This window comes from Vitis riparia, chromosome 14 (genome assembly GCF_004353265.1).
Source record: "Vitis riparia cultivar Riparia Gloire de Montpellier isolate 1030 chromosome 14, EGFV_Vit.rip_1.0, whole genome shotgun sequence".
Classification (NCBI taxonomy): Eukaryota; Viridiplantae; Streptophyta; class Magnoliopsida; order Vitales; family Vitaceae; genus Vitis; species Vitis riparia.
The window spans coordinates 12,058,264-12,202,442 of record NC_048444.1 but is presented as its reverse complement, the minus strand read 5'-3'; the positions used below and the strand labels follow the sequence as shown (position 1 = coordinate 12,202,442).

At 37.0% G+C, this 144,179-nt stretch overlaps 4 protein-coding genes across 4 annotated transcripts; 2 read left to right on the top strand and 2 right to left on the bottom strand.

Annotated features, from left to right (window-relative positions):
• Window positions 1-30,745: 30,745 nt before the first annotated feature.
• Window positions 30,746-31,202, top strand: LOC117930465. The gene is made up of 2 exons (XM_034851123.1): window positions 30,746-30,775; window positions 30,861-31,202. Exons 1-2 carry the CDS (start codon window positions 30,746-30,748, stop codon window positions 31,200-31,202), a joined length of 372 nt encoding a protein of 123 aa, XP_034707014.1.
• A 4,216-nt stretch (window positions 31,203-35,418) lies between these two features.
• Window positions 35,419-139,370, top strand: LOC117931356 (protease Do-like 7). Its single transcript, XM_034852321.1, is given in 25 exon segments — window positions 35,419-35,888; window positions 35,891-35,989; window positions 36,068-36,138; window positions 36,535-36,669; window positions 47,968-48,026; window positions 57,361-57,397; window positions 67,882-68,007; window positions 84,483-84,572; window positions 88,998-89,063; window positions 89,162-89,218; window positions 89,318-89,383; window positions 96,902-97,009; window positions 100,198-100,278; window positions 110,706-110,755; window positions 120,523-120,688; window positions 131,707-132,225; window positions 133,777-133,959; window positions 134,058-134,163; window positions 134,527-134,697; window positions 134,780-134,859; window positions 134,937-135,164; window positions 136,251-136,466; window positions 136,615-136,772; window positions 138,204-138,315; window positions 138,849-139,370. Coding segments are annotated over 25 exon segments (3,345 nt in total). The 5' UTR covers window positions 35,419-35,704; the 3' UTR covers window positions 139,026-139,370.
• On the bottom strand, window positions 104,484-105,951 carry LOC117931357. Its single transcript, XM_034852322.1, has 3 exons — window positions 105,053-105,951; window positions 104,839-104,957; window positions 104,484-104,729 (listed from the first exon to the last, which is right to left on the bottom strand). Exons 1-2 carry the CDS (start codon window positions 105,792-105,794, stop codon window positions 104,854-104,856), a joined length of 846 nt encoding a protein of 281 aa, XP_034708213.1. The 5' UTR covers window positions 105,795-105,951; the 3' UTR covers window positions 104,484-104,729; window positions 104,839-104,853.
• A 3,481-nt stretch (window positions 139,371-142,851) lies between the features above and the next one.
• On the bottom strand, window positions 142,852-143,307 carry LOC117930464 (putative bifunctional UDP-N-acetylglucosamine transferase and deubiquitinase ALG13). The gene has a single exon (XM_034851122.1). The coding sequence runs from the start codon at window positions 143,305-143,307 to the stop codon at window positions 142,852-142,854; it is 456 nt and encodes a 151-aa protein (XP_034707013.1).
• Between the last annotated feature and the right edge of the window lie 872 nt (window positions 143,308-144,179).

Here is a 144,179-nt window from a genome sequence, read left to right as displayed (position 1 = left end):
ATTTCATGAATTCTATGGTTTGACTATTGTAAAGAATAAAAAAAATTAAAAAAACAAAAAATAAATAAAAAATAAAAGAAAAAAATGTTGTGATGCCAATCTTTGTAGGTAACCCATATGATGATTTTGGTTTTCCCATTATATGTATCCATTTCTACCCATACATCAAGTTATGATTGAGTTGAGGGTTTCATTTCTATCTATGACTTATTTTTAAGGTTCATATACTTTATTACACTTCTCAATCAGAGTTTTAACTTCATTAACCTTAATCGTCTTGATTTTTGCTTGTGTATTGAGTTATCATCCATCAACATTGTTTATTTTACCTTCGACCATTATATTATTCCTCTGATTTTTATGAGCCTATTATAGAGTCTCACTCTTGTCATTTTCATTTAGCTAACTTATTCATCTAGATTGTTGCATACTTGTGTAGTCTTTGTTCTTATCTTGATTCCATTGATTCATTATTCTCTTCATTAATATTGATATTTTTATTCATTCAGTCACTTGTATCATAAAGTATTTGTGAAGTCCATGACCTTGGAGCTTCTCTATCTATCACATTATGTATGCCAAAGGCATAGATATTTTACCATTGGGATTATTGAGTCTGGTTTTCTTTCATTCCTTTCACCAATTACCTTAGCCTACATTATATTTTGAGTCTTAATACCACCTTGAGGCCATGACATCATTCATTGTTCTTAACAGCTCACACATGGGTAGCTTGAGGTTGGTTGAAGATTACTTGGATTATGATAGATCAAAAGTTATGAGATAACCTTACATTGAGGTATTTCTCATCAATGTTTCATTTTTGAGATGATAGTTTATACTAGGGCATAGCCACTTTATTCCTTCTCATAGAGTATGATGGATCAGGAGTTACAAGATGAAGCTACACTAAGGCATAACCCTCTCATGGATGTTTGATTTTCAAGATGACAATTTATACTAGGGCATAGTAGTTTGAGAGAACATTTTATACCAGGGCATAGCCACTCTAGAGAGCTTATATTAACGCATATACACTCAACTTGATTTCTTACACTAGGGCATAACCTTTTTTTTTGGAGGTGATCAAATATATTCTTGCATTATAGTATAATGAGTGATATGAGGATTATTGGATATCTCATATTATTATTCTTTTATACTGGTGCATTGCCATCTCATTCCTTCTCACGGAGCATGATGAATCACATATCACAATAGGGTAAAGCCACTTTCTTAGAGGATTAGATAATCCTTTTAGATTGGAGTATAAAGATGGTTGAGAGATAATGATTTGATATGATTATATTGGGGCATAGCCATCGTAGGAAGTGCTATTCATATTAGGGCATAGCCACTTTGTTAGATATTTGACATTGAGATATGACCACTTGATTATGATTGGGAATTTTGATGGATTATAAAAATGATGATGCTTTAGGTTCATTCTTCTTAGTATATTTGGTTTAATCTTGGATATTCACCTGTATTTGTTACATACCTAAATATTCCACCTTTGATATCTTCACACCTATATTTACCTTGTCAAAGTTTAATTGTTCTACCTTTATCCTCTTTCAAGCCTACCCATTTCATCATACATAACCTTATACCACTCTCTTGATTAGGGGAAGATGTAAATTAGTCCTGGAATTTTCCTAGTCATGCTTTCTTATGCCTTTTGGACATTGAGTACAACATTGTCCATGATGGCATGACCTAGTAGATTGTTGATGGACTTGTGATGTTGTTTTTTATTTTGATAGTCGACATGCCATGTCTTGATTTACTTGCATTTAGACTCAAAGTCTTGGTTAGTTTTGTTTCTATCCATTATATAGTTTCCTCTTACCAACATAGTCCTAGGACACAATTTTGTTTAGCCTTTTTTACTCAGCTTAGACATATTTATCTCATTATCGATGAATTTATCCTAGACTGCAGTAGTTGTTATATAGCAATTCGTATCTTATGTCTTTTCCTTTTTTTTAGTCTCATGCCAATTATCTTTTAGTCTTTGAAATCGCATTTTTAGTATCATCTAGGTCATCTTTTGGCCTTAAATTGCACCTTTAGTATCTTTAGGTTCTCCTTTTCACTATCTATTTTGCCCATCAATCATCTTGAGATTTATTATTTCATAATCTTCTCAATCATCTTTTGGCTTAGAGCCACACTTTAATGTTTAGTGTTATCCTAGTCACATTTTCAGTCATCACAACTATGTCTTACTATCACAAATCAAGCTCTTTATATTTTCTATTAGTTTTGTGCCCCGATCATCTAATCTTTTTATGTTTTTATTAGTATCCGTAAAATCAAAATACCGATATATCTATGATTACCGATATTTTCATCCTTGGTCCTATTAGTGCTACACCCCAAGTATTCAACCTTTTTATGTTTCTATTAGTATTGTGTTTCAACTATCTGACCTTTTTATGTCTCATGTTACTATTAAGCCCTAACTGTCCAACTTTCTTTATGTTTCTATTAGTGACACACTTAGACCATCTAACCTTTTTATGTTCTTATTAGTGTCATTCCAACTATCCGACCTCCACTATGTTTCTATTAGTGTCACGCCTAAATTGTCCAACCTTTTAATGTTCCTATTAGCATCGCACCTTGACTGTCCAACTTTCTTTATGTTTCTATTAGTATTGCACCCAAATTGCCCGACCCTTTTATCTTCCAGATAGTATCGTGCCCTAACTATCCAACCTCCTTTATGTTTTTGTTAATGTCACACCCTGATTCTCCAATGGTTTTATGTTTCTTTTAATGTTACACCTTGATTGTCCTATCTTTTTAATGTCTCCTATTAGTATCGTGCCTCAATTGTTGATCTTTTTCTACTTTCTTTTATCATTGCACCCATATTGTTTGACCTTTTTATATTCTTATTAGTGTCACGTCCTAACTATCTAGCCTTTTATTTTTTATTTTTAGTGTTGCATCCTAATTGTCTAGCTTTTTTATGTGCCTTGTTAGTGTCGTGCCTAAATTGTTTGGTCTTTTTATATTTTTGTTACTATCACACTTCAACTATCTGACCTTTTTATGCCTCTTGTTAGTGTCGTGCCTTAACTATCTAGTCTTCTTTTGCTTTCTTTTAGCACCGTGCCCTGAAATTTCAACCTTTTCATGTTTTTCCTTTCATTCATAGCATTGAGTTATTCCTTTTTGTCCCATTTTATTTGTTAGAGCTTTCTAGTCAAACCTTAACCTTTTTTATCCATTGTTTGACACTAAGTCACTTCCATAATAATTTGTTTCCTTTTATCCCTCTCTTTCCGATGTTCCCATTTGCCTTTCTTGATATCATAGCCCTTAGTGCTTCATGTAGACATTGTACCTTGTTATCCATCATATGAAATTGAGTCACTCCCTCCGTCATCTATTTCTTCTCTTGTTTCCTTTATAGTGTGCCCATTCAACCATCTTAATAGCATGAACCCTAGTGTTTCACGTAAACATTGTCATAGTCCTCTTTGACAAAGCCTACTAGAGTTTCACATAGATATTTCACATTTCTCCTCAGCCACCCTTGAATACCTTTCATGATTTCTAAAATGATAAATTTAGTGGTCTTTCTTGTTCCCCAGAGCTCATTTCGTTTCACTTGTATATACACTCACCTCATTTGTGGACTCTATTGAAGAGGGGTATGTATTTATAGACCCTAAATTTTGTCTTAAACCCATTATCACATATAATTATTATTAAGCCTTATTTTGTTTCCTTTCTTTTCTTTTCCTTTTTTTCTTCTCTCTTCCCTCTTATTTATCTCCTTAGTAACACCCAGTTTCCATTCTTCCCTTCCTACTTATCTTCATAACAACATCCACTTTCCATCCCTTCTTCCATTCATTTTTTTTCTTCCAATTTTTCGCCTCCACTTCACTACCACTATCTTCACCACGCCACTTATGTTGATGCCATCTCTCCACCAGCTTTGTTACATAGTTAACATCTCTCTTTTCTTTGTTCATTGTCAATCTCTATATAGCCGCCAATAAGGATTGATCACCTCCCGTTCTTGCCCACTCCCACACTGCCCAACTTGTCCCCGAAAGCTCCACCTTCCTCTCGCATCCATGGCCATGGTTTCCTAGAGTTTCAAAATGGGTAAGTCTTCCCCTTGATCTCTATAGTTGTGGTTTATGGATTTTGGGCCCTTTAGGCTTTGATTTTTAATCATTATTTTGGGCCCACATACTATCTCAATTTAGGCTTATTGATTTTGATTATGAGCTTTATTTGTGGGCTCTAGAATGTTAGCTTGAATTTGATTTGTTGGGTTTGGTGTATCTCATACGGACTTGATGCCCTAGGTTTTTTAATATGCTTATGATGTAAGGTATGGCTTTGGGTTTGACTAAAATTTTAATGTGGGCTTGGATTTATATTAATTCGGGCTTGAGATTTTAATTTTACTTTCGCTCTTTTAGGCTTAGCTTTTTTATTGCCTTGGGTTGTTGTTTTACATGAGCTTCATTATTGAGTGAGATATGTTTTTTGAAATAGAATATGAAAGCTTAATGAAACTCCATGTGGATAGTAGAGACGTTGACAAGAGAGGGTGAGAACAAGATTCAGGGAGGAAGGCTGGATGACTCTAAGGAGTGGGTTCTCTCTCTCTACCTTTTTTTTTTTTTTTTTTTAGTTTTATGTTCCATTGGGTGAGGTAAGAGTGGTCTGAGGGGTATTTGAGCTTTGGGTTATGCTACGGTACCGAAAAGCACTTTTCGGTACCATACCCACTTTTTTGGGCCAATAGGGTAGACACACATGGCATGCTAAATTAAAAAAAAATAAACAAAACCACTTCTTCAGGTCACCCAACCGGTTGCCATGGGAAATAATCTCATGCAACACACATTATTACATTTATCACATTAACCAATTATAAATTTGTTTAATGTAATCATTTTGTTTAGGAAATTTTTTTTATGAAACAAAAAAATAAAGAAAATTTTGAAAAAAATAAATTACAGTTTATTTATTTTTGTACAATAAAGTGATTAAACCCCGCATAAAAATTAAATTTAAAATAAATCAAAAAAAATTATAAAGAATTTGGTGATATAATTTATAAATTAAGGAAAAGCAAATTTAATTTACTTTAACATCAAATAATTTGTTGACAAAATTTGACAAATATTTGAAGTGTGAAAAGCAATATAATTGGTTTATGAAGTTAAAAAAATGGGAAAACTAGAACTAAATTTTATAAAATATATATTAAATTAAAATTAAATTAGTTGTGTACTAATTATTAATTGAGAATATATGATTAAATTATTTCTTAGCTTTTCAAAAAAATTGGTTGAAATATTGAAAATATGAAAAAGGTATAATTACTAACAATATGGAAATCCAAACCCCTCACAGATTTTTTTGGTAAATTTCCATTTTGAATTTTTCGATCCATTTCACACCCTCAAAATGTACTGACTTTTTGAGTATTTTTGGATTTCGATTTTTCCGGAAATCATTTGACCACTTCCTAAGTGTAATGAACTTATTTAAACAATGTCAAAGCCATATTAAGTCCCAAAAAAGTTTAAAAACTTCAAACAAGTGGAGAATTGGGAGGGTACAAAGCATGTGAAAATTCATCACATTCTTCGTACCCTTGTAAATTTTTTAGTATTTTTGGATTTGGATTTTTCCGGATATCATTTGATCACCTCCCAAGTGTAACAAACCAATTTAAACAACATCCAAGCCATATGATGTCCCAAAAAATTTTAATAAGTCCAAAGAAGTAGAGAATTGGGAGGGTACGAAGAATGTGAGGAATCCTCACATTCTTCATACCCTTGTAAATTTTTTAGTATTTTTGGATTTGGATTTTTCCGGAAATCATTTCACCACCTCCTAAGTGTAATGAACCTATTTAAACAATATCCAAGCCATATGAAGTCCCAAAAAATTTTAAAAACTTCAAACAAGTGAAGAATTGGGAGGGTATGAAGAATGTGAGAATTCCTCACATTCTTCGAACCCTCCTCAAATTTTTAGTATTTTTGAATTTGGATTTTTCCGGATATCATTTGACTACCTTATAAGTGTAACTAACCTATTTAAACAACATCCAAACCATATGATGTCCCAACAAATTTTAAAAACTCCAAAGAAGTGGAGAATTGGGAGGGTACGAAGAATGTGAGGATTCCTCACATTCTTCGTACTCTTCTGAATTTTTTAGTATTTTTGGATTTGGATATTTCTGGAAATCATTTCACCACCTCCTAAGTGTAACGAATCTATTTAAACAATATCCAAGCCATATGATGTCCCAAAAAATTTTAAAAAGTCCAAAGAAGTGGAGAATTGGGAGGGTATGAACAATGTGAGGATCTCTCACATTCTTCGTACCCTTGTGAATTTTTTAGTATTTTTGCATTTGGATTTTTCCGGAAATCATTTGACCACCTTCTAAGTGTAACGAACCTATTTAAACAACATCCAAACCATATGATGTCCCAAAAAAATTTCAAAACTTCATACAAGTGGAGAATTGGGAGGGTACGAAGAATGTGAGGATTCTTCACATTCTTCATACCCTTGTGAATTTTTTAGTATTTTTGGATTTGAATTTTTCCGAAAATCATTTCACCACCTCCTAAGTGTAACGAACCTATTTAAACAAAATCCAAGCCATATGATGTCCCAAAAAATTTTAAAAAGTCCAAAGAAGTGGAGAATTGGGAGGGTACAAAGAATGTGAGGATTCCTCACATTCTTCGTACACTTGTGAATTTTTTAGTATTTTTGGATTTGGATTTTTCCGGATATCATTTGACCACCTCCCAAGTGTAACAAACCTAATTAAACAAAATCCAAGCCATATGATGTCCCAAAAAATTTTAAAAACTCCAAAGAAGTGGAGAATTGGGAGGATACGAAGAATGTGAGGATTCCTCAAATTTTGAATTTTTCAATCCATTTCACACCCTCAAAATGTACTGACTTTTTGAGTATTTTTGGATATCGATTTTTCCGGAAATCATTTGACCACTTCCTAAGTGTAATGAACTTATATAAACAATATCCAAGCCATATTAAGTCCCAAAAAAGTTTAAAAACTTCAAACAAGTGGAGAATTGGGAGGGTACGAAGCATGTGAAAATTCATCACATTCTTCGTACCCTTGTGAATTTTTTAGTATTTTTGGATTTGGATTTTTCCGGATATCATTTTACCACCTCCCAAGTGTAACAAACCTAATTAAACAAAATCCAAGCCATATGATGTCCCAAAAAATTTTTAAAACTCCAAAGAAGTGGAGAATTGGGAGGGTACGAAGAATGTGAGGATTCCTCACATTCTTCGTACCCTTGTGAATTTTTTAGTATTTTTGGATTTGGATTTTTTCGGAAATCATTTCACCAGCTCCTAAGTGTAATGAACCTATTTAAACAATATCCAAGCCATACGATGTCCCAAAAAATTTTAAAAGTTCAAAGAAGTGCAGAATTGGGAGGGTACAAAGAATGTGAGGATTCCTCACATTCTTCGTACCCTTATGAATTTTTTAGTATTTTTAGATTTTGATTTTTCCGGAAATCATTTCACCACCTCCTAAGTGTAATGAACCTATTTAAACAATATCCAAGTCATATGAAGTCCCAAAAAATTTTAAAAACTTCATACAAGTGGAGAATTGGGAGGGTACGAAGAATGTGAGAATTCCTCACATTCTTCGTACCCTTCTGAAATTTTTAGTATTTTTGGATTTGAATTTTTCTGGATATCATTTGACCACCTCCTAAGTGTAACGAACCTATTTAAACAACATCCAAGCCATATGATGTCCCAAAAAATTTTAAAAAGTCCAAAGAAGTGGAGAATTGGGAGGGTACGAAGAATGTGATGATTCCTCACATTCTTCGTACCCTTGTGATTTTTTGAGTTTTTTTGAATTTGTATTTTTCCGGATATCATTTGACCACCTCCCAAGTGTAAAAAACCTATTTAAACAACATCCAAGTCATATGATGTCCCAAAAAATTTTAAAAACTCCAAAGAACTGGATAATTGGGAGGGTACAAACAATGTGGGCATTCATCACATTCTTCGTACCCTTGTGAATTTTTTAGTATTTTTGGATTTGGATTTTTCCAAAAATCATTTCACCACCTCCTAAGTGTAACGAACCTATTTACACAACATCCAAGCCATATGAGGTCCCAAAAAATTTTAAAAAGTCCAAAGAAGTGGAGAATTGGGAGGGTACGAAGAATGTGAGAATTCTTCACATTCTTCGTACCCCTGTGAATTTTTTAGTATTTTTGGATTTGGATTTTTCCAGAAATCATTTCACCATATCCTAAGTGTAATGAACCTATTTAAACAATATCCAAGTAATATGATGTCCCAAAAAAATTTTAAAAGTCCAAAGAAGTGGAGAATTGGGAAGGTACGAAGAATGTGAGAATTCCTCACATTCTTCGTACCCTTGTGAATTTTTGAGTATTTTTGGATTTGGATTTTTCCGGAAATCATTTGACCACCTTCCGAGTGTAACGAACCTATTTAAACAACATCCAAACCATATGATGTCCCAAAAAATTTTGAAAAGTCCAAAGAAGTGGAGAATTGGGAGGGTACGAAGAATGTGAGCATTCCTCACATTCTTCGTACCCTTGTGAATTTTTTAGTATTTTTTTTTTGGATTTTTCCAGAAATCATTTGACCACCTTCCAAGTGTAACGAACCTATTTAAACAATATCCAAACCATATGATGTCCCAACAAATTTTAAAAAGTCCAAAGAAGTGGAGAATTGGGAGGGTACGAACAATGTGAGCATTCCTCGCATTCTTCATACCCTTATGAATTTTTGAGTATTTTTGGATTTGGATTTTTTCGGATATCATTTGACCACCTTCTAAGTGTAATGAACCTATTTAAATAGCATACAAACCATTTAATGTCCCTAAAAAATTTTAAAACTCCAAAAAAGTGGAGATTTGGGAGGATACGAAGAATGTAAGGATTCCTCACATTCTTCGTACTCTTGTGAATTTTTTAGTATTTTTGGATTTGGATTTTTTCGGAAATCATTTCACCACCTCCTAAGTGTAATGAACCTATTTAAACAATATCCAAGCAATATGATGTACCAAAAAAATTTAAAAAGTCCAAAGAAGTGGAGAATTGGGAGGGTACGAAGAATGTGAGGATTCCTCACATTCTTCGTACACTTGTGAATTTTTGAGTATTTTTGGATTTGGATTTTTTCGGATATCATTTGACCACCTCCCAAGTGTAAAAAACCTAATTAAACAAAGTCCAAGCCATATGATGTCCCGAAAAATTTAAAAAACTCCAAAGAAGTGGAGAATTGGGAGGGTACGAAGAATGTGAGGATTCTTCACATTCTTCGTACCCCTGTGAATTTTTTAGTATTTTTGGATTTGGATTTTTCCGGAAATAATTTCACCACCTCCTAAGTGTAATGAACCTATTTAAACAATATCCAAGCCACATGATGTCCAAAAAAATTTTAAAAAGTCCAAAGAAGTGGAGAATTGGGAGGGTACAAAGAATGTGAGGATTCCTCACATTCTTCGTACCCTTGTGAATTTTTGAGTATTTTTGGGTTTTGATTTTTCCGGAAATCATTTGACCACCTTCCAAGTGTAAAGAACCTATTTAAACAACATCCAAACCATATGATGTCCCAAAAAAATTTTAAAAGTCTAAAGAAGTGGAGAATTGGGAGGGTATGAAGAATGTGAATTCCTCACATTCTTCGTACCTTTGTGAATTTTTTAGTATTTTTGGATTTGGATTTTTCCTGAAATCATTTGACCACCTTCTAAGTGTAACGAACCTATTTAAACAACATCCAAACCATATGATGTCCCAACAAATTTTAAAAACTCCACAGAAGTGGAGAATTGGGAGGGTACGAACAATGTGAGCATTCCTCACATTCTTCGTACCCTTGTGAATTTTTGAGTATTTTTGGATTTGGATTTTTTCGGATATAATTTGACCACCTTCTAAGTGTAACGAACCTATTTAAACAACATCCAAACCATTTGATGTCCCTAAAAATTTTTAAAACTCCAAAGAAGTGGAGAATTGGGAGGGTACGAAGAATGTGAGGATTCCTCACATTCTTCGTACTCTTGTGAATTTTTTAGTATTTTTGGATTTGAATTTTTCCGAAAATCATTTCACCACCTTCTAAGTGTTATGAACCTATTTAAACAATATCCAAGCCATATGATATCCCAAAAATTTTTAAAAAGTCCAAAGAAGTGGAAAATTGGGAGGGTACGAAGAATGTGAGGATTCCTCATATTCTTCGTACCCTTGTGAATTTTTTAGTATTTTTGGATTTGAATTTTTCCGGAAATCATTTGACCACCTTCCAAGTGTAACGAACCTATTTAAACAACATCCAAACCATATGATGTCCCAAAAAATTTAAAAAACTCCAAAGAAGTGGAGAATTAGGAGGGTACGAAGAATGTGAGGATTCCTCACATTCTTCGTACCCTTGTGAATTTTTTAGTATTTTTAGATTTGGATTTTTCCGGAAATCATTTCACCACCTCCTAAGTATAACGAACCTACTTAAACAACATCCAAGCCATATGATGTCCCAAAAAAAATTGAATTTGTCGAGAACAATCTATGTATGAATCCAACATTTTACCACCATACTTCATTAACTAATAAGCGGTCGACCGGTACAATGCTACCGGTTTCCTATAGTCTCAGCCGGTAGCCACTGCCAATTCTTATGTTGAAGCACCGAAAAGGGCAGTGTGTAGCGGTCGTAAAAAAAATTTCAACCACTTCATATGGTGGTCGACCGGTACGCAAATATCTTTCACATGTCATTTATGTTATTGATCTGGTCTTTCATACACTCAAATTGTATTACCCAATAATGACATAGATTGGCCAATTATTCGTAGGGAATGAAGCTACGAGTTTTGAATATAAGAGGAAACAAAATTAAAGAAAAAAAATACATTTTTCTTACCACCAATGCGTTGGCTTTTCATATGTCCTAGCATAACCTTATTCATCATTCATGAGATGATATCACCCCACCTCATAATGTATAAGACACTATTACTTTCACCCATGCACATTACTTAGCCTAGCGGATATAGGGCAATGGGAAAAAATAATGACACATAGGGGTGACGACGAGACCAAAGATTAAGCGGGTTTTTCGAACTTTATAGGGCAATATATTTTATCATTACAAATAAAAAATCATAAAAAAAAATATTACAAAGCACCTTTCAAATATATTATGACTACAAACATGTATGATGAAGTATCGATTGGTCTGAACCATTGTGTCTCAAGCAATTTAATACTCATCTTGTACGATCTCATCTTCTCATAAGAATTAGCATAGCTATAATATGCAATATGAATGTTTTCATTAAAATATTTTTGTGTACATATTCTCTTGCATCGATTTAACATACCTTATTAGAATGAATCAATCATCTTCTAGGTAAACACCATGTAGTTGCTTTGAAATTATTTATTATGGTCTATTTTGTATAGATATTATCTATATTAAATCCAAAATAGATAACATTTAAATTGTATCATGGTGATCAAGCAATTTGACCAAAAGTGAGGCAAAAAATATTGAATGGTGATGTCGGTGACTTTAAGATGTGATGAGCATTGGAAGTAACTAATGAATTATATAACGTTATGCTACCACCATATGCATCAGTTTTTGTACCTTTGTTGGTTTTTGTTAGTTTCTTTCAATCCCACAAAGTCGTTCCAAAATTGACTTGTTTAAAAAATGTTAAACTTATGTTGAATCCTCATTTAAGGGGTTATTGAGATTTGATTCTTTTTCTTCAATAGGTCATCAAGTATTTTTTGGATAATCGGAATTAGGAGGTGCAATTTAGGCAAGTTGTCCTGACTTAAGCCAACCTTAATTTCGATAAGGTTCGACAATTATTTTTAATCTTTGGGTACAATTTTTTATTTCCAAACTTAATTCAGGTGAAATAAAAATAAAAATTCGAACAACCCAAACCTAATCCAAATCCAATTTAATATTTTTATAATATTTATAGTTTAAATTATTTTATTTAATAAATTTATTTTATTTAATTTTGTAGATGTTACAATAATAATATCAAATTATATTTTTTTTTGTCCTTTTTTACAAAGATACATAAATTTTTTTTGCCATTTTAATTATCATCCCAAACTATTTTTAAATTTAGTATAAATATGCAAAAAAAAATGTATTTTACAAAAAATATAAGTACATGTTGAATCATATAGACCCAATTTGCTCAAGTCTAATACAAAGAACCCAAACTCGATCCAACCCTGGAAATTTCAACATCATTATTTTCTAAGATTAATTTTATTCACCTCACTTAAATTTAATCTAAATATAATTAATTACTATTAATTTAATATTTTATCAAATATTTCCTCTTCCTTTTATCATTTATTAATTTCATTCCGCTCTCATTTTATTCAAAGTAAGTGAAATTTCTCATCTTGTCATGTTAGGTTGCTAAATAGAGTAAATATCATGGAATGCCATGAAAGGGACATGATATTCCATATTTACCAAGAATTATATAAATGAATTTTTAAATAATTATTTTGCACCCAATCAATGGAGGACGCGTGGTTCATTTGATATGTCCAAGTGTGTTTTAAACTTACGAGAAATGAAATCGAAATTCTATGGAGCTTGACTACTTATTCATCATAATGTACAAGGATGTCGTAATTACTAAATAGATAAATGTTCGTGCATTACAAGATCAAAATTTGAAGACTTGAAGTTGGATTAAGAGGTTTTAAATACTTATAATCATTGTGATGATTTATTTAGTTTGTATGGATAACCTATGAGGATTGAAACCCAAATTGTATAGACCTTGACTTCTTATTCATCACAATGTACGAGGATGTCATGATTACTCAATAGATGATTGTTCGAGCATTACAAGATCACAATTTGAAGACTTGAAGTTGGATTAAGAGGTTTCTAATGCTTATAATATTTAGTTTGTGTAAATGTATTTTAAATATGGATGAGTAAACATTCAGCTATACTCATCCTTATACATACATTTTCAATTATAAAATTCATATCACTTACCCCAAACAAATTTTATTCCCTATGCATATATTACCTAATAGAGTTGACCACCATGTTAGTCGAGTGTCATTGCATTGACCATCGTCTTTAACATTTTTCCCATTGGATTATCCCTACCTTGTGTGCTACTATTTTTGAACTTCCGTGTTAGGAGGACAAAAATTCACCTTAAGGCTTCAATTCAACCTTTATTATTAACGCACCTTCTCATAAAATATATAACCGCTTGCACGCAACTAAAGGTTGGTTTATATGGATGTTCGTTTACCACAATGATGTCCCTTCAAAGAAAGAGCAATTACATGTAGCAAAATACCAAATGGCTTATCAATACACGAATCTATGGAGGAATCCAAACAAATTACAACTTATATAAGGAAATATTAATCGGTCGACTGGTTATCTTCTATCGGTTGCCTACTTATCTCAACTGGTAGCCACTTCCCCTTTGACAATGCAGCAACCAAAAGGGGCAGTGGCTACCGGTTGAGATAAGTATGCAACCGGTCGACCAGTTAATATATTTCATTTTGTTTTCACTTAGGTATGTGATATGGCGATGAGATCAAGACAAATGACTTCTCTTTGTTACTATTCCCAACATAGATCAAGACATAGGCTTACCCACAGACAAGCTCACATCAAACACCAAACGGATCTTGTGATCCTTAAAAAACCCAACCTCATCATGTATAGATCTCAAAAGAGTTGCATCATCACGAACCAAGCCCTTAACAACCAAGGTCTCCACGTTAACTTTTGATTATGCCTCGCACCCTAATATGACTCTTCATACTAAATTAGCTTCGGCAATCTCAACATCTATAGAAAACTACTTCACTATAGATAATTCATAAAAAACAAACAACTTAACCATTGAAGTTTGGTCCTTCAAATAGAAGACCAAGACAAGAAACACGCACTCAAATAATCATCATTTCTTGTTACCCTTCTCCTTAAAAATAACATCCACTCTTCAAACTCTTTATCTAATAAGAAGCGAAGGTTAAAGGGCAATGAAGTGGACACAAACAGACTATCCCAAAGTACTACCCTCCAACCATCCAACCTTGAGGCCTTCCCAAATAAAAAGGTAGTATTGTTCACCCAATATGACTAAACTACCTAATCCCTAAGGAACTAGTCACAAGTCTACTTTCCCTTTTGGAGGCCTATAAAAAGGGTAAAATCCTTAGACGATTATGAAGACTAATTAAACTTAAGGTCACACAACTTGCCCACAAATATTTTGGAAAACATTGTAACTTTGATTGAAACCAGCTTACATAAAGAGTGATGCTTGAGAAAATAAAATGCCCAAGATATTGTTCAATTAGAAATTTGGGAAAATAATAAAATGAAGTACCTCTTCTAATTCAATGTTCATGTGCTGCTAAGGTTACCATATTCATTTAGAATCATAAATGATAAAGTTAGAGATGACAACTCACAAATGCAGAACCTCACAAATACATATATGAACACTCCTTTAGAAGCATCAAAGAGAGATAGTTAAAATAGGGCAAATCATAACTAGAGTACCTCTGAAATACACACACACTGAGCAAGGGAGGCAAAAAGAAATGGGTTGAAAGTTCTCTTGCTACAAGCAAAGCATAGAGCAATGTTGGGCATAGAGCAATCACAGATATGCCTTGCCATCTTCGTGGAATCCCTAAGATTTCAGAATTTAATAACATTCCCCATGTTCCCTTCAACTTAGGACACTACTTTTAACTGTACATGACTATCATTTTCTGAATTACGGTAAGCATCTCTTGTTTTGCTTTGTTTTTGTTTCCTTTCACTTGGGCACACCAGGACATGAAACGACACTGTTTCTTGTGTGACTTGTTGGGTTCCAAGGGAAGGCAATTTTGTCCTTGCCATGTAGTAAGTGTGGCTTTCCATGGTATTTAGAAGCTGTTGATATAGGTGCACAGTGCATCAAATAGTGCACAGAGCAACCAATATAGGGTTATTGACATCAAGATAACATTATGTATATTCTGCCATGGAGAATAAGGGTATAGAGGGATTACAAACTGTTCGTAGAAGTATACTCCTTGGAGATATATCAGAAAGAAGGGAAATGAAATGCATTTGATGCAATTTTTAGTTAAATAACACATTTTAACATAGACATAAAGAACATGAATAAAAGAATAAATGAACGTTCGCACATATCATAATAATTGCACCCTCGTAAAAAGAAATTGCTTATCTTTACAGTAATGACAAGAGAAAACCAGATAACTTGAACAACCTGATGTTATACTCTACAAGCTTTTGATATAAACAAGTAAACTACTCTCTCATTTAAAAATTCAGCCCACTGAAAGGGATACTATGCAAAGCTCTACTTACATCAGCTAACTGCTCCTATAGGTGTTTAACCATATTCCTTTCCTTCTACGAATACTCTTATTCCCCTTTTTGTCAGCATAGTCAATAAGAAAACTCATGGCCTCTGAGTGAAATATACTTCTTGACCCATATGGCAATGTCCTCAGCACAGGCTTGGGCCTGTGGTGTCTTGAGGAGCACATCAAGAGTAGCAAACTCATGCACAACATCCTTGTAATCAAGAAGGACCGCATCCACATTAACTTTTCGGAGCTCCTCTGAATAAGCAATGGCTCAGTCTCGCATCCAGTCATGCTCTGCCACAACTGTCAGTGTTTGAGGCATGCACTTCAAGGGTGGTCCCCTCCCAGGAATCAGAGGGTTGGCAGTTGGGTGGTTTAGGTTCACTTCTTCCTCAGGTAGGAAGGGTTTCCATGCAAGCAAGCACATAGCTTTGTCATAGAAGTAAGAGTTAGCTAGTTTAATATCTGATTTTGTGGGGACACTTCCAATGAAAAAAGGGTACATCAGAATTTGGGCCACCACCTTAACAGGGTCTAAAAGCTTGCCTGCCTCTACAAACCTCCAAGCCACATAGTTTGCAATATTTGCACCACAGCTCACCCCAAGGAGAACACACCTGTTTCAATAGCAGGACCGGGTTAGTGATCTTCAAGATGCATTGTTACACGTAAAACAAAATAACAAAGTACAATGAGTATAAAGATAGCTTACATAACAAAGCATAATGAGTACAAAGATAGCTTATGGAATATAGAGAATGGTTGACCCCACTGACTTACAATCATTTGTTTGGCATGGCTATATTGACAAATTCCAAAGAAATTATAACGATAGCTTATGGAGTACAGAGAATTGTTGACCCCACTGATTCACAATCATTTGTTTGGCATGACCAAATTGAAAAATACCAAAGAAATTTCTAGTTAAGGAATTCATAGAACCTACAGGCATTTACTTGGCTACCAGCATATCCCAAATTGGGCTTCAGAAGTTAATGAATTTATAGTAATTCAATGAGCCATTTATACATTAGTAATGCACAACACGAAAAGTGAGGACTAATCACATCATCAGTATGAAATTGATTTTTTTTTTTGTTAGTTTTAATAAATGTGGGAATAGGCACTCACAGTCAGCAAGGAAGTCAGCACAACTTTTCCTTCTCTGTTTTTTCTAGATTTAATGACATCGGCAACTTCATAGTAGAGCCATGCAAAACCAGAGCAGGTTTCTTTTTTTTGGGAGGACCAGGAAAGTCAGCAACTGCTGATGTTAGTTTATGGATGGTGAAGTGAGGTAGTGCCATCAGCACTTGTCACCTCAAGGGATACTCATCATCACAACCATCTTCCTTAGGCTTCTCACTGTTAAATTTGCCCCAATTGGAGGTTCAGCAATTCATTTCAGCATCTGCCACTTTTAGAGTTTGGTGTGATTCTAAGCAAACATGAGATTCAAACCAATTTACATCCTTGATTTCTTCAATAACAAACCATAGAGGTGAATCTCAATTGATTTCTTCATTCTATGGCTTCTGATTGCAAGGATTTTGACGATTCAATTGTTCTTTGGGTTCAGTTACCACATTTTAATGATGCAAAACACAACATTTTTTTCTAATATATCTTGCTTGCTTTTGTTGATAACATCATCAAACTCATCACTCTTCATGTTCATTATTTTAAAGAATAGATGTGGATTGAATTTTAATCTTCTTAGCATTTTTCCTCTTTTAGTTTACTTGTAATTATCTTTCCTCTTATGTAGTCTTCTGAAGCAAAATACCTAATGAATTTCTCAAAATTCAGATTCTGCCATCTCATAAATAAAAGAAGCCATGCATCTCAATAAGATGTGATGACAGGATGAAATCCATCCTACCAATCAAAAAAATTGTTTCCTTAAGGTTTGAATAACAAAAATAATGAGATAGAATTCCATATTAAGAACAGTTGCTATTAAAGAAAGTAGGGAAAAACAGTCACAAGAACTCTTAATATTAATAGAAAATAATTCTTACATTCATTACATAATTCTAACAGTCACAAGAACTCTTTCGGACATTTTCTTCCAACTTAACTATGCCAATCAAATTTAAAAGAGTGAGATCCTTCTGGTTTAGGCTTAGCACCAAATAGTTTGACACATGAGGCACATTAATAACATGATAGGTCCGCAAGATACAATGCATACATCAAAGCTGGTGATGAGTACTTGTCTAGTTTGGTAAATATTAGAGAATCAAAAAATTCGGTAATTTATATTTATTGAATATACTAACACTATTTATCAATGATATTTAACTTAAAAGTGGTTTAGTTCTTAACTTAAAAGTAGTTTAATATAAATACTTTAGAGGTTTGATGTAGACTCCTTGACGTCTACAACCTTTACATGTAACATGGAAGAGCAAAGAAATACCAAGGCAACTAGTAAGGACTATTACAGGTTCATATTATGTTTAAGATTACAAGCAATGTAGACTTCTTTGAATGTTAGGGGCCTCATATTTACAAGGAAACATCATCAAAAATAGGTTCAATGCCGTAAATTTTACATGGCTTTTCAATTAAAAGGAGGTCCCAATTTTATAAAGCAGGGTTCAATGGTTCAAAATGTTCACATTAACCATAAAAAATTCTAAAGATTATGGTTTTTATTTCATATAGTTCGTAGAAAATTTTTTATGAATAAAGAGAAAAGCATTTGATGATACAAGAAATCTAAGTAAAACAAATTAAATATTGCATATCTAATGGAAAAATCAATATTGTTAGACTATCCCTCAAATTCCTAGTTTGTTTCAGTTTCTATTTGTTAAGGATTATAGTTTTAGATTTATTTTATAGAAGGTGAAATTGTCTTAAGGTTTTCTTATAAGAAGATAAGTCTTTATATTGATAGGATTTCTAATTGGATGAGACACCAAGTTTAGGATTTCTAAATATATTCTAGGTTTTTAAGAGAAAACTCATGACATGACAAATATGTAAGAAGGAAACCAAATATAGAGCATGAAAACATGAGCTTCATTCATGCCTAATTAGGCATGGCTCATAGGAGTGATATATAAATCTTATTTAGCCTTCAGCACAAACACACGTTGCTTCTCACTACATCAGATTGCAACTTACAAAACTGAGGATGTGCCGGTCGACCGGTAAGGTGCTACCGGTAGAGTAATTATCTCTACCGGTAGACACTACCAATGTGATTATGTAGCACACAAATGTTGTGCCAATCAAGAGTAACTATGCATCATCACCAATGAAGCCCTTAACTTGCAATCAAACAAAACCAATATAATTCCCAGAAGATAGATTATCCTTATCAATCTAAGTAACCAAAGCTAAAGTAACCAAAGTCATATAAGACAATGCAACTCATTAAATCTTTTTTAAGTTTCTAAAGCTAAAGTTTGTAAATTATTTATTATATTCATAACACAAAACCAATCACTTAATTTACACCAGAATTCCTCTCTTTTATATGTCCCCATTTTGGTAAACAACTTCAAATAATGTATTAACATTGTGAAAATTAATTAACTGCACAATTACAAAAATGTAACTTAAGCAGTAAATGAGGATCACCTCTCCAGGGTATTGTCTATGTTGTGCCTTTGTTCGAGTGATAGTTAGAAAATAGTGTTAAAGCTTAGGAATAGCCTATTGTTTACTCTATGCTAATACATACATACACGGAGCATAGAGAAGACAAGAAGTGTAGAAAATCAATGATGATGCGGTCATCAATAGTGGGAGAAGGATTACCTGAATTGAAAAGAAAGCAAAATTCCTTTCTGCATGAGTCATCTCAGAGTACAAATTTCTGGGCCATGTCAAATTTTAGGCAAATTCAAGACTGGTTTCCTTTGGGCTTTAGGCCAATGAATAATCTCAAGTGTCAAATCTGCAAGAAAATAGTCACTAAATCAACCCTAACCTTTTCCAAAATTCTCAGGATGAAAAACTTACATTAACATGAGTGGCTTAGTCCTCAATTACCAATTAAGAACTTGTCCAATTGTACATGGATTGGACGAAGCAAAATTTGCATACTTAGTTATCTAAGCATTTTTCCAAATGGACTGGCAAAAAAATGATAAAAATTGAAGTTATTAAAAACAGTAAGAAACATTGATTTGCAAACCTGAAATATATTGTACATGGCATGCTTGAATTAAAGAACATAAATCCTTTATGAATCAGCCATCTATGTCAATTTCAAGAACATTGAAGTGCTGAGGGGGATGTTGTCATTTGAGAATAGAGATGAGAGTCTTTCCCTCAACAAGTGGCTAAGTCTTTCCTATTGCACCAGCTCTCAATAGCTTGTCAAGATATATTATAGGAGGCATAGGCAATATTGAGCCTATCTTCACAATCACCTCTTTTTGCATTATCTTGAAAACAAAATATTTAGTTCATCAAAGATTCCAAACGTATAGAAAGCAAACATGAGATAAGAAAATCATTGCAACAAACATGTTTCGTTTCATGTCTCAAACTATTAAGATTTAGTACTTTCAAGAAAGAGAAAAATTATCCAACAAATTGCCTTCCAATGAAAGTAAAGATGATCTTGGTTGCATTATTGCTTTACTCCATAGCAGTTTAATTCAAAATGTTAAGAAACCTGAAATAAAGGGTCACCACATTGTCGTATGATTCAGTAAGATGCACTCTTTGTGCAAATTGTTGGTGTTCTACTACATATGAAAATTACATAAATCAAAACTCTAAACAGAATGTGAAAGTCTTTAACTAATTAAATGGAAAGTAATAAATTAACAATCAATGGTTTTAACAAGTAAAAAATAGATGGAAGGGCAGCAACATACATTTTTCCCCCCTTTGTACATGCTGATGCATATGAGAATTAGGAAAACAAAATTTTAAACAAAGTATTTAAACTCTTAGAAGATTGATTGTAAGATTATAAAAATCGAACCCTTCAAAAGCAAGAGAAATGTTTGATTACAAACCTGAAACATATTGTAGATGACATGCTTGAATTGAAGAGAGCAAGATCAATTCAAGAATCAACCATCATTTCTAGTCAACAACAACTATGGGAACTTGAGAAATTTCTGGGGGTTAAGTCTTTTAGTTTTCCTTTCGGCGTGTTTCTAAGCATAGACACTAGGCTCATGGCACATCTCTTTTCAAATTGCTTTCATATCAGGCCAGTCAACAACTGAAGGCCAAACTGTAGAGATAGCTTTTAAGGCTTCAAGGGTAGTGATTAGGAATCACTTGAGACAAACACATTAGGACACAACATCTTTGAATTTTCAAGAGCTTGAGACAGACACAACACCTTTCTTCCTCTTGTTGTTTCCATGGTTCGAATGGAGTAACAATACAAAATCACTTGCAAATATGACAATTTTAGTCTCTCAACATGTGGCAACAACTCATCAGTTATAGCGCTTATAGAAATAATGAGATTGATAGGAACAATAAGGTAACTAGTTATATTCACAGATATATAAATATTCAGTTCAACAAATCAATTGTTCCCTCACCAACATTGTAATAAAGAAAAGAAATCTACAAAATCAAAAATTTTGAAGCACATCAAATTGGTATCATAAAACATTATTGGCCAAAATGATATCCAAAATCACACTTTGTTTGCTAAGAATGATAAAGCTAAATATGAATTAGAAGGCCCACTGTTCAATTAATCTTAAAGTCTTCCTTTGCCTTTAAATAAGTCATTGAGTAAACCAAACCAACCCCAACAAAAAAGAATTGAGTAAAAATTGAAACACAAATTCAACGAAACCCCTTACCTTGCAATAAAACAACTAAACTAGCTTCAGCAAGGTCAATATCTCTAGAAAACTACTTCACTAGAGAGAATTCATAAAAAACAAACAACATAACCTGTAAAGTTTGCTCCTTCAAATAGCGGCCTAATACAACAAACAAGCAATCAAATAATCATCATTTCTTGTTACAATAACCTCCACTCTTCAAACTCTTTATCTAAGAAGAAGGGAAGGTTAAAGGCAATGAATTGGACAGAAACAAAAGTTTCCCTTCCAATTAACAAGATTCAAAATAGAGTACATGCATCACAACTAGGACAACATTTGAAAACCGCCTAATCATAAATGAAGCCTTCAATGAAACGAACAATGAAAACAGGCAATCAGCTCTATCCATGCTCCATATAGTTGGCTCTCACTCTTTACTATGCAGGAAGACACTCATTTATCAACTTATAACATTGAACATTAAGTGGTCGACCGGTTAAATGCTGCCGATTGATACAATTTCTCAACCGGTAGCCACTGCCACTTTTTTTAGGCACCATAAAAATGTCCAGTGCCAACCGGTAGCAAAAAAAAAAAAAATGTTTCTACTTAGGTGGAAGTTGACCAATCAAGAATAGGAAAACATAATGCCGTCAAATTTTGATAAGAGGCACAACAAATATGAAATTAATGGAAATGAAAAACAAACTTTGTAATAACAATATAGGGATGCATAATATAATCCATAAATCTAAACGTAAGTACATCATCCATATCCCATCACCAGCATAGAGGGAAAACGTTTATGCCATTTTTGTCAATGGCCTATCAGTAACAAAAACACGTCTTAAGATGAAGTCATGAATAGAAAAACATATTACATAATCCAAATGTTAAAAAAAATCCCCAAACGTTACTTAATATATTTCTATGCAAAATGTAGAAGGGGTCAGATATGGTCTTGGCCATGAAGCGGGAAGTGGCCTCGCAGGAATGCCATCATCTCATCATGCTGTCCTCGTATAACCTGCATACCCGCTTTGAATTCATCTTGGAAACCATCAATGCGAGTCTCCAAAGATGACAAACGGCGATCATTGGCTAAGGTCATCTCCTCTAAGCGGGTACCAAGAGAGCTAATTTGGGCTGTCAGGTTATCCGAAGCCTCAGCCTCGTTCCGACCTATATGTGAAGGATGATATGCATCTGCCATAGCTCCTACACCCTCTTTTGATAGTATTGGTGTCACATTTGCATTTTCAGAAGTTCTTGCCTCTACAGTCTGATTTTCATTTTCGTCATCTTCGGAGGACCCGTTGTCCGAAGACACATCCACCTCTGAAGAGGGGACAGCCAACTTCCTTGCCCATGAACCATCTTTTTTTCTAACAAAACGCATGCATCGAAGTGAAGCTGCATTATATGTATCAAATGATTTCAGTTGCTTCCCGTCAGTCTCATTCCGCAAATTGACATTGAAGTATTTGACAATCTTTGTGATAAACATGCCATATGGGAGCACTGAATCTTCGCTTAATGAAGAAGCTTTCATATGCCGGAAAAATATGTAACCCATATTAACCTTTCTTTCTATGAGAATGCTGTCAACCAAAAACGCCTCCAAGAAAGATACATCGTCTCGATGGCCTCCTTTGGGGATGAAAATGTATGATATCATGTGTTGTAGGATGCGACTCAACACGGTCAATGAATGAGAAGTTGGTCTACCAAATTTCGGATAACCACATAGCCTCTGCATAGCTTCTGCAGCTTTGAAACCTTCCACCCGTGGCCACTTCTTTCCTTCATATAAACAAACCCCTTCATTTGGAATTTCTAAAATTTTACAAAGCTCAGCAACATCAAAATTGATCGATACACCATTAATGCTCGTAGTAATTGGTCCTTCATCTTCAAATTTCATATTGTAGTAGAAACATTTGAAAATCCTAGGATAAACAAACTCTTTCACGGAGACAATAGGAAGCCAACCCATTCTCGCGAAAAGCACATCAAAATGGAAATAATTGAGCTTTACAAAATCAATGTTCCTACTTGGGATTACGGTTCGATTGGCAAAATGAATATGAAATCTTTGTGCTAGGTCAAGGGTTTGAACGTAGATTGATCAAAGGTGGCCTTCTTACGAACCTCCGCACTTGCTTCGACGACCGGTCGTTTTCCTTTGTGGGTGGTGCATTGTGCTCCATCCGAGGTGTTCTGGTTGTTGTCGCTGGGTTGTTATCGGTCAGAGGTCTTTCTTTTGGTCCCGCGCATCCTTGATACCGTCGTTCTCTTCCCTTTCCTGCCAGTGGTGGATGCTTCGGTCGGTGCTCGTTTTGGAGCCATGAATATTCCGAGTGGGCTTCAGGTATTACGTGAGGATGAAGAAAACTCAAATGGAAAACAGACGGGTTCAGGTTTTGCGCGAGGATGAAGAAGAATGGAGTAGAAGACAGAGGGGCTGAGGATTACAAGTTGGGTTTGAACATCAGTCGACCTTCCTAGTATATGGAAAGGCATCCAGTTTATAAACTAATAAAATTTAATTAACTTAATGTCTTACATTATATTTGCTACACTATTAATTTAATAGTTTCCATATGAACTCATTTAACCTATAATGGATTATATGAATAAATCTTTTGATGTACCTTAAATAAATTAATTGAAGTTAATTTCACAAAATTTATATTAAGGAAAATAAAATATGACAACTTAAGTTAATTAAATCATATAAATTAACTAACCTTTCTGATATGTACGATATAGTATAATGAACTCACTAAGATATAGTCAGCTTAATAGATAAAAATTTTAATTAACTAAATATACTACCATAGGGGCATTAAAATTATTTATGGTTGTATGACAAACTATTAGAATAAGTAGGATGTACCATGATAAGTGAAATAAATTAATGAATCTGAATTTATTTAAAATTTCCATAAGTAAAATATCATAACATATCTCATTTTACGTAATTAAGTCTAATTAACTAACATTTCTCATATCTAGGATGTATTAGGAAGTATTAATTAAAAATAAATCACGTTAATTGATGAAAAAAAATAGTATAATGAACTTACTAATATATAGTCACACCTATTAGATAAAAATTTTAATTAACTAAATATACTATCATAGGGGCATTAAAATTAATTATGGTTGTATGAAAAACTGTTAGAATAAGTAGGATATACCATGATGAGTGAAATAAATTAATGAATTTGAATTTATTTAAAATTTCCATAAGTAGAATATCATAACATATCTCATTTTACGTAATTAAGTCTAATTAACTAACATTTCTCATATCTAGGATATATTAGGAATCATTAATTAAAAATAAATCACGTTAATTGATGAAAAAATATAGTATAATGAACTTACTAATATATAGTCACACCTACTAGATAAAAATTTTAATTAACTAAATATACTACCATAGGGGCATTAAAATTAATTATGGTTGTATGACAAACTGTTAGAATAAGTAGGATATACCATGATGAGTGAAATAAATTAATGAATCTAAATTTATTTAAAATTTTCATAATTAGAATATCATAACATATCTCATTTTACGTAATTAAGTCTAATTAACTAACCTTTCTCATATCTAGGATATATTAGGAAGCATTAATTAAAAATAAATCACGTTAATTGATGAAAAAATATAGTATAATGAACTTACTAATATATAGTCACACCTATTAGATAAAAATTTTAATTAACTAAATATACTACCATAGGGGCATTAAAATTAATTATGGTTGTATGACAAACTGTTAGAATAAGTAGAATATACCATGATGAGTGAAATAAATTAATGAATCTGAATTTATTTAAAATTTTCATAACTAGAATATCATAACATATCTCATTTTACGTAATTAAGTCTAATTAACTAACATTTCTCATATCTAGGATATATTAGGAAGCATTAATTAAAAGTAAATCACGTTAATTGATGAAAAAATATAGTATAATGAACTTACTAATATATAGCCACACCTATTAGATAAAAATTTTAATTAACTAAATATACTACCATAGGGGCATTAAAATTAATTATGGTTGTATGACAAACTGTTAGAATAAGTACGATATACCATGGTGAGTGAGATAAATTAATGAATCTGAATTTATTTAAAATTTCCATAAGTAGAATATCATAACATATTTCATTTTACGTAATTAAGTCTAATTAACTAACCTTTCTCATATCTAGGATATATTATGAAACATTAATTAAGAATAAATCACGTTAATTGATGAAAAAATATAATATAATAAACTTACTAATATATAGTCACACCTATTAGATTAAAATTTTAATTAACTAACATATACTACCATAGGGGCATTAAAATTAATTATGGTTGTATGACAAACCGTTAGAATAAGTACGATATACCATGGTGAGTGAAATAAATTAATGAATCTGAATTTATTTAAAATTTCCATAAGTAGAATATCATAACATATCTCATTTTACATAATTAAGTCTAATTAACTAACCTTTCTCATATCTAGGATATATTAGGAAGCATTAATTAAAAATAAATCACGTTAATTGATGAAAAAATATAGTATAATGAACTTATTAATATATAGTCACACCTATTAGATAAAAATTTTAATTAACTAAATATACTACCATAGGGGCATTAAAGTTAATTATGGTTGTATGACAAACTGTTAGAATAAGTAGAATATACCATGATGAGTGAAATAAATTAATGAATCTGAATTTATTTAAAATTTTCATAAGTAGAATATCATAACATATCTCATTTTACGTAATTAAGTCTAATTAACTAACCTTACTCATATCTAGGATATATTAGGAAGCATTAATTAAAAATAAATCACGTTAATTGATGAAAAAATATAGTATAATGAACTTACTAATATATAGTCACACCTATTAGATAAAAATTTTAATTAACTAAATATACTACCATAGGGGCATTAAAATTAATTATGGTTGTATGACAAACTGTTAGAATAAGTACGATATACCATGGTGAGTGAGATAAATTAATGAATCTGAATTTATTTAAAATTTCCATAAGTAGAATATCATAACATATTTCATTTTACGTAATTAAGTCTAATTAACTAACCTTTCTCATATCTAGGATATATTATGAAACATTAATTAAGAATAAATCACGTTAATTGATGAAAAAATATAATATAATAAACTTACTAATATATAGTCACACCTATTAGATTAAAATTTTAATTAACTAACATATACTACCATAGGGGCATTAAAATTAATTATGGTTGTATGACAAACCGTTAGAATAAGTACGATATACCATGGTGAGTGAAATAAATTAATGAATCTGAATTTATTTAAAATTTCCATAAGTAGAATATCATAACATATCTCATTTTACATAATTAAGTCTAATTAACTAACCTTTCTCATATCTAGGATATATTAGGAAGCATTAATTAAAAATAAATCACGTTAATTGATGAAAAATATAGTATAATGAACTTATTAATATATAGTCACACCTATTAGATAAAAATTTTAATTAACTAAATATACTACCATAGGGGCATTAAAGTTAATTATGGTTGTATGACAAACCGTTACAATAAGTAGAATATACCATGATGAGTGAAATAAATTAATGAATCTGAATTTATTTAAAATTTTCATAAGTAGAATATCATAACATATCTCATTTTACGTAATTAAGTCTAATTAACTAACCTTACTCATATCTAGGATATATTAGGAAGCATTAATTAAAAATAAATCACGTTAATTGATGAAAAAATATAGTATAATGAACTTACTAATATATAGTCACACCTATTAGATAAAAATTTTAATTAACTAAATATACTACCATAGGGGCATTAAAATTAATTATGGTTGTATGACAAACTGTTAGAATAAGTACGATATACCATGGTGAGTGAGATAAATTAATGAATCTGAATTTATTTAAAATTTTCATAAGTAGAATATCATAACATATTTCATTTCACGTAATTAAGTCCAATTAACTAACCTTTCTCATAACTAAAATATATTATGAAACATTAATTAAGAATAAATCACGTTAATTGATGAAAAAATATAGTATAATAAACTTACTAATATATAGTCACACCTATTAGATTAAAATTTTAATTAACTAACATATACTACCATAGGGGCATTAAAATTAATTATGGTTGTATGACAAACCGTTAGAATAAGTACGATATACCATGATGAGTGAAATAAATTAATGAATCTGAATTTATTTAAAATTTCCATAAGTAGAATATCATAACATATCTCATTTTACGTAATTAAGTCTAATTAACTAACTTTTCTCATATCTAGGATGTATTATGAAACATTAATTAAAAATAAATCACGTTAATTGATGAAAAAATATAGTATAATAAACTTACTAATATATAGTCACACCTATTAGATTAAAATTTTAATTAACTAACATATACTACCATAGGGGCATTAAAATTAATTATGGTTGTATGACAAACCGTTAGAATAAATACGATATACCATGGTGAGTGAAATAAATTAATGAATCTGAATTTATTGAAAATTTCCATAAGTAGAATATCATAACATATCTCATTTTACGTAATTAAGTCTAATTAACTAACCTTTCTCATATCTAGGATATATTATGAAACATTAATTAAGAATAAATCACATTAATTGATGAAAAAATATAGTATAATGAACTTACTAATATATAGTCACACCTATTAGATAAAATTTTTAATTAACTAACATAGACTACCATAGGGGCATTAAAATTAATTATGGTTGTATGACAAACCGTTAGAATAAGTACGATATACCATGATGAGTGAAATAAATTAATGAATCTGAATTTATTTAAAATTTTCATAACTAGAATATCATAACATATCTCATTTTACGTAATTAAGTCTAATTAACTAACCTTTCTCATATCTAGGATATATTAGGAAGCATTAATTAAAAATAAATCACGTTAATTGATGAAAAAATATAGTATAATGAACTTACTAATATATAGTCACACCTACTAGATAAAAATTTTAATTAACTAAATATACTACCATAGGGGCATTAAAATTAATTATGGTTGTATGACAAACCGTTAGAATAAGTACGATATACCATGATGAGTGAAATAAATTAATGAATCTGAATTTATTTAAAATTTCCATAAGTAGAATATCATAACATATCTCATTTTACGTAATTAAGTCTAATTAACTAACCTTTCTCATATCTAGGATGTATTATGAAACATTAATTAAAAATAAATCACGTTAATTGATGAAAAAATATAGTAAGTAGGAAACGGTATGAAAACATAGTTACAATAAATAGGCTAAACAACATTAAGAAATGTCAATATTATCAATTAAGTCCTTATCTCCCCTTTATATTTTGTTAAGTTATACATATATCCATTTCAAATGGGTGTAAAAAATATCCACATTAGATTGACTTTCCCACCTACTATAAATGTTATATTTAATGGCACCTAAAAAACTGATGCAAATATCCAAACTATCAACCACCAAGTGTACCATTGTGGTGGTTGGTTTTCAACATGTGGCAACCTATTAAAAAATGTAATAACTCCATCAATTAATGAGGTCTGCTATATGTTGGAGAACAGGTTACAAAAAACATCCAGAAGACAAATCTTCAGGTCAAGCTGCATCACACTTGGACTTTCCATTTTCACGGTATGATCTTTAACTCAATAAAGATTAGCTAAACAAATCCATAATACATTTATTAAGCTGAATGCCCTCAACTTTCAAATGGATGGGGAAATATTCCCAAAACCTAATAGTGATTTTTAAATGGTATGTAATGATGTTAAAGAGTTTGGATTTTGATTGTCTATAGCACATTGTTAGTAATATGCATCAGTGATCTGTTGAATCAGTGTGTAGTGTTGAATGATTTCTCATTACGTGTAGAGATAACCTTCAACAAATTGTTTTCACCAATCGGGTTTAGTAGACATAATTTGACAATTAGGATTGTGTTCAACTAAGAAAAGGTACAACTATATATTTGACAATATTGAGCTCCCATACACCTAAACAAGGTCAGAGCAACAAGGTGAAAATCTACAAGGAGGGGCAAGTTTAATTTCAAATGATTGGATGGATTTTAATGAGATTGGAGTTAGGAAATACGTGTGGTTGACTTGAGATGTATAGAAAGTTAATGTTGAGGCTATGCAGATTAAGGCAAGACTACCAAAAGGGAGCTCTAAATAATTTTCTTATGGGCTTTCCCCCAATCAGACATGATTCCAGCACAATGACTTTATTATCTGATATTGAAGAACAACTGACATTAATTTATTTAATATAAGTGATTCATGTTGGCTTTAAAAATCACACTATCATCAAAATTATAGGGTAATACATATTCAACTGACTTAAAAGGAGAGAATCAACCTTAAGAAATGTGTATTATTGACTCCCAATATGGGGTAAGTTTGGAATAAGTTTGGAGGTGTACCCAAAAGCTTCCATGCTTTTAGATAGAATTATATAAAAGTGATTTTCCATGTTTTTAAAGAAAGTGCATGAGAAGTATTAATTATTGTGACTGCCAAACTCCTTGAATATGGCAACTAAGCTTAATGATGAAATTTTTGTTAACATAGTATGCCTAAATAGGGCAACATTCTAACGTTCTGATAAGGAATGAAGGCCTTAATGAAATGAACAACGAAAACAAACAATTAGCTACTCTGTTAACATATTATAACAGTGAACATGTAGAGGTCGACTGGTTAAATAAGACTGGTTGATACATTTTCTCAACCGGTAGACACTGGCAATTTTTTTAAGCAGCACCAAAATGCATCCGGTTAATTTGTAGGTCAACCACTTTCTTCCACATTATAATAGCTTAGAGCAAGGTAAGAGAATAGATTCAGTTTACGAGGAACCAAACAATTGAACCGATTGTTTTTTTATGCTCATCAAGACCAACAACACCGTCCCCTACCACTAAAAAGTTGGACAATCCGAAATATTGTTCTTGCACAAGGACCTCCAAAAGCACTACAACCTTAGCCTCAACAACAGAACCATGTCTAGCAAGTTGACTTTAACTATTCCTTCACTTGCTTGTCTAAGGTCAATTTAAATTATGGTGCGTTTCTGTATAGATGTTAGACGTCGATCATTGTTTAACGCCATCTTTTTAGGGTATTGGTGTCACATTTGCATTTTCACAAGTTATTTCCTTAACATAATGATTTTTAAGTGATATTTAATGATTTTAAAAAGTTTTGCTTATGATTGCCTATAGCAGACAAGTATCAATTTTGCAACATATGACCTTTTAAATTGAAAATCATGGGGAAATTATCACGTGTGCAGTCTACACCGGTTCTGTAATTTCTCAAATTCTCAATTTTTATCCAAAAATGAGAATAGATGACGTTGTCAAATTCGGTTTATCTTCAAGTATGCAATCAATTGATACAAAAGTGATACGATAATTTGTTAAAGTATTGTTAGGGCACTTTTTTACGTTATTTATGAAATGTAGCTGATGCAATTGGTGAAGGAGAAAACAATCAAGCGGGAGTTTGAAGTGAAGGAGGAGGACGTCGTCAATGACAATGCATATATCAGTGGCACTTACCACCTGGGTGGAAACGGTTTGAAAGAGAAGGTGTTGAAGGGTATTTCAGATGAAGAAGTATACAAATTGCAATTCAATTGCATAGATGAGGTTGAAACATTTTACAACATGTTAGCAAAAGTAGCCGAATTTAGTATTCGAAAAGATGATTTGAATCGAGACAAGAATGGAGATAGAATATCTCAAAAGTGGGTCTGTTCTAGAGAAGGACAGCGAGCGACAAAGTTTATTGAAAATGACAAGTGACAGCATGAGCCACGATCATTGACTAGAGTTGGATGTGAAGCTGCATTTCGTATAGGCTTGGATAGGAAAGATGGAAAGTGGATTGTAAAGGAATTTATAGGAGAGCATAATCATAATTTGGTCGATGCTATCAACACACAATTCCTTCGGTCTCATCGAACAATAAGTAATCCAGATAAGGCACAAGTTGATGTTTTGCGTAAAGTAGGTGTTAAAACCACACAAATTATGGACTATATGGTCAAACAATCAGGGGGACATCAACACGTTGGTTTAACACAAAAAGATATGTACAATCACGTTGATGCAATGCGTAGAATTGAAATTAAAGACGATGATGTGGAAGCCGCGTTGGCTTACTTATGTGGAAAGGCAGAAATTGATTCTTCTTTTTTTTATAAATTCAACGTCGATGAAGAAAGTCGACTAACAAACTTGTTTCAGGCTGATCCAACGAAGAAACCTTTTAATGTAGTATATTTATCCTCAAATTCAGTCAAAACTTTTTCACACCTACTACTTGCACCATGACACAAATCAATTAGATGTGTCTTTAATTGTTCAAAGGTTTTATCCATCTCCATTAAGCTCCCACCGTGTTCCTAGTGATATATAGGAACTTCATTAATAACATAATAATACAAGGGTTCACTACTAATATTGATACTCACAATGAATATTGTAAAACGTACTCGTTTAATAACATCTTTATTTGGATTGATTTCAAATTTCTACTTCTCATCATTCTCCCTCTCCATTGTCATCACATTTCTATCAACACAATCCTTATCTCATTTTGTATCACCCATATTTTGATCTACAATATATTCATCAAAATATAACACATATCAAATTAAAAATCACTAAAAACTTAAACCAATATTAAAAGACTTTTGAAACTATAACTTACATTGTCATTTGCATATCCACCGACTTTTTTCAATCTTCGTTTCATGTCTAGTACTTCATCATCTCCACAAGCAGTAATCTGAGGACAAGGTCGAGTATATAATGGTAGAAAGTTCTCTTCGAACGATATATGCTCGTGGTAGAATAACTGCGATTATATTTGACATACATATATAGTTAGTTAACAAATTTTATTATAACAAATTCGAATTCACTATGATGTTGATTAATTACAAGGACATTACCATTAAAAACAATAAGCAACCGCAAACCCCACTTTGTTGTTTCATCTTAAACTCTTCAATCCCATGCACAAGATAAGACAACACAAATTCAGCCCAATTCATCTTCTTTATTGAATCGATGTCTTCCACAAGATGTAAGAAAGAACGTTTCACAAAAAGCTTCATTGTTGGGCACAATAATGCACCCAACACAAATAATACAAAACGAACTTTGAAATCGTTTTCACCTTCTTTATCATCCCTAATTTGATTTTCTAACATCACTAATGGCAATCGCCCCTTTTTATCACAATATTTTTTACATAAATCATTGTTATGGCTAACATCTTTGTTCATGCCAATCTTCAACCCTCTTGCCCTCAATCCCATAATAAATTCAACATCAACGGAGGATAATTTGATACAAGTATTATACAACTCTAACATATAAGTGTTCGGGTTGAAACTATTTATCAACCAAAGACATAACCCGTGATCAATTTTCCTACATCGAAGTTGCAAGAGGCTACCAAAACCTATTTCTTCTATGGCTGCTCTTTGCTTTGGTTCTAATTCTTCAATAACTCTAATCATTCGCTCGGGTGAGCATCGAGTCTGAAGATATAACTGAAAAAATACACAAACATCAAACATGTTTAAATTAATATAATTTCCAACAAATACATAAGTAATGAAATTAAATATTCATTACAAAAAAATTACCTTTGGAACCACACCCTTTTGAAGTGAATATTGTTTTGAACTTTCTTTGGACTTTGCCATGAAATCTTCTTTTTCTACTTTTGAAAGTTCATTCCACTTCTTGCCCAATTTTTTCCTCAACTACATTAATTGGTCACATACTTTAAATTCTAATTTTAAAATGTAATTATATTAGACACAACAATATTACTCCTTACATCATCATTTATCTTAACTCCTTTATCCTTCTCTTTGATCATGACCAATTGATCGTTACTACAAAACAATTTCAAACAAGTTTAACTATAACAACCACAAAAAATACATTGAAAAACATATTCTTTTACATGTTTCTATTTTTCCTTACTAGTAATGTATCCAAGCTCCAATAGGCCTCTTTGGATTTCGAACAACTTCAACAACATTGCGTTCGCTCCTATAAATTAAATCAAATCATTTAAGTCAATTTTTATAATATGATTTCAAATATAATAAATCAAACATACTTTCACCACCACTACAAAATCCTCCCTAAATCCATGTACATTTTAAATGGTCACAAAATTAGCATATCAATTATTTTCAATCTCCAATCATGGATCTAACCACATTATTTTCATTAATGTCATCAATCCATAAATCTCACAAAAAGCATGAAATATAATGGCTACAATATTGTAAAACACATTATCAATACTCACATTTTTTTTCCTTAATATAGAACTTGGAAAATAATTACGACACAACCGCCTTTTGATTAACAAAAAATTGTGTCCTTTTAAGCTTTCTTTCTTTTAGTACTACATGTCTTCTTCTTCTTCTTCTTCTTCCAGCTATGTCTTCAATTCGGGTCTTCAAACCACGAAATTTAAAAGCCGAAAACACCCCTTAAACAAAATATAAAATATGAAGAAAATACAAGGGTTATGGATAGGAGGGGGGAGCGGGAATATTGTACTCTTTACTTCAAAACCCGAAAAAACCCCAAATATGAAAACTAAATATGGACATAATCAGAGGGGATACAAAAAAAGCCAGAACTCGAAAACATGCCCCTCGAAACAGCTACAATATCTCACCCGAAAACACCCAATAACACAAAAACATCCAACAATACACGAAGACAACTTAAAGCACCTGAAAATAACAGTCGATGGAGATGAGCAGAAAACACAAGTACCTGGAGAAGAGCCGAGTATGGAGAAAAGAGGAAAAGAAAGGAAAATATCGGGAAACTCGATAAAAAAAAGGAGAAAATAGAAACTCGACTGAAGACTAATGGTGAGAAGGGTCTCTATCTCCTTCTTTAGTGCTTTCTTTCCCCCATTTCTTCATTGTCTCGCATTTGCCTCTTAGGTTTCTTTCGAAGATAAGATTTCTTTTTTTTTTTCCTGGAGTAGACTCTGGTTTTTAGGTTGGTTTTGAGTTTATTCCGGAGTTGTTTGAGGTAGGTTTTGGAAGATGATGAGATTGTGAGTGAAGATTAAGAGAGGGTTGTGATTGTGGAGGCGGGCTGGTGCTAAATTTGGCACTGGACACTCCTTGAATGAAGAGAGGAAAAAAGAGGAAACTCGACCCTGCTGTCGAGGATGAGTGGAGATCAGAGCACGGGAACACAACCGACTATGGAGGAGAAGATGGTCGCCTATGGAGGAGTGTGGAGATGAGAGCACGAGACACAGCCAACCATGGACCTATGAAGGAGTGTCGAGATGAGAACACGAGACACAACCAACCATGGAGGAGAGGACGCTCGACTATGGAGGAGAAGAGAGGGGAAAAACGAGAAAAGAGGGGCTGAGAGGGGGAGAGAACAGGTAGAAAATGAGGGACGAGAGGGAACAAATGGGAAAATGGGCTGAGAGGGGGAGACAACAGGTAGCCAGTTTTTCTTTTTTCATTTTTTCTTTTTCTTTTGAACGACTGAGATTGAATATCTTTCATCTAACAACTACAAAAAATCTAAGGCATGGTACCTCCCTCGGCACCATAGAATTTTCCTTGAGCTTTTACTGGAGACCATGTTGCTATGTTTGGGGTACATCCTTCTCCTTTTCTTTCTTTCATTTATTTTGATTTATTCTTTTATTTGATTCAATTGTAAATATTGGGTGAGATGTATTTGAGCTCTGCTTTGTTTCAATTTTTGCATATGTGATATTTTGATTTTATAAAATATTTTTTTATTATTTAATTAAAAAAACCATAAATTTAACTTTTGGTGATTATGATAAATACAAAGTTTAAAAGCTATCGCTATGCAATCTTCCCCAAAAATTATAGCTTCAAAGTTTCATTGTTTTATTTGTTAAATAATTATTTGCGAATAATGAATGACCGCAAGGATGCGCAAATTGGAAAGACGCCGAGTCCCCGAGTCTCTGAGTCGCTGCGTCGTCATCCAAATCGTTTTGGTGGCGTGCTGAGATTGAACCTCGTCAGCACAGAGAGTGGACTTGTACCAAAGAGACAAAACGGCTGCTTGCACGTTCTTATAGCCTCATTCACTGACTCTCTCACTCGATTCAACCAAAACCCTTCTTCACTCTCACCCTTTTCCCCAAGATTATACCTCATTGTGAAGCCCTAGTCCCCCCAATTCTCCTTTCGCTTCTCCCAGTTTCTCTCCGATCAAAGTCCAAGAACCCCAAGATTTAGGGTTTCCTAATGGGTGACCCCTTGGAGAGATTGGGATCGGAGGAGGCCGTCGGAATGGAATCCTGTATGAAGGAGGAGCTCTGCATGGAGATCGATCCGCCCTTCCGGGAAAATGTCGCCACCGCTGAGGATTGGAGAAAGGCACTCAACACGGTGGTTCCGGCGGTGGTGGTGCTCCGGACCACCGCTTGTCGGGCTTTGATACCGAGGCCGCCGGTGCCAGCTATGCCACTGGGTTTGTGGTCGATAAACGCCGTGGAATCATTCTCACTAATCGTCATGTTGTTAAGCCTGGTATGCTTGGAGCTCAGTTTTTGACATCAATTTGTGTTGTGATTTTTCCAAACTCTGTTTTACTGTTATGGTTTATAGGGCCGGTAGTTGCGGAGGCCATGTTCGTGAACCGTGAAGAAATTCCTGTGTATCCGATATACAGAGACCCTGTAAGTACAACGTTTCTTGGTCCTATTATTTTTATTTTATTTTTTTATCAGAAACAAAGATACATTAAATATGGATAAAAAGTAGAAGGATGAGGGTCCTCCCAAAAAATATAAGAATCTGATCAGAATATAATTGAAGCTCCTCCGCTGTAAAGGAAACCTATACGTTCTTAGTTCTATTGTTTGTGATGATTACGGCTGTTTAGCATACTGGTTGAAGTGAGATGGGAACTAGAAAACAACTACCATCCACTATCCTTTTATTTGGAAGAGAATTATTCTGCAGGATTCAATAAATGTCATCTTTTGTTGACTAAATGTTTTTTTTTTTTTTTTTGGTATTCATTTGAGTATGTCAAGACACGAACCACTAACATTGCATGTACTTTCTTCTAGGTCCATGATTTTGGCTTCTTTCGGTATGATCCTGCTGCAATACAGTTTTTGAGTTATGAGGAAATTCCTCTTGCCCCTGAGGCTGCTTGTGTTGGACTAGAAATCAGAGTTGTTGGAAATGATAGTGGAGAGAAGGTATTTTCATTATATTTCTCCTTCCGTTGCAAAGTTGGATAAAATTCACATGCTTCTTTGTTTAAGCAGGGGAGGATAGTCTGTAATCAATTATTTAGCTTTTGAAGGATCTGTTTAGTTTTAGCATTATTATTATTTTATTTTTTTGCAATTATGAATAGTTGAGCAAAAACAAAATTTTAATATGTTACTTAACAAGGGAGGTAATTATTATCTATTAATTAAATTAAATAAAAAAGGATTGGGTCAATTTCCTTTCTTAAAAAGATTTTAAATTGCCAAGGCAGTGACATAAATCTTTTCTTTCTCCAATTGTCCTATGTTTTATATTGTCGCTGAAGATTTTTTATGCCCAGCATCTATCAATGGACTTTGAAGCATACAATATTAAAGAAAGAAAAAACCCAGCAATGTTATCGCTTTTAACATGTCTGGGGTGTAAAATACAATGCCATAAAAGTCCTTTTCTTCCTTAGTCTTTGGTTAGTTGTTGCTGTTTGAACATCTTTTTCAATTTAAATGTGCCACTATCTGCTGAATAGTCAAGTACCAGTGGTTCAAAATCTTCAATTCATATCCAATGATTCAGATGGATGCAAGGATGGAATTTCTCGGTTAATACTTCCCTTTTAGATCCCTCAAACCTTGACCACCAAGTGCCTAGATTTGGGGCACCACCATGCCCTTGGATGAACACCATGCTGGCTGAAGAGCAGCGCCATCAGCTATGCATGCACTTTGGCTCCAGGCACGTGCCTTTACCTCTATCATACTCATGCACCTATGCCCGTCTCTAGCATATTTACTTATATAAATTTTTGGCCTTTTTTAAGGAAAGAAAAACCTACAGCCAATTGGCCTTCATTCTGGAAAAGGAAAAAAAAAAAAAAAAAAACATTGATTCTCAACCTTTTGAAGGCACTTGCCAAATCCAGACAAGCTCTTCTGCTGTTTTCCCACGTCTCCAAGCTCCATGCCCCTCATGATTTCACAACTCCATAGTGTTTTTTTACTTTGATAGGCAAACAAAAAAAAGTATTAATAGAACCTAAAAAATGGGTGCATTAAAGGACCCATGACGTGTACAAAAGATACCACAAGGCAAACGACAAAGAAGAGAGAAATAGAAAACAACTCCCTTCCTCTACTTAGAGCTCAAATAATCAATAAAGTCTGCCATAGACAGTGAGATATCATCTATGTAAAATCTAGCCCACTCCAAAGAATTACATATAAAAGAGGTTATGATTGCTTGATTTTTTCATTCAATATTTTCAAATTATCTCCCATTTCTTTCCTTCTATATAGTCCAAAATAAGTACAAAGGGGCAACCCTTGGAGTTTTTTTTTTGCTTCTTACCAATAATGGACGATCCTAACTCAAGAGAGATACTCTTACTAAAGAATGCACCATCCAAACTATTCTGAGTAGGGGGCAAACTAACTGCTACAGGATTCTTGTTTTAAAACAGTGAAGGACGATATTGTCAATTGACTCTTCTTCACTTTTACATGTAACATCTGTTCAACATATATTTATAAAAAAGAAAAATCTGTTCTCCAACATTCATCACCTCCTTTAAGCTAGTCTAGTCTCAAAATCCTCCTCAAGGTTGCTTCCTAGGCAAACGATAACCATTCCAACTGAACCCATGGATTTTAAATTACACCTATGGGGAAGGGCTCTAACCTTCCTAGTGACAAAAAGGAATAGAAGAATTTGACTGGGAATTGCTCATACTTCAAGTCCATCTAAACTAATCGATCCTCCTCATCCCTTCATATTGCTTTCTCTTTTAGTCTCCAAAAAATGCCTTTGTCCTTTCAAGTTCCTGGTTATGGAGTTGTCTTAAAAAAAGGGACTCCAATACTTAGCTCCCTTTTCTTCTTGTACAATCAAGTAATTAACCAATTCACTAAATGAGGCTTTCATATTTTTATTTTTAAAGTGCTCCCCCAAAGAAGTTACATTGAATCTTCTTGAGCCTAATCTTACCTTTCTTAGAACAAAAGGTGCTTTTAATTAGAGTACGCCTCCCCCCACATAGCAAGCCTTTTTAAAAATCACTCCTTCACCATAAGTCCATAGTGTAATACTTTGATTTCTTTGTGAGATGATATTTCTGTCTTTTGTTTTTAAAAATCAAGTTACTACTAAAATTAGAAGTAAATCTTTCTTTCTTTCTTTTTTTTTTTAGTATATAAAAATTATTTTAACATTTTTTTTGTATTTCACCAACTTTGTACTTTGTTCAGTAGTGTTTGCATGCTGAATTCTATATAATTGCCTTGTTTTTTTTTTTTTTGTAGAATACTTATTTTGAATGTTTGGTATCCTCATTTTTATTTTTATTTTTATTTTTTATTTTTTTATAATTTGGGTTGAAAATTTGAAACATATATGATAACATGTGAGAATATGACAAATGCTTGACTATCCAAATTTGTAATATTTTATAAAATTGCACATGCACCTCACTTTACTCAAGTCCGCCCTTGGGTTGCACCTTGTGCTTTGGCCTTGGGAGACCTTTGTGCCTTCAGCATGCCTTGAGCCTTTTAGAATTATGATATAATATTTTTTGAAAGGTTCTATAGAAAATGCCATCTTCTTGGGATTTCTTCTAATGTGATGATTTATTGGGAGTGTTACGTATTTTTAGACATTTCAGCACTATTTTTATTTAATTTATTTTTATGTTGTGTTTGGGTACGATGCTTATGCATTTATTTACAAAATACACCTATAATATGCATATCTACATAGTTTGAAAAAAGCTTATGCTGTCTGCTTTATTGCTTTATTTACTTATAATTCACCACTACTGCACACATGTGCCAGCAATACTATACATTGTACATTATTCATCAAAAAAATATTATACATTGTACATTTGTTTTATGTCTCCCCTACTACTCTAGTAAAGGATGGACCATTGACTGAACCTGAATTTTGAGTCTATGTTTTCCATCTCATCTCTACTAAAGTGAACCATTTCATGAGCATGTTCACATCCCTTCTCTCTTTGAGATCATGTCAAAAGAGCTTGGATGGAGCTTTAAAGCCTTTATTTTCTTAGTCCCCTCAGCTACCATCATTGTCAAATAGTGCATATGATCCCAAAAATTTATTAGAAGCTTTGTTTCCTATTAAGAGAAAAGAAAATTCTATTAGGAGAAGATTTGTTACAAATGGGTGCCTAAATCAATACTTTATGTTTTCAAGCAAAGTTAGGATTGTAGCTAAATATGCTAAAAAGTTTTATTGCATTGTAAATAGAGGTTTTAAATATGGATGGCACAGGAGGTCTTGAGGCCTGACTCAAATGGTAAAGGTTGTGCTAGTATAAGTGTCACGTATAACACAAGGGGGCATTGATAGTTACATTTTAAGTGGTAGTGACAATTACGGTGAACGTAGTGACAATTACAGTGACCATTATAGCATTCCTAGGAGTTTCAGGCTTATCTTTTCTTTCCAACCCATCCAATTACAGTGGTTTACTCTGCTCTTGATTAAATCATAAGAAGGAATCCTACCTTCCTTTTCTTATGTACTTTTTCCTGGGTTCAAGTTCCAATGAGGACCAAAATAAAAGAATAAAAAAAAGAAAAGAAAAGGGAAAGAAAAAAAATTACCCATCAAAAGAACACGAGATATTTTACGACTCTATTATGAATGGGATAGTTTATAAGATATGTGGCATCCTATATCTTGTATTGCCAAAAAAAATGAACTTTTTGAGATACTAAGAAATATGTTCAGATTTGATGAAACTTTGAAGGTAACTTTTTTTTTTTTTTTTTTTTTTTTTTGTGAAGGTAACTCTTTTTTGGTACATGGACTTGAACTAGGAACCTCCTCATCCCCACTCTTAACCCTTGCAACGTCATCTAGGCCTCAACTTTATTAATTGTTTTTTTTTTTTTTTTTTGATAAGTAAAAAAGAAATGCATTAAAGAAGAGGCAAAAAGCCACAAAGCATACAGGGGTATACAAGGCGGCTAAGGCCTCTAACAACAACAAAACCAGAAAGGACTCACCTCCCCTTAAGTGGATGCTACCCACACCAAAAAGCCTATAAGGGAGAGAGACTCCTCACCTAAACACAATTTGGCTCAACTCCATAAATTACAAACAAAAAAATTCTTTAGTTTCTGGATATTCAACACACCCCCCCAAAAGCTAATCTATTCCTCTCCTTCCAAACCGTCCAAAAAATACACAATGGGATGGATTTCCAAACCTTTTTCCTTTTCTTCCCCACAAAGGGGCCCCTCCAGCTAGTTATGACCTCCTTTACAGTTTCTGGAAAGACCCATTTTACATCTACTAACCCAAGAACAATATCCCACAAGGCTCTAACCACTATACAGTGTATGGGAATATGATTTACATTTTCTTCTTCACAACCACACAAAAAACAGCAGTTAGGAAGTTGCAACCCTCTTATCTGGAGCCTATCCAAAGTAAGCACCTTCCCCCATGTCGCCTCCAAAGCGAAGAAAGCGACTTTAGTTGACACCTTATCCACCCAAATACACCTTGAAGGAAAAACGGTGTCATTAGGATTGGCCAACAAACTATAAGCTTCCTTGACCCTGAATTGACCATTTCTTCCTCCCCTCCAAAGAACTGAGTCTTCCTCCAAAGAAGGCCTATGACCCCTCAAAACATGGAGCAAATCCCCAACCATATCCAACTCCCAATCATTAAAGTCCCTCAAAAAATTTAGATTCCAACCTCCTTGACCATAATTTTGATCCCACATTTCCTCAACTGTTGCATTCCTATGAACAGCCATGACAAAGAGGTGAGGGAAGCAGTGGGACAACGCTGTACCAGTACACCAAATATCTGTCCAAAATTTGATTTTGGTGCCCTTCCCAGCTAGAAACACCATGTTATCGCAGCACCAAACAGATTCTTTCAAGATCTCCTTCCAAACCCCTACTCCAACCGCCCCATTAGCCTTCTTTGACCTCCATCCAAGGCCCTCTTGCCCATACTTTGTCGTGATCACTTGTTTTCAAAGATTATCTTTGTTGCAAGCATACCTCCATATCCACTTACCAAGTAAGGCTTTGTTCAACAGGGCTAGCTTCCTTAGGCCTAGCCCACCCTTGTTCTTGTCTGTACAAACCACCTCCCATTTAACTAGATGAGTTTTCCCCTCCAAGTTTCCCACCCCCCCACAGGAAGTCCCTTTGCACTTTCTCTAGCCTTCTAGCAACAATCTTGGGCATTCGGAAAATAGACATTTGATAGATTGACATGCTAGCCAAAGTGCTTTTTATGAGGGTGATTCTCCCCCTTTTGGAAATATACTGCCGTTTCCAAAGTGCAAGTCTCCTCTTTACTCTCTCTTCCACCCCATCCCACATAGAAAGAGCCCTATTAGGAGCCCCTAGTGGAAGACCCAAATACTGAGAGGGCAAGGATCCCACCTTGCAGCCTAACTCTACTACCAACTCTTCAATCTCATCCACCTCACCAACTGGGATAATTTCACTTTTGGCTAAGTTAATCCATAGACCTGAAGCAGCTTCAAACCAGAGGAGAATCCAACTTAAGTGAGTTAGGTGCTCTTTGTTTGCCTCACAGAACACAATTGTGTCATTAGCAAAGAATAAATGGGAGATGTTCAAAGTGGATCTACTACCACCCCGAATGCTACACCCTGATAAGAATCCCCCCTCCACAGCTCTCCTAATGAGAACATCTAGCACTTCCATTCCCATAACAAAGAGGTAGGGAGATAGGGGATCTCCTTGTCTAAGCCCCTTAGTGCTTGGGAAAAAGCTAGCTGAAACCCCATTAACCAGAACTGAGAATTTGGCTGAAGACAAGCAACTCCACATCCACCCCAACCACTTGACACAAAGCTCATTTTTTGCAAGACCTTCAACAAAAACTTCCAGTTGATGCTGTCATAAGCTTTCTCAATGTCCAATTTGCAGATAAGCCCCTTCTCTTTTCTTTTTTGCCACAAGTCTATCACCTCATTTGCAATTAAGGATGCATCAAGAATTTGTCTTCCCATCACAAAGGCATTCTGGGCAGTGGAAACCACCTTTCCTACCACTTTCTTAATCCTGTTAGCTAGCACTTTAGCCAACAATTTATAAAGCCCCCCCAAAAGGCTAATAGGTCTAAAGTCTTCAAGATCCTCAGCCCCACTTTTCTTAGGAATCAATACCAGAAAAGTATTATTGAGGCTCTTAAGAAAAGAGCTATGCTCGTGGAACTCCTTAAACATTTCCAAAATCTCCACTTTAGCAAAGTCCCAATAGCTTTGCCAAAAGGCTACAGTAAAGCCATCCGGACCAGGGGCTTTGTCCCCATTCATCTCCATCAAAGTCGAATGTACCTCAGTCTCTGAAAAAGGAATCTCCAAGTTCTCCGCTTCTTGCTGACGGATTTGATCAAGCTGAAGCCTCCCAATATCCGCCTTCCATCCCGTATCTTTTGAAAGCAGCTGCTAGAAAGCGTTAGCAATTCCTTCCCTCACTTCTGTTCCTCTGAAAGCCACTCTCCATTAATTTTAACTCTGTCCAGGGAGTTGTTTCTACGATGGGCACTTGCCATACGATGGAAAAAGCCCGTATTTCTGTCCCCCTTCCTTAGCCAGATCTCCCTTGAAAGTTGTCTCCAATGAATTCCTCCAGAAGCACCCACTTTTTATAACTTTCTTTTGCTTCCTTTTTTAACTCTGTTTCCTCCACAGTCAAGCTTCTCTCGCATTCCACCCGGTCCCAGAAATCCACTTGTTGCAGGGCTGAAGATTTGTTACAGTCCAACCTCCCAAACACCTCTCTATTCCATACTTTCAACTTCTGTTTGATTTCCTTCATCTTAGCAACCAATCTAAAGCTAGCACTGCCCCTGACCTCAATCCCCCGCCACCAGCTTCGAATAAGGTCTTTGAATCCCTCAACCTTAAGCCACATGTTTTTGAACCTAAAAGGAGAAGAGCCTCTTCTTATCCCACCCCCCACTAGAAGGATTGGGAAGTGATCAGAAACCGGCCGAGGCAGCCTGCTTTGGAAAACTCCACTAAATTGGTCTAACCAGCTAGGGGACACAAGAAATCTGTCTAGTCTAGCCCATGACTAGTTATTGAGACCCCCATTCTAGGTGAACTCTCCCCCCTGTAAAGGAAGATCCACCAACCCTAGTTCATCAACAACCTCAACAAATCTCCTCATCGCTGAATTTATTCTCCTCTGACTGCTCCTTTCACTTTGGAGGAGGGTGATGTTAAAATCCTCCCCTAGGCACCAGGGGTCTTCCCAAAGGCCTCTACTCGCCCCAAATTCTTCCCACAAACCATCCCTTTCCACTTTGGTGAACGGATCATAAACTCTCGTGAACACCTAGACAACCCCATTATCTACATTCCTAAATCTACAGGATAGGGTGAAATGACCCTCCTCCCAATCCAGAATGTCCAGAGACCTCTTGTCCCAGCAAATTAGAATACCTCCCGCAGCCCCCTCCGCATCCAGAGCTCTCCAATCTAAAAATCTCCTAGAGCCTAAACTTCTCACAAGACCCTCCGACATAGGTTGAATTTTTGTCTCCTGGATACATAGTAAATCCACCCTCTGGTTCCTTATAAAAGGCTTAATAATTTTTCTTTTGGAGTTATTGTTTGCTCCCCTCATATTCCAACTCAGGACTTTTAGCTTCATTGGGCAACTACGATTTGACTCCCTTTGCCCTGTGATGGGCCTTTCTGCTTATTTCCCCCCTCATAGTTTACAGAACACTCCAACCTCTTTAACTCCCTTTCGAATTTTGTCTTCTCCAGAAGCTCTTTGCTATGTATCTTCTCCTGTCTCTTTATGATTTTAAACAAAAAGCTCAGGATTTGCTTTTCCAATCCCTCCGCTGGGAATCCCGAAAAGTGGCTGAATTTTTCCAGACTACTTTCCTCCCATTTTTCCTCATTCTTATTTCTCACAGCTTGGGTCTCAGGCGTGCCAGAATCCCCCTCCGTACCCCTGACTTTATCACTGATTCTATTAGCTTCTCCTAAGTCCCAGCAGCCATTGTCATTCTCATTGGACCCCTCATCCACTGTTAACCACGTTGTGTTCTCAACCCGGAATTCCTCCTCTATAACCCCAGAACGATCGTAAAACTCCCCCTCCGGAGCCCGATCAAAATAAAAAGAATTAAGATGAGAAGCCTCCAAAGCCCTTTTTCCCCTAGAGTAGAAAACCGACCCATACCTCAGAGCTTCCTCTTCAAGAGCCCTGTCTGTCGTTGAGTAGCTAACATTCGTTTGCTGCTTCCTGAAATCCTCTGTTTCCCAAGCAACAAAGGCCTTCGTCTCTGAGAGGTTCACTCTTTTGGAAATATTGCAATTCAGAAGGCAGGCCTTCTCCTGAGGGCCTTTGCTTAAGGCTTGGGTTATTAGCATGACTGGGTTGGCCCTTTCCATACCTTCAAGCCCAATCAGCTTTTGGCAATCCATTTCTACAGCCCACCTCCTAGACGATGGGCCTGCTTTTGATCCATCATCACCAGTCGCCACTTCTTTTAACTTTGAGCCCAAAGATCTATTAAGCAAGACAGGCCCACCAGCCCTCCTCGCATCTTTAGGGCTCACGATTGGGCCTGACGTAGTCGACCCAGACACCAGCGCATCAGTGGAGGCCCAGTCCCGGATCGCCGGACCTTGGGCCCGGTTTACAGACTCCCTGCCCGACCCACTCTCCTGCGCACCCCTCACTTCAGTTGACAGGTTTAGTGTTTCAAGCCTCGCGCTTACCAACTCTTCCTCCACGCGCAGCCCTGGGCGTGAAACGACATCACCCCTAACCTCATCACTCTTTCGTCCAGATGCTTCACTACAAACCATTTGTTTTTTCCTCATCACCGGTCTGAACTCCCACCAGAGTGACAGGAAATAGACGTCCTCCTCCACTTCGATTTCCAACACACTCAGCATAAAATCTCCTCTCGTTTTAACCAAGATTCAAGCCCACGGAATCTCCCCCAACGTCTTCGTTTGATCATTGATTGCAACGAAACCCCCACACTCTTCCCCCACTCTTCTCAAAATCGTCGGGCTCCATAGTGAGACTGGAAGCCTAACGATTTTGACCCAGACTTCATTTCTTACCTCCTCCTCTACCCAGCAGCCAATCCCAGGGTTCCATTGCTCCAGCCCCAACTGGAGCCCTCCCAACGATCGATTCCCTGAGGATACGACGCGTCTTGCTTCTTCCAGATCTTCAAAATCCAGCAAAACCCTATCCTTCTCCAATCTAGCCAGCCTTAATTTTCCTTTCAGGCCCTAAGAGTTTGCCCATAATCTTCCCAGTCTCTCTAGGTCCTCTTCTCCTGCTGTTCTGGATTTCTAGCTCACAACAAGGCAATGTTCCAATTTCTGCAAATTTCCTAGTGTTTCCTCCCTTTTAACCTTCACTCTGATTGAGTTTGTAATTCTCCAACTTGGTCTCTTCACTACTTCCGCATACGATCTCTCCAACGCAGATTTCCCCACGACCCTTACTTCCTGCTTATTTGCTTTTTTGCCAATAGCTCCTTCCATTTGATGTAGTTTCTTCGCCATAGTCACCCATCCCCCTTTGTCCCCTCTGCCTCTCGGGAATGAAGATACCGAAGCTCCTTCTTTTCGAAACGACAATCCCTAGCCGGAGAAACCACCCCGCTCTGTCTATCCCTCGCGTCAGGGAGTACGATCTCCCCTTGTCCTTCCACTCCCTTTCCCATTTTCCTTCTTTCTCGTCCTTAATGCAATGGATTAGGCCCTCCATGAAGAACCCTAGACTCTCCGGTCCCAATCGGACCCATGACGAAACCCCTCTCTTCTTCTTCACGATGAGTACTTGGGGTTTTCCTTTTCTTTCATCTAATATGATCTCAAACACCTTGGACTCTACTGTAAAGCTGCTCTCCTTCCTTCTTCTTCGAATCGCTGCACTATCTTCTCCCTCCTCACCATCGCACTCTCTCTCACTCTCTCCCATCTCACTCTCTCTCAGTTTACCAACAACTTTATTAATTGTTATAACCAGCATTTTTTTGTTTAGAAATAACTTAACGTCACATGATTTAGAGAACAAGGAAAATACTTTTCTTGCTTAAAGATTGTTAATGGAGTTGGTGGCACAAGAGTTTTGCAGAGAAGAAAGAAGTGAAGTATGGGGAATGATCCTTCTATTTTTGTTTTGGACTATTTGGCAAGTGTTGAGCTATATGACCTTTGACATGGAGTGTTCAGTTCAATCTATGAAAGACGTTTTTATTAGTTCCCTTTTGTTCTTGTCTAGAGGTTATTTGACTATTGATTGTTCCTTTTTGTTTAATATAATTGTTTGTATATGGTCCATATTATTTTTTCTTATTTCTTATAAGCCTTTTGGCACCCTTTGTATATTCCTTGTGTAATTGGGACGCGTCCCCCTTTTTCTAATTAGCTTGTGTCAATATATTTCTATTTGTCTATTTGATGACATCAACAGGTGCACTTATCTTAGGTGTATAATCCATGTTGCATGGGTTCAGGTATGAGTGTCGGATATGGGTATGTGTGTAGGTGTTGGATCCTTCACAAATCAAATTGTAGGATACAAGGACTAGGCTAAAAAAGATCTAAAATATGGACATGGGTACTGGGATATGACATAATAAAAGAAAAATCCATTAAAAGTAAATTGGAAGTGAAAATATCCTTTTTAAAAGCTTCAATCTTTTCCCTCTAATCCCTTTTTTTCCTCTTATCCCTAAATATTCTTATAAAAAATCACTTTTCAGCTAATTCTTTCTTTCTTTTTTACTTTAATGTAATTATTACCAAGAAAGTTGAAAAAATAAAAGGATATCAACGAAAAAAATAAAACAACCACACCTAAAGTAAAATAGGAGTGTTTGACAAGGATCTACTTATAAAAAAAAGGAGTGTTTGATAAGAATTCCATACCCACATCCTCACCCATGTCATTTCATGTTGACATAGGTACATTGGATGAAATTGAAGGATCTAGGTATCATAGTGTATAATGGTGGAACATGTTATTAGCAGTGAATCTGTAATTTTTATTGATTGGTTTATTACATTTACTGCATAAAGTGCTAAGAATTCAATTTATGGCATGCACTTGTACGTTTGTTATGCTAGCTTCCTATCATTGGTGTTTAAATTTTATTGTCTTTAATCCTATTAATTGGGGGCATTATGCTATTTCTTGGTTGCAATATATTGGAACATGATTTGGTGTTTTTTGGTCTAATTTTCCTCTTTTTGAATTTTAAATGTACAGGTGTCTATTTTGGCTGGGACTCTTGCTCGTTTGGATAGAGATGCCCCACACTATAAAAAGTATGTTAAAGCTTTACAAATTTCTTTTCTTCACTTCTTTATTCTCTAAAGAACAATGCAAATGTAAAGAAAGTTTGATCAAACCACTAGTCTCTTATAGGGCTACTCCTTGCTATTATTGTTTTGTCATGTTCTGCGTAATGATTCTGTCTTCCTATTGATTATTGTCCCATTTGTAATGGTTATGAACTTATCACATATTAATAAGCTTTATAGCATTCATGCTATCATAAGGGGATCTGAAGACCCTGATCGCTATGTCCTGCTTGGCAACCACAGAGATGCATGGACATATGGAAAGCCGGGCGGAGAATCGAGGGAAGAGGAAGGGAAGCAGATTCGTGGTAGAATCGAAGGTGTTCGAAGTAGAAGTTGAGGAGAGAAATGGCAAGAGCCATGCCATTATTTCGGAAAGCAAAGGAGGGTTAGTGTCCTGGGTCCGTTTGGGGCCGGTGAGTGTGGGACTGGTTATAAAAGGGCTGATCTAGTGCACGAAGGATGGGAAAGATGAAAGGTGGGAGAAGGGCTGGAAAGAAAAAGGGAGGATCTATTCCCTGGTGAGAGAGGCTAACAGGGCCGGGAGCTTCATCCGCCTAGGGGTGACGGACCCGGAGAAAAGGAGATTTGGTATCTGTATACCAAAAGGGAAAGGGGAAAAGGGAGGATGGGTTTCTATGGTGGAGTCCCTACGGAGGGTAGGATTTCGGCTTGAGGAAAAGGAAGTTGATCAAGGAATGAGGGATTCAGGTAGGTCGTATGTGGAAGTGGCCAGGGGTTCAGAGTTGAGGGACACTTCGAGGGTCAGAGTAGAGACAAAGGAGGAGGAAATAAGGAACAATGTGAGCAGATTGAAGCATTGCCTGATAGGTAAATGGAACCCTAAATCAACACGAGAAGAGGACCTAGCGAGATTGGGGTGGTCAGTGGCAAGAGCGTGGGGTCTGAAAGGGAAATTAGGCCTGGCTAGACTGGGAAAGGGCTGTGCTCTGTTCTAATTTGAGACGGTGGAAGAAGCCAAGAGGGTTCTAGCCTCGGGGGTGAGATTAGTGGGAGGGACCCAACTGGGTTTGGAGATGTGGAGCCCGAGGTTTGGATGCTATGCAGAGGGTGAAGTTAGAAAAGAAGCTTGGGTGAGGATCCTGGGTCTCCCAATCTCGCTGTGGGTGCCGTCGATCCTGAGGAGAGTGGGGGAAGAGTGCGGTGGGTTCTTAGGCATCGACCCTCTAACAGATAGGAAAGAGGACTTGGAATGGGCAAGGATCCAGGTAAAGCTGAATGGAGGGGCTTTGCCGAGTTCGATGGAGATTGGGGTGGAGGGGGAGGTCTACGTCGTGTCTTTGTGGTGGGAGATTCCGCCGGCGATAAGGAAAAAACAGGGGGATTGCTGTGATGATTTTGGGCGGCAGAGAGAGGAGGTTAGGGGTGATGGTGACTCACGCGCGGGATGGCGTGTGGGAGATAAGTTGGGCGTTGGACCCAAAGAACAACGTTGGTCAGAGGAAGTGACGGGAGAGTAGGTGGGAGGGGAGGGTGGGGGCGAGTTTGAAAAATGGACCATTCTCGGGCGGGTGGCCCGGTAGAGTTTTGGACCCGCGGGTGATGGGTCGAGTTCGTCCGGATCGGGTCTTGGCCCTGAGGGCCTGAAGGGGGAATTTGGGCCAACTACGCAAGGCCCGCTTCTTTCTAAAGGGGTTGAATTGACTGCAGATGGGATGGAGCGTGGGCCGGCTGAGGGACGGGCCTCCGAAGGCCTGGAGCTCCTATCCCATGGGCCTGCTATCTCGGTTGGGGGCTTCTTGGGCCATTCGCAGTCTAAATACATGGGTCTAGGCTTTGAAGAGGACCTGGGCCTAAAGATGGAAGTGGAATTCATCAAGTGTCGTGAGGCGGAGATCAGTGGGAAGCAGATGCAGATTCTCCAAGGCTCTATGGCAGAGAGAGAGATCGTGGATGAAGCATCCAGGTACGGGTCTTTTTCAAATCCAAGGGTTGGGGAATCCTCTCTTTTCTCTTCTTCTCTTTTTGGTTGGACTCCGGAGAGGGAGTCTTGCGACCACTCGGGGGACTTAAGGGAGAGCCGCCAGAAAGAAAATAAGATGGAGCTCGCAGCTAAGGGGGGGGGGGGGGGGGGGGGGGGGATACAACGAGTAGAGAGGGATGCTGGGACCTGATTGAGATCAATTGTGACGCTTTAGAGGTTCAAAACCCGGAATGGGCTCCAGTTCTGGCTGGGTCCCAGGTTCAAAGGAGCGAAAAGGAGACTAATTGGGAGGAAAGTAGCTTGGCTAAGTTTAGCAAGCTGTTGGGATTTTCAATAGAAGGTTTGGAGAGGGAAATACTAGACTTTTTGTCCAAAATTAGGAAAAGATAGGAGAGGATACATAGCAAAGGGTTACTGGAGAAATCAAAATTTGAGAGGGAGCTCAAAAGGTGGAATGTTCAGTCAAATATAAGGGGAAGGACAAGAAGAACAGTCATCTAAAAAGTAGAGGGGGCCAATTATTGTTGGGTTAATGAACCTTAAGCTGATGAGTTGGAATGTGAGGGGAGCAAATGACGTTAATAAAAGAAGGATTATTAAGTTTGTGGTTAGAAAACAGAAGGTGGACTTGGTTTGCATCCAGGAGACAAAAATTCAGTTAATGACTGATGCGGTGGTGAAAAGCTCAGGGGTGGGGAGATTCTTAGACTGGAGAACCCTTGAAGCTGCTGGAGCATCTGGAGGTGTGTTGATTTGTTGGGACAAAAGGTCCTTGGAAATGCTGGAGTGGGAGGAGGGCCAATTTTCTATTTCTTGTAAATTCCGAATTGTGGAAAATGGGGCTGTATGGGTGTTCACGGGTGTTTATGGCCCCTTCACCAAAGAGGATAGGGAGTGTCTTTGGGATGAACTGGGAGTAGTTAGAGGTCTGTGGGGTGATCCATGGTGTGTAGGGGGAGATTTTAATGTTATTCTCGCTCAAGGGGAAAGAAGCAGACAAGGGAGGGTGACCTCAGCTATGAGGAGGTTTGCTCAGGTTATGGATGAGCTTGAGCTAATTGATCTTCCCCTTCAAGGGGGCTCTTTCACATGGAGTGGGGGGCTTCATAATCAAGCCTGGGCCAGGCTGGATAGATTTTTGGTTTCTCCTGGATGGCTTGATCAGTTCAGCAATGTGACTCAGAAGAGATTATCTTGGCCCATATCAGATCATTTTCCAATCATAATCGAGGGGGGTGGCAAAAGAAGAGGCCCGTCGCCTTTCAGGTTCGAGAACATGTGGCTGAAAGTGGAAGGGTTTAAAGACCTGTTGAGAAGTTGGTGGCAGGGGATGTCGGTCAGTGGTAGGGCTAGCTATAAGTTGGCAACAAAACTGAAGGGGATTAAACAAAATCTAAAAGTCTGGAACAGGGAGGTGTTTGGGAACTTGGAGAGGAATAAATTGGATGCCTTACAACAGGTGGACTATTGGGACCAAGTGGAAAGTGAGAGGAGTCTGTCAGAGGAGGAATTTGCTAGAAAGAAAGAAGCAAAAGAAGGGTATGCTAAGTGGGTTAAGTTGGAAGAGATTCACTGGCGACAACTTTCAAGGGAGTTGTGGTTAAGAGAAGGGGATAAAAATACGTGGTATTTCCATCGAATGGCAAATGCGCACCGAAGAAGGCATACCATGGAAAGAATAAAAATCAGTGGGGCTTGGCTGTCAGAGGAGCAAGAAGTTAGAACCGGAATAGTAGACGCTTTTCATCAGTTGTTAATGGAAGACTCGGAGTGGAAGGCAGATATAGGGGGGTTAAATCTGAATCAGATTAGCCAACAAGAGGCGGATATCTTGGAGCTGCCATTCACGGAAGAGGAGGTCCATTCGGCCCTAATGGACATGAATGGGGACAAGGCTCCAGGTCCGGATAGCTTTACGGGGGCCTTTTGGCAATTCTGCTGGGAGTTTGTGAAGGAGGAGGTTTTGGAGATGTTCAAGGAATTCCATGAGCACAATGCTTTCCTCAAGAGTCTCAATACCACGTTCTTGGTTCTAATCCCCAAAAAAGGAGGAGCGGAGGAGCTGGGGGACTTCAGGCCGATCAGTTGGGCGGGTTATATAAACTCTTGGCAAAGGTGCTGACCAATAGGATTAAAAACGTGATTGGTAGAGTGGTCTCTTCGGACCAGAACGCTTTTGTCATGGGTAGGCAGATCTTAGATGCGTCTCTAATCACAAATGAGGTGATTGACTCATGGAAAAAAGCGGGAAAGAAGGGCCTGATCTGCAAACTTGACATTGAAAAGGCGTACGACAGCGTCAACTGGAAGTTCTTGATGAGAGTTATGGAAAAAATGGGTTTTGGGATTAAGTGGAGGGAGTGGATATGGAGCTGCATCTCGACTGCTAAGTTCTTTGTGCTAGTAAATGGGGAGCCAGCTGGGTTCTTCTCTAGTTCCAAGGGGCTTCGGCAAGGCGACCCTCTATCCCCATATTTATTTATCATGGGAATGGAGGTGCTGAGTGCCCTTATTTGGAGGGCTGTGGAAGGGGGCTGCATCTCTGGATGTAGAATCCAGAGGGGTAGGGGGCAGGCTGTTAGTATCTTTCACCTTCTCTTTGCGGATGATGCCATAGTTTTCTGTGAGGCTAAGAAAGATGATATGACTTTTTTGAGCTGGACCTTGTGTTGGTTTGAAGCAGCTTCAGGGCTGAGGATTAATTTGGCTAAAAGCGAAATTATTCCAGTGGGAGGTGGATGAGATCCTTGAGATGGCTGTGGAGTTGGGCTGCAAGGTTGGTCAGCTGCCTTCAACCTACCTGGGGCTGCCTTTGGGTGCGCCTAATAAAGCGGGTTACGTGTGGGATGGGGTGGAAGAACGGATGAGGTGGAAATTAGCTCTTTGGAAGCGACAATACATCTCTAAGGGTGGTAGAATCACCCTCATAAAGAGTACGCTGGCTAGCATGCCGTTATATCAATTGTCCCTCTTCCGTATGCCTAAGGCTGTGGCAAGAAGACTAGAAAAATTGCAAAGAGATTTCTTGTGGGGAGGGGGAAGTTTGGAAAGAAAAGCACACTTAGTCAGTTGGGAGAGGGTGTGTGTGAGCAAGGAGAAGGGGGGGCTTGGATTGAGGAAACTAGTTCATTTGAACAAAGCCCTTCTTGGAAAATGGGTGTGGAGATTTGCTCGTGCCAAGGAGGAGTTGTGGAAACGTGTTCTTATGGCAAAATATGGGCAAGAGGAATTTGGGTGGAGAACTAAAAAAGCAAATGGGGCGCTTGGTGTTGGGCTATGGAAGGAGATTCTGAAAGAAGCTGATTGGTGCTGGGACAAAATGACTTTCAAGGTAGGATAAGGCACTAAAATCAGGTTTTGGAAGGACCCTTGGTGTGGGGATATGGAGTTGGCCCGGAGGTTCCCTCAACTATTCAATGTGGCTGCCCAAAAGAGTGCCATTGTGGGGGAATTATGGGACCAGAATTCTGGTCATGGAGGTTGGAACCTAAGGTTTATTAGAGGCTTCAATGATTGGGAGCTGCCCTTGGTTGACGAATTGCTTCAAATCCTAAGGAGTCAAAGAATTAACTTGGAGAAGGACTTGGTCTTATGGAAGGGGGGAAAGCATGGGAAGTTTGACGTCAAGGATGCGCATGGGCTGTTGACCAGCCATGGTACCTCTTTGTTTCCCAAAAAGAGCATATGGGTGGAGAACGTCCCTTCCAAGCTAGCGTTTTTTGCGTGGGAAGCTGCTTGGGGGAGGGTTCTTACTATTGATAGGCTTCAAAAGAGAGGATGGCAGATTCCTAATTGGTGTTATTTATGTGGTAGTGATGAGGAAAATGTTAACCATCTTCTTATTCATTGTACAGTGGCTAGGGTGTTGTGGGGGATGGTTCTTAGTCTGTTTGGAGCCCAGTGGGTCTTTCCAGAAACTGTAAAGGAGGTGGTTATCAGCTGGAAGGGTTCATTTGTGGGTAAAAAGAGGAAGAAAATTTGGAGATCCATACCGTTATTTATTTTTTGGACGGTGTGGAAGGAAAGGAATAGATTAGCATTTAGGGGGGGGGGGGGGGGGGGGAGTTAACTATACAGAAAATTAAGTATTCTTTTGTTTGTAATATGTGGGGGTGGGCAAAATTGTATAATGGTGTGGAGTCTCGTTCCCTTATAGGTTTCCTGGAGTGGATAGCCTCCAGTTAAGGGTTGGTGGGTTTTTGTTGTTTTTTGGTCCTTTTATTGTGAGGCCTTCGTCGCCTCGTATACTCCCTGTATGCTTTGCGGCGATTTGCCTTTTGCTAATATATGTGTGTTTACTTATCGAAAAAAAAAAAGCTTTATAGCGAAATTACATCTTGATTTATTAGCTTTTCGAAACTCCAGTTTTGGCGTGAGTACTATTCCAACTTATGATTTCAAAAACTTGTTATTGTATTCGTGTCTTAACTTATGCTCAATTTTAATGAAAGCTAGACAACCAATCCAAGGAGAATGGGCATTGAAAGCTCCTCTAGAGATCATGAGAGTGAGTCAATTAGGATTTTCTATGAGTTGGCAAGTAATAGTTGGCTCTTAAAGAGGTAAATACTAATGACATGCTATAGGTGAGAAAACCCTACAAATCTCTTAGTCCTTAGTGGTACATAAAATGTGGAGAACCAATTGACCATCTTTGTCTACATTACCCATTAACATTGGGGCTTTGGCTTAATCTCTTTAGTGTAGCTAATATGGATTGGGTTCCTTTTAGGAGCATTGATGATATGATGATCATCTCATTTAGAGGATTAGGGAATTAAATCAGAGGCAAGACTCTTTCGCAAATCGCTTACCTCACTGTATTGTGGATTGCATGGCAAGAGAGAAATGCTAGGACTTTTAAGGAAAAGTACAGGTCGAAAGGGATATTGTGGAATCTTCAGCACTTCTACTCCTCCTTTAGCCCTCTTGTACAACTGTGTTTAGAGGAGTTCCACTTAATGTTATTCAACTTTGTTGGTTTTTGGTTTGTAAGTCAAAAGGGGTGTTTATTGTTGAGAGTTTAATTTTGGTTTTTGAAATATTTTGTACATGCCTTTATTTGTGGTCCTCCTTGTATAATGGAGGATTCTAGTCTTACTTTGATTAGGTCTTGTATTTCGTGGGAAGGACCTCTCATTGTTCCCTTAAACTTTACTATTATCAATATATATTTCATTTCTAATTGGAAAAAAAAAAAGTTGGCTCTTAATGCTCAATTCTTAGCTTTACATGCGGTTAGGAGAGACCTTTTTGATGGGGTTAGAAACCTTAAGAAGGGGACCTTTTGGTGATTACCTCATGGGCTTCTATTCAGTTTAGAGGTCATTGGAAATAAACATTGGATAGGGTTTGAAGCCTTGGTATATCAAAGGACATGATCTTGTTCTTTAGTTGAAGGCCAATGTTAGCAAACTGGGAGTTCAAAGATATCTACCAAGAGAGAAGCATTTGTTTGTAAAAGAGCATAAGGTTTATAGAGGAAAAGAGCATACCTAGGGCTTTTGTGAAGCTAGAAGGATGATAAATTGGTTGAATAAAAGTCATTTAACATCAAAGACTTGAGAGCTCATTTCTATGAACCTTGAAGATAGAAAGATGTGAAAGATAGGGGGTTGTGGGAAGCCTAAGATGCACAACAAAGAACAAACAAATCCAAGAGAGATTTTTCTTTTTTTTATTTTTTTTTATTCTTTAAATTTGAAATTTGAAATCTTTATTTATATAACATTCTCTTTCATAGTCTCCTACTTGGGCTATATAAATGGGATTTTTGGGGTTTCTTTGATTTTGGGTCAAAATGGTTGCTATATCTAATAGTTAACTCTCAACTAAAATAGTGAACAAATTAATTATTGTAATTAAAAAAATAAAAAATTACAATTAGGCCCTATACAGGTAAATGTTTGCTCTATGCCCTTCCACCAACCATAGGTGACATTGGAGTAATGTGGAACTTGCCATCATATCAATATGGGTTCACATCTATAATTCTTGGACCTAATCAAACATCTTTAAATCACTAGTTACACTTTAATAAATAATTTATGAAAATCAATAGCTAGGTAGTAGCAATTTATTTATTTATTTTTAAGGAAAAAGGAGTGAGGAATGTTCCACAAGAATATTGGATTTATACAATGGGCATAAGTGGTGAGAAAAGACAACAGAACCAAGACATAGCTACACCCTTTTGTGCAATCTAGGAAATCCAAAAGAGATATTTGAAAACCTAAAGAAACCTTAATCCACCCACATGTGATCTAAGACAAACATAATAAAGCTTTCTCTACACCTTTCTATGCATCTTGCCTACACCAATCAACCTTTATTGACGAGGAAAAAAATGCAAGAAAGATCAAAGAGAGAAAAGAGGTTTCTCAAAATCTAAGCCAACTTCCTGTTATTGCCATCACATACTAAGCGCATAACTTGTGATTTGTATTGACTCCATACTGAGCAGTTCACATAAAAAGGGTTTATTCATTTATTTATTTATTTTTAATTTTCTTTTTAAACATATTTTTAACCTTATATGTTCAACCTTTGTGGACTGCACATATTTTCTTATCAAATATATATGGTATTGTTTGTTCATGAAGTAGTTAATCTCTACACCTTTCTATACATCTTGCCTACACCAACCAACCTTTATTGACAAGGAAAAAATGCAAGAAAGATCGAAGAGAGAAAAGAGGTTTCTCAAAATCTAAGCCAACTTCCTGTTATTGCCATCACATACTAACCGCATAACTTGTGGTTTGTATTGACTCCATACTGAGCAGTGCACATAAAAATGGTTTCTTTTTATTTTTTTTTTATTTTTAATTTTTAACCTTATATGTTCAATCTTTGTGGACTGCACATATTTTCTTATCAAATATATATGGTATTGTTTGTTCATGAAGTAGTTAATGTTTTGTTTTTTTGTTTTCTTTCATAAAAAACAAAATATGTATTAAATATGGATAAAAAAATAAATACGAAGGATGAGGAATCCTCCCTGAAATACAGCAAACTGATCCACATCAGTGTAGTGGAGTCACAAATTCCTGACCCTCAAAATCTTTTCAGTTTTGCCCATATATATATATATATTTTCCTACAAACAAAGCTTGTCTAATTCAATCATGATTTGGTTGTAGATAAGTTGGCTCAAATTGGAGTTGTGCAGTTGCCTTTTATTTATCTATTTTTTTGGGGACTGTCCTAAAATTCTTGAAAGTCATGATGTAGTGTGCATTGTGCTATAAAAAAAATTCATCACTTGCTTTTGTGTCCAGAACTCATAGCAGTTAACAAATATATATTCTTTTGATAGGCAAAGCTTTAACAAGTATATTATGTGTGCAGGGATGGTTACAATGACTTCAATACATTCTACATGCAAGTAAGTTGCTTAGCACTTTATGCTTTTAATGGACCAAAAAGAAAAAGAAAGACTATTCGCTTTTTCTGGAGCTGTGTTAATCAGTTCATTCTTGTTAGTTTTCGTGCCATCAGTTTGTTTACCATTAGCAAGTTTTGGTTCATCATTATTTCAAATTGATTATGAGTCATTCCTCTTTTTTCCTTCCAAGTAAAAAAGAGAATTTTTCTTTCTTGGGTTTGGTGGGACCAGTTTCATATATATATATATCCATGTGTGTGTGTGTGTGTACAAAATTATATATGAGCTATATAGAACATCATTTTCTTGTTAGTAATGAAAGATTTGTTGGGCAAGAATGGGAAATGTAAGGAAGAAAAAGAGATGTTGGTTATAAAAAGCTAAAGCTAGGAAGAAGAGAAATATAAGTCAGACAGATGCACAAAAGAAGCATATACTGAAAAATAATGCAAAATGGAAGAAGACTAAGACTGAATATTACAATTGAAAGGCTTCTAGCTGGAATTCATTTTTGATCAGTGACTTCTGGCTGGAATTCTCTCTAGATTGAAGAGATAATGTTCACTGTTGTCTGATATGGGGCATAATGCAAAACCTTTGGCATATGGAATGTTGTGATTTTCTTTTATCGAAGACATTCATAGTTTTTGACGAGTTAAGTTAGCAAAATTTTCCTGCTTCTATTTATGGTTTTCTTATTTTACTTTTAGTTATTAATTTCATGGTTTCTTTGTTTTTGTTGTCATTCTGTAGTGTATATTAATTGGTGAACTTAGGATATTTGGATGGCTTGTGTTTCTGTTATGCATATGCATATATATGGATGGATAAATGAAAGGGTGGTACCTTTAAATTGCTTCATTCTTAGGGTAGTGGCAGTATTTATTCCAAGATTTTGAAGGGAGTGGGGGAAGAGAAGAGGGTGTTGGGGGGGGGGGGGGGGTGGTTTGCAGGTTTCAAAGTTGTCATTTGCTGATGGCTATCTGTTGTATTGTGAAGTGAATACTGACCACCTGCTATTTATAAAGTATGTCCTTTTGTGCTTTTAAATAGTTTCATGTCCAAAAGTTAAAATTTCTGGACAAGAGAGCTTATTCAATAGAAAGCATGAAGAATGTGCATGTGTTGTTTTGCTTGGTTAGAAGTGGGTAAATTGCCATCAACTTACTTAGGTTTGTGTTCTCAGCATCTTCCTCCCTTTAGGCTTAAGTTAAATTTTGATGTTTGTACTTCAACAGCTGCTGGTCAATTGCACGTTAGGAGGGTTATCAAAGGTATTGGAATGCTATTGAAGGAGATATTGTGGGGTTTCCCCATAATGATAGGCATTGGAGTGCTATTAAAGGAGATATTAAGCTTATTTAGAGATATTTTTTGCAAGGTGTACCTTTGAGAAAAGTTTAAATCTTACTTTCGTGGTTTTGATTCTGAAAAAGGGTGGAGTTGAAGATCTAAAAGTTTTTAGGTCCATTAGCCTTGTGGGTAGTTTGTACAAAATTCTAGTTAAAATTGTAGCTAATAGATTGAAGAAACTGGTGGTGTCAGGCCATATTGTGAAGGAGAAGATATTGGGCATATTCAGAGATTTTTTTTGCATGTTGTGCTTTTGAGAAAAGTCTAAATACCACATTTGTGGTTTTGATCCCAAATAAAGGTGGAGTCAAAGATTTAAAGGAGTTTTGACCCATTAGCCTTATGGGTACTTTGTACAAAATGCTATTTAAAATTTTAGCTAATAAATTGGAGAAAGTGATTGGGAAAGTGGTGTTGGAATCTTAGAATCGGTTGTGGAAGGGAGACAAATTCTAGATGTGGTTCTAATTGCTATTGATTAGAGATTGTGGAGTCTTAAAGAAGAGGAGAGTGTGGTTTAGGGTTGTCTGTAAGTTAGATATTGAGAAAACCTATGACCATTTAAATTGGAGCTTCCTCTTGGAGGTGATGCAGAGAATGGGCTGAGGAGACGGTGGAGAGAGAATTTCTTTTTGGGTGGGGGATGGTTTAGGGGCGGTTTGGGGGCTTATGGTTGAGGAGGAGGAGGAGGTGGGGGATAGGGGGTGTGGTTTAGGGTTGTCTATAAGTTAGATATTGAAAAAACCTATGACCATGTAAATTGGAGCTTCCTCTTAGAGGCGATGTGAAAAATGGGCTATGTGGAGAAATGGAGATTAAATTCAATTTTGCAGTTCAATGATAGGGTTTTTAGTTTTGGTAAATGGTCTTTCTACAAGATTTTTTAAGAGTAGCAAGGGTTTAAGACAAGGGAACTGTCTATCTGCTTATCCTTTAATTTTGGTGATGGAATCTTTTGACATTATCTTGAGAAGGGTAGGGGAGGGTGGGTTTCATGGTTGGAGGGAGAGGTGCAAAAGGAGTGGAGATTTTTCACCTTCTATACATTGATGATACTCTTTTTTTATTTTTATTTTTGTGAACTTTGTTAAGATAAATTCATCTCTATTGCTTGGTTTTTGCTTTGGTTTTGAGGCTTCTTTAGGACTAAAAGTTAACTTGAACAAAATGAACTAATTCTAGTAGAGAAGTCCTTAATGTGGAGGAGCAAGTGTTGCTATTGTGTTATAAAGTAGGAAAACTACCTCTTGCTTATTTGGGCTTGTCCTTGGGTGCTCCTTCCGAGGCTTCGGTTGCTTAGGACATGGTAGAGGAGGGGTTCTACAAAAGACTAGCATTGTGGGAAAGGTAATACCTCTCAAAGGGAGGCAGATTCACCTTGTTAAGATGTAATCTTTTTTTTTTTTTTCATCATAAACGAAGAAATATTTATTAATAGTAGTAAATATACAAAAGAAGCCTCTATAGTAGTAAGAGAGGGATGAGAGGTACTTCCCTCAAAAACAAAAACTGAACAAAGAAGAAAGCACCCCACCATAGAAAACAATATACAAAGAAATCCTCAACTATCTCAAACTTTTGAATCACAAACTACAGTCCAATTAAGTTATAAAACACTAAGAGGAACTCCTCTAAAAGCTGCAGTACAAGAGGCCCAAAGAGAGGAATAGAAGAAAAGTAAATCCCATAACATTCCTTTCGATCTTCCTTTATCTTCAAAAATCGTAGCGTTCCTCTCTTGCCACACAATCCACAACAAAGTAAGGCAAGCAATTTGCCAAAGTGTCTTGCCTTTAAGTGAATTCCCCAAACCTCTAAATGCAATAATCATGATGTCTTCAATACTCCTTGGTGGAACCCAATCCAACCCTACTAAAAAGAAGAGTTTGCGCCAAAGCCTAATAGTTAAAGGACAATGAAGAAAAAGGTGGTCAATTTATTTTCCATTTCCTTTGTATAGAATGCACCATTGAGGACAAAGGGATTTGTAAGGTCTTCTCAATTGCAGCTTATCATTGGTGTTTACCTTCCCATGTACTACTAACCAAACAAGGGCTTTAACCTTTGAAGGGGCTTTTGATTTCCACAAAAACTTGGTTGGAAGGAACAGTATAGGATTTGAGAAATTTGACAAGGCCAAGAAAAAAGATTTAACAGTAAACAAGCCTGATGAGGACAAAGACCAAGTTCTTGAGTTTGCCATAGAAGGAGAAAAATGCATTGAACTAAGGGAGAACATGAGTCTCTGAAGGAGTTCAATTTCTGTATCAATGAGATTACAACGAAAATTAAAATTCCAAGAAAGTGAATAGGAATTACCAATGACAACTAAGACGGTGAGGTTTTTCATAGAAATAACTCTATAAAGACGAGGGAATTGAGAACATAAAGGTTGAGTACCCCACCATAGATCTTCCCAAAAATGGATTCTCTCCGCATTCCCAACCACTAAACGGATATATGGGGAGAAATCCTAGAAAACTTGAGCAATAACCTTCCAAGGACATCTGTGTGACCATATAACCACCATGTTGGCACCCCATCCATTAGGACGTGTCCCATAAATACTCGCAATAACCTTATGCCAAAGACCACTCATTTCCCTAGGGAACCTTCAAAGCCATTTACCTTAGAGAGCAATATTTCTCAAGGAAGTCTTCCCGAAACCCAAACTTCCCGATTCCTTTGGCCTTCAAACAACATCCCACCTGATAAGATGATCTTTTTTCCTTTCACCTACCCTAGACCAAAGGAAATCCCTTTGCAGCTTCTCTATCTTTGAGGCTATTGATATTGGAATTTTGAAAAACGAGAGGAAGTAGAGTGGGATGTGAGACAGACTTGAAAGAATTAAAGTAATCCCCCCTCCCCCCCCCCCCCCCCCAAAAAAAAAAAAAAAAACCCAAAGACCCCAAAAAAAAAACCCAAAGACAAAAAGGTCTTTATCCACCCATCCAACCTTCTTGATATACTTTCAACCACTGGATCCCAAAAGCCTACTAACTTTGGGTTCCCTCCTAATGGAAGACCCAGATAAGACAGAGGCCACTTTGACACTTTGCAATCAAGAATCAAAGCCAAACTAGATAACAACTCTTGGCTTGTATTAATACTTGAAAGGGTGTTTCTTTCTAAATTGATTTTCAATCCTGAGACTTGCTCGAAAACCAAAAGAATAGCTTAAGGTTTTGAAGATGTTCCAAAGAGGCTTTAGAGAAAAAAAATGACGTCATTTGCAAACTATATTAAAGACATTTTAGTCCTATCCTTGCCCACAATGAAACCTTCAGTTAACCCAGTTTCCTCTGCTTTGATCATCATCCTGCTTAGAACATCTGCTACTAAGGTAAAAAGAAAGGAATAAAAGGGGTCTCCTTGTCTCAAACCTCTAGTAGCCTTAACCCAACCCTTTGCATTTCTGTTAACTATGATTGCAAAACTAGTTGAAGACAAACATCCCCTCATCCAAGATCTCCATTTTGGGCTAAACCCCTTCCTTTCTAGCACATGGTCCAAAAAGCCCCAATCCACATGATCATAGGCCTTCTCAAAGTCGATTTTGTAGACCACCCTTTCCCCCCTTGCCCCGTGGCCTCCTTTTCTCATCCACCACTTCATTAGCTATCAGCACAACATCCAAAATTTGTCTCCCTTCAACAAAGGCTCCTTGAGAGCTAAAAATTGTTTCATGGAGGACTTTGCATAAATGCCTTGATAAGACCTTAACATTTATCTTATATAAGCTTGTAACTAGGCTAATAGGTGTAAAATATGATATTTTAAAGGTTTGACTTTTCTTGGGCATCGAAGCAATGAAAGTAGCATTTGTACTTTGATTTATTATCCCGTTTGTTAAGATGTAATCTTAGTAGGCTACCAATTTACTTCATGTTCCTTTTCGTTATTCTCAAATTGGTGGCTCTAAGACTAGAGAAAATTCAAAGGGATTTTTTATGCAGATTTTATGGGGAGGAGGGCTCTTGAGAAGAAACCCCATTCAATGAAATGATTGTGGATTAGCGAAGATAAAAAGAAAGAGGATCTAGGCTTCAAGGAGCTGTCCATTCTTAATAAAGCTTCATTGAGAAAATAGTGTTGGAGATTCACTTTGGATAGAGATATGCTTTGGTGAATGTTTGGAGAAAAGCTAGTAGGATGGTGCTTTTGGTTATGGAGGGAAGGTTATGGTGTTGGCTTGTGGAAGTCAATAAGAAAAGGATCGGGAGTTTTTAAAGCCAAACGATATTTAAGGTGGGCTATGGGAGAAGGATAAAAAATGAAAAATGAAAAGAAAAGAAGGAGAAGAATCAAATTTTAGCAAGATGTGTGGGGTGGTGATTTGCTTTTAGAGGACTCTTTTCCATTTTTATCCTCTTTTGTAGCCTTTAAGTAGGCATGGGTAGCAATGTTATCAAAGGGGATTGCTTGGGTGCTTGGGCCACTAGGCTAGGCGAGGTAGATAAAAATTGCCTCTTGAGGACCTAGGCAAGGTTGCTTCAAGGAGGTGATGCCTAAGCAGTCGCCTTAGGATAAGGTGCAAGGCATGGAGGTAGATCGCCTTTGACCATGAGTTAAAATTAAACACAAATTATAATTTAATTCAATTAACATTAGATTAAATAAAGTATAAGATGGAATGTTATATTATCAATCACGGTGATAATGAGATGAAGAGCTATCAATCTAGTCTTAATGGAAGTGATGACAATTTTAATTTCAATGATGACTATGATGATGCCCAAAGCTTCTCTAAGATGGTCATTCTCTTATTTTGTTTTTTATTCTAACTTTTAGATGTTTGGAAAATTTGAATGTGCATTTGGACAAGATGAATTTCTCTCAACAATATGATGTTTCTTATGATGTGGCATAAAATATTTGATTCTTTGAATAATTATTAATATTTTGTTAATTTTATAAGATACCACAAGGGATAAAAAATTAATAGTGTTGATTGTTGTAGATGATGCTTGTATTGTTTAAGTATCAAATAGGTATATTTACTTTTTATTGTCTTACAATAGTTGGGCTATTGCCTTTTTTTTCGCCTTTTGCCTTAGGCTAAAAAGAGTCCTATCGCCTTGACATCGCATTTTACCTTTGACAACATTGATGGGTAGATGATGCTCGTGAGGTAGAGGGCTAGTTGGTCATGTGTATATTGTGCTTTTTAAGACATTTTTCAGATTGGGAGATGGATCATGTTGAGAAGCTTCTTCAGAAGCTCTATAAGGTAGGAAGAAGTAGAGGAGATGACAAAATGGTGTGGAAGACCATCAAAAGTGCGGAATTCATGTTGAAGTCCTTCTACTCTACCTTGGAGTTGGAGGATGAAGTGTCTTTTCCCTCAATGATAGTGTGGGGCTTTTGGGCTTGTACCAAAGCGGGTTCCCCTTTTTTTTTTTTTCATGCAGGAAGCGGTTTGGGATGGTCTTAACTATGAACTTAAAAGAAGAGGATATTTTTTGCAGGTTATTGTTGTATGTGAAAATGTAGAAGAATCAGTAGACCATCTCCTCATCTATCGTGAGAAAGCTAGAGGGCTGTGATGCTTTTTATTCTCTTTATTTGGCATTTCCTGGGTTCTCTCATATTTGGTGAAGGACTTTTTACTAGGTTAGAATATGAGCTTTGTGGGTAAGAAGAGAAAAAAGGCTTGGAGGAACAACTCCTCTTTGCCTTTTCTGGTCAATTTGAAGGAACACGATTGAAGAACCTTTAAAGGGGTGCAACGCACAAACCAATCTCTTGAGGACTTCCTTATATCTAGTCTAGACATGTGGTCTTACAGGTATTTTCATGATGAGGTTCAAGCTAGTCTACTGTCCTTGATAGATTTTATTTTATTTGCCTATCAAAAAAAAGAAAAAAAGAAAAAGAAAAAGAAGAAGAGGAATGCTGTTGATCCTGAGCTTAAACATGACTACTGATTTGGGTGTATGATGCCTTCTTGTGGAAGCCAATTTCTCAACTTTATTTTTCATGGGTTCTCATAAAAAAAAGAAAAGAAAAGAAAACTATATATTTCATGGGTCTCCATGGGAGACATGAGTCTTTTCACAGGTTGCTTGTTGGATAAGGAGTTGTCATGCTTTTGCTAGAGACATTGTTTCTTTTTTTATCTCGAAATCTAGATCAGTTAACTAGTGGCTGACCCTTTGCTCAATGGGGGTGTTTGATCTCTAGAGTTGCTTACTGGGAACTACCTGCCTTGATTTGTTTCTAGGCATATAATGGTTTGAGATGTACGGTTTGTACTTTGTTCCTCTAATTGTTGCTTTGTTTCTGGATGTTGCAAAAGATATCTTATCATTCTTGCATCGTTCTCTTTCTTAGTAGGGAAACTCATAATCACTGCCACCTTCCTCACATATCCATTTCCAAGTCAATGCCACATTCTAGACCATTTATTCCAGACCAAACCACATATCCAATTCCAATCCAAACCTCTAAATCCAAAGCAAAATTCCTATCTCAAGGCCAGAAGTCCCCCAAACCCATAAATCTGAAGCTTTCTTCAAAGGTGCCAATACTGGAGCTAAAAAATTCCAGAAGAAAATCCTGTTCTGCGTTGGGTTTGGGCCTGATCAACTTGCTGCCTTAAAGACAGCAATAGCTAAGGTCCTTGTACACTTCAGAATTCGTTAAATATTAATGTCCAGAATGAGATGGCATGGTTATAGGTATGAGACATGTTTGTAGGAAGTTTGCCTGAGGGGTGTCCAAAAATGGAAGAGAGAAGCAGATTTGTAAGCTACTATTATAAGTATTTTTGTATATTTCTTAATCTATTTCTTTGTTGCATGGGTATTTCTAAATGCCTGATTTGCATTTTCTATGTTACATTTGCTTCATTTTTCCCCAGGGTGTGGATAGAAAAAAAAATTGGATACTTAAAAAATTCAGCTGTCTCTCAACATTCTAATTTTTGGGATTAGATGAATCAAGATGCAAAACACTCACACCTAATAGTTGTACCCAAGTCCATGTAACATAGGCTATCTGTAACTTTGTTTTATCAATTGACAATATGTTCTTTGCCTGGTATTGATAGGGGCATATTGTGTTGATCGGCTGAGCAGATACACTTCACTTATAATTGATGGGACCTTGGGGTATTAATTTTTGTATGAATGATTGGATATCTAGAGGTGGGATCCTAAGTCTTGTTTTTTCAGTTGTAGCTAACAAGAAATTTCCATGGGAGCTGCTATGGTGGTGGTATGTTCTTTTTGATGATATTGATAGAATTTGTCCTTCACTCTCCCAAATATATGATATTAACAAATTTAACCACAGGTGTCTTGGCCCAGTGGTAACATGTGACTGCTATATGGAGCGGATGCCGTGGGTTCAATTCTACCTAGTGACCAAAAAAGAGAAACAAATTGATAGATGTGCTTGTGATTATGGGAAGGGCATCTAAGGTTAATCACTTTATGATTCCTGGTCTTGTACTCCTAGTTCAATTAAGTAAACCGTCTTTCTAGAATCTAGACGAACAAAATTTGGTTAGTGCTGGTTGTCAGTCGTGTATTGTTTGTTTTGTTGGTGCATGTTTTTCTTTTCAATTTGCATTAGAATTCTATGTCTTATTATCCATTGTACTTCATTTTAGTTTAATCCCTCTATACTTATGGGGTAGTTTTTTGTTTCCAGACTTGTACCTGATAGTTGATGGCTCATTTTTGTTTTGTTTTTTGTGTGATATATGCTAAATTCAGGATCTAGTTTTTCATTCAGCAACATTAGCTACCACTCGGTGCTAGAGATGTCCCTAGGTGTTTAAAAGGATGCTTGATAGTTGTGTTGGGGTAAACTTCTTCTGTCAGTGAAACTGATTGCTAACCGTATCTTACCTCATTGGACTATTTTTTTTCCTCCATATGCGGTGAACCTTAGCTAGAAAATGCTCAGTAGTTTAGTAACTTTGTCTGCTTGATTTATTGTTAAACATATTATGTCAAGCTGCAATGCAGGTGAAAAACATATAGGGCTTATTTATGCCTTGTTGGTTTAGTTGCATCACAAGGCTGGAAAAAGATTAATACTGTCTGTTCTCACTCTCTCATTTTGGTTAAGAAACAAAACTTTATTAGATATGAAGAAAAATCATGGAAATCTGAGATATCCTTTTAAAGCCAAAACAAATATGTTCAAGAAAACAAACTATACGAAGCATCCATCTGAAACATCAAAACACAAAAAGAGGTAGGTATCTCTAATCAGGATCAATACCATCTTCTCTTGTTTCTGCTTTGTTTTCTAAGATTTTATTTAATCAGAGGAGATTTGAATGTGTGTGTTGAAAGCTGGTTCCCATCATGTCTTTTGAGGCAAATTGTCCTGTCCTGTTTGACTGACCTAAATGCAAGACTGTATTTTATATTGTTTTGAACTTCCATGTTCAGTTCTTTTCCTGAGAAAGGCAACATAATATTACTTTGAACTATGAAAGTTGGATTCTGGCTGATTCCTCTGGGGGTTTTCAAGATATAAAATAGAATTTGGCAGGGATTTGTTGTCTTTGTGAAAACTTGAATTTGATACTTATGCAATTTTCTTATTGGTCTTATTCTTTTATGTTGTCTATGGATCTTAATTGGAGAACAGCTGGGTTGGGTAGTCTTTATTGTTAGAATTAGACAAACAATTTAAACTTGTATAACTTCAGGGGTCTTTCACTTATTTTCGAGCATTTATGTTACTGAATGTCCTTTTGGAAAAAATTTAAAATTCCTGCAATAGAAATCAATTAGGTAGTCATGGTTCAAATTCTTTGAAAGTGTTCTTTTTTCCAGTTTGGCAGTTGTTACTGTCACTGGCCACATGGTTCCCCTTGGATTAATGCAGCAGATAAATTTGTCTGTTTATAGATATGGTCTTTTGAGTTTTAGTTATAAAGGATAATGGCATGAATCATTTAAAGATCCTCAATGATGAGGACAACTACTGCCACTTTTATAGGAGATACTTAATATCAAGAAGGCCTCTTCTTGATCATGGTGGTAACTGAATTTTGCATCCTTAATCTTTCTATTGAAAAGAAATGCATATTCTGGTTTTTAATATTATAGTCTGCTTAGTTTCATCTGGGGTTAAATTTTTGATTTGTTTTCCATTACTTTCAGGCTGCATCTGGGACTAAAGGTGGTTCAAGTGGTTCCCCAGTAATTGATTGGAAAGGAAGGGCAGTTGCCTTGAATGCAGGGAGCAAGTCTTCAAGTGCATCGGCATTTTTCTTACCTTTGGAACGAGTGAGTGCTTTCATGTTTATTTGCTGCAACTTTTGATGCTATTTGCTTAATAAAAAAAGAAAAAAAGAAAAAGAAAAAGAAATTGTCAATGTGCAAACATGTCCGCAATCCAAAATTGAAAAACATCATGCAAAAACATTTGGTTGAAACATTTGCCAACAATTATCAATCGTCACTCATAGTATCAAATATTACATAAAATAGGATATTAGGATTATGAGAGTGTTACATAACATAGTATAATAATAAATGTAAGAAGTAATTTCACAATATAAACTATCATAGTATCGTTATATAATCATCACAATAAATGGATTATGGATAACAAAAAAAAATAAAATTAATCACAATATATTAGGTTTAAAAAATGATGTAAAATAATCTCCAGTATATCTTTACATTTTGATTTACAATATATATATACAAATAATGAGATCCCCTAAATTAGGCTACTTATAAAAAAATCCCTAAAATCAAGTAATTTGATTGCAAGAGTCCTATATGGAAATTTACCTAAGGTTCCCATATGGAATTTACCTAGATTCTTGGTACAAGAATCATGAATCAGTTTTTACAAGAAAGGAAAAATATGGTAGGAGAAATTAGATATATATGGAGAAAAATAATTGCTGATTTTTGGGCTTATTCTTCTAACACTCACCCTCAAGTTGGTGCGAAAATATTTTGCATTCCCAACTTGTCTAAGATTGTATAAAAAGTTGAACTTGGTAGGCTCTTTGTTAGTGTATCTGTGAATTGTTTAGAAGAGGGGACATACGGAGTGCAAATCAGCTCACTATCAAGTTTTTATTTGATGTAATGGCGATCTATCTCCACATGCTTGGTTCAATCATGATGAACGGGGTTATGGGCTATATTTATAATGGCTTGGTTATCACAATATAACCTCATGAGTTCTTTTAAAGTGATGCCAAGGTTAGTAAGAATGATCTTTATCCAAAGTAGTTCACAAATCCCTTGGGCCATGGCCCTAAACTCAACTTCTGCGCTAGATTTAGCCACCACTGGTTGCTTTTTACTTCTCCAAGTAACTAGATTTTCTCCTAAAAAGGTACAATATCCATAAATTAACCTTCTATCGACAATTGATCCAGCCCCATCAGCATCACTGTAAGCTTCCAATTCCATATTTCCTGTCTTCTAAAATAAGATTCCCTTGTTTGGTGTAGACTTTAAGTAATGAAGGATTCTATATATTGCCTCCATGTGAGATTCATGTGGTGAATGCATGAATTGGCTTACCACACCTACAACATATGCAATGTCTAGTCGAGTGTGAGATAAATAAATTAATTTCCCCACCAATCTTTGATAGAGGTCATTGTATACCATATCATCCTCTATTTTTCCTCCTAATTTATGATTTTGCACAATCGGAGTCTTTGTTGGTTTTCATCCTAGCATTTCTGTCTCGCTTAGCAAATTGAGGATATATTTCTGTTGGGAAATAAATATTCCCCCTTTCGAACCTGCCACTTCAATCTCGAGGAAATATTTTAGACTCCCTAAATCCTTGATCTCAAATTCATTAGACAAATAAGTTTTTAGTCTTTGAATTTCCCCCTTGTCATTTCCAATAATAATAATATCATCCACATAAACTATTAAGGCAGTCAATTTACCAGAGGAGTTATGTTTGATAAACAATGTGTGGTCTCCTTGGCTTTGATGGTAGTTCATTCTTATCATTGATTTTGTAAATCTCCCAAACCATGCTCTTGGAGATTGTTTAGTCTATAAAGAGACTTCTTAAGCTTGCAGACTTTGTTCTTCCAAGCCTTGTCACCAAACCTCGATAGAGTGTTCATGTATATTTCTTCTTCTAAGTCCCCATGTAAGAAGGCATTCTTCACATCAAATTGCTGCAAAGGCCAATCAAGATTGGCAGCTAAAGACAATAGAATACGAATAGTGTTCATTTTTGCCATCAGCACAAAGGTCTCTTGGTAGTCATGCCATAAGTTTGGGTAAATCCCTTAGCTACCAATCTAGTCTTATACCTTTCTATTGTCCCATTGGCTTGGTATTTAATTGCGAAAATCCACTTACAACCTACTATTTTCTTCCCTTTGGGAAGCTCAACGATATCCTAAGTCTAATTTTTATTTATTTATTTATTTATTTTTTCTGAGGCTTGCATCTCCTCATTAATTGCTTTCCTCCAATTCTCATCTCTAAGTGCCTCTTGGATTGTGTTTGGAATCTCAACAAAAGACATTTGGGTAATAAAGGCTTGGTATGTAGATGATAAATGATGTAATGAGGTAAAATTTGAAATAGGATGCTGAGTGCATTTTCTAGTGCCTTTCCTCAATGCAATGGGCCAAATACAAATCATTATAGACACTAGAATGAGTATTTTCATTACTTGATTTAGGGTTGGATGATGGGATATGAGAGGATGTTGTAGATTTTCCCTTCCTCAAATACACTTTTAGTTTGGAGGTGTTTTCTGGCAGCATGTATTCCCTTTCTCTGAGCTGAATCTCAAGTTCATTGGCTGGAATTTCAGTGGGCAACTTTTCTACAATTAGCTCTTCATTGGGAGTATGCTGGAATTTCTTATGTTCACTAGTTGATTCTTTAGATGAATCCAAGGCTGGAACATTTGGAACAATAGGGAGTGTTGGTGCAGAATCTGAAAATTCTGGGGCTGAAATATCTTGTACAGTAGGGGAACTTGATGCGTTTGAGGTATAGACATTTGACACGTTAACCAGTTGTGGAAGGACACCCCCACCATTCTCACCATTCCTAGGAAAAATTCCTGGCAGTTTATCTTCCGTTCCTTCAATCTCCCCTTGAAGATAAGTGTGTGTGAAATATGGTTGACTCTTAGAGAAGGTAACATCCATGGTGATATATGACCTTGTGGGTGTATGGTAGCACTTATATCCCTTTTGATTGGAAGAATATCTAAGGAAGACACACCTAAGAGCTCTTAGGTCAAGTTTGTCTCTAGATTGTTTGGGAATGTGAATGAAAGATACACACCCAAATATTTTTGGAGGAAGTTCCAATACCCTTAAAGTTAGGAAAAAACTTTGAAAGTACATCAACAGGGAATTTAAAGTCTAAGACTTGAGAAGGCATTCAATTTATTAAAAATGTAGCAGTCAAAACAACTTCCCCCCAATATGTTTTTGGAACACTCATTTGAAAAAGTAAAGACCTAGCAACTTCTATGGGATGTTTGTTTTTTCTCTCTGCTACCCCAATTTGTTGTGGGGTATCTACATATGAAGATTGATGCATAATACCTTCACTTTGGAGATAGGTGATATGATTATGGTTGAAGTATTCCTTCCCATTATCTGACCTTAAGGTATGGATTTTGATGCCAAATTGGGTGCAAATGAATTTGTGGAATATCGGGAAAATGGAATTAACTTCAAGTTTGGATTTTAGGAGATAAACCCAAGTGGTATGAGTGCATTCATCAATGAAGGTAACAATCCATCTAGAACCCGGAATGTTGGGAATTCTAGAGGGTCCCTAAACATCAGTATGTATTAAACTAAAAGATGTTTTTTTATTGCTTATTGGAAAAGGCACACGATGGTGTTTTGCAATGAAAATCACGGGATTTAGTTTTACCAAACAATGTGGGAAACATTTTTTCCAAGACAAAGAAAGGTGGGTGTCCCAATTGTTTGTGCCATAGCCATATTTGATCAACTTTTGATGTATTGTTGGTGGGTAATAAGAGCTTGTGGGATAGGATCACCAGTCTTCCAATGTGTATCAGGGTAGTAGAGTCCACCTTTCCTCTCATTGTGCCCAATCATCCTCCCCATTATCTGGTCTTGAAAAACACAATGGGAAGGGGTAAATGTTACAAAACAATTCAAATCTTTCGTGATTTTACTGATAGAAAAGAGATTACAAGACAAGTTTGGAGCATGTAACACATTTTGCAAGGTCAAAGGAGTGATGGAGGCTATGCCTTAACCAATTATGGAAGAAAAAGTGCCATCAGCAACCTTCACTTTTGGCCTACCTGAAAGTATTGTATAATTGGAAAAAAAAAATTGGAGTGACTGGTCATATGGTCAGTAGCACCAGAATCAATGATACAAATGCTAGATAAACAATCCTTATAGGCACTTAAAGCTTTGATATTTCCTGTTTGGATGAGAGAGCATGAGGCAGTTATTGCTGTGGGAATTTCAGCACGTCTGTCAAGCTGGTTGAGAAGTGTTTTCAGCTTTTCATAATGCTCCTTGCTGAGTAAAATAGGTTCTTGTTCAATGGTAGGGATATTTTCATGAGAGACATTATGGTGGCAGCTTAATGTGCCTGTCTAGATCTTGTGGCAGGTTTTCCTCTATTGCTTCCCCCTTTGCTTCCTAACTGAGGCTTGCCATATGGAGTTTCCAGCAAGCTTCACGTGTATGTCTTGGTTTGTGACGATAATTACACCAAAGCGAATCTTTATCATCTGTTTTTCTTCCTTCTACTTTGGATCCCTTGACTTGAAATTTCCAGCAGTAGCTAGTGCTGAATTTTCTGGAGTATAGCCTCCTAGCATCACAACTCTATGACTTTCTTCTCCAATCATATAGGCATAAACCTCCTGGATGGATGGACGAGATTCTTTCCCCAATATATGTACTCTTTTTTTTTTTTTTTGATTGGAAACGCCACAAAGATATATTAATATAAAAAGAAGTACAAAAAGAAGGATGAGAAATCCTCCCACCAAAGACAACTAAATTACAGGAAAATACACATAAAACAAACAAACTCCCACTAAGGACCAATCCCTATGGAGTATACACCGCTATCCAATCCAACTGAATCACATTAAGGGGAGTCCCCTTAAATGCCTTGGAACAGAAAGCCCAAAGGGAAGCAAGGAAAACAATAGAGTCCCAAAGGAACTCTGAATTCCTTGCTTTATCCTCGAAAATCCTTGCGTTTCTTTCCCACCACACAACCCGAATTAGAGCTATGCTCGCAACTTGCCACAAAACTACCCCTCTCTTAGAATTACCGAAGCCTTTAAATTTGATGGACATCATGTCATATATGCTCCTTGGGGAGACCCAATCCATCTTAGCTAACTGAAATAACCTGTGCGACAACCCAATATATGTACTCTTACTTGGTCTAATTCAGGATTAAGACTAGCGAATAATTCAAATACTCTCTCTTGCTCCATTATCTTCTTCAATCTAGTAGTGTCTTTGGCAACTACCATTTTTATGTGCTAGTAATGATCTAATTCCAGCCATAGGCTTCGCAATTTATTGTAATATTCAGTGGCAGACCAGTTTCCTTGCTTTGTAGCATGAATTTGACACTTCAACTCATATTTTTTTTTTTTTTGATTGGAAACGACAAAGGCATATATTGATAAAAAGGAAAGTACAAGAGAAGGATGAGAAATCCTCCCACCAAAGAAAAACAGAACTACAATGAAACAAATGCGAGAAAATACATAGTAGATACAGACAACTGCTATAAGTTAGGCCAACCCAATGGAGTTGCACGCCGCTAACCAATCAAGTTGTATCACATTAAGGGGAATCCCCTTAAAAACCTTAGAACAACAAGCCCAAAGAGAAGCAAGGAAATGAATCATGTCCCATACGTTCTCTGAATTCCTTGCTTTATCCTAAAAAATCCTTGCATTTCTTTCCCGCCACACCACCCATAATAAAGCGATGCACGCAGCTTGCCATAATACAATCCCTCTCTTAGAAGATCCAAACCCATTAAAATTGGTAGATAGCATGTCACAGATGCTCCTAGGAGGGACCCAATCTATCTGTGATAATTGAAATAGTCTGTACCACAACCCCATCGTCAGAGGGCAATGAAGAAAAAGATGATCTACTGTTTCTCCCTGCTTCATGCACAACATGCAAATGTCGGGACTAAGTGCTTTGTAGGGTCTTCTCAACTGTAGCATATCATTAGTATTTACCTTCTTGTGAGCCACTAACCAGACAAAGGACTTGATTTTGAAAGGGACTTGAGAATTCCAGACTATCTTGGAAGGGAAAACTGAAGGCAAACCAGAACTTTGGGATAAGGCAAGAAAGAAAGATTTGACTGTGAAAAGTCCTGAAGAAGATAAAGACCAAGATCTCTTATTTGGAACCGAAGGTGATAAATGTATATGATCAAGAGACCGCATGAGACTCTCTAAATCTTCTATCTCGGAATCGAAAAGGTTACGACGGAAGTTAAAGTTCCAAGAAAAGGGGCGAGTGGATCCGAGAATTGAAGAAATAGGAATGTTTTTATCCATTACTACTCTAAGTAGTCTTGGATAACGGACCCCAGAGGTTGATCCCCCCACCACAAGTCTTCCCAGAAACGAATTCTTTCCCCATCTCCTACCATGAACCGAGTAAACTTGGAAAAATCTTAGAAAACTTGTGCAATAGCCTTCCAAGGACAATGATGTGACCATCTAACAACAGTGTTGGCGTCCCAACCATTAGAGTGTGATCCATAAATGCTTAAAATGACCTGATGCCACAACTCTGAACCCTCCCTGGGATACCTCCACAACCATTTCCCTGAGAGAGCGGAATTCCGTAAGGAAATCCTTCCGAGACCCAAACCCCCTTCGTCTTCGGATTACACACTACATCCCAACTAACTAGATGCTCTCTTTTGCCTTCCCCAACCCCAGACCATAAAAAATCTCTTTGCAACCTCTCAATTCTTACTGCCACGAAGGCGGGAATCTTAAACAATGAAAGGAAGTAACAAGGCATATGAGTGAGACAAGATTGAATGAGAGTTATCCTACCTCCAAAAGATAAATATGCCTTTTGCCACCCATCTAATCTGCTCGAGATCCTCTCAATCACAGGGTCCCAGAAACTACCAGACTTAGGATTTCCACCCAGAGGTAGACCCAGGTAGAGTATGGGCCACCCAGATGCCTTGCAATCAAGCAACTCGGCCAACCTATGAAGATGATCCTGACCGAGGTTAATGCCATAAATATTACTTTTGTCAAGGTTAACCTTCAGCCCAGAAATATGCCCAAACACTAGCAAAACGCTCTTGAGAGTTAGCAAGTCCTCTTCTCGAGTACTAGAGAAGAAAATGGTGTCATCTGCAAATTGTAAATGGGACACCCTTGTTCTGTTCCTATCCACCCTGAAACCCTCTAAGACATTTCTTTCCTCTGCTCTCAATAACATCCTGCTCAATACATCTGCTACTATGGTGAACAAAAAAGGGGATAAAGGGTCTCCTTGTCTTAAACCTCTAGTTGCCTTAACCCACCCTTTAGCGTTTCCATTCACTAGAATTGCAAAAGACACCGAGGACAGACAGCCTCTTATCCATTTCCTCCATCTAGGATTGAACCCTTTTTTCTCCATCACATGGTCCAAAAAATCCCAACTCACATGGTCATAAGCCTTTTCAAAGTCAATTTTAAAGACAGCTCCTTCCTCCCCTGATCGTTTCATCTCATTGGCTATGAGGACTGCGTCCAAAATTTGTCTCCCTTGAACAAAAGCTCCTTGAGTGGAATGGATAGTTTCATGAAGTATCCCTCTTAGACGCCTTGCTAACACTTTGGCTATAATCTTGTAAAGACTTGTGATCAAGCTAATGGGTCTATAGTCTGATATCTTCTTTGCCATACTTTTCTTAGGTAGCAGAACTATGAAGGACGCATTAGTGCTTTGATTAATTATCCCGCTCCTGTGAAACTCATCGAACACTCTCACTAAGTCCTCCTTAATCACATCCCAACAATCTTGAAACACTGCCATAGTAAATCCATCAGGCCCCGGTGCTTTATCCCTATCCATCTGAAAAATGGCTTAGAAATCTCTTCTTCAGTAAAAGGGGATTCCAACCTAGACGCACTCTCACTAGATATAGGAGACCAATCTAAGCCTTCAACTCTCCAAGATTCTCCGGAAGGACTAGCATAGAGCTTTTCAAAATACCTTAAGATCTCCTCTTTGATGCTCTCTGAATTATCCATCACCAAGCCTCTTTCATTCTCCAACACCTTGATAAATTTCCTATTTCTCCTGCCATTAGCCACTTTATGGAAAATTTTGAATTACAATCCCCTTCCTTAACCCATTTCACCCTAGCTTTTTGTCTCCAATGTATTTCTTCCCTCAAGATCAACTCCTCTAACTCCCCTTTCCTTACGACTCTATGTATTAAAAGTTCAGGGGTTAGACCCCCTTCTTGCTCCATGGAGTCAAAGTTAGCTATATCTAACAAAATGCTTTTTTTCCTTTCAATTAGGTCACCAAAAGAATTCTTATTCCACTCTTTCAATTTGGCCTTAAGGAATTGGAGTTTCCTCATGAACTTGTGACCTTCCCACCCATCTCCTTGAAACTCCCTCCACCATCTTCCAAAGCACTCCTTAAAACTTGGATGAAGTAACCACATATTCTCAAACCTAAATGGTGTTGGGCCCCACTTAAACAGGTTGGTTTCCAAGACTATCGGCCAATGATTCGACGTCCATCTAGGAAGAACTTCTTGAAGACTTTGCGGGAATAATTGTTCCCACTCATTTGAGTAGAGAAAACGGTCTAATCTCTTGCAAACGGAATGCTCTTGCATGTTTGACCAAGTGAATGATGCACTCCTTAAAGGAGAATCAATCAGTTCGTTTTCCCTTATAAAGTCATCCAAGTCCTTCATGCTTGGGGTCAATCTAGCACCACCCAATCTTTCTGAACATCTCCTTATGACATTGAAATCTCCGCCCACGCACCAACATGGGGAAGAAAGTCCAGAAATGTCTGAAAGCTCCACCCAAAAATCCTTCCTAAGTGCTGTGCTATTTGGGCCATAGACGGCTGATAACCAAAACTGTTCGCTTCCATCCACTGCAAATTTGACTGAAACCGAAAAGGAACCTAATACCACCTCCTCATTGTGCAATTTTTTAGAGTCCCAAATGACCAAAATCCCCCCCCGAAGCCCCGCACGCCGGAAGGACTGCCCATTCCTTATTTCTGGCTGTCCACACACTACCCACAAACCTCCTATCACACTCTGCCTTTTTTGTTTCCTGAATCATCACTATATCTGGTTTTTTCGATCTCAAAAAGTCTTTAACTACCCTTCTCTTTTTCCTTGAACCCAACCCCCTGGTATTCCAACTGATTATCTTCATGGATTAAACACACGGACCCTAATCCTCCAAACCAGTTCCAACTCAACTCACAAACCTTTGGTACATCCGCTCTTCCTCCTGGAGTATACTTTTATATCCAGAGTCTTTAAGACGTCGCGCACTTTTGCCATTTTTCTAGGAGAAATTCCTTCTATTTGAAACTCACCTGTTGGGGAACCCACAAAAACACCCGGACTGACTGTAGCCTGATTGGGAGTTGGATTTGTATTAGGCATCACTAGATTAACGCTGTCGGTCATCTGGCTAGGGTAAGCAGTCTGATTCACCTCCAAAATGAGGTTAGGGAAGCCAACACTAATTTGACCCAGAGTATCAGCGTCATCTTTTTTGAAAAAGGATTTTGAGTTCTCTCGGTTCTCCAAAGGATTCAGAGACTGAATTTCAGAACTGGGAAGAATGGGGGCAGTAGGACTCAAGAAGGGAGAAATGGATCCATAAGAAGGGGGGAAATGAGACGAAGGAGACTGAAAAGTTGAAGACGAGGTAACCTCCAGATTTTCCGCGGCCAATGATCCACAATTCCCCAAAAATCTTAGCCCTTTACCTCTGATTTTTGGCGTAGAAGGCAACACCATGACTATTGCGCCACGAGGATCGGACCCCACTCGGCCCAAAAATCCTTCCTTATGTTCGTCGGAGTAGAAATTGTGCATGGCCGCTCCGTTGTTTGATGTCGAAGCCCCTTCCCCAAAGCGATGCTTCCAGATCCTTGAATAACGGCGAGAGAAGAGAGGACTCACACTAAATCCTCTTTCCGCCAGGTAATCGACCCCTAAAGCCGCACCTTCAGGGTGCTCATCGATGACTACCTTGTCCTTCTCGCTCAAAAGAGTCTCGCTGCGACACCGAAGACCTTGTCGGCGCTCAGAGCTTGGAGGGAGAAGGATAGACCACAGCTTCTTTGAACTGATCGTCGTTTTCTTCTTTGCGGGACTACTGGTCTGAGCCTCAAGACCATCTCCAGAAGCTAATCTCCCCTTTCCCGCTGCGGGTGTATCATCTCCAGTTCCTGACGACGCCTCCAACTCCACTGTGTCTTTTCCTCTTGGGCTAAGGCCCATCCCCGACGGGCCTTTATATATGCAGTCCACTTTTTCAACTGCTGAGCCTAATTTAGATGGAGTCTGGGCCTTCCTCTCATAGGCCCGGCAGTCCTCAACAGCAGAGGCCTCGTCCCCTCCGGCCCTTTCCCGCCCCCTTCCTTCTTCTCAACGGGCCCAATGTCCTTTATATTTGAATTTGAATTGGGCGAAGACTGTGCCTGCTCTCCTTTGCTACGTGTCCCCTCTGCAACAACCACAGCCATACCCCTTTCTACCCCCTTCCTCGTTCTATTATCCTCCTCGACACGGCATCTACCTCCAGCCGTTGATCTGAATTTCTCCACCCGCCTTCCTCCACCTGTCCCCGTGTTAAATGCAAAGGCCTCCCGAGTTGACTCGCCCTTTGCGCTACCTCTCCGACAGTCTTCTTCTCCGACCACTACGACGGCAACTGTAAACACCCAATCGCCATCCGTCACCTCGAGTAGAGCTGGGAGGACTGACCTGTCTTTCATTGCTATTCTTACCCTCGCTTGCTGAGATCGAACAATTTTAACGTGCGCCAATCAATTTCAGTCACCGTCCCCCATTGCTCCACTACTTTCTTCAGGTGTACCTCAGACCAGAGGTGAAATGGTAACCCCCGCAGTTCGATCCAGCCTCCTCTGAACTTCCCCTCTATTTTCGCATTTTCCTTTGGCGACCATCTTCTCATCTGTACTGAAATCCTTCCCTCAACCCGTAACTTCCTCAAGTCTTGGAGAAAGATAGCTTCCTCTGTTGTTTCGACGAAGAAAACTCCTTTTCCGCCCGATAATGGTACAATCGTGACTACGCCTTTCTTCCCTAATTTTCTCGCCACCACTCGGCCAACCTCAACCCAGTTAACCCTATCCTCATTGCATTCACACACCACTGCACGCGCCCATCTCCCGACAGGAATAAGGCCGCCTTCTCTTGTTCCTTCGCCACTGACCACTTTCGCAAAAGACCTATGTAAGGGACCCACCTGACTTTGTGGGAATCCTTCTCCTCTGTGTTGCCTTCCTTTTTCAACTGTATTCGACAAGGGGACCACCAGCATTGAAGACAGCGCACTTCTAATATTCTCCCACCCTCTGCCCTCCTCGCCCTCTGGAATAATCAAACAACAATATCTTCTCTTGGTAGCAAACTCCGAGATCCTTAAGAACCTTCCATGGTCGTTGAAGCCAACTTCCATCAAGTGGGCACAACGTTTTCCCCTGAATTTTCTGTTAAAACCTAGGTGACCCTCCATTTCTATGGCTTTCGTCAAATGTTTGATCATCCACCCGACTGCTTCCTTTTCAAAACCTAAGACGAAATCAGAGCCTCTACTGTGCTCTGTGATCGAACACCAAGTTCCTCCTTGCTCGCCTTCAAACTTAACCAAGAAGGTCTTCCTCTCCACGAAAACCTTCACCGACATCCCTCCTTTTTAGTGATGACACTTCAACTCATATACTTGTGTTGTTATTCCAATCTTGGAATACGTTTGACTGATGACACCCTAAATCTCTTTGGCGGTGGAGAGAAACAAGTATGTTTGGCTAATCTTCGGTTGCATGGAGTATAGTAGCCAAGACATGACCATAGAATAACTCATCCCATAATTCATACCGTGGATCATTGGAGTTGGGTTTTGATTTGACACCCGTGATATAGCCCATCTTCCCTGTACTTTTAATGAAAAGTTTGGCTGATTGGGACCATTGTAGGGCTATCATTGAGTTTTTAAGAGGTGATTTGGAGTGTAGGGCTATCATTATGATGGGTAGATAAAGGTGATAAGGTTTGGAGTGTAGAGGAGGGATTGAAGGGTAGGGTTGTTGAGAGGATGGTGTATTTTACTATTTTCACTAGTTTCAGACATTTTAGGGAAAAAACAAGGTTTTAGTTTTTTTATTTTTATTTTTGGAGTAAACAAGAGATGACCTTGAGGGAATTATAATGGGAACTAAGGAACCAACAACAAAGGTCGGTTAAAAGAGTGAACGAGCTACAACAATGAAGGTTGTATGTGACTGAGCAATGAAGGTTCTATGGATCTTGGCAGAGTCAAACTTCTGGCTCTGATACCATGATGAAAAATAATCTCCCGTATATCTTTATATTCTGATTTACAATACATATATACAAAGAATGAGATCCCCTAAATTAGGCAACCTATAAAAAAATCCCTAAAATCAAGCAATCTGATTGCAAGAGTCCTATACGGAAATTTACCTAAGGTTCCTATATGGAATTTACCTAGATTCTTGGTAAAAGAATCATGGGTTAGCTTTTACAAGAAAGGAAAAATATAATAGGAGAAATTAGATATATATGGAGAAAAATAATTGCTGATTTCTTTGCTTATTATTCTAACAAAAAAAAAATTTAAAAATGAGATAAATAAATTTTAAGAAGTTTTTCATTTTTCATAAAGTCTAGAATTTAGATATTCATTATCTAGTATCATAAAGATAAATAAAATAATAAAATCTAAAAAATAAAATAAGAATAAGAAATACAATTTCGCTATGTTGTGAAAAAAAATATACCACTAAAGGAATCCGAGGTCTGAGCACCTTAGGTACACTCTTCTTCTTCCTCCTTCCTCTCTTTTTCTTCTTTTTCTACACCTTCGTTGTAGTCATTGGTTTTGAAAGCCTAATTTGGGCTTTGTTTGTTTTATTTCGAAGAGCAAAATGTACTGTTTTGATGCTACTCTTTTTTTTTTCTTTTAATTTTTTTTTTAAAGGTCAAGATGATGTCGCTTTGCCTGTTTTTTTTTGTTTTAAGAAAAAAACTACTCTAAAACAATGTTTTTTGTTCCTTGTTTATTATTTTGAAAATAGGCATTTCAAAAGGTTCCCTCTAGCAAAACAACTCCCCTCTACTTCTTTTGTTGGATGCTTACCCTTAGAAAGAGATGAAGGAGAGATAGGTCCACACCTTAAGAAGGACAAAGGAGGAACCATACCTAAGAAATGGGAAGCCTTTGCCACTAGTCCTTTGTTGGTGATAGTTGTCTTCACCAAAGTTGACTTTAGTTGAGCCATCTCCCCTATAGCACAACGACAAAGATCCATGGCCCCCTTTACCATTCCTTTGATTGTTGGAGTGGTGTTACCCACACTGTGGCTAGGGCTTGAGGAAGCTAACTCTAGAAAATGGGCAAAGGTCTCTCCTGATTCATAAGAGGCCCAATCCACTTGCAAAATCTCCATTGGGCTTTGGGCTAGCCCCCTTTAAAACATCCATGCACACTCATTTTTGGCCCCAACCTCCCCAAGGCCCACTTCTTAACCCAAGTTTCCATTCAAGCTGTCAGTGCCTAGGCCGAAGAACCCCTCTCATTGCCTCGGCCTTTAATTGGCAAAGAAGGGCCTTTTTGGGCCTACGTCTCTTTACCAACTCACTTGCCCTTCATTAGGTCTAAAGCAGTTCAAATTTTATTGGGCTCTTTGTGGGCGATGCCCAACTTCTTGTTTAGGCCTCTATCCATCTCATGGCCCACCCCCTCATCTATAGTATGATTCTTCATAAGGCCATGGTTTAAAGTTGCGGTCTTGGTCATTGACTCGGGAGGTCTTGAGGCACATCTCAATATCTTAGATTGGTATCGAGCGATACATAAAATATATTCAATTAAATATACTTTTTATAAAATTTTAAGTTTAAAGTATATTTAATGTTATTTAAGTTTACAAATCTGTTTATCAGTTTTTAATATTAAAAGTTATTTTATTTAATAACTTCATATTAAATTTAATTAATTATAATTTTTTTTTAAATTGTCTATCACCATTTGATTTAATGTTGATACGAGTAATTGTTAATTTTTCTAGTAATATATTATCTAACAAAATTTAATTTGTACAACTTATTTAATTGTATTAAAAAAGTTGGTAACTTATCTAAAATGTAATTAAATTAAATTCTTATAAATTATATTTACATTTCTATTTATGTCACTTTATTCATTACCAATTGTAGAAATATCACTATATTCATCACCCATTGTATAAATACCCAAATACCCATTAGATAAACCATGAGAACCCATCACCATATAACCCAATACCCATTTCTTCTTTCTCCTCAGTCTTTTCTTCTCTTTTAGACCCTTTTTTTTTTCGTTTCTCCACTATTGGATGAATAAAACCATCTACGATTTGAGTGAAATAAAACCACCTTTCTAACTCCAAAAAATACAGATTCCATTTCTAAATTAAACATTTTCCCTTTCTCCTCTTTCTCAAGTTCTAGGCTGCTTCTCATCTTTCTCCTCAAGTTCCAGACTGTTTTCCTTTTGAATCAATCCAAACCATCTTTGAGTCAAACTTGGATATCGGTTTTGTAGTAGGTTAGCCGAGGCAGATACGACTCGGCCAAGTTGTATTACGTCTCAGCCATTACTTCAAACCTTGCATGAGGCTCCTTCTATCTAGCCAGTCCCCTCTGGTACATGGGCCCACTGTTGCTGCTCACTACGAGAAAATATTGCTTCATCCCTATCCATTTTATCCTCTTACACCAAGGGGTGATATATTTTCTTCCACTTTTTGTTAACCCTACTCTCATCATGGCGCATGAAACTCCCTCCATGTCTTCCCTAATTTTCCAGCCTCTTACTAGTTGTGCTCAGCACCACTTGAGACAATCATGGCAAAATCTCACACAACAGTTGAATGGAGTAACAAAAGCTGCCCCCACCACAACCTGTATACTTCCTAGCACCTTCCTCCCGTTTGTTCTAATCAAGACACTCTTACCACTACAAGTAATGACTATAATTAGTATCTGCATCCATTGCCATGAAACCTCCACAAGAATCTCCCAATGGTTTAAAAACCTCCCATCCCATGGGAAAGTTGAAAGTCTCACAATCTTCACCCAAGCTTCCTCAGCATGAACTTCTCTAAAATAGCCAACATATGCGACCCCCTTGTCCAATATCAACCCCTTCTTGAACACTCTTATCCCTTCGTTGAAGACCCTTTTTTGCCTTAGAACTTAAACTCAAACAAGATGGGAGAACCTCTCATTGAGGCTAAATGGACATTCCTTTTCAACCTCCAATGATATCTAGCCCATGCCTATAGGAAAGGAAAAAATGGGGCCTTGTTGAGAAATTCCCCCATCTCCCCACTAGACACCAACTAAGAGCCCTTCAATTTTTTAAATGAGTCGAACCCCCCAAATTGAAACCACACTACATCTCCCACTTCCAATAGCCCTTTTTCACTACACCTACATATTCATCTCACTCTCTTGGACCCCTATCACCACGCTCCTGAAAGAGGGATTTACCAGCTTTAGGCTCTTCAATAGGACCCAAGAGAGGCACTACTCTGAAGCTCCTCAATGTTTTGGCCAACAGACCCCTCCTCCCAAGCAACCCCTTTCCTTTTGGAAGCACTAGGGAGAATTTCTTTGCCTCACTTGAGAGCATGAACACATAAGGAATCTCCCTGCTCCATTACTTCGAAGCTTCAACTTGTAGCTTTTCCCTCCCTTCATTCACAACCTACTGGAATTCTTTATGTTCTCACCCTCATTACAAACTTCCTCCCCTTCCAAAAGGGAGGACAAACCCTTTGCACCAAATCTGACCCATTGCGAGAAGCCTTGGCCCCTCTTAGGGATTGTTGTAGTCATCTTGCCTTTGGTTTGCTCAGTTAAGATCTCAAAAGATTTTTACTCTATTGCCTTTGGTTTTCTAAATTATGCAATTGTTGATCTCTTGTTTCTCCTTTCCTTGAAAAATGCCGTATTTATTCTTTTCTTTTCTTAATGAGAGGTATACCATATAATCTTTTAATTGAAAAGTCTCTTTCTTCTAATTTTTTTTCCTGCTTATTTGACTCGTATTCTGTTCAAAGTGAATTTCGAAGAATAAGATCCCCTAGAAAGTCAGAGTTCGTATGGGTAGTGGCCAATAAAAATGTGAATAAAAAAAATATGCTTTGTTTAGAAAACCTACAAAGCTATTATCCTTATGAGCTGTGCTTTATGGTGGTGTCCACATGATATAGGTCCTAATGTGGGAAATTTTGTCACCAAAGCTTTGTCATTCATGCGCAACTTTTTTATCCTGTCTAAATGTGTTGAAGAAAATAGAAATGTCTGAAACCTTCTATTCAAATGTTTTCTTTCGAACCCTTGAACCCACAGATTTCAAGTGTGCTCCGGCTTTTACTATAAATCTTTTTAGTTTTCAGCCGCTAATTCACACTGTTCACAATTTCCAGGTTGTAAGAGCTTTACAATTTCTCCAGAAGGGCAAAGATTCTTCTACAAGTAACTGGGAGGCAGTTAGCATTCCCCGTGGTACTCTTCAGGTTTGTTAAATTTTATGTATGTTTCCTGTATTTAGTTTTTGTCAGTTGAAACTGCATTAAACAGGGAAATTAACATGTTTAGTGGATGGTATGTTAACTCTATAAATATTTGTGGGATGGGGCTGCCTTCTCAGTATCTGGGGCTGCCTTTAGGGGCTCCTAACAAGGCTCATTCTGTGTGGGATGGGGTGGAAGAGAGAGTGAGGAGGAGACTTGCGCTTTGGAAACGGCAGTATATATCCAAAGGTGGGAGAATCACTCTCATAAAGAGCATATTGGCTAGCATGCCAATCTATCAAATGTCTCTTTTCTTGATGCCCAAGACTGTTGCTAGAAGGTTAGAAAAAGTACAAAGAGATTTTCTTTGGGGAGGGGGAAACTTGAAGAGGAAAGTTCATCTAGTTAATTGGGAAGTGGTTTGTGCGGATAAGGATAAGGGTGGGTTAGGCTTAAGGAAGCTAGCCCTTTTGAACAAGGCCTTGCTTGGTAAATGGATTTGGAGGTTTGCTTATGATAAAGACAATCTTTGGAAACAAGTGATCATGGCAAAATATGGACAAGAGGGTCTTGGTTGGAGGACAAAGAAGGCTAATGGGGCGTTCGGAGTAGGGGTTTGGAAGGAGATCTTGAAGGAAACTGATTGGTGTTGGGATAATATGGTGCTCATAGCTGGGAAGGGTACCAAAATCAGATTTTGGACTGATGTATGGTGCACTGGTACAGCGCTATCCCAAAACTTCCTTCATCTCTTTGCCATGGCTGTTCATAGGAATGCTACGGTGGAGGAGATGTGGGACCAGAATTTTGGACAAAGAGGCTGGAACCTAAGATTTTTGAGGGATTTTAATGATTGAGAGTTGGATATGGTAGGGGACTTGCTCCATGTTTTGAGGGGTCACAGGCCTTCTTTGGAGGAAGACTCAATTTTTTGGAAGGGAGGAAGAAACGGACAGTTTAGGGTTAAGGAAGTGTACAGCTTGTTGGCCAACCCCAATGACACTGCTTTTCCAACAAGTTGTATTTGGGTGGATAGAGTTCCAACCAAAGTTGCGTTCTTTGCTTGGGAGGCTACGTGGGGGAAGGTGCTTACTCTTGACAGGCTCCAGAAAAGAGGGTGGCAACTCCCTAATTGTTGTTTTTTGTGTGGGTGTGATGAAGAAACTGTAAATCATATTCTTATACACTGTATAATGGTCAAAGTCCTGTGGGATATCGTCTTTGGGTTATTAGGTGTTCAGTAGGTCTTTCCAGAAACTGTAAAGGAGGTCTTAACTTGCTAGAGGGGCCCTTTTGTGGGGAAGAAAAGGAAAAAGATATGGAAATCCATCTCGTTGTGTATTTTTTGGACGGTTTGGAAGGAGAGGAATAGATTAACCTTTAGGGGGGGGGGGTGTGTTAGATATTCAGAAACTCAAGAATTTTTTTGTTTGTAATTTATGGAGTTGGGCTATATTGTATATGGGAGAGGAGTCTCTTTCCCTTATAAGCTTTTTGGAGTGGTTAGCTTCCACTTAAGGGGTGGTGAGGCTTTTTTGGCTTTCGTTTTTGCTTTTGAGGCCTTAGCTGCCTTGTATACCCCTTGTATGCAGTGTAACTTTTTGCCTCTGGTTTAATACAATTCTGGCTTACTTATCAAAAAAAAAAAAAAAAAAAAATCTATAAATATTTGTCATTAAATTGAAAAATATTGGTATTTTTCTTGGTTATTTCCATGTAGCATGGACTCTTTCAAAGAGTTGTGTCCTTGTTGGACACCATGCTGGACATTGTACTCCCAGTGATTAATGTTTGTGTGTGTATTCTCTCTCTGATAGGCCATGTGCTTATGGAAAGGTTAACAGAAATGAGAATCTTCAAGCCAGAAAAGATGACAAACATTTTGCCCAGATATTTTATGTGATATGTAGAAACAGTAGGGATATGATTGACCATCCTTTTCTTCATTTTCGTTATTTATTGTCTCTTTTTTTTTTGTTCTTTTTGATCAGAAACAAAAACATTTTCATTAACAGAGTAAAACTGAAAAGGATGAGAAATCCTTCCCTCATTACAAACCTGATCAAAACAAAGGAAAAGAAAAAAGAAAGAGAAGACGTCAAAATGTCTCAACATTACTATTTTAACACTTTTGAACTACGTATTGAAATCCAATTGAGTTGAATAAAGTTACGAGGATTGCCCTTGAAAGCTATAGTAGTAGATGCCAAAATGATGAATAGAAATAGATTTAGTCCCATAACGTTTCGGATGTCCTCCCCTTGTCCTCAAAGATCCTTGCATTTCTTATCCAAATCAAAGTAACACAAATGATTTGCCATACAACTTTGCCCTTATTCTTGCTTTCAACTCCCTAAAAGAAATGGTCCACATGTCACATACACTTCTAGGAGGAACCAAAATCAAGTTTGCCAAGCTACAAAGCTTATTTGTTGTCTCTTTGGCATGACTTATTTGGCTTAAACTCTATCTTTGGTGGATTGGTGCTATAGCGGAGATTGCACTTTAGTTACATGGATCAAGAGTGTGAGAGGAAGATATCTTCGTTCTTTGCTGTTATTCAGATGATTGGAACAGATCACATGAATTTAGATATTGATGGCAAAGGTAGACAAACCTTTGATGTGATATTGATCACAAATGGAGAAGTGGATGAGAAAAGATATTCGAAAGGCAAAGGAATTGTTTTTAAGATCAATTTTTGACAAGCTTATAATCACATGGTTTGGGGCCTTTTAGAGTATGCATTAGAAAAGAAAGGTTTTAGGCATATGGAGATTGTGGATATTTGGATGCATCTTGTAACTTTCTAGAGTTAATAAATTGGCATGACAAGGGCTGGGTCAAGGCACCTAAAACTTTAGATAGGGTGATCCTTTCTCTCCTTTTCTTCTTACTTTAGTTGCATATGTTCAGAGCTAATTGATGTTGAGAGCAGAGGAAAAATGATAATCCAGAGATCTTTTTGTAGGTAGAAGTAGGATGAGGGTGGAAGTATGTTGATGACACCATATTTTTGTCAAGAGCTTGATTGGAAGGATGTATGGAGCCTCTTATTTTGTTGGTGTTTGGTCACACATTTCCATGCTCAAGTAAGTTTAGATGAGAATACCCTGTTGGGTATCCGTATTGTTAAAGCCAAGTTCTTGTTTTCTCATCCTTCTTTTTAATTACTATTTCAAAGCATTGAAATTTTTGTTTCAGATAAAAAAAGTTGACTGCTGCTTTGTGATTACTACTTCAAAGCAATGACATTGTTGTTTCGACAAAAAAATATGTCCTATTGCAATCATGTGTTTAATCATCTTTCCCTATACTGTCATGTTGTATTATGACTGTGGCACAAGTTACTTATTCTTGTTGGGATTGCTTGGGTGCCTCCCAAAAGTGTAGGCAGTATGATGATCATTGTCCTTTTGTGATGTAGAGGATGTACTAGGAGTAGAATTCTTTGGCAGTTGGCTAGTCTCACTGTCATCATATTGTGGCCCGAGAGGAATTTTAGAACACTTTAGCATCATAGGTGGAGTATTTCGGGATCTTTGTTGGACAAGGTTTATTTTTCCTCCTTTCTTTGGGTGTCACTTACTTGTACGTTTTTAGGTAGTCTATTGAGTCTGATGTTGGATTGGAGCTTTCCTGTGGGTTCCCTTGAGCATCATTTTGATGGGTGCCCTTTCTGAAACCCAAGATTATCGGGGACTGGTGCTGTTTACAGAGATCATTCTGGTAGATTTGTTAGATTCTTTCCAGACCTGCTGGGATTGGGTTAGCTATAGATGCAGGGCTCCTTGCCTTGTTGGAAGGCCTGCTTCAGGCAAGACCTCTGGGTATTGATTATCTCCAGGTGAAAGGCCCTTCATCCAGAGTCATCTCATGTATTCAGAGGAGAAGTGAGGCCATGGAAGTTTGCCATGGTTACATAAAATCATTGATTTTGGTAGAGGTTTTGGTTCCTCTTATCCTTGGACTCCTTGTTTGATACACTAGACAGCAGGGCAGTTGGCTAAACAAAGTTCCTTGTATATCTTCATCGGGGATATTATGCAACCTTAATTTGTGGTCTCTTAGTTCTCTTTTTGTTGGATACCGTAGTGTTTACTCATTTTGTTGAATTTTCAAATGTTTTTCAGTGATGGTTCATCTCTCATTTGCAAACTTCGAAGTGGTAGTTTCTGTGTTCATTTAAAATTGTAGTTACAGATGGATAATACCATTCTTATGATGCTTGATTTACTTTTTACCTTGTATTTACAATAGAATCATATTATTGCATTGGAGAAGATGGTTTCATTTTCTCAAATTGGGAAATATCTGTTTCTAAATCTTGCAGACTAAGAAAAATATGCATGATGTCTTTTATCATTTAGGTGAAAATTTATGGATTATTATTGTTGTATAATTTGGCATCTGTTATTTGTGATTTAGGTGACTTTTCTTCATAAAGGATTTGATGAGACACGTCGGCTTGGCCTCCATAGTGAAACAGAACAGGTATTTCTTTGTTATTCCTTGAGTTCTATTGTTTCCATGGATAACTGAAAAAATAGACTGGGTTCCTGAATGTTCTGTTGTGCTCTTCATTTTATTAGATGGTACGACATGCATCTCCACTAGGTGAAACTGGAATGCTTGTTGTTGATTCTGTGGTGAGTTTATCTTATTGGTCTTAAAGTTAAATATGTGGTTAACTGTTGGTTTTGTATTGTTCATGTTCTATGATTTCTAGCAACAATGGAGTGTTGCAGGTGCCAGGTGGTCCAGCTCATAAGCAGTTAGAGCCAGGTGATGTGCTTGTTCGAATGAATGGGGAAGTAAGTTATGACTTAAATAACACAGAATTCCATTGATGAGTTGCAGTGAGATATTGCTTAGTGATTTTAAGTCTGCCTTTTATTTAGTGAGCTGCTTTCTATGGCTGGAATTTCCATTCTTGTAGATGAAATTGTTAAATTAGAAAACCCATTTCCTACCTTTCTGTACATGCTCCTCCTGTTTTTGGTTGCACTTATTGGTTCTGGGATTGCTTTTTCTGTCTGTTTTTTGTGTCTGGTTCCATATTTGGAATCAGACATTACCTTTGGAAAGTCTGATTTGATATCATTCGAATGTGTTCTTAACTTCTCCATTGTATGATATCATATAGGGTCATAGCTAAGACTACTTTGCTGCTTTCTTTGCTGAACATTCTGCATTGCCCCTTCTCTTTAGAGTTATGGATAAGTTGTTCTCTTGGGTTAGATTGCATTGGTTGGTTGAAGAGTGGCCTTGTGGCCATCTCTTTTCTTGGATTTGGAATAGTGGCCTTGTGTAATGGGGCTATCCTTGCTTTATTATGGGTTATCTGGCTAGATAGAATTGCTAGAATTTGTTTGTACAATTAAAAGTAAAGAAGATGCTCAGGAGAGATTGTGTTTCCTCTCAACACTGTCACCTAGGAGGTCCTTTCAACATTCTGTCTCTGGACTACACATTGTGCTTTTAGCCATTTTTTGTTATACTTCTTGTACTTAGCTCTCTTCCTTCATTTTTTAGATTCTACCTTTCTCTGTCTTTAACCATCTATATATATTATCGCTTGATGGACTTTACTTAGGTTGAGAATGGACAAGTATTAGATGGAGGATGGGAATTTCTTTTACATATTTCTCTAGGTAACCTATTAAAAACTTCTCCTTGACTCCTTTTATTAAAAAACAATACAATATTTATAACTTGTCTCAAGCAAGAGAAAGAAACAAACATTAAATTCTTTACTAGCTATACACAAAATGTTCCCAACCCTGAAAGTGCCATGAAGAGCAACCATAGTCCATATTGACTTTGAGAAGTAAAGTCCTTTTGCTTCAAAGCCCCCATAGTTACAATAAAGAATGTGTTCAACTATTAGTAAGAGTAGAATGGTGTTGGTTAAGAAATTGCAACTTTCCAAGTAGGAACTAGATGAGTATACCATGAAGTTACAAGGTTGTACCTGCAGACCAATCCTGTAAATCAAAATAGGTACAAAAGTAATACACTTCTATCGTTTACTTGGATTTGTGAGTAGAAACATGGTGTGATGGTCCTGTATCAAGTGGTTGTACAACAAAGGTAATAGATCATGAAAAGAGTGGTTTATTATGTATATAATTTTGAGTCAATATGGATAAAAGATCTTTGGATATTATACTACTCAATTCTCTTTGAACAAATTATTTTTAAGTAATATAAGAAAAAGAAAAAGATGATGTTAAGAAGTATTCTCGCATTTATTGCTATTGATTGTTTATTCTAATTTATATTGCCTATGTTTGTATCATTTATGTAAAAAAATTTAGTCAAAATATGAAATTGAATGATGTAGGATTATAAAAATTATAGCATTATAGAAGTACTTCTTTGTTGTATAATGAGATGAGAGAGACAAAAAATGATAAGAGAAAAGGAAAGAAAAGAACATGGAATCCTTGGTGATCACTCGTAGGCTCCTGGACAATCGCACATCGAGTTCACCTTGAGTTTCTTAGAAATCTCACTTAAAGAGAATATAATCACACCTCAAGAAGCTATGTAGCTACTGAACTTTCAATCATTTTTATTATAAAATTGAAAGACTACATAGATTTATGTGGTACTCATAGAACTCCTTATAGACTAGGACTTTATTTCATATTTAGAATATGACTTAGTTTCCTAAATAAATTATAATTTAAAATAAATAGAAAGTTGATTAAAAACTTTATTACTCAAACTTAGAGCTTTGTGGGATATTGTTTTTGGTTTAGTTGATGTGAAATGGGTTTTTCCAGAAACTGTAAAGGAGGTCTTAGCTAGCTGGAGGGGCTCGTTTGTGGGGAAGAAAAGGAAAAAGATTTGGGACGCCATTCCGTTGTGTATTTTTTGGACGGTGTGGAAGGAGAGGAATAAATTGGCTTTTAGGGGGGTGTGTTGAACATTCAGAAGTTAAAGAATTTTTTTGTCTGTAATTTGTGGAGTTGGGCCAAATTGTATGTAGGTGAGGAGGCGTTCTCCCTTATAGGCTTCCTGGAGTGGAGAGCATTCACCTAAAGGGAGGTGATTCTTTTTGTCTTTGTTTTTTGAGGCCTTAGCCGCCTTGTATACTCCCTGTATACTTTGTGGCGTTTTGCCTTTTTAATGCATATCCTTTACTTATCAAAAAAAAAAAAAAAACTTTATTACTCAAACTGATTCTAATAAAAAAAAATTCAATTAAAAGTATGAGATGCTAAAATTAGTAAACTATACTTGACAAGTAATTTTGATTTTTCTTGATAGGCAAATAAAAAACATGTATTAAAGAGCGCCTAACAAAAATGATGGTCCAATCCCTGTACACTGAGAGTCTAAAAAGCACACAACTATACAACCTATACATTATCCAAGCCCTCTATGAAATCCATAAGGGAAAGGTTTGCTTTCCCAAGGGTCTTAGCCCGTTCTAAAAATGTTTTCAAGAAAAAGTCCTTCAATAATTGATCGAAATGCTCTTCTTCCCTGAAAATTTTACTGTTATGTTCCTTCCAAATATAGCAAAATAAACCAAGGGTTCCATGGTCTCTTATGCCTTTATTGCAGAGCATTGTGATTGACTTCAGGAAAACCCACTGCAAGCCAATTAAAGATAGAACAAGGTCCTAAAGCTTAAGTTGTTTGATGCAATGAATTAGAATGTGACTAGCTGTCTTCTCCTTTACCCTGCGTAAACAGCACCTGTTGACCCATGTCCATTCTCTCGTATCATTTGTTAAAATCTTCTCCTGAGCAGCTTCCCACCCTAAGAAAAGACCCTTAATGGGTTGCAAGAATTCCAAATCTTATTACCTGGAAATTTCTTAGAAGTCTCAGAAATTAAAGAAAGAAAACAAGACTTAATAGAGAACTTTCCACTCCTCACCCCCTTCCAAACCAACCTGTCTTTAGATCCCTGTACAACGGTGATATAAATGTGCATAAAATGGTTTTCCATTTCCCTCATCTCCTAATCATGACAATCCATTTTAAAACAAGGGTTCCAATGTCTTCTCCCATCCTCCACCACCCTAAGCTTTCCCACTCTAGCACTCCTATTGGAAGCAAAATTAAACAAGGATGGAAGTCAATCTTGCAACATATAGTCACCACACCATCAGTCAAACCAGAACTTATTTTTAAACTCTTAAAAACTTTCAACCGCATTTTTCCTTCTTTTGTGAATCTCCAAAGGCTGCTTCTAAAGTTGTTCCCCCATCGCTACACTTCTTATTCTATCAATGATTGATTAAATAAAATGAAAGGGTTCCAATTTAGTGTCTTGAATGAAATGAGCAGACTAAAATCAGTAGTATTCTAATAGTTAGAATGGTAAAAAGATTTATATATGATACTATTCGTTTTTCATTTTTTCTTACAATAGAGGTCATAACTAAGATTGTTGAAAAGTTGCCTACATTTTTCATATAGGGGTTTTTAACTTTGTGTTTAGGTTCAGCTTTGGTGATTTTAAAGTGGGATAATTTCTTTGAAGTCAATAACTTTTAAATTTAAATAATTTAAATTGTGAAACTTTAAGGTTTAAACGTCTTATTAACCTTAGACTTTGATACTTCTGAATTTGCACTTCTAATTTATCTAACACTTTTGCTTTTGGAGTTTAAATTTCTTAATATTAATAAACACCAATCACATACGAGACCGCAAAAAATATTTGCATATTAAAATGTTTAAAATGTTTGAATCATATGTTTGAAGTCATTAACTTAAAAATTAACTTAAGTCAATAAGTAATGAGTATTATCTTTTATCAAGCAGTTTCTAAGTCTGAAATTACCTCAAATCAAACAAAATGTGTGGTAATCAATAACTTTTTCAATGACTTTTTGGAAAAGGATTAATGTTTAAAATGTTTGTAGTTCCAATCCCAATTGTTCAATCAATTTTAGTAATAACATTTTTTTTTTGAAGCATTTTTGTTTAATTTCCTAATAGTGAAAATATTGTCGAGAAAAATGCATTAAAAGTAACGAATCCATACCATTAAGTACGGTTGTTTTCCTTATAGTTCAAAACCCCCCTCTATTATTAACCATGATGCAAAAAAAAAAGAAAAAAAAAAAGAAAAAAGAAAAGAAAAGAAAAGAAGGGGATATTTGTAATATATCATGTATCGGGACCTATGGAAACGATATCAAGTGGAGAAATATCGTTCGGGTGAAATTTTGAGAAAAATTGCCAAAAATTGCCGATATTTCCTGATATTTTTGGTCAATCAACACGAGTTAAAGGGCAGTCAACACGGGCTTGGGGCGGTCAATGTGGGCGTGCAATAGTAAAGCTAAAAAATGCCTTTGATTTTTGTAGTGAAGGGGACTTGAACCCCAAACAAAAGGCTTAGCCTACCACTAGGGCAAGTTTGGCCCTTGTTAAATATATTGCACCAAACATATATATATTAAAAGTCATCATATAAACAATTTTTTTTTTTTTTGATAAGCAAACACAATTCATTAAAAGAAAAGGCTGAAAAGCCCCAACGTATACAAGACGTATACAAGGCAACAAAGGCCAAACAAGCAAAAACCAAAAAAAACAAACCACCCCTTAACTGGAGGCAAACCACTCCAGAAACTCTATAAGGGAAAGCGGCTCCTCTACCATATACAAATTAGCCCAACCCCAGATATTACATACAAAAGAATATTTAAACCTCTGAATTGCTAAACCCCCCTCCCCCTAAAGGCCAATCTATTCCTTTCCTTCCAAACCATCCAAAAAATGAATAAGGGAATGGAATTCCAGAAAATTTTCCTTTTTTTCCCCACAAAAGCACCCCCCCCAACTATATAAAACCTCCTTTACAGTATTAGGGAACACCCACTTGACCCCAACTAAGCCCAACACTAAGTCCCAAAGCACTCTAGCCACTGTACAATGAATAAGTAAATGATTCACACTTTCCGCTTCGCAAGCACACAAAAAACACCGATGAGATAGCTGCCAGCCTCTCTTTTGTAGCCTATCAAGAGTCAAGATCTTTCCCCAAGTCGCTTCCCACGCAAAAAACATGATTTTAGTTGGGACTCTTCCCACCCAAATTTTGTTTTTTGGAAAGTTGACCTCCAAAGCCCTATCCAGCCAGCTATACGCTTCCTTCACCTTAAACTGCCCACTTCCCCCTCCCTTCCAAGAAACCGAGTCATCCTCCCAAGTTATCCTAAGACCTCTCAGCGCTTGGAGCAACTCGCCTACCATCTCCACCTCCCAGTCATTAAAATTCCTTATAAAACTCAAATTCCAGCCTCCTTCCCTTGCATTCTGGTCCCACAGGTCTTCAACAGTCGCATTTTTGTTGGTTGCCAAGATGTAGAGATGCGGAAACCTTTGGGACAGCGCTGCCTCACCGCACCACACGTCAGTCCAGAATCTGACTTTGTTACCTTTCCCCACAATAAACACCATTTTGTCCCAGCACCATCCAGCTTCCTTTAAGATTTCCTTCCACACCCCCACCCCACGCGCACCCACCGCCTTTTTGGTCTTCCAACCATAATCCTCTTGACCAAACTTAGCCACCAGCACTTGCTTCCAAAGGGCCTCCTTGTCCAAAGCGAATCTCTAAGTCCATTTGCCAAGTAACGCCTTATTCATAATGATAAACTTCCTAATTCCAGCCCCCCATTCACCTTATCCCCACACACCACTTCCCATTTAACCAGATGAGCTTTCCTCTCCATGTGACCTCACCCCACACAAAAAGTCTCTTTGCAATTTTTCTAACCTTCTTGCCACAGAAAAGGGCATATAGAATAATGACATCTGATACACTGGCATACTTACCATAGAGCTTTTGATTAGAGTGATTCTCCCACCCTTTGAAATATATTGGCTCTTCAAAAGGGCGAGCCTCCTTCTCATTTTCTCTTCTACCCCATCCCACCCATAGGCAGCCTTATTAGGCACCCCAAAGGCAGCCCCAAATACACAGTTGGCAGCTGCCCCACCCTACACCCTAACTCCACAGTCATCATATAAACAATATTAAAAAAATATTTTAGAGAACAAATTAATTATAACTATTTTATAATTAAATGAAAAATTTTCGTTTAATTGATTACCAAAAATATAAAAATTATCATGATAATTTTCTTCATAGTGTTTTTAATATCATTAATAGATTAATTAAAAAATAAAAATTGTACATATATCATCATTTATTTTATATCATTTAATATAATTGAATTAAATAGATCATAATTTTAATATTAAATATATTTTAAAATTAGACATGTTATAATCAAATATTATAATATTATTATGAAATAATATTTGATGTAATTCAATAATAAATGTACACTTATAAAATTCAAGTTTTTTAACATCGCATACGATATTATTATCAAATATAATAAATCATATCATATTAATGTTACATTCTTCAACAAAACAACTTTAAAATGTCTGTTATACTTCTAATTACATTTCTATGGGGTTTTTCTTATATTTCCATAAATTTTGATCAATTTTAGGTCTATCGATATTTTTTTTCCAAAATATTCGTTTATATATCTCTGATATATCCGTAAAATCAAAGTACCGATATATTCATAATTACCGATATTTTCATCCTTGGTTACACCTCTTTCACCTAACAAGAAAGCACCCAAGAGACACCAAACAATGAGCACAAGAAATGCCACAGCCTCCTAGTTAAAACACCGTGGATGAAGATGTGGTTTGATTATTTGTCAATGAATAGACCCAAGCACCACCACTTAACTGAAGGCAACACTCTTCTCCTTAGATGGTTCACAATTAAAATCTTTCCCCAAGCAGCCTCCGAAGTTGAAATCCACTTGTGGGTACCAGTGAAGGGCTACACTTACTCTGTTGGAAAATGGTCTCTAATTTCTGATACTAACAAGCAATAGAAGGATTTAATGGAAACTTCCCATGGTTAGTAAGCCTTTCCACTAACCCATCTTCACAATCCTTGAGCAATATGTTCCCTTGAACTTCTAACTTGTGTCAAGCTTCAATACTTCGGATGAGAAATTAATCTGTAGGATTATATGAATAGAAATTCAAATTATAACCATGTAAAATTGCTTAACATTTTCTGCCCTGTTTTAGATGAAAAACAAATGGCATAGAAAAAATGCCAAAGGGGGGTGAAACATTATCTTCTCTGTCTTAAATTGTCTATAAAAGAAAGTTGGTTAGGACTGGATCGAAGAGCCTCTGTTTTAAGTAATTTTTATCAGTTTCTTACTTATGACTGAATATGATTGGTATTTATAATGCTGAATGTTAAACTTTCATGAGTTGGGATTAATACGATTGAAATCTGAGTGCAGGTAATTACTCAGTTTTTAAAAATGGAGACTTTGCTTGATGACAGTGTTGACCAGACTATTGAATTACAGATTGAAAGGGGTGGCACATCCTTAACTGTAAACTTAAGGGTGAGATTTGCTCTTGCTTATATTTTACTTTTCCTTTGTTAAATTTACCATTATATGATATATTTGCTTTCTTTGGAGAAAAATATGTGGTGTTATCCTGAAAATCTTAAAACTTTTAGGAGATGACCCAACATTATTTATCAGACATACTAATACTTAACAAGATGTGAGTGTATATTTCATATTTTTATGTGATAGAATTTGCTTGTGGTGCCAAAATCAAGTTTTGATTTGGATCTTATCATATCTATACTTGGGCTGACTGAGGAATTGGTTTGAACAACTTTACCCTTATTTAGGTACTGATGTTGTTTCAATCATCAAAATTTCTTGACCCATTGGATTCCAGTATGAGCTTATCAGTAGATACTTGGGAATGGTTGTGATGGTTAATGAAGTAAAGTATCATAAATTGAATAGGTTTAGTCTTCTTGAATAAGGTCAATGGCTGCAGGTTTCATGAGCAAGAGTGATTAGGTGTTAGTGCAGGGTATCCATGGTATAAGGATGACTGGTAAATACTATAATACTAATAAAACATTTCGTATTAAAGGCACAAGTTTTAGAGGCTGAAAGTAAGATATTAGTTGCATGCACCTAATAGTTGGCAAGTAGGATGGTCAGATGACAACAGGTTCCTTATCATATAAAATCCTTATGTTCTTTTTAAGTATCAATCTTCAGTGTGCAAAATAAATTATGTAATATTAATTTTCATTGCTGGCTGAACTCAACCAGAACTCAGTACTACACTGTATGGCTGTATAAGTTTCTGATGTAATAATTTTTTTAGGGAAAAATTGAAAAACAAATTTTAGAAAAGGGACAAATTTTAAGATTGTGCTTTTTGATGAGCAGTTGTATCATGGTTGTGTGGAAGAGTTTTAGAAAAGGAGTAGAGAACATCTGATAGGCTGTGGTATCCTTGCTGTTTGGATCTAAGCCTGAGGAGGTATGGTTCTGGGGTTAGCTGTAAGTAAAGAACTTGCTAAGTGGTTTTGGCAGGGGGAGTTGGCCTGTACTCATTATGAAATTCTGTTATCTGAAGCAATTATGGATTGCACAGTGATGAGTGGGATGTTAAAACTATGGTAAGGAAGTTGCATTACTGTCCTTGGGAAGCTCTTCTAAGGCTTCCATGATTTCATATGTCATATTTGATGCCTTGTTGGTGATGGACTGAAGATTCCATCTTTGCAGGAGTTGTGAGAAGATGAACTGCTCTGTTTGTCTTTCCCTCATCTCTATTGCACTTGAAGGGGTAGAGGCTCTTCCATTGCTTGTATTTCTTTATTTTCGTCTAACTCTATATGACTATATCCAGGAACTTTGAAATCTGGTGAAACTTGACTAATCATAAAACTGATCTTTTGTCCCATTTGCTTTTTTCGAGAAATTTTATGTTTCACCTTCTTTCCCACATTTGAGTGCTGGTCCTTGGATCCCACAGTTCCTTTTCCTTCTTGATCTTTCATCTAATTTTTCTCTAAGAGTAATACCCCAATGCTTTTTTCTTTCGTTCCTCTTTTCTTGTTTGGGATGTACTTTTGTTGCATCATCTCTATTCTAGTCACCTTTTGATAAATCACTCTCCTTCCGAGTTTATGCATAAAAAAATTATGTCTCAACAGGAAATTGGATTGGGAAAATATGGGGAAATTGATGTAAAGTCTCTTGTTTGCTCTCTTTGATGATCAAACTTTTGGTGGTTGGCATTTTGAGACAAAGTAGTGGTTCCAAATGCTAATAGGTAGCAAGATATTTTTGGAGGGCCTAATTGCTTTATGTGGTGAATTTGGAGTGAGGGATTAGGAAAGCTTTTGAAAATATAGTGCATATTGTAAAAATTATGAGGATATCTCAATGGTGGGCTTGGAGTCAAGAGGTCTAGTTTTCTTGAGTCTGTGGATTTCCTATGTTGAGAGTTAACCTCTCCCTTTTATAGCTTTTGTATACTTCACATGTATATGGGCTCTCCACTTTCTTGGTTCTTTTGAAACATGATTATCTTGAAAAAGGTTTAGCCCCGTTCTTTTTTAATCAATTATTTCAAACTTTAAGGTGGCTAGGTGCTTAATTTCTTTACCTATTTTTCTTTTAATGGAATAATGATTCATGAAATGTAGAACAAATATAGTTATCTCCTTTGAATTTTCAATTGGAGATTTGGAGAGTTAAGCTTGTTGTTACTTTTGAATGGTGCAAAGCTTTGTGGCCGGGAGGAAAAAGGAAATTTGTGTCTTTTGTTTTGGGAGGAAGAAGGGAGGAAACACAACAGTTGGAGAAAAGTGTTGATTTTAGATTAACTTTAGAGGAGAGGGTGACCATTGGTGAATAAATGCTTTCTCTATAAAGATGAAAAGGAATCAATTGATCACATTCTCCTTCACTGTGCCAAATCAAGGGTTATATGGCAACTGTTATTCTCCTTCTTTAGTGTAGTTTGGGTGTTCTCTTCCATAGTCTAAGAGACTCTTTGAAGTTGACATGGTTCCTTTGTGGGAAGGAAATAGAAGTTGTTATGGAGAGCAACTCCTTTATACATTTTTTAGATGATTTGGAAGGAAAGAAATTGAAGTGCGTTAGATTAGGATGAGTTGTTTGTTTAAAAGGTGAAAGTCATTCTTAGGTAACCTTTTAGTATGAGTTAGGTTGTATAAAATGATTTTGTAGATTTGTTGCGATTGTACTAAGAGAGAGAGAGAGAAATCTCTTTTGGATTGCTGTTTGGTGTCCATTGTATATGTTTTGTGTGCTTTGGTGTATTGCTTTCTTTCTATATCTATAAATTTTATTGATTAACTCTCTTTTGGCATTGTTGTTTGGCGCCTGTTGTATACATCCTATGTACTTTGGTGTATTGCTTTATTTCTGTATCTATACCTTCTATTACTTAACAAAATAAGCATTTTAGGCTTGCTTTGGATGCTTTTAATGATGAACACTTCTATCAAACCCCATTTCTTTTTTATGTTATTAATGTTGCTGATGGACTCAAATAATTTTTCCTTATAAGACATAAATTGATGATCAGCATTTTAACATCTTAAAACTCCTTCAATGCTATCCATTTGGTCCTGTCATCCATCCTAGATGCGAACATTTACCTATTTATCGAGGATCTGTTGTTTACTTCACTAATTTTTCTGGAATAGTAATGTTAATATCCTACTTAAATGTGGCTTCAGGTTCAGGATCTGCACTCAATAACTCCTGATTATTTTTTGGAAGTTAGTGGTGCAGTAATACACCCTCTTTCTTATCAGCAGGTTAGTTGTGTTTTGTTGCTTTCTTTATATTTCACATCACAACATTTTAATCAGAGATAATTTTCGTACAAGGAGCATTGATTGGGTATGATTGGATGGCATTTCTGGTTGGTTACAAATCAATTAGGAATTTAGGCAATTATTTGGTAGATATACTCAATATTGCATATTGCGTGCTTTTCATATGGATGCTCTTTAATAAGGTGACTTGCGATAAATTGACAATAAAACTTTACATAAACTATTTAGAGTCAGCTACATGAACCAGCCTTGTGTTCTATTTAGTGTCATATTTCCTTAGTTTACTATGTCTTATATTATAGCCTTAGTCTATGTTTTGTTAGACTACTAGCCAAAATGGGGTTTAGTCAAATGTGCATCAATTGGATAAAATGGTGCATATCTAGGCTAATTTCTCTATACTAGTTACTAGAACTCCATCTGGCTTCTTTTAGAGTTTGGGCTTGAGGTAGGGTGATCCCTTATCCCCTTATTTATTCATTTTTAAAATAGAGGCTCTTAGTCGAATCTTGAGTAGAGAAGAGGAAGAGAGCTTTTATTTCGGGATCCAAGGTTGTTGGAAGGGGAGAGAAGGGGACGAAAGTGTCCTATCTTTTGTTTGTTGAGGATACCCTATTTCTCTTTGACAACAATCAAGAGCAATTAGAATATTTTAGTTGGGCATTCATGTGGCTTGATGTGATCTTTGGATTAAAAATTAATATGGAGAAAGTGAGCTTATTCCTATAGAGGGAGTAGAGAATGTGGAGGGATTAACTTTTGTGTTGGGTTACAAGGTGAGGAAGTTGCCCACTGCCTACTTAGGCCTCCTATTGGGAACTCCTCATTAATCTTTGAATGTGTGGGATGGTGGATGGTGTCGAAGAGAGATTTCGTAGAAGATTGGCTATGTGGAAGAAGTAATATCTTTTAAAGGAGGGAGACTTACTTTGATCAAAAGCATGTTATCTAGTCTTCTAATCTATTTCATGTCTTTTTCCCCTATTCCATGATGGGTAAGTTCAAGGCTTGAGTAGATCTAGAGAGATTTCCTATGGGGTGGTGAGACCTTAGAGAAAAGACCTCTCTTGGTGAATTGGTTCATTGCTTCTTTGGAAAAAAAGGATGAGGGCCTTGGTATTTGTAATCTTTCCACTTTAAAAGAGGCTTTGCTTAGCAACTACTAGAGTTAGAGATTTGCAATATAGAGAATCCTTGTGGAAACATGTGATAGTTCAGAAGTTTGGAGAAGTGGAAGAGGGATGATGTTCATGGGGTGTGCAGGATGGCTATAGGGTGGAAGTGTGGAGGACAATCATAAAAAGCAGGCCTCATTTCAAAGTTGGGAATGATTGGAGGGTACAATTTTTGGAAAGATAGATGGTGCGATGATTTGTCTTTGGAAGAGTCCTATTTGCTGTAATTCTTTGTGGCAACCACTAAAGATGATTGGGTGGTAAAGACATGGGAGTAGGTTGGGGAGGAGGTAGATGAAGTCTTCACTTCTAAAGATAGTTCAATGATTGAGAACTTGAGGAAGTGAAAATCTTTTTAAGGAAATTGCGTTCTTTCTCGATTAGAAGAGATGAGGAGGATAAATTGAGTTTAAAGGAAACTAAGTGTGACAAGTTCTCTATTAGATCCCTATATGAATCCTTAGCCAGGCAAAGTAGAGAGTGCTCCTTGTAGTCATAGTGTGGAATCCTTTGGTTCCAACAAAGATAGTCTTCTTTGCTTGGGAAGCGACATGTGGAAGAAATTCGACACTAGGTCAACTCAATAGGAGAGGATGAAATTGCTGAATAGATGCTACATGTGCAAAGGTGATAATGAATCGGATGATCACTTGCTTCTTCATTGTACCAAAGCAACAATGTTGTGGCAGTTGCTATACTCTCTATTTGGAGTGGTTTAGGTGATGCACTCTATAATTAGAGGAAACCTTCTGTGTTGGCATGGCTCATTCGTGAGGAAGAAGCAAAAAAAGGTTTGGAGGGCCTCTTCCTTGTACTTGTTTGAATATTATGGATAGAAAAAAAATTAGAGGTCATTTAATGACATCAAATAGTTGGACCAAACAATCAAATCTTATTTTTTGTTCATTTTTTAGTATTATGTTAAAGTGTACAAAAAGGACTATTGCATCCATGATAGACTTTGTAGATTTGTTGAGGTTCAAGGAGAGCGAATGGAGGTTTCCCATTTGTTGTTTGCGGATGATACTTTAGTTTTCTATGGGTTCTTAGGTTCAAATGACCTATTTAAGTTGGTTCCTTATGTGGCTTGAGCCATTTTAGGCTTGAAAATAAACATAGTCAACAAGAAGCTGATTCTAGTCGAGAAAGTGGAGTACATGGAAGATTTGGCTTTTGAGTTAAGTTGTAAGGTGGGAGATCTTCCATCCACTTATTTGGGTCTTCCATTGGGTGCCCTTCTAAATCAACGACGACTTAGGATGGGGTGGAAGAGAGGTTTTGTAAAGAGTGACAATGTGGAAAAGGTAATATGTTTCCAAAGAGGGGAGACTCACTCTGATCTAGAGCATTTTATCTAGTTTGCTTATTTATTTCATAACTTTGTTTTGGATGCTAAGGAAAGTTAAATTGAGGTTGGAGTAGGTGCAAAGGGGTTTCCCTTGAGTTGGCAATGCTCTATGGAGAAAGCCACATTTAATAAAGTAGGCTATTGTTTGTTCAAATAAGAGGAAGGGGGAACTTGGTAGTTAGGTGTCTTTCTTTGCTTAACAAAGCCCTTCTTTGCAAGTCAAGCTAGCGTTTTGCATTGGAAAGAGAGGCTTTCTACAAGCTAAACATAAGTGGGAAATACAAGGAAGATGAAGGGGGTGACATTCCCAACAAGTGAGGGGCAGGTATGGGGTTGGATTATGGATAGCTATCGGGAAGGATTGAGAGATTGTCAATAGTAGGGTCTCTTTTTTTTGTGGGCAATGGGAGGAGGTAAAGTTTTGGAAGGTAAGTGGTGTGGAGATGAGTGTTTATGTGTATCTTTCCTCTCTTTATTTGCCTTAGTTGCATCCAATGAAGGAGGGGTTTGGAATCCTTGCTTCTCAAGGCATCTAAACAATTGAGATATCATGATTGTGGAGCAATTCTTTTCAAGGCTCCACGGAAAGGCGATGAATTAAGGAGGAGAAGATAAGGTGATTTGGTTGGAGACAAACAACAGATTTTTTTTTTTGTCAAATTCCTTTACTTTGTTCTAGAGTTTGAGAGATCAATGCCTTTCTTAGTGGGCATTGTTTAGAGTTCCTTGGTTCTGTATAAGGAGTTTCTTTGCTTGGGAGGCAACTTAGGAAAAGTTTTGACCTTGGATATATAATGGCTAAAAAATGCTTCTTTTTCATATCTAGGAGGAAATCAATTGACCACATCCTTCTACATTAAGCTAAGATGAGGGTTTTGTGCCCACCATTGTTTTATCTTTTTGGAGTGTCTTGGTTGTTATCTTCCTCGGTTAGAGAGCCTTCTTAGGATGAATAACTTCTTTGTTGGGAAGAAACAAAAAAAGTGCAAGAGTAACTCCTTTGTGCATTTTTTGGATAATTTGGAAGCATAGTTTTAAAAGGCTCAAGGCGCACCAAGGCGCAAAGTAGTCCTGGAGCCTGAGGCGCAAGGCGCATCTAAGGCGCGGGCTTTAGTGAAGTGAGGCGCACCCTAATTTACATATATATTTTTATATAATATAATCAAATTTAATAATCATTTATTTGTCCTAAACACATAAATCATCAAATATCATCAAAAACTTCAATTTAATAAACAAAAAACATAAAAATAAAGAACTCCAAGCATAAAAACAAATCCAAATCCATATTGCTAATTGCCTAATACATATCCAAATCCAAAGTTTCCAAACCTAAAGGTCCAAAACATGAAATTTGTCCACAATTCAAAAACATCATTAACAAACACTTAAATCACAAATTTGTCCACAACAAGCAATCATCACTCCTCCTCTAAATCAACAAAATCATCATCATCATCATTTCCATCACCACATTTGTAGCCTTCCCCATCTTCTTCATCTGCTAAATCAACCATGTCTCCATCTTCATCTTCATCTATTAGTGAATAAGAAGGCAAAGTTCTAGAACTTGAAGCTATCCCCCTTGTTGGTGGTATTATGCTTGAGCTTGCTCTAGCTCTAGCTCTAGTATCAAACCTGGCCTCCTCAGCTCTAGCAGCTCTAGCAACATCACCCCATGTCAAATTGTCATCATCAAATACAAAATCATCTTGTGCACCTCCATGAGAATCCTCATCTTCCATTCTCCCTATCAACCATTCATTGCTATCATCTATATCTTTCAAGGAAATTGGGTCAATGGTGTTACGTTCATTGTATCTTCTCTTCAAGGCTCGATTATACTTGATGTACACCAAATCATTCAAGCGTTGATGATCTAACCTATTTCTCCTCTTGCTATGAATCTGCAAAAATTCATAAGCTCATAAATATATTTTAAAGTTTTAACTTTTAAATTACATTCAAGACTCTATTAGACTATTACTTGTAATTATTTTGGATTTGGTCACTCACATTTTCAAATATGCTCTAATTCCGTTCACAACCTGATGCACTGCATGTTAAGTTGAGGACTTTCATTGCAAACTTTTGCAAATTTGGAGCTGAAGCTCCATATGCAGCCCACCATTCAGCTGTAGTATAGATATTAACAATTTAGTGAAACAATTCACCTATTTTAGCAAAAATACAATCTAATCATTTAAATAAACAAAACTAAATAACTAACCTGGTGCTCTAGTCTTTCTTGTCCTAATAGCTAACTCATTCCCGAATAGTCCTTGGGCATTTGTGAACAAACTCACTTCGGCCACAACTTTTTCTTGCTTAGCAGGGTCTCTTGTTAGCCTTAAGATGCATTTATACAAATCACTCATAATCTCGACATCATGCTCTATTTCTGGCTTATCATAGAAGAATTCCGGGTTCAAAAAGTACCCTGCTGCATGCAAAGGCCGATGAAGCTGAATCTCCCACCTCTTATCAATGATGTTGAAGATTTCTTTGTACTTCTCTTCATTTCCATTAAAACTTCTCACAATTGCATCCTTAGCTCTATTCATGGCCTCATAGATGTATCCCATAGGAGCTTTTTTTTCATCATCAACCAAACGAAGCACACGAACTAGGGGACCCGAAACCTTTAAGCAAAACACAATAGTGTTCCAAAATGAAGGCATTAGAACTATGTTGGCTATAGTTTTCCCCTTCTGCTCTTTTGCCCATTTACTATCTGACCAATCTAAGCTTGTAAACATCTTCCTCAAATTGTTTTTTTGTTCATGCAATCGCGATAATGTGATGAAAGCAGTTGCAAACCGAGTCTTAGCAGGCGTAAGCAATTCCCTTTGTCCAGTAAACCGCCTCATCATGTTGAGTAGCCCTGAGCGATTATAAATATACCCATTTAGTGATATAGCCCTCTCCAATGTCCTCTTGATGTTTGGTAGCTTTCCAATATCTTCCAACATCAAGTCAAGGCAATGTGCAACACATGGTGTCCAATACAAATGTGGGCGCTTTAATTCTAACAACCTCCCTATATGAAATTGTAGATAATAAATTTACATAAGTTCTCAAGATAAATAATTCAAATTTTAAAAGTAAATAAAAATTCAAGAAATAGTATTTATTACCTGCCATCACATAACTTGAGTGATTATCTGTTATAACTTGAATAACATTCTCCTCACCAACTTGCTCTACCCATTTGTCAAGTAACTCAAACATCTTTTCTCCCGTCTTAATCATTGAAGAAGCATCAATGGATTGCATGAACATGGTTCCCTTTGAACAATTAACCAAAAAGTTCACCAAAGTTCTCTCTTTCCTATCGGTCCATCCATCCGACATAATTGAACATCCATTTTTCCCCCATTCCACCATATGATCTTTCATCAAATCTTTTGTGAGAGCCAATTCTTTCTTAAGGTTAGTAACTCTTACCTCATGAAAAGTTGGTCCCTTCATACCCACACCATATTGGCCAATAGCCTCAATCATTGGTTGGAAACTCGGATATGTGACTGCATTAAATGGAATAGCAGCCTCATACATCCATCTTGTGATAAGCATGCAAGCTCTTTCTCTTGCTTCCTTTTTGTAGGCATCATTGATGGTAGTTTGATTCATCTTTCCACTCTTTCGATTTTGAACAACCATCTCTGCATTAGGAGTGAAAAAATGATCCATAGGACCTTTTTGTCTTGGTTTTTTTGAAGAAAACGTCCCACCACCACTTCCTCCTCGGTTACTACCTCCACTAGAAATGTTGGTGACATTCGTTCTACTATTAATCTCCTCACCAATATCTTCATCTTCCAAACCAAACAAATCTTCATTAACATATTCGCTCCCCATATTCATTTGCTCTTTTTGATTTTTCTTGGAACTCATATACTCTTCCATTTCTTCTCTAACATGTTCCGGACATTTTCTACACTTTTTAGCATTTCTATATCCACCAACAAGATGTTGTTTGTGTCTATATATGTCTCCTTTGGTTACTTTATCACAAAAAATGCATATGATGGTGTTCAAATCTTTTTCATTAACCAAACGACCATATTTCCACCCCGAATCTCTTCTTCCACTTGCACTAGAGTCCACTTGAGTTTCACTCTCATTATCCATCTTGCAAACAAATTATCTATACTCCACAATAAAATAATTATAATTAAATTAAGAAAAAAAATTGAAAAAAAAATGCATATCACATTAACAACAAATATGCATGAGAGTGCTTTTTATTTATTTATTTTTATTTTGTAAAATTTTTATGTCAAAAACTCAAAATATAATATTTATATTTAAAAAAAAAAAAATTACCAATGAGAGTTATGAGATAAGAATGGAAAAAAAATGCAGAAAAGTGAAGAAAAAAGAAAAATACTGAGGTCCGGAAGGTATGTGACTATTTCCCCTTTATTTTTCTCTTATTTTCCCCCTATTTTTCTTCTTCTTTTTCTTCTTCTTCTTCACTTCTCTAGCACGGAAGAGGCTAGGGCAATGAATGGAGTGGTCTTGGGTTGAGAGAGACCAGAAAAGGGGGCTGGATGGAAGGAACAGGCCAAAACGGCGTCGTTTTGGCCTGTTTTTTTTTTTTTCTAAAGAACAGGGTCCAAAACGACGTCATTTTGGTCCCTGTGCACTTAAGTGAACAGGGTCCAAAACGGCGTCGTTTTGGGCTCAGAAAATAAAAAAAAAATTTAGGGCTCCCCCCGCGTCTCTGCAACTCGACTGGAGGAGGAAGAAGAAGAAGAAGAAGAAGAAGAAGGAGGAGAAGGAGGATCGCGTACCTGGTCGGGCTGTCGGAGGCGACTCGGGCGACTGCCTCGCGCCTTGCTGGAGGCGAGCGCCTTGCGCGCTTAAGCGGCGCCTTCGTGAAGGGGCGTCGCCTCCCTTCAGGCGAGGCGCCGGAGGGTGGCGTCGCGCCGCCCCGAGCCTAGGTGTGCCTTAGGCGCGCCTTTCAGAACTATGTTTGGAAGGAAAAGAATAGAAGATCGTTTGAAAATGGAGGAGCTTTTTGACTGAAAACTGAAAAACATTTTTCTCTGTCATTTGTTGTCTTGGACAAAGTTATAGATAAATGAATGTCCAATGTCCTTAATTGACTTTGTTGATTGGTTGGGTTCTCATTGAAGGAGGGAGGGAGTAGTTTTTATTTATTTTTTTATTTTTTTATTGTCCCTCTTTCTTTTTGCTTGCGCCTTTTGCTGGCCATTGTATACATCCTATGTATTTTGGTGTACTTGTTTTGACTATCTTTTTATATAATACTCTCTTTATTTACTTATCAAAAAAGAAAAAAAGGTAGACTTCCTTGTCTAGAATTTTTGTTACCCATTACTTCTCATGCTTCTCTTTCCCTCACTCATCCTCCTCTCTCTCTTGCTCCTTCCTTTGCCGCTCTCTCTCTTGCTCTCTTTCTATGCATGCCTCCTAACCATTTTCTATCCCTCTTTTGTTAAATGGGATTGCCAACTATTTTAAGGGAAATACAAATCAAGAGAAGAAAGGTGGCTTTCAAAAAAGGGTAGAGAATTTAGAAATTCCTTGCTAAATTCATATATTAAGATTGCATGTCTTTTATCCCCATGAGACTTCTGGCCATGAGGCTATGCCATGGGATGGTGCTAGGCACAAGGGTGTGATGTGGAGCAATTAAATGAAAAATACAAATTGTAGGAATGAAAATATATAGAATAAATTAAACAAGCAACACAAACAACACAAATGACGTATAACAAAAAAAGGCATATAGAAAACATAGAACTCGGAGAGACTCATATCCTCTATCACGCACTTCACATCGTCTGTCGTTGATACAAGAGCTTGGTCTTTATCTTCATTGAGAATATTTTCTACAAGATCTTTCCTTTCAGTTCTCTCCAATTAGCTAGCCATGTCTCTTCTCTTCAATGAAACTCATATGACAATCTAAAACCCCATCTAAAGTCAAGGTTGTTGCGTGGCCAGCAGCCAACAAAAAGGTTAATACCAATGATTCTTCTTCTTCTTTGTGGGCAATGGGAGGAGGGTTAAGTTTTAGAAGGGTATATGGTGTGGGGTTGAGCCTTTGAGTGTTTCTTTTCTTTCATTATTTTCCATAGCTAGTTCAAAAGAGGCATGGGTGGTAGATTTGTGTATTCAATCCAGTGAAAGGGGTGCTTAACTCCTAAGTACTCTAGGTGTCTAAATGGTTGGCAGATTGAGATTTTGGAATGTTTCTTTTTGAGGTTGCAAGCTTAGGTGGTGAATGGGGAAGGAGAGGATAAGGTGATTTGGTTGGAGACAAAAGTGGAACTTTGTTCGTTAAGTCTCTTTACTTTGGTTTGGAGCCTAGGAGATCAATGCCTTTTCTAGTAGGGGTTGTTTGGAATGGGTGGGTTCCACCAAAGGTGAGTTTTTTTTTTTTTTTTTTTTTTTGGCTTTGAAGGCTTCTTAGGGAAAAGTTTTGACTTTAGAACAACTTCAAAGGAGAGTTGGATGTTGTCTAATTGATGTTTCTTTGTCATATTCAAGAGTTAATTGACCACATTATGCTGCATTGTGGCAAGGTGAGGTTTTTGTGACCACTTTTGTTCTCCCTTTTTGGTGTTTCTTAGGTGTTTCCTCCTTCGGTAAAGGAGAAGATTTGTGTATGATTGTGATGAAAAAGATTTTGACTTTACAGTTCTAACAATTTATTGATAGGCAAATGAATAAATAGATTAAAGATTTCCTCACAAAGAGAGCACCTTAGAAATAGGATCCTTATGCACCTTAGAAAGATTTCCTAATTGTTCGAAAGCTCGTTTGTTGTGGCAGTTTATCTTTGCACTCTTTGGTATCTAGTGGGTGTTGAACTGTTTAGTTAGAGAGGTTCTTCTGAGTTGACACAGGTCCCTTGTTGGTAAAAAGAGGAAGAAGGATTGGAAGGCTGCTCTGTTGTGTTTGTTTTAGGCTTTATGGCGAGAGAGGAATAGGTGTGCTTTTGACAACTTTGAAAGCATGGATCAAACAATTAAACATTCTTTCTTGTATCTATTTTGGGATTGGGTTAGACCGTATATTGAGGGTGATTCTTTATCGTCGTTAGACTCTGTGGATTGGGCAGACTCTCGGTAGGGCGAGGTAGTGGGTTTTTGTGTCTTTGCGCCTTTTTTATTTTTTGTTTTCTTTGTATACGGTGTGTATACTTTCTTTCTTTTAATACAATTCTTATTTACCTATCAAAAAAGAAAAAAAAAATGTATATACGATTCTATAGATTTTTTACGTGCCTTTTGCGGTAGCTTTTAGTGGCACATTCTTGTCCCCAACTTTCTCCAATAAAGGATCACTTGGTATCCTTTGTCTAGGGGTTTCTAGGGCATGTGCTAGACATGTATTTCTTTTGATTGAGTGTTGTGTTGTAATCTCTCTCTAGGTTTGTACAAAATAAAGCCACTAATTTACAAAATTGATCATAGTAGCATTAATTTTTTCCTCCTGCATTGCTATCTTAGCCTTTCTCAAGCATGCATATATGTATTTTTGTGTATGCAGATCTTTTTGCTTACCTTTCATTCTCTTTTTGATTTTTTCCACCTCTTAAATATCATATTTCTATCACCAAATCTCCTTCTCTCTCATTCCCTTTATATCCTTTTGGCTTGAGGGATTTCTTTTGCTTTTTTTTTTTTTTCACACTATGAGGCCTTTAATTTTGCATTAGTCTCTATTCATTATCACTAAGGATATCATGGGGGCTCATTCTTCATATAATTTAATATTAAAAAAAAATTCCTGAACTTAATTTTATTTAATTATATAGTACTTGGTATTAATTATGTTTGAAGTACCCCTTCTTTCTCATTTCCATGAACATCATGACTTATTTATTGTTGTTCAATACACAGGCTAGGAATTTCCGTTTCAATTGTGGTCTTGTATATGTTACAGAACCGGGGTATGTTTATTCTGTTCCAGTCATGAATATTTATATCATTGGATTTCACATTAGTTAGTCTCATGTAGCGTACCATCTGCTACATATATTAATTACTTTGGATTGCATTGTCTGTGTTTATTACAAACCATATATATGATGCAATAAGTGAGACTTTGGTTAAACTATATGATTTGATCTTTGTGGGAAAGTAAATAGTAAGAGAAGAGCACCAAACTATAATGTTGGTTAACCAGTATGGCTGATGCTCTTGATAGACACAAAGAAAAATGGACTACATACCTTTCTAGACTTGATTACTTATTATTTACATGGGTGACACAACTTTGAAGGATTTACCAACTCATAACATAAGATAAATGTGGATACATACCTAGGAGCATAGTTGTTAAAAACTTATGATACACGATAGGATACAACGATATGATACATTCTTATGGAAATGAATATGTATTGCAATCCTTATTTTATTTTATAGTGTATACTACGATACATACATGATACTTGATATTACAGTACAACGATGCATACATCTTTAACTATTTTCTACAATTTTTTTTTTTTAAATAAATTAATTTTTTTAATAAAAAAATTTGTTATATTGATTCTTTAAAATATACTGAAAGATTAAAAATTGATCATAAAAATGAGAAATAGGTAAAATAATCTTATATGACAAACTACATTCTTGTTGTTAAATGCTATATTAGAAGTTAAGTAAGTTTATTTTTGCAATGAATATTAGAGAATTTTCCTTTGAATGGTTTGAATGTTGACAATGAAAATAATGGTGATTAGTGAATAAAATTTTTTACTCAATATATTAGTTTTTTTTATTTCTTTTTTGGTGGAAAAAGAATGATGACAAACTTGACAAGTTGAAACTTTGAAGATGACACATAACAACATCTATATATATATATATACACACACACATACATATATCAATTAACAACACAATAAGTGCATATTGTCACGGACTTAGTCCTTCACTAAGCTCGTGCGGCACTTAGGCAAGTCAAGACGCTTGATCTTGTTAAGTCAGCTTTGCTCCCAATGCTTAGCTTGCTAGGCTAAGATGCTCACGACTCGAAATCTTAAGAAGCTTAATAGGCAACTCTTTAAAGAATGAAACTCTTATTAACTCAAGGAAGCCTTTACAAGTTCTTGGAAGCTCACTTGCTTGGTTAGGAAGTGATTTGGGTGGTGCCTTGGCCAAATGAGGGTCTCACCTATTTATAGGCACCAATGGAACTCTCTGGAACCTTGGAGGGTTCCTTACAAATCAAGAGTATTCTAGAACTCCCTACGCTAATCTATGTACAACCCTATGTACAAGAATATACAAGAGATCTCTAGAATTCTCTAGAAAGCCTTGGACTCCTCTCATACCTTCCACCATAGTGTAGAGATGTGTGGACATCTCTAGGCATCTCTAGAACCTTCCACACTCTTCCAACCAATGTCTTAGTGTAGATGGCTCTAGGAGTCTCCAGAAGCTTCCCTCCTCTTATATAAGCCCATGAGGAGGGTCATTTGAAGCATCTTGTGACAATGTGCCTAGCTAGAATTTGGAACTAAAAATCATAGCTAAAATTTGAAGAGTTTATTATTATGGATTATCTGATAAATCTATATATTAAAGTCTGATTTTGTTAATTTGAACTTGTCAAAACTTTAACATTTAATGTTTTCATGTAATATAGTATAATTTATCTCTTTTGATCCTAAGGTCTTCCATAAAAATGGTTATATATAAGGCACTCTTTTCTTTCTCTCATTCAACCATACTTTTTTGCTAAACTGATCTAACTTCAACTAGAGATGAATTCCAAATTGTAACAACAAACTCCTTTAAGATAACATCATTTATGGGAACACAAGAAGTATTAGGTGAGTTAGAGAAATGGAGTGCTCTGAAGTGGAGAAGAAGTTCTTTGAGGTTAGGTTTGAAGGTATCTGGGGGGTCCTTGGATTTCAGTTTTGGAGAGAACTCCAAGACATGCATTCTCGGTGGTTTTTGAAGAGGAGGAAGTAGTATGGATTTTGAAACTGTTGAAGAAAGCTGTGGAGTTGAAGGCAAATTTGGGTTTCATACAGAAGTTTAGGGGCAGATTGAGGACTCATCTGATGGAAATTTGTTTTAGTAGCAGAGGAAGATTCATTAGAATCTTGGAATTTGTCACAGGCAGAAAAACTACCTTTTTTATTGTTCTTGAAGGTTTCAAAGGTAGCGGTTTGGAAGCCCTTATGAAGTCAATCTCGTCTGTGGTGGAGCGGCATGGTTTCGTTGTTTCTGGAGTAGTGAAAGTGAAGGCAGTTAATAAGGTGAGTTTGTGTGGGAGGTCAAGGGATCGTTCTTATGCTAGAGTTGTTGATGAGAGTGGCCCAAGGAGAGGGGCTCTCTCTCTAGTCGGGAAGTGGGCTAGGGCTGTGATTTGTGAAGGCCGAGAAGCAATTGAAGATTGGGGTGTTGCAGGTAAGGCTCTTGCAAGGTTGCTAGGGGTGAAGGGAGTGATCTCCATAACACCTTTTACAACCTCCAAAGGTATCTTTTTTGTGGATTTAGTAGAAAGAGCAGAGTGGCTTCAGGCAAGAAGAAGAGTGTTTGGGCGGAGAGGTTTGGTTTGGAGCTTACGGAAATGGTCGCCGAGAGAAAACACTATGGTTCTTGGAAAGTTCAGAAGGGGGTGGTTAGAATTGTGGGGTCTCCTGTTCCATCTGTGGAATGAAACCCAGTTACGGTTCATTTTGAAGAGTTAAAGGTGGATTGGAATACTTTGAGGCTAGTAGATTTAACAAAGGCTAGAGTGAAGGTAGAAATGAACCTTAATGTGGTGTTGCCAACGTTGTTGGAGGTGATTGATGGTGCCTGGTTTTTGACTGTTGCAGTTTCAGTTGTTGGAGGGGAAGAAGATGAACAGCTTAAGCCTGTGTTGACTCACTGCAGAAGTGAGTTAGCTTCGACGGGAGGTGGTATGTGGCAATATCCGTTGCAGTCTAGGAGGACACATGGTGAGGCTAAGACAAGCGAGGGAAACAACTGTAAGCCACCATCTCAAGTCTCCATTTCAAATTTTAATGGGATTACAAACTGGGCTGATTTCTCAAAAGAGGAGGTGGCCCATGCCGTAGGTGATCTAGGCCCATTTGAGGAGGAAGACCCAAGTCTTCCCAAAGCCCTTCTGGTTAAGTCATTTGAGGCTAGGCTTTGTGAAGGCAAGGCTTGCACCGGTGGTAGCCCATTTCACGGTACCAATCTTGGGCCTTATACCCCTGTCTTTGATAAGTTGGCCCATTTGGATGGTATTAGGGGGAAGGGATGCTGCAACACTTTCAAGGTGCTGGAGATCTCGGGGGAAAACACTAAGGAAGCTGCGATAAAGCGTCTCAGTTCCTCTCTTTGTGCGTCGATGTCCTTTCTTAGCTCCTGTAGGAAGGGGGGCAATAGTTGGGTGAGGAGTTTGCCGCTACCTTATTCTTTTGGAAAGACGTTAAACTCATTGGATGGGGGTGTTGCAGCGAACAGGGGTTCTTCTCTTCAAAAGATTCAGAGGTCTTTGGAGAAGCTAAGGGAAGGATTGTGCCCAGTTTTGTCGTGTTCAAGGGATGTACCAGGAGGGGCTGAGGTCAGTGATGGTGGTCAATACTGTGAGAGTCAAACCCAGGTACAAACTTCGACTCCATGCTCCATGGTTAAAGGCTATGTCTTAAAGGGGGCTTTTGATCTGGCTCTTTCTACCTTACCCCCCACTATTGCTTTGCAGTCCCGTGGTCTGAAGATGGCTTCTTTGCCATTACCTTTTAACTCTTCATGTTATCCTTTTTCATCGGTGGCCGATCCTTCAAGGGTTAATAAGTCTCAACTTGCTTCTATTGGGGTTGCGTCTAGTCCTAAAGGTGTGGTGTCCTCAAAAGTCAAGCCCAACCAAGAGTTAGAGGGCAGATCTTTTCATAGCTTATCACAAAACAACCTTAGTGATTCTTTTTCTCTAGTGAGGTGTTTGCTAGTGGAGTCATGTTTTCCTCAAATGGAAGATTTCGAAATTGAAGGCATCTCTCCTTCAAAATTGGCTTCCATTAAGCTGTTGGGTTCAATTAGTGTCAAGATTGTGAAATACAATGAGAATGGAGTTCAGTTAGCCAAAAACAATTGTTGCTCTGTGGTAAAGGTTTACTCCAGAAGGAAGAAAAGATTTTCTTCCTCTGTCCTTAGACATTATTAGGCTCGATGGTCTTTTGGGTGGTTTCTGGGTTTTTCTATTGTTATGAAAATCATAAGTTGGAATGCTAGAGGTCTTGGATCCAGAAAGAAAAGGATCTTTGTTGCAAAAACCCGGATATTATTCTGTTATAGGAAACTAAAAGGGAGTCTTGTGATAGGAGGTTTGTAGGCAGCGTGTGAAGGGTAAGAAACAAAGAGTGGGCAGTCCTTCCAGGTAGTGGGGCATCGGGAGGAGTGGCAATTCTTTGGGACACTTTGAGGTTTAAGTGTACGGAGGTCATTTTAGGATCCTTCTCAGTAACAGTAAAGCTGGAGTCAGAGGATGATGGGTCTTTTTGGTTATCTTCGGTCTATGCTCCCAACACGTCATAGTTTAGAAAGGATTTTTGGATGGAGCTTCAAGATCTTTCGGGCTAAACTTTCCTGAAATGGTGTGTTGGTGGGGACTTCAATGTCATTAGAAGATCTTCTGAAAAGCTAGGAGGGTCTATGGTAACCCTAAGCATGAGGGATTTTGATGACTTTGTAAGGGATTGTGAGTTGATTGATCCACCTTTGAGGAATGCCTTCTTCACTTGGTCAAATTTGCAAGAAAACCCCGTTTGCAAAAGATTGGATAGATTCCTTTTTTCTATTGGTTAGGAGCTTGATTTCCCTCATTTTGTCCAGGAAGCACTCCCCAGATCGACTTTGGACCACTGTCCAATTGTGCTAGTTACCAATGCATTTAAATGGGGGCTGCCACCTTTTAGATTTGAAAACATGTGATTGAGTCATTTAGAGTTCAAGCAGAATTTAGAGTGTTGGTTTGAAGGGTGGGAAGGTCACAAATTAATGAAAAAACTTCAGTTTGTTGAGTCAAAATTAAAAGAGTGGAATAAGGTGTCTTTTGGAAATTTAAAAGATAAAAAGAAAAATATTCTTTTGGACTTAGTGGAACTGGGTGAGAAGGAACAAGAAGGGATTTTTTTCTCCTGAATTGGCAGCTAGGAGGTCTTTAAGAAAAGGGGATTTGGAAGAGGTGTTGCTAAAGGAAGAGGTGTTCTGGAGGCAAAAGACAAGAATCAAATGGATAAAAGAAGGGGATTGTAATACTAAATTTTTTCATAGGGTGGCTAAGGGCAGGAGGAATAGGAGTTTCTTTAAATCTTTGATGTTAGAAGATGGGGTGATCTTAGATAACATTGAAAGCATTTCAAAGGAGATTAAGCGTCATTTTGGGAAGTTATTTTCCAAACCTTCAGGTGGGTCTTGGAGATTGGAAGGCTTGGATTGGTCTCCTATTTCTATAGAGAGTGCCTTTTGGTTAGATTGCCCTTTTTCAAAGGAAGAGATTCTCAATGTTGTGATGCTTTTAAATAAGGAAAAGGCCCCTAGTCCAGATGGTTTCACAATTGGATTTTATCAAGATTGTTAGGAGACGGTTAAGGATGACTTATTGAGAGTGTTCTTAGAGTTTCGTAATAATGAGATAATTAATCAAAGCACGAATGTTACCTTCATTGCTCTAGTGCCAATAAAGAGTCAAACAAGCAGGATCTCAGATTATAGACCCATCAATTTGGTTTACCAGTTTGTACAAAATGATAGTCAAGGTTCTTTCAGAGCATTTGCTTAATGTTCTCCAAGAAACCATCTATGTGACTCTAGGTGCTTTTGTTGAGGGGAGATAGATTTTGGATGCCGTTTTGATTGCTAATGAGGTGGTAGATGAGAAGAGGAGATCTAGAGAGGAAGGGGTAGTTTTCAAAATTGATTTCGAAAAAGCGTATGATCATGTTGATTGGGAATTTTTGGACCACGTACTTGAAAGAAAAGGGTTTAGTTTAAGATGGAGGTCTTGGATGAGGGGTTGTTTATCTTTGACAACTTTTGCAATCTTAGTGAATGGTAATGCTAAGGGGTGGGTTAAGGCCATCAGAGGTCTAAGACAAGGAGATCCCCTTTCCCCTTTTCTCTTCACCATTGTGGTTGATGTTTTAAGCAGGTTGGTTGTGAGAGCGGAGGAGAGAGGTCTTATTGAGGGTTTCGGGGTGGGTAGAAATAGGACTAGGGTGTCGCATTTACAATTCGTGGATGACACTGTTTTCTTTTCTAGAGCTTCCTTAGAAGAGTTGCTCTCGCTGAAACTAATTTTGTTAGTTTTGGGGCTTTTGTTTGGGCTAAGGATGAACCTAAATAAGAGCACTCTATCTGGAATCAACAGTACCCTTGACCAAACAGCTAAGTTGGCTTAGCATATTTTGCATATCTCCTAATATCGATTCAAGATATTGAGACTAATGTACCTCGAGACCTCCCTAGTCAGTGGCCTATATTGTGACTTTCAACCATGATTGAGAGGTAACTCTTTTTACTTCTGAACCAAGGCCAAATCTTGGTCATCAAAAGTAGGAGTTTCATTGATTTTCTTCTGTTCCTATGACCTTGAAACTGTTCTCCCTCCACTTCCATTGACTAACTCAGGGACTACTACCTGCTTGATGTGAATTTAAGGGGGAAAAGGCTATACTAGAATTGTTTCAATGCAGCTGTTAATGCTTTGGCAACCATAAAAATACATAGGCTGCTTTTATTGGGAGATTGGACATAAGGAGTTTCTCTAGGAATTGATAGAAGACAAAAGAAGGTAGCCCAGGTTCATGGGAGCTACACCTGCAAACAAGTCTTTTCTCTCCACTGGACTGTGGTACACCATTTATAATAAATTCAGCAGCAGGAGAGGCAACCTTATGTTTTCAAAAGCATTTCATCTTTCTCCCCTCCCTCCCCATTAGCCTTTGCATAGCTTGGAATGATAATGTGTGAACCAGTGGTGGTTGGTCAACGGTTGAAACACTGCAGATTTGATAGTTTTAATAGGCAAAAATCAATCATGTTAATAGCCCCTAAAAATTACTGGTGGGCAAACTATCCATATTTGAGTTAATGAATATAGATAAAAAAATTACATAATTGATTCATGTTGTCTTGAAAATCACACAACAGTTGGCTTGGCAGTGAAGTAGCAGTAATTTGCTTAGGAAGTTCTAGTAAGCGGACCATTGGTGAGAAAATTGAGGAAAGCCAATATTTAATAGCATCACCAGGATCTTAAAAGTGAAATTGCTTTAGCACTTGTGGTTGAGTTTCCTCCTGTGTGGGGAAATGAAGCAGAGCAGGTCAACAGGAAAGGGAAACTGGGTTTGTTTAGGATGATATTATGTTGGAATAATTATGAATAGGAATTCTACTTGGCTAGTTTAAACTAATAGTCATATTATGGATAGTAAGTCATTAATTAGCAAGTATGATTAATTTTTTCTAAATAATTACTATTGTAGTAGATACCATTCATGATGCAGAGATGCAGTAGTAAGTTACTGTTCACATAATTAGCACAGTAATGTTCATGATACTGTAGCTGCAACTATTAGAGACCTTGTGGTTGAGTTTCCTCCCATGTGGTTAAACGAAGCAGAGCATGTCAACAGGAAAGGGAAACTGGGTTCGATTAGGATGATATTATGTTGGAATGATTATGAATAGGAATTCTACTTGGCTAGTTAAACGAGTAGTCATATTACAGATAGTAAGTCATTAATTAAAGTATGATTAAATTTTTCTAAATAATTATACTGTAGTAGATACTATTCATCATGCAGTGATGCAGTGATAAGTTACTGCTCACATAATTAGTGCAGTACTGTTCATGATACTGTAGCTGCAAACCATTAGAGTTTTATTCTATTTTGTTTGGTTCTTTCCACTTATGTTTTAATCAGTAGGTGTTACATATGTAAATGGGTTGGGCTTTGAATTATATATCGATTTGAACTACTTCAAAACTTGCTAAGGCGACTAACCCAAGGGAAGTACCTTCAGCCTAATTTGCTTATGGAAATTAAATAAGAACCTTTGGCCTAATTGACTTCAGGAAACTTATATATAACACTGCTGATAAACTGTTTTGAGGGTAGAAAATTTGGAAAACTTGGGATTTTTTTTCTACAAGTACTCGTTTTAGAAACGGTCATACATACACACAAGACACAAACACAGGTATTGTCTTTTGCAAATGCAAGTTTTCTTTTAAAATGCTCCTCAACAGAGTCCCAAATGCCTGCCCTCTCACATACACTAATATTATCTTTTCAAAAGCAAATACGCACACACACACACACACACACAAGTATTGTCTTTCTAAAAGGCTAGTCTCGGTTTTAAACTCTTGAAAAAATTCCCAAATGGTGTTGGCCTTTTGCTTGCACACATACACATTCATATTGTCTTGTCAAAGGGTAAGTCTCCTTTTAAAATGCTCCTCAACAGAGACCAAATGGTGCTAGCCCCCAGATTGACTTTAGATCATACACCACCTCAAGGTATAGAAGAATCCACTTCAATTATAATTGCTGATCAGAGTCTGCCTTACAGACAGAATGGTATCATCAGTAAAAAGCAAGTTTGAGATCTCTATCCCCTCTTGCCCACACCTTAAACTCACTGGTAAAGCCTTTCTCCACACCTTTGATGTTGAAACAACTCAAAGCTTCTATCACTGAGACAAAGGGATAAGGAGAAAAAGGGTCACTTTGCCTAGGGCTTCTGAAGCTTTGGAAGGAACCAGTCATCATTCTGTCAACCAACACTTGAAATCTCATTGTGGAGATATAAAATTTTATCCACCCAATTCAGTTCAACCTAACCTCATTTTGCCTAAAACTAACTCCCTGTTAGCTTGGTCATAGGCCATGTCCAATCCACAAATCACCACAACCCCTTAAGCTCTTAATTCTGAGTCAATGACCTCATTAATGATAAGAATTTCATCCTGAATCTACTGCCCTTCCATGCAAGCTTTTTGCTGATCCCACCCCACCTTTTTAGTCTGTTAGCAAGGTTCTTGACCAACAGCTTATACATACAACTGACACAACTTAAAGACCTAAACTCCTCCTAAATCCTATCATTTTAGACACCAAAACAATAGAAGTAGCATTCAAGCTTCGGCTTAAATGATCTGTGCAAATTCAAATCACTAGGAAATCTTAGCACATCTCCTTGACATGTTGCCCCAACAACTTGCCCAAAAACCTTCATCAGCCCTCTCAGAGAAGCACTTAATAGAAACTGTAGTTAGGGCAAGTTGTAAGTCTGACATGGAGGGGCATGTAGTGGTAGCCTTTTTCTTCTTGATATTCTTATATTCAATGGTTAATTAGAGACAAAAGTAATTTTGATTCATTTTTAACCAAAATTTTTTTGTTTATCTTGTTTTTAGTTTATTGTTATTTTTGAGGATTGATTAATTCTAGTGAAATTTTGTTTCCCTTGGTGCCTGAAGGATTGAGTAGTATTATTCAGAATTATAGATTTGCAGTGTTTGGCTTCTGAAGAAGTTCTACTTTGTTTTTGGACAATATTTTATGTGATCCACAGGGGAATGAAGGCAAAAGAATTGAGTGTCTTCAGGACTATATTCCCTTTTGTATATTTTGTCACTGTCTTTGATTCAGTTTATTAAAAAAATAATTGGTAGTTGTTGATTTACCAATTATAGGTATATGCTCTTTAGAGCTGGAGTTCCTCGCCATGCCATCATTAAGAAGTTTGCTGGTGAAGAGATATCACGACTTGAAGAATTAATTTCAGTTCTATCTAAGTTGTCTAGGGGTGCTCGAGTACCATTGGAATATATAAGCTACATGGACCGTCATCGGAGGAAGGTATATGAGATGTTACCTATTATATATTTGTCACAAAATGGATTTGACATATCTTATCCTTTTGCATGCCCAAACTTCAATCTGCATTTACATTTTGTACCTTGTCACATAAATTGAATGAATATTATGCAATCTCTCATTTTTGCTTAAATTGAATGAAAATTGGTGATAAATCCCCTAGTCTTTTTCAGAAGGAACTATGGTGGGGAGTCAACCCTTATGTCTTTTCCCTTCTTTGCTACCTTCAAGTTTGAGGTGTCTCCCTGTTGCTGGGAAGTATTCTTTAGTGCATGACTCCCTTTTGAAGGCTTGAATTCCTCAAAAACTTCTTTTAATGTAAGGCATTGAAATATATTAAGTCATTGGACATCTTTGTGTAGTGTCATCCTCTCTCTTGCCTTCCCCAAGTAAAGTTGTTGGGCTAAGGTCCTTAATAGTTATCATCTAGATCTTTCTTTCAAGCTATTTCTAAATTTGATTGTTCTTCCTTCTTCCAAGACAAACTTACATGGAACTCAAGCTTACAAATGACATTGGGAATTCTACTCTTCTACCTTGAATCTATGGCCTCATTAAAAATCAAAGTCACATCCAAAATCTTTCTTCCATCTACAAATGCATGTTGAAATTCAGACATGACCTTACAACTCCTTACAATCTCTTAGCTAGAACTTTCGCTAGTATCTTGTAAAGTCCTCCCATGAAACTGATAAGCCTGAAATCTTTGGAATCCTCTTCACCCCCTTCCTTAGGAATCAATACCAAAAATGTAATATTTGAACTTCTTACAAAGAAGGCCTGCTCAAAAAGTTCCATGAAAAAGCCCATTAGTGCATTCCTAATTGAGTCTTTACAATGTTGTTAAAAGCTCATAGTGAAACCATTTAGCTCAGGAGCTCTGTTTCTATTCAATTCGAAAAAGGAACCTCCAAGCCTCTTGAGTCCATGCCCTTAAGATACACAAAATCCATCCTAAAGAAGCTAAGTCTCATAGTCCCTAGGCTTTGATAGAAGACTATGAAATGCATTTGCAAGCCCCTCCTTTATTTTTGAATTCTCGATAAGCCATGCTCCGTTCACTCGAACTCTAGCCATATAGTTCCTTCTTCTACATGCATTGGCAATTTTATTAGAAAAAAAAACAAAACAAATAACTAGTGTTCCTATCTCCCTCTCCTAGCTACAACTCTCTCAATTTCTGCCTCTAAGAGATCTCTTCCAAAATAACCCATTTGTTTAACTCCTCCACAACTCTCCTTTTATCCTCAATCTCTTCTACATTGAGAATGGCCTCTCTCTCCCTTAAATCCCATAAGACAATCCACTTTAGAGCCTCTTCTTTCCTAAGACATTCCTAAATACCCCTTTGTTCCAAGCTTTTAAGTCATTCTTCAAAGCTTTCAATTTTCAAGCCATCACATAATTGGACGATCCATTGATATAATAGCTTGCCCATCACTTTTTAATCAGCTCCTTGAAGCCTTAAGATTTGAGCCATATATTTTCAAATTTGAAAGGAGTTTGGCCCTTCTCATCCCATTACCATCTTGCAAAATAGGGCATGGCTAGAGATTGGCTAGGTAGAGCATTCTTAAGGATGCCATTGAAGTGACTTTTGCAATCCTCTTAGACAAGACAATGATCCAACCTCAATATATATTGATTGTTCAAACCACCACACCATGTATATGGCCCTTTGATTAAAGGCAAATCATGTAAATTCAGCACCTCAATTATCTCAAAGAAGCGCCTCATTGATGAAGAACCCCTGTATCAATTTCTCTTTTCATTTGGAAATCTGATCACATTGAAGTCCCCCTTAACACAAAGGATTATTCTAGAGGCCTCTAATGTTGGCTAGTTCAACCCAAAACTTCTCTCTCCTCTCTAAGCACAAACCCATACACTCCAATAAAAAACATATGAAACCATTCTCATAGCTCTTAACATGGCAAGAGATGGAGTAGGCACCACCTCTGTCTCTATAAGCTTAAGAACAACTATATTATCCTAGAAGAGTATAACTACCCCAATAGTTCCCTTTGAATAAGATTCATTTGATGGAGATTTGCTTCAACAATAGAGGGCGTTTCATGAAAATCACAGAGATTGCTACAAGGAGACCTTTACTTCTAGTCATTCCCGAGGGTGTTAAAGGTAATGGGTGGGAAGTCCTTAGGAAGGCGATTCTTTTAGTGCAAGACTATTCTGATCAAGTCGGAGGAGATTCGAAGGAGACGTTTGGAGATACTCAGATGAGTAAGAGCATATTTAGAGGTGGTCGGTCATACGCAGAAGTGGTTGCAGAGGATGGACTTAGGATTGGAGTTCCGTTGTCAGCTGGAAAATGGGCCAAAGCCGTAATAGGCGAATGCAAAGAAAAAGTCCAAGACTGGACTCACAAAGGCAAGGCCATTGCAAGGATGATGGGTGTGAAAGGAATGATGTCCATAAATCTCATTTCCGCTTTCAAGGGGTGTTTCTTTGTGAGTTCAGCAAGGAGAACAGAATGGTGCCAAGAGCAGGAAAGACTTATAGTGAGAGGAAGATCTGTTCTTCTAAGAAGATGGTCGCCAAGAGAAAATATGATTATTCCTGGAAAATTCAGAAGGAGTTGGTTAGAATTGAAAGGTCTTCCTTTTCACTTATGGGATGAAGATCAGCTGAAATTCATTTTGAAGAAGTGGGGGAGGGTAACGAAGGTAGCAAGGGAAGCTGTGAAGCTGTTGGACTTGACGAAAGTGAAGCTGTGGGTGGAGATGCATCCTAATGTCGTGCTACCAGCGTTGCTTGAGGTGGAAGACGGGGCCTGGAAATATACAGTAGCAGTTTCAGTCATCGGAGAAGAGGATGAAGACGTTAAAGTCACGTCCAAGACAACCCATTGCAGGAACGAGTGGTTGGAAGAGGGGGGTTGCGTCTCTCAGTCGACAAAATTTGCAGAGGGGCTACGAGGTAGCATCAGGGGCAATGAGTGCTACAGTAGGAAGCTTCTTCCCCGGGCACGTTATCGGTGTTCAAGTACAAGTCTGGCGGCCAAAAGGGAGAATGGATGGGAAGGGAGCAGCCTGGGCCTAGCAGAAGAATACGTTCTTGGGCCCATAGAGCCTGAGATTCCTTTTAAAGCCCAGCCAGTAAGGGCCCATAGAGGGAGGAGGAGTCGTGGGCTTCACGTTGGCCCAGATGCTCCTCAAGCCCACGAGACAGCAGCGGCATCGCCTCCATCTCTCCTGCGAGTGGGTTCCTCTACAAAAGCGACCACGCAGCCTTGTTCAGGCAATGAGAGGGCCGGCGTCAAGGTTATCTATGGAGAGGTTGGTCAGGCTGATGAGTTACAGGCCCAGACTCTTTCCAACCCTAGCCCACCTTCAGAGATAAAAGACGTTAGTTTCAGGCATCGGACCATGGGCTGTAAGTTAAGAGGCCCGTCGGGGTTGGGCCAAATTTTAGGAGGATCGAAGTCCTCTGGTATGAAAGGTAGGTCTCGAGAGGAAGAAAGTGCAGCAAGAAAGGGGAAAGCTCCAGTGGTTTAGAGGAGAGACTCCACGCAGGAGGAAAAGACGATAGTTTCAAGGAAGATGTGGTTCAACCTCTTCCCGCCAAGCGCTGATCGCCGACAAGGACAACGGAGTAGCAGCGAGCCTCTTCCCCTACGGAGCGCATCGCCATTTAGTGAAGTCCGCAATCTGGAAGTGGATCGCGGGACGGGATCTCGAAAGGTATGAGGTATCAGAGAGAGTCCTATCTTCCGTTGTCTTCTGTCAAGGAAATGTAAGAGCTGGTCAAGGGAAGAGACCTCGACGTCAAGAGGAGAGATGGACCTGCGAAAATCCCATCTCGAAGAAGACAAAGAAGGATTTATGGGCCGAGCGGGGTACGATCCTCGTGGTTCTTCAGTCACGGGTTCACCTTCTATTCCAAGAATCAGAGTTAAAGGAATCATCTTGGAGGGAAATTGTGAAATTCCGGGAGCGGAAAACATGGAGGAAAGTCAGCCCTTTTTTTCTCAGTCACCCGAGCCTTCTTCCTTTCCTTTTTGTAATATGGAAAAGCTTATGTCAGTCCCTCTAATCCTCATCTCCCAAAATCAGCTTTTCTTTCCCAGTCTCCTACGGTAAATCAAGGTAATTCTAAAATTTTTTCTGAAAAAGGCGTTGTTGGCTCCTTAAATTATGTTGGCATCCCTGTCCGTGTTGAGGAGGAGAATCAAAGAGTTTTTTCTAACCAGTTGTCCGAGAGCTCTACCCCTAGGAAGTCTTCTAACCTGATGTCAGGTAGTCTGGGGGATACTGCGGCATCCCCACTGGGAGACTTTCTTATTGATGGCCTGTCCCCTAGGAAAATGGCTAAAGTGAGAGAGGTTCTATGCTCTCTGGACATTAAGGTGTACTCTAGGAGGAAGAATAGAGGCCCCATAGGTGATTGAGACCAGGTGGATTTGGTTTAGAGGGTTAGGGTCTGAATGTTTTTCCATGAAAATTATCAGTTGGAACACTAGAGGTTTGGGTTCAAGTAATAAGCGAAGGGTGATTAAAGATTTCCTTAGGTCAGAGAATCCGGATGTTGTGATGATTCAGGAAACAAAAAAGGAGAAGTGTGATAGAAGGTTTGTGGGTAGTGTCTGGACGGTTAGAAATAAGGCTTGGGTGGTTCTCCCGGCATGCGGGGCTTCAGGCGGGATTTTGTTCATTTGGGACTCAAAAAAGCTGTCCAGGGAGGAGGTGGTATTAGGCTCTTTCTCGATCTCTATCAAGTTCGTATTGGACGGTTGTGGACCTCTTTGGATTTCTGCAGTTTATGGTCCAAATAGTCCCTCACTTAGGAAGGATTTTTGGGTGGAACTTTATGACATTTATGGTCTAACTTTTTCGTTATGGTGTGTGAGCGGTGATTTTAATGTCATAAGGAGAAGTTTAGAAAAATTGGGGGGCTCTAGGCTAACTTCAAGCATGAGGGACTTTGATAGTTTTATTAGAGAATGTGAATTGCTTGATCCACCTCTTCGGAACGCATCATTCACTTGGTCAAATTTGCAAGAGTCTCCCTTTTGTAAGAGATTGGACCGCTTTCTTTACTCAAATGAGTGGGGGCAGCTCTTTCCCCAAGGCCTTCAAGAAGCCCTTATTAGAAGGACCTCGGATCATTAGCCAATTGCTTTGGATACCAACCCGTTCATGTGAGGTCCAACACCTTTTAGGTTTGAGAACATGTGGCTGCAACATCCTAGTTTCAAGGAGAACTTTAGAAATTGGTGGAGGGGTTTTCAAGGAAACGGATGGGAAGGTCACAAGTTCATGAGGAGATTAGAATCTGTTAAAGCCAAATTGAAGGAGTGGAATAAGTTTTCTTTTGGAGAGATTAATGAAAAGAAAAAAAGTATCCTCAGTGATTTAGCTAACTTTGATGTCATTGAGCAGGAAAGGGGTCTCACCTCTGAATTGTTAGATCAAAGAGCCTTAAGAAAAGGGGAGCTAGAGGAATTAATTTTGAGGAAGGAAATCCATTGGAGACAAAAAGCTAGGGTGAAGTGGGTTAAGGAAGGGGATTGCTAAGTTTTTTCATAAAGTGGCTAATGGTAGGCGAAATAGGAAATATATCAAAGAGTTAGAAAATGAAAGGGGCTTAGTGTTGAATAATGCCGAGAGAATCACAGAGGAGATCTTACTTTACTTTGAAAAACTCTATGCGAGTCCTATAGGAGAGTCTTGGAGTATTGAAGGATTAGATTGGTCCCCTATTTCGGAAGAGAGCGCGATAAGGTTAGATTCCCCTTTTACTGAAGAAGAGATTTCTAAGGCCATTTTTCAGTTGGATAGGGACAAGGCTCCGGGGCTTGATGGCTTTACTATTGCAATATTCCAAGACTGTTAGGATGTGATTAAGGAGGATCTAGTGAGAGTGTTCGCAGAATTTCATAGGAGCGGAGTTATCAATCAAAGCACTAATGCCTCTTTCATAGTTCTTCTGCCCAAAAAGAGTATGACAAAGAAAATCTCAGATTTTAGACCCATTAGTTTGATCACTAGTCTCTACAAGATAATAGCCAAAGTGCTTTCAGGGCGTCTAAGAGGGGTTCTACATGAAACCATCCACTCGACTCAAGGTGCTTTTGTTCAAGGGAGACAAATATTAGATGCGGTTCTCATAGCGAATGAGATAGTGGATGAGAGAAGACGATCAGGGGAGGAAGGTGTCGTCTTCAAAATTGACTTTGAAAAGGCTTACGATCACGTAAGGTAGGGATTTTTTGGATCAAGTGTTGGAGAAGAAGGGGTTCAGTCCTAGATGGAGGAAATGGACAAGTGGATGCTTGTCCTCGGTATCTTATGCAGTAATGGTGAATGGTAGCGCTAAAGGTTGGGTTAAGGCATCGAGAGGATTAAGACAAGGTGACCCTTTATCCCCTTTTTTGTTTACTTTAGTAGCAGATGTACTGAGCAGGATGCTTTTGAGAGCAGAGGAGAGAAATATGTTGGAGGGTTTCAGGGTGGGTAGAAACAGAACTATGGTATCTCATTTGCAATTTGCCGATGATACCATCTTCTTTTCTAACACAAGGAAGGAAGATTTGCAGACTCTCAAGAGTCTTTTGTTAGCGTTTGGGCATATTTCTGGGCTTAAGGTCAACCTTGACAAGAGTAATATTTATGGTATCAATTTGGATCAAGCTCATCTTTCAAGTTTGGCCGAGACGCTTGACTGCAAGGCTTCTGGCTGGCCTATACTCTATTTGGGTCTTCCTTTGGGAGGGAACCCCAAGGCGGGTGGATTTTGGGATCCAGTGATTGAGAGAATTTCAAGAAGATTAGATGGATGGCAAAAGGCATACTTATCATTCGGGGGGAGGATAACTCTTATCCAATCTTGCCTTACCCATATGCCCTGTTACTTTCTTTCTTTATTTAAGCTACCCGCTTCAGTCGCTGCAAAAATCGAGAGGTTGCAAAGATATTTTTTATGGTCAGGGATTGGGGAAGGAAAAAAAGATCATTTAGTGAGGTGGGATGTTGTGTGTAAACCGAAAAAAAAGGGGTTTGGGTTTTGGGAATATTTCTCTGAGGAATCTCGCTCTTTTAGGGAAATGGCTGTGGAGGTACCCTAGAGAGGATTCAGCTCTATGGCATCAGGTCATACTAAGCATTTATGGTTCACACTCCAATGGTTGGGATGCTAACACTTTAGTCGGATGGTCACATCGTTGTCCTTGGAAGGCTATTGCACAAGTCTTTCAGAAGTTTTTCTCGTTTACTCGGTTTGTGGTAGGAAATGGGGAAAGAATTCGGTTCTGGGAAGATTTTTGGTGGGGGGACCAACCTTTGGGAACCCAATATCCAAGACTATTTAGAGTAGTCTTGGATAAAAACATACCTATTTCTTCAGTTCTCGGTCCTTCTCGCCCTTTCTCTTGGAATTTAAATTTCCGTCGTAACCTGACAGATTCTGAGATAGAGGACTTAGAAGGTCTCATGCGGTCTCTCGATGGATTGCATTTATCTCCATCGGCTCCAGATGCCAGATTTTGGCCATTATCTTCTTCAGGGCTTTTTTTAGTTAAATCCTTCTTTCTAGTATTATCTCAATTTTCTGGATCTCCTCAAGTTTTCCCTTTTAAGTTCGTTTGGAATTCTCAAGTTCCTTTCAAAGTGAAGTCCTTTGTCTGGTTAGTGACACACAAGAAGGTGAATGCTAATGACATGCTACAAGTGAGAAGACCCTACAAAGCCCTTAGTCCTGATATTTGTATTTTGTGCATGAATCATGGAGAATCAGTAGATCATATTTTTCTTCATTGCTCCTTGACGATTGGGTTGTGGCACAGGTTATTTCAGTTAGCTAAGATGGATTGGGTCCCCCCGAGGAGCATCTTTGACATGATGTCCATCAAATTTAATGGTTTTGGTTCTTCTAAGAGGGGGATGGCCTTATGGCAAGCTGCAAGCATCGCTCTTATTCGAGTTGTGTGGGGGGAAAGAAATGCAAGGATTTTTTAGGATAAAGCAAGGAATTCAGAGTATCTTTGGGACTTTATTGTTTTCCTTACTTCTCTTTGAGCTTTTTGTTCCAAGGTTTTTACGGGGACTCCCCTTAATGTGATACAACTTGATTGGATAGCGATGTGTACTCCATAAGGAATGGTCCTTTTAGAGTGTTCGCTTGTTTTTTAGTGTAATTTACTATAGTTTAGCTTTCTTTGGCGGGAGGATTCTTCATCCTTCTTTTTGTACTTCTTTTTATCTATCAATAAATCTTTGTGTCGTTTCCAATCAAAAAAAAAAAAAAATAGTTCCCTTTGCTCCCACCAGTCCCCAATCTAAGAATTTGCCTGCCCCTAGGCTCCTTACCAATTGAATTGACATCTGTTGCGCCTTAGTTTCTTGTTAGCACACCAAATTGGTCCTTTGAGACATAGCTAGTGATTTTATAATTTTTTTTGTTTCTCTCCATCATGTACCCCTCTAACATTCCAGGAAAGAACCTTCAACTTCATTGACTAACAAGAACCAACTCCCATGTAGTCTTTCCATGCCTCATGTCCTTGCTTGAAGACCCTTTGTAATTGACCAAACATGCTAGCTTCCTAAGCTCTCTATCTCTTTTTGTCATTGGCCTAGACTTCCTCTTACTCCTAGTACCAAGCCCCTCCCTTGGATCTACGAGCCTTCATCTTTTTCAGCAAAAGCATAATTTAATTTTTAAAGCCATCTACAAGCATCACTAAGAACTTGCTAAATTTTTTAGTTTGCTGCCATATAGATTTGCCATTGACTCCACCTCTTCTTGACATCCAAATAACAGAAGCCACTGATAAAGAATAAATGGGAGGCAAGGTTGGGGAGGAGGATAAGTTCTTCTCTCCTCCCTTCTTGTAACCACTTTCAATCTCCTTGAGCTACTCGCAACGTTCTCTTGAAACTCCACAAAACTCCCATCTAACAAAAGCATCTTCAACGGCCCTCCATCAAAGAAGTGGTTACCTTCTATGACCCCTTCCACCATTTTGGCCCCACTTCCCAAACCCCCCACAAGCAATTTCCTATTTAGAGAAGGAGAGAAAGAGAGCCCTCATCCCCCCCCACCCTCTCCTCTCTCAACAAGGTTATGAACCGCTAAACTTGCCACAAACAATGACAATGTCGTACCCCTTGGAGCAAGCACCACCTCACTTACCAAGTAATCTCTATGCATCAAGAGCATTTGATGTAAGAGCTAGTCTTCATCCCCAACTCTTGCCCCCTCCGAAGGCCCTCCATCGTCTAAAGGATTCTCGACATGCCCTTGAACTTGTAATTATTAAAAGAAAACAAAGATGGGCCACTCCACTACCATTAAAACTATTGTTGGGTCAGTCCACTTCATATGATTGGCACCCCTTTATTGAATATATTAGGCCCTTGGAGTAGAGAAATAATAGATGAATCTGATTAATCATTTTATTTGATCATGCGGTGGCTCAAGATCTATTCTTAATGACTTTTGTACTTCCATTAGTTGTCAGTTTTTCCCATGATTGTTGTAAGAGATGTGTTTAGGTTGGCATGGAAAATTCATGAGGAAAAGTAGGAGACATGCATGGAGGAAATTTTTACATTGTTTGGGAAAGTGTAGAGAGAGAACCTGAATGTAAGTATCTTTTGAAGCATGGAAGTGCCTGGTTTCAAGTGGAAAGAATTTATTTTTATGTTTATTGACTCATAGTATGTATGTTTAGTTGAATGGCCCTTTGATAGGCATGGCTACTTTGTAGACTTTATTGATAACTTTGTAGGATAGACAAATGACTTTCCTGCTTCCATTTTTATTTTGGGCGTAGCTTTTAGACTACAATAAAACCTCAATAAATAAATGTTCGATAAATTAATAACCTCAAATAATAAAATCTTCTTGTCCCAACTTAGTACTAAATTAATAACCTCGCTAAATGTATAAAATAATAATTTCCTTAGAAATCCTTAAGGATCCAAGGAAATATAAATTAATAATTAATGAAGTACATAAAAAAAATAGCAAACAAAAATTCATAATATTGTATTAAGTTTTTACAACTTCCATACTTCTCAATTCAAATCTTTCTTGAAATCACCACATTCTTGAAACCTCTTTATCTTTTAGGCCATTAAGTTTTGACACTACATCTCTTCCTTTGAGGAGTCTTTCTATTTTCTGTGATTAATAATCATCTCCTTTTTAAAGTCACTTAGACTTCTATGTATTAACTTTTGATCATATCCACTGTTTTTTATTTATAGGCCATACATGTATAATTACTGTAAAATAGAAACATAATACCCTCGAAATTAATAAATATTTAGTTATGGATTAATTAATAAATTATTCATTTATCAATAAATCAATAACCTTGTTAAGATATTAATTTCTCTTGGTCCCAAGATTATTATTTTATAGAGGTTTTACTGTATATTGATAGCTTTGTTGTATAGATAAGGGGCTGTTGTGCTTACATTTTTCTTTTGAGGGCTGTTTTCATGGTTCTTCATGCCCTGTTTGATTTTTTTCTAATATATTTGCTTGATTGCAAAAATGGGCTAATTATTTAATATTTAGGTTGAGAATGTGGTTAGGATGATGACATTACTTGGATGGCTTAATTAATCTTTGTAGCATTTTTTTATCTTCCTATTTCTTAGTAAATAGCTGAAGAGATATATTACTACTTACTGAATATTGGAGCCAAAGAAGCCTTGATATTGACAATGTTTGCAAGAATGACACCAGCCTTGATATTTACTGAATATTCATGCTATATGTTGTTGGTTCTATGTCAAACTTTTTGTGCTTCATATTTTTGTCTATTATTATACTGATATTGATTATGTACTTTGATCATGTATATTCACTCTTGTTTGTGTCTGGATGTCTATATATGCACACACCTTTATGTGTTTTGAGGAGGAAGAAGGGAAAGTTGTGTTGGATTATGAAGGTGGTTGGATGTGCTTCTCTTGCTCCTGCTATTTAAATTAAGTTCAAGAATTTTGTTGATACTTTTTCGTCTGCAGTCTGTTCTGGTCACAGTGGATCGCCACGAATGGTATGCCCCTCCTCAGATATATACTCGTGATGACAGTACTGGTTTGTGGACAGCAAAGCCAGCTTTGCCACCTGAGTCTGTACTTCTCTCAGCTGGTATGAACCATCATGGGGAAGGCCTACTAAACCAAACAGTTGCATCAAATACTTGTGAGGCTAGTATGATGGAACATCTTCATCATGATAACAATCATGAGTTAGCTGATGGACTAACCAGTATGGAAACTAGTCAAGAAAATGTTTCTGAGGAAACACAGGCTCGTGATGAACCTGATGTTGGAACAAAAAAGCGACGAATTGAAGACGATTCATCTGCCGATGGAATTGTGATAGCAGACTGTTCATTACATGAACCCACAGAAGAAAAGTTGAAGAATATGAGAACCATGCAAAATGCCGTTCTAAGAGATTATCAAGGTGCTGCAGCAGCAGCAGCCAATGCTTCAATTGCTGAACGTGTGATAGAACCCACTCTTGTGATGTTTGAGGTGATATCTCAAGGCTCTGCATTACTCCTTAATTCTTAATTTTCTATTTCTTTTCCTTTCGTTTTGTTGTAGAAATTTTTATTCGTAAAAGAGAAGGGCTTCATACTCTTTCTGCAAATCAACTAATTTTGGTAACCTGGCAAATTTATCTTGGTCTACTAACCGTCGATAGTCTTTCATTTCCATAATCTCCTTTTTCTAAATTCATTAGGAACAAAGATACGCTGGATATATAAGTTCAAAACTAGACTAGACTAGAAAGATTTCAGTGGATTTTGTTTCATGTTCCTTTTTTTGGTTCTAGATATGTAAAAGGACTCTGCTGGCTTGGTAATTTCAACACTGGGGTTTATTAACAGGATGAAATGATGACTTTCTGACCAAATTTGCTGCCTTCTTTTGTTGGAAACAATTTATGATAATTTTGAAATTTCTAGTCTCAATTTGGTTACAAAGCCAAGGTGCATTTTGAATTTGCTATCTATTCTCATCTTTTTCTTGTCAAGATATATTTTGAGGCTGTGGCTAGACACAAGTTGAGGTCTGAGGCAAAAACTTTACTAAGATCTTTTGAGGTTTGGAATATATGAGAGAAGGTAAGAAAAAGAGAAGTAGAAGGGAGAAAAAAGGGCATGAAATAGGAAAAGAAGCAAAAGAAGGTGATCAAAGAAGAAATGCCTTATCACAAAATTTAATCGTCATCACCAAAATTATCTATTTGGTGTTTAATAATGCATTAAAAAAAATTAAATAAAATAAATAAAAAATTAAAAAAAAAAATCTGTAAATGCAATAAAGAATAACATAAAAAAAATTAAATTAAAAAAAAAAATCTCGAATGGAGTTTTGTCCAAAGGGGGCACTGAGGCTTTAAATTCCATCACATAATTGTGTAGTTGGTTTTTTTTTTTTCCTTTTTTCTTTTTGTTGGGGTGGGGGGTTATAAATTAGATGAGAGAGAAAAATCTAAAATGATGATATAGAAAAGGTCCATACAAAAAAGGTAATGGATCTTTAAATCATGATTTTACTTGCCTTAAGATGGACTGGGCCCTGGTACATTTCCAACTTCCTCCTTTTGGCATTTCGAATATCTCATGTATGTAATTATTCTTGATGCAAGTTTAAGAGTGGGTATTAGAGACAGATGTTTGGAGTACCCTTTTTTTTCCCTACTACAGATTTGCCTTATTTTATTATTTGTCCCCTTTGCTTAATTGTTATGATTATGGGAACCTGAGCTTCTATATGGTTGTACAATGATTTTATGTTTTCACCATGGTCTGACAATTCTTCTTCAGTAAGGTTTTGTTGTCTCTTTAATTTCCATCTTAAGTATGTTCCTTTTTGATATCTATGTCTCGTATAGTTATGTTTTATGAGTCTGTCTTCTGTGATCATTTTACCAATGATTCAAAATTGCACTGATAGTGTTGTTCTGAAATTGGTTAGCATGAACAAACTTATTGCAATCTTTGATTGGGATATTCTCAGAATAATCTTCTCAGAGTAATGTTATCCAACTATTTAAGTCGATGTTTAATATTGCAGGTTCATGTACCACCATCTTGTATGCTTGATGGTGTCCACTCGCAACATTTTTTTGGGACCGGTGTTATTGTACATCATTCTCAATTTATGGGATTGGTTGCAGTTGACAAGAACACAGTTGCAATATCCGTGTCTGACGTGATGCTCTCCTTTGCTGCTTTTCCAATGGAAATTCCAGGAGAGGTAACTTTTCATTTTATTTGTTTATTTATTTTACATGTTTACCAACCTTGGAGACCATTATGTACAGTTCTAATTAAGTTGCCTACTTCTATCTGCAGGTTATTTTTCTTCATCCTGTTCACAATTATGCCCTTGTTGCATATGACCCTTCTGCTCTGGGGCCTATCGGTTCTTCAGTTGTTCGGGCTGCTGAATTACTTCCTGGTAAATTTGAATCCATTTATTTCCCCAATTTTATTGTTTTCTATTGTTGAACAATTACATCATGAGTATCAGATTTCAACAGCATTGTGTTTGTGTTATTTACCATCTATATTTTGCTAGAAACTGCAATATATGAAAGCATTATTGGTTGAGAAATTCATAGTTGGCGTCTGGAGAAGAAAAAATATTGTTATACAATCTTGTTACATATCAAAATTTATTCCCATCCCTTACACCTACTGTCCCTGAGCTAGAATGTTGATTTAATTACATTGGAGAAAAGTCGAGTCATTTTAAACCCTATAATTAAGTGTCCATATTATTCCTTCTTAAGAACATATTTATATATTCTGTCTGAGACAGAGCCAACATTGCGCCGTGGGGACTCAGTCTGTCTTGTGGGGCTAAGTAGAAGCCTACAAGCAACATCAAGGAAATCAATAGTCACCAATCCATGTGCAGCTTTGAATATAGGCTCGGCTGATTGTCCACGATACAGGGCAACCAATATGGAAGTCATTGAGCTTGATACTGGTAACTGGAATTCCCGCTGCTCAAAGTGGATTAATTCATTTTGGATGTCTTATATGCATATATCTATTATAATGTTTTCCAGATTTTGGTAGTACATTTTCGGGTGTATTAACTGATGAGCATGGAAGAGTTCAAGCCATCTGGGGAAGCTTCTCCACTCAGGTTCAAAATATTAATTTGTTGCTTGTGATCTAACTCATTATGCTAACCTGTTCTGATGCTCATGTTTATAATTGCAGCTGAAATTTGGTTGCAGTACATCAGAAGATCATCAATTTGTCAGAGGCGTCCCAATTTATACAATCAGCCAAGTCCTTGACAAAATCATATCCGGTGCTAATGGACCATCTCTTCTTATAAATGACATCAAAAGACCAATGCCACTTGTTAGGATTTTAGAGGTTGAACTTTATCCTACTTTGCTTTCAAAAGCCCGGAGTTTTGGATTGAGCAACGATTGGGTCCAAGTATACTCTCTGATACAACTTTCTTTCATATTTTCTTTTTCTACTCACTCTCTATAAATGTCTCATTTTTCTTGCTTTAGTCTTTAGAATCGGTTTTAATATTTTGCAAGAGAATATATGTTTGTTGAATCATTTTATTGCTTTTCAGATTCACGTTTTCTTTAAGGCTTGGCTTATGTTTGTGTGCCTGTTGTCTTTACTGGCCATGTGTTTTGAGTTCTGATGGACAAGCAATGAAAAATGGATGCATAAGACATTGCCTTATTTGATTATAAATAAATAAATGGGCATGAGAGGATTCAAATCTCATGAAAGTGAAGGAAACTAGCAACTTGATTTCATTTTATTATTACTACTTTGCCTCAGGGTACTGTTAAAATATGTATTCATATCCATTATTCTCAGACCCTCGCTTTCTATAATTTGTTGGGCCCTTAACAAGAAACATCATTAAAAGGAAAGAACTGAAGAGTGATGACAGGAGCAATGAAAATGAAATTGTGGTTCAATTCTGTGACCAGAGGTTTCTAACCGGACAATGCAGCAATTAAAAAGGGCATGTTTTTATGTACTGAAAAAGATGATTTGAGGCACAGATACCTGAATAGATATGGCTCAACCTTGGGATTTTATGAATTAGGCATGGGCAGTGATCATGATTCACAAACAGACATATGTACATGCAGACATGTTGACACTCTTGAGCAGTGAATTGGAGTTGGTTTATTTAACTTGGTTTCACAGGGGAAAAGAGAAGGTCAATTTTTAACATTCACCTTGTTTCCATCATTTGGTTTATTTAGGAGAGAAGAAATGTGGGGATAAGTAATTTTCTTTTCCTCACCACCTGTAACCTTTTCTATTATGTACTTATAATGTTGCATCCTTCAATAGGATTTTTTGTGTGTATTTTCCTTCCATGTTTTTTGGGGGGCCGGATGACCCCTATATAAGCTTTTGCACTATTGCTCCTCATATGTGGGTATGTGCTTGTATGCCTGTCGGACAAAAAGAAAAAAATGTGTATGTGCACATTATCCAATGCTGGCATTGTTGTAATTAAGTGTTGGTGATTGTTTATTGTAGGCTCTTGTCAAGAAAGATCCAATTAGACGTCAAGTTTTACGTGTTAAGGGTTGCCTAGCAGGATCAAAAGCTGAGAATCTATTAGAACAAGGTGATATGGTTTTAGCCATCAACAAAGAACCAATCACGTGCTTCCGTGACATAGAAAATGCCTGCCAAGCATTAGACATATGTGATGACAATGATGGGAAGCTTAACATGACTATTTTTCGGCAGGTGAGTAGATTAATTTGTCATATATAACTTTGTTTTATAAAGGTGATATGGTTTTATAAAGTACATTTAGTTTAGAAATTGCTTGTCTCTATGATAAGAAATTATATAAATAAATTATTCTTCATACATGATCTGCATCGTCTGGCAGGGATGTGAAATTGAACTACTTGTGGGAACAGATGTTAGGGATGGCAATGGCACAACACGGGTGATAAATTGGTGTGGAAGTATTGTACAGGATCCTCACCCGGCGGTGCGTGCTCTTGGATTTCTTCCAGAAGAAGGGCATGGTGTCTATGTGGCAAGGTCAGAAATTTTGATCTAATTGCAAAATCTCCACAATGGTGTGATTTTAACACAACACAAGCATTAATATGTTATCAGCATTGTTGGGGGATCTTTATTTGAAAGCATCAATAAGATTTCTATAATGTGAATTGAACTGAAATTTTTAGGAGGTCGACTCACCGTAAGCTGGGCTTTTCATAGAGAAACTGATTGTGATGTAGATTGGGAAAAATGATAAATTGAAGATCCAAAAATTTATTGCAGAATAGAGGGTGTTTAGTAAATCGACTAAAAATTTAAGTTATTAAACATATTCATTATGACTGGTAAAGTAACTTAATATTGTAACTTAAAGGTATAAGTTATTTTAGTCAATAAACTTGATGAATCAGTAACTCAAGAATAATTTAACTTAAAGTTAAAACTTAAACCATTAAACAATTTATTGCAGAATAGAGGGTGCTTAGTAAATCGACTAAATGACTTAATTTAAGTTATTAAACATATTCATTATGACTGGTAAAGTAACTTAATATTGTAACTTAAAGGTATAAGTTATTTTAGTCAATAAACTTGATGAATCAGTAACTCAAGAATAATTTAACTTAAAGTTAAAACTTAAACCATTAAGTAATAAGTAATTAGTTTTACAAAACACCCTCTAAAGTTAATACTTATTACCGAAGGACTTAAGTCGACTTTATTAAATTATTCTTGAGTTGTTGACATAAAATCATTATTTGATTTTTTACTTTAAAATATCAAGATCGTTTGGTAAAGTCAACTTAAAATTTTGTTTAAACTAACAAATTGACATATTTACCTCATTATTTTACTAATATTTACCTTCATTAATTTTAATTAATATTTACCTTCATTAATCTTAAGTAATAAGTTTGTGGGTTAGATATCCTAATTAAAAGTATTATAAATGCATAAAATAACTACAAAACATTTACTATAAACAATAGAGTGGTAGATTTGGAGTCATGGATGTGAAAGAGACCCTTACTAGATATGGGCAAATAGGGTAAAAAAGATTTGAAATTAAGAATAAGTTAATAATTTTGATTTAATACTTAAAGTTACTCTTTATTTTAAGTTGGGACATTAAGTTATTTTACTAAGCATGCTTAGTCTATTTAATGACTTAAATTAAGTTATTAAATCATTAAGTTGATATATTGAACAACCTCTAAGTCTGATCAGATTTATATGTTTTCACCCCATACTAGTTAATTGACTAAGACTGGCATTGTTTTGCCATTAACTTTTGTTGGCTTCCAAGCCTAGGATGATCCTAGTCAATTGCATCCCTTTGGAGATAAAAATCAACACACAGTATACAGTATTAATTTCTCATCTATTAATTATTGCAAAAATTACATTTTTGAAGTTCTCTTTTTGTGAAGTTCATTCAATTAATGTGACACCTCTCAAATTTACCAGGTGGTGTCATGGAAGCCCAGTACACAGATATGGCCTATATGCTCTTCAATGGATTGTTGAAATAAATGGAAAGCTGACTCCTAATTTGGATGCTTTTGTTGAAGTTACAAAGGTTAAACTACTTTCTGTTTTTTCTTATGACATGCTTAGAAATTGAACAGTTTTTTGTTGGATTGCAATATTCTCTATTAGTATCTACCTATAGTTCATCATAATGCACCGAATACATGAAACTCCCATGTGAAGGCTCAAATATGTTAATACAAAAAGTGATTTGAGTCATCTATCTGGAACAAAATGTAAACATGCCTCTTACATTTCAGTTCTAGATGAGAATTCTTCTTGGATGACACATGAGGTGTACAAGGCTCAATTAAGGCATGTGATTTTTAGCAAGGAATGTGGAAATGATTACGCCCCTGATGTGTATACATCTAGAACATTTGTACTTGGTAAATTGTGGACTGTCTCTCATAAGATTTTAGCATAAAATATTTTTAGCTGGGTTGCAAGAACAACACAATGATTTGCTAAAATATTATGCATGTTATATTGATAGTCATACTATTTCAAATGTTATTCTGCAATTATTTCATTGTTGTTTGGGCATTATTATTTACTATGATTGCCTAAATAAATTTACAGGAATTAGAACATGGGGAGTTTGTGCGAGTAAGAACAGTTCACTTGAATGGGAAACCTCGAGTACTAACATTAAAGCAAGATTTGCACTACTGGCCTACATGGGAGCTGAGATTTGATCCTGAAACTGCAACTTGGCGCCGCAGGACCATCAAAGCATTAGATTCCTGTGCTGCATGAAAACGCAGTACAAACTGTCATATTTTCCTTGGAAGAAGCAAAATTGCTTTTGGTCCCATTTTTCAGGGAACCAATGTTCACTTGCGGTTTTCATGCTGCTGTTCTGAGACTCGAGGTGTAGTTAATTGTACTAGTGCTAGGAGTAAGTGGCAAGGCATTTATCTAGAGTTGTAAGGCAGGTTATTGTGCGTATGATGTAATTTATAATTGATAATTGACGATAAACTCTAGAGGATCATCATCCTCAACAGAGGAATCTTCATTTATTAGTATGGATGAGTTAAAAGGGTTACTACATGTGAATGATTGGATAAAAAGAAATAAAAGGTTCTTTGTTGCCACTTATCCTCTTTTTATCCACTTCCATTCATATATACATATTGGTTTTCCAATAAGTTTTCTTCTTAAAGTAATGGCGGTTGAGATCATTTTGTGATGGTGAGGGCCAACCTCGAGACAATTAACTCATTGTTGTTCCTAGGGTGAGGAAACTCCTTGACCTAATTTCTCCTATGTTTTTATATCAACTCTGCAGAAGCCAGGTTATGCATGGTCCAATGAGATTATCCCCTATTTATTTCCCATTCATGGGAGTTGAAGTAGCTTTATCAAGCACTAATGCTCTTTCTCTATACCAGAAAAATGAGAGAATCTTGGATGATTTAAGGTTGATGCAAGGCAGGTCCGGGGTGTGGTTCTTCAATGGATTGCTGCTTCTCCACATGCCACGCTATTGGGTGTCGTTTGCGCTAAACATTGGTCGTATTTCCCTTCTCTGATATGCCGTTGTGGTTCCTCATTGGTGAGCAACAAAATGATATTATTCAATTACGGGATAATGAAAGAAAATATGTTGGCAGAACTTTTGTTTCTTACACCGAAACATATGACTGAATCAATGCATCTGTGGATGCTTCCCGTTCTCCTGTTATCAGGGAAATCGAAGTTGACCAAACAAGCAAGAGTGAGCTACTACCACATTTTTATCCCAGCCTTCCTTCCCCCCACTCGCAACTACTTCGTCTAGGAAAAATGATAATAACAATCACCATTCCCCTCTATTCCATCTCTCAACTTAGATACCCTAGATGCATGCATGATTATCAAAACAAAGGCAATAACAGTAACAATATCAAGCATGGAATCTGGAGTGTCCATGGCTCAACTCCAGTGGTAGCCGATGAGTCGTCTGGTAGAAGAGGGTGCTTGTAATACCAAGGAAATAAGGTAAAATGGGGTCTGGAGGGGGGAGGTGCATGGTAGTCCAAATACCCGTCTGGTGGCAAATAGTCCTGGGATGGAGGGGGTGGTGGCGGTGGAAGGCAATGGTAGGTACACGAGTAAGGTGAGAGTGACGGAGTATAAAACACTTCGGTAGGATGTGTAGTTTGAGGCATCGATGTGGCCGGAAAATGCAATAATGATGAACCAAATATATGATGAATTGTTTTGTCCACTTATTCAATTTCTAACCTTCTATGGTATCATCTATGTTTTCAATGTTAAATTTATTCAGGAAAACAGAGTTGAAATAGCCTGATGAAAAACTCACAATTTGCATTGAATTATTCATCAATTTAGGCCATTGAGATATGTAAAATTTGTAACCCTAGATCTTTCCATTACAGGCCTAGCTCAAGTATTAATTAAATAGATGGGGAATGAGGGAGATTTTCTCCTCATTTTCATTTTTTTTTTAAAATTCTTTTGGTTGGGGTAGTATGAAACGAGTCATGAGGTAGACATAGATGGGAATGAGTAAGAATGATAAATGTAAAATCCACCCCTATGCCCCCTTTAATTCAATAATTCAATGGGCAGTCAGCACAGGCAGGTTCTTTAATGCCATGAAAATGATTCATAACCTAAGCTCTTAGTTCATACCACACTAATATGTTTAAAAATAAATTGAATTCATTAGGATGTTGAGCTCTGAAAGAGTGAGAATATTTTCTTTCCAGCCAATCAAAGTCTAGGCAAGCCATCCTTTTCCACTTTATTTTTTATTTTTATTTTTATTTTTTCATCCTTTACATACTTGGTGTGATTTATCTTTTTTCTTTAGAAAGATTTTCGTCTGCTGAACCTCTTGAGTACCTGATCTATTCTTTAATTGTGCCTCAATGTTGTTCTTTTGATAAAAGATTAGTGATGTCTCCATTGGGTTTTACAGAAGGGGTAAGGTTTTTATATAGATATAGGGCTTCATTAATTAGAAGTCTCTCTCATTGAATAACTGACAGGTGAAAGTCAAAGAGTGTTGTGGTTGAAGATATAAATGCAGAGTGTGATCAAACCAAATAATTCATTACAAGTAATGAATGGACAGTTACTTTGGCACTACCTGAAAAACTCCATGAGACCAGTGCACATACATTCATCATTTATTGTGGTGAACTGGTGAGACGTTTAGAGATAAAATTCAGCAAATTAATGGACAATAGCAAAACACCCATCATTCAATATTTACCACATATGTAGCATACCACTTTCTCAGTAGTGGACCCAGTCCTATACTCCTACATGAAAGGGTTAAAATCTGATACCAAATGGGTGCTTGTTATGATCTTGGATCACAGGTTTATTTAGCTGTCATGATAACCACCATTAAAACTAAGTTCAGAAACTTGGATTTGAATCTAGTTATTGATTTTCAATCACATACATATCATGGAGGGCACTGCTAAGCATTGTATAGTTAGGCTCCATGGACACTAAGTTCTAACATTGAAGTTAATAATTTAGTACTGATGTGTGAGCACATCCAACCTCTATTCTCGTCTTCATCTTGCTCCAAGAGATCGAAATAGTAGTGCCCATTTTAGGTATAAAGGTGATTTGTATAGGGAAAAAGTAATGCCAAGTACATCAAATGTTAATATTTAATAAGAGCTAAAGATGATTAATTATACAACAATAATTGGGCCAGTCACAGTCAGGCCTAAATTTAAGGAAAATGGTCCCTAGTCCAAAAAATTGCTTGACCCCTAATGCCTTAACTAGCCCACCTTCACAACTTTTCAGTTCCTTTTCAGAACTCACGGTGTCAGATACTGTGGCAGTCCTACATTATGGGATTGAAAGCATCCCTTCAAACACATGTTTTGCTTCTGACAAAAGCATGGGGCTGCATTTGTTTAGGTCACACCCCTGAGTGATAACTTCCTCTCCTTTTTCAAATTAATTTATCTTTCAATTAATTTGAGATTCTCACTTTGATTTCTTTTGAGGGTACTACTTAATTTGGTTAAAAAAACTCCTTTGCCACTCACATGGGGACGTGGTAAGTAGTAGTGGAAGAAAAACAAAACTTATTCCTCATCTAATCATCACCTGTCACTAAGGTAATAGAAAGGGTGGAATGACGAACATTTTCTTAATATTAATATCATTTTTTTAAAAGAAAAAGTAATCCAAGCAATCACCCATTTGTCGGTGTAAATTAATACAAACAATAGTTACTTGTAATTTCCAAAAAAGTTATTTTTCCTAGTATTATGTTTGCTTGGATAAAGCATATATGAGATTCACCTTGTTAACATTCAGTCATTTTTTTCTTCTTTCAGACTGTTGTATAAATCAAGAAGAAAATTGCCATGCACAGGTACAGAGACAATACACAGATCGACCTAAGGTTAACAGATTGACCATATAGAAATATGGAGTGTGAGAGAGAATAGCGAACAGAAGTATTGATCATCAACCTTGAAAATAAAAGCTTGTTCTTCAACTTAAGACAATTGACTGAAATCATTAACAAAATCTACATAAAAAGGTACTAGACATTGGATCACATTATATATGAGAAGTCCCAAAATGATACTCACTAATACTCCATGATCAGTACCTCTAAAATTCCACATCCAACCAAAACCATAAACCCAATAACAACATTCCTTCCAGAAGCCGAGTAAAACCCTAAATAAAAAGGATCAGTGGGATACAAATTCCCTGGTTCACAGGTTATGCAGGTGAATCTCGGTGGTGGTGGCACCTGCTGTCCACAATCCTGCGTACGTGGCGGCGGCGGTGGTGGTGGTGGAGAAGGAGGAGGAGGAGAGTGCTGATCAGAACAAGGGTTCACACAAGGACAAGGGTTCACACAAGGACATGTCATGCACTTTATACTCGAATCAGGCACTTGTGGAACCAAAATTTGGTCGTGCTTTTCTGAAGAAGTACTAGTGGCATTGATTAATGGAGCTGAGAGTAGGATAAGCATCAGCATCATGAGAAGAAGTGGATGAGGAAGGAATTGGTGAGTCCATCGCCACAACCCCATTTCCGGATTGGAGCTGGAGAAAATAAAATTGGTGTCTTGTTTGGTATGGAGATGAAATGGGCAACGAGGAAAGAGGTAGAGTTGTGATATGAAGAAGGGTGGTGGTGTGAGAGCATAGTTGCCTATGGCTTACGTTTAAGTGCATGGGCAGTGCCGGAGAATGGAAGGAGTCATTGCATTAGGTATATTTTGGTTTTATTGGAGAATAACAAGTCTTTCTCACACCCTTAATGAATGGGGAGTGGAGAGAGGGACATGGTGTAATGAGCCTCCATGTATAGTTTGTTTTAGTGTTGGAAGAGAAGTGCATGTGGACGTTTTAAATGTGCGTGACCCACTTCCAACCATCCTTTTGTTCTTTTTTTTCATCCATGGGAGAGTAATTGTCTGTGCACCTTTATGACCTAGCTAGCGTTTTAGCAATGCACTAATGCTCAGAATATGTTCCATCGGTTGGCCGGAGATAATGTAGGGAATTAAACCAAATTCCCAACCCGTGAGAAACAAAAATTAGAGAAAACACGCCAAAGAAAAAACAATGACACGCACAAGACAATATTTACATGGTTCGGCAATTTGCCTACGTCCACGGAGTTGCAGGGATATCACTATTATCAGGGAAGAATACAGAGTACAACCTGGCGGTTACAATATTCTCTCTATATATATAACACGGCAACCCCACCACACTAAAAAAAATCCTAATTACGAAAGGTGGTTCCACAATGGGCTAAACGGGCCCAACAAGCCTCAATAAATCTCCCATTAAAAAAGCCATGCAATATTATTCGGGTCGGGTCGTCAAACCAGATCAAACAAAACTAGGTTCCACAAAGCCTAACAAATCTCCCACTTGGAGACTAGTCCAATCA

Coding starts and splice junctions, on each gene's coding strand:
- LOC117930465 (XM_034851123.1), top strand. CDS start 30,746: ATGACGTTGTCAAATTCGGTTTATCTTCAA. Junction 30,776..30,860: donor CAAATTCGGTTTATCTTCAA/GTATGCAATCAA, acceptor TATGAAATGTAG/CTGATGCAATTGGTGAAGGA.
- LOC117931357 (XM_034852322.1), bottom strand. CDS start 105,794: ATGTTGGAAGATATTGGAAAGCTACCAAACATCAAGAGGACATTGGAG. Junction 104,958..105,052: donor AAGAAAGACTAGAGCACCAG/GTTAGTTATTTA, acceptor TCTATACTACAG/CTGAATGGTGGGCTGCATAT.
- LOC117930464 (XM_034851122.1), bottom strand. CDS start 143,307: ATGGGGTTGTGGCGATGGACTCACCAATTCCTTCCTCATCCACTTCTT.